Source organism: Oncorhynchus kisutch, linkage group LG13 (genome assembly GCF_002021735.2).
Source record: "Oncorhynchus kisutch isolate 150728-3 linkage group LG13, Okis_V2, whole genome shotgun sequence".
In the NCBI taxonomy this organism is placed as follows: domain Eukaryota; kingdom Metazoa; phylum Chordata; class Actinopteri; order Salmoniformes; family Salmonidae; genus Oncorhynchus; species Oncorhynchus kisutch.
Window position 1 is genome coordinate 21,427,262 of NC_034186.2, and position 144,179 is coordinate 21,571,440.

The window sequence follows — 144,179 nt, forward strand, 5'->3', positions numbered from 1 at the left end:
ATTCCCTCAGGCTTTCATTGCAGCCCTTCATACGGTGTATTGTATTCATACAGTGTATGTCAATTGTGCTGGCAGGCATTGGTTTTGTTAACACACAATATGCACTCTGAATAACACTAACCTTGATATGAGGAGTGTGCATTGTTTATTGTTTTCCCATTGAGACAGTCAATGTGAGCATTGGCAAGTGATATTTGTGTGCATCGTGCATAATACTATGTTGGAAGTATTCAGACCCCTTTTCCACTTTTTGTTACGTTACAGCATAATTCTGAAATGGATTTTCTCCTCTTCAATCTACACACAATACCACATAATGACAAAGCAATTCTTTTTTGCCAATTTTACAGTTGACCGGGGCAGCTCTAGCAGGGCAGAAATTTGATGAACTGACTTGTTGGAAAGGTGGCATCCTATGATGGTGCCATGTTGAAAGTCACTGAGCACTTCAGAAAGGCCATTCTACTGCCAATGTTTGTCTATGGAGATTGCATGGCTGTATGCTCGATTTTGTACACCTGTCAGCAATGGGTGTGGCTGAAATAGCCGAATCCACTAAATGAATGGGTGTCCACATACTTTTGTATGTATAGTGTATGTGTTCTTGAGAGTCTCACCTTTCCACACAGGGGTCATATTAGTGGGTATCACAAAGTGTTCGGGCGCTACAGACAGAAGTTGGCAGAGAGGTTGTATCGACTTCAGAGGACACCACCGTGTTCATGAGAGTCTCCTCTTTCCAGAGAGGGGTCATAATAATTTGTAGTCCACAACTTTCGGACACTACAGATGATTTAGTGAGAAGACAGATTTTCGAGATGTCTCGTGGTCTGACAATACACAGCTCTAGCTCTGTCACCTTTCACTACAAGTGCAGAAGTTTTTAGGCGGATGCGGTGGACATAACTCGAATTTAAATTGACAGATTTTTATGGGGATTTTGTATTATGCTAATTCATTTCCACGGGGTGCGGACATCGACCTTAGTGGGTGCCATGTTTTGTTTGAATTTTTTTAATAAAAAATCTACTAAAAGATACAATGTCTTTATTTTGTCCAGACGTATAAATACAAATGCAGAATTTCGACTAACTAAAAAATAAAACGTGTAAAAATGGACTGTTCAACTTTTTTTTAAACGCACCTGATACAATTCCTATTTTAAGACGCTAGATATGGTCCTCTCTTGCTTAATTTTCATGATCTGAAAAGCTAAAATTATCCTTGCTCAGCACTCATGGTCTTGGATACGTTGTAAATATGGGCCCAGAAGTACTCAGTATATGAAGAGGATGGTGAATAACCCAGTTACCAGGCTAAAGGCTAAAAAGGAATCCTGGAATTCCTTATTGACCATACTGCCATGGCTACATATATATAAAATAAAAATATATGCAAGAAAGCTTCCCTGGTGGCGCAGAGGATAAAAGACCTGGCTTGGGACCCAAACATTGCAAATTATAAACCCTACATGTGCAGACTGTCAACATATGAAGCATAAAATACAGTATACAGTATATGGTTGTGTTTGTGTGAGTAAATGCTGTCCTATAAATGAAAGTAAAATGGCATGTGTCTCGAAATCACCTACAATGCAGTCCTCAAATAAGAATTGCCATTAAATCTGGAGAGAAATAATGGGGATGTATTCCAATCTGCTTTAATTTGCTATGCTGAGAATGTTATGGTAATATTAGGTGAAACTTAAATATATATATTTTTTAAATGTTCTGAAGACCTCCAAGACAAGGTAAAATGTATACTGCGTGAACATCAATGGAATGTTATGTTAAACCTAAAACAAATAAGCTATGAAATTGAACATCATAAAAACTTACTTATTTCATTCTTACAAAATTAAAGAAATGTTCTGTGCAACTTAAGCATTGCATAAATGCCATCACAACCTAGCATAATTTGTGTTGTGGGAACCTATCTCTTCTACTGTACCCACAACCTAATTGCGTGTTCTGGTATCCTTTAAATATATTTGAATGGCAGTTCTGTAAACATTCTTGCAACATAAAAGGAATGTTTTGTGCACACTGATACAAACATTATTTGAATGTCTGCAGAACTGGACAGTTTCTGTGTTTTGCCAAAATATTTATTGTCATGTCCCCACAATGTTACCAAAACCTAATTAAACATACTGGAAACCTTTAAAGAACAGTGTTCTGGGAACATTCCTGTAACATCAGGTGAATGTTTTTTGCACTCTAAAAGGAACATTGTGGAATCATTCGCACAACTGGACAGTTTTTGTGTTTTGGGAACATCTTTTGTGATGTCACCACAATATTCTCACCAGACTGAGGCTCGTCACAACATCAGCTCTCTTGGTGTTGGTATGGAACATGTTTAGAGTCCTAGGCGGTGTGGAAATACTGATCATCTATTAGTGAGAAGAGAGTTGCATTGGAATTACCATTTGTCTGCCATGTCTCCTAAAGGTCTGAATCAGGAGTTTGATATCAAACCATTTCTTACATGAATATGTTCCGTTTATTTGCCTTGCCATCCAGGTCTCCACTTGGTCATTTTCTACGTATGTATTAGATTTTCTGTAGCAGCTCATTGATATCAAATTATTAGAGGTTTTTGAAGTAGGTCACTGTAATTATGTCTACGGCTACCGTGAATCCTGCACGGAATGGTCAAATGGGTGGGTATTCCAACAGTTTTCAAGGTCATCTTTTTTATTTTATTATTTTTACTGTTACCTAGATTTGTATGTATATAATCCTTTATGATGATATGTACATCTGTGGTTAATTATGATTGACTATTCACAAAAGGGAATTGAATTGTTTCCACACCCACCATGGGTCATGTGCATAATGGTCATGTGAGGTGAAATGTGTATATTTTAGTCTGTTTGACCTGACGAAGATCCGATTCGGATCAAAACGTTGTCAGTAAAGTGGTGAATTGGGAGCTTAAACAGCCTTCCTGTTCCTCACCAGACTGTTCCCACAACCTAATGAAACATTCTGTGAACATTTAAAGAACAGGCAAAATGTCTTGCTGGAATGTTCTTGCAACAACAGTCAAATGTTTTATACAAACATTCTATAATCTCCGCCACGAATGCAGAGTTTTTGTGTTATGAGAACATTGGCCGCGACCTAACGAATGTTCTGGGAACTTTCACAGAACCAATTTTGGTTTGCTGGGAAAATATTACTGGCACATTGTGTTATTACATTACCTGTAAACCTAATGAGATTCTTTGGGGAATGTTCTGTGGTGGTTGTTAAAAATGTTGTGCACAACATTTTAGTGAATGTCAGGAGAACATTCTAAGGATATTTAATTTAAAACATTTTGGAAAATTATTAATTATTAATTTTGTTATCTCTGAATTGCTGGGATGGACCGTGAGGGATTCTAAATACTGGCCAGCAATTGCAGTTTCCCAGACACCAGTCCCTTGGCTGCTGACCTTCCAGAAAAACAGCCAATATGGCGGAAACAGTTTGTGTTTGAGAAGGAATTTATTCATGAAGTGCAGCTGGTAATAGCAGTATATACAGTATTGACAGAACTAGAGAAATTACATGCTTTTTACACTATATGTCCCTTCAGTTTGCCCATGATACCCGAACAAGCGTCTGCCACCTCAAAACCAAGTGATCTTCAAGGGGATTACGCTACTGAATATTTATAAGAAGTGTTACTCTTACTAGAATAAAGAATATTGATAAGAAATTGTAAAGGCACCCACCATATACCACCCATCACTGCGACCTGTATGCTGTAGTCGGCTGGCCCTCGCTACATATTCATCGCCAGACCCACTGGCTCCAGGTCATCTATAAGTCTATGCTAGGTAAAGCTCCACCTTATCTCAGTTCACTGGTCATGATAACACCACCCACCCGTAGCACACGTTCCAGCAGGTATATCTCACTGATCATCCCCAAAGCCAACACCTCATTTGGTTGCCTATTCCTTCCAGTTCTCTGCTGCCAGTGACTGGAACGAATTGCAAAAATCGCTGAAGTTGGAGACTTTTATTTCCCACACCAACTATAAACATCAACTATCTGAACAGCTAACCGATCGCTGCAGCTGTACATAGTCCATCTGTAAATAGCCCACCCAATCTACCTACCTCATCCCCATACTGTTTTTATTTTATTTACTTTTCTGCTCTTTTGCACACCAGTATCTCTACTTGCACATCATCATCTGCTCATTTATCACTCCAGTGTTAATCTGCTAAATTGTAATTATTTGCTCCTATGGCCTATTTATTGCCTACCTCCTCATGCCTTTTGCACATACTGTATATAGACTTTCTTTTTTCTACTGTGTCATTGACTTGTTTGTGTTATTAGCTTGTTTATTGTTTACTCCATGTGTAACTCTGTGTTGTTGTCTGTGTCACACTGCTTTGCTTTATCTTGGCCAGGTCGCAGTTGCAAATGAGAACTTGTTCTCAACTAGCCTACCTGGTTAAATAAAGGTGAAATAAAAAAATAAAAAAACCTAGTAGTTAGAGCATTGGGCCAATAACCGAAAGATTACTAGATCGAATCCCTGAGCTGACAAGGTAAAAATCTGTCGTTCTGCCCCTGAACAAGGCAGTTAAGCCACTGTTCCTAGGCCTCATTGTAAATAAGAATTTGTTCTTAACTGACTTGCCCAGATAAATAAAGGAACATGTAAAAACATATATGGATGGCTTAGTACAGGTGTGGATGGCTTAGTACAGGTGTGGATGGCTTAGTACAGGTGTGGATGGCTTAGTACAGGTGTGGATGGCTTAGTACAGGTGTGGATGGCTTAGTACAGGTGTGGATGGCTTAGTACAGGTGTGGACGGCTTAGTACAGGTGTGGACGGCTTAGTACAGGTGTGGATGGCTTAGTACAGGTGTGGATGGCTTAGTACAGGTGTGGATGGCTTAGTACAGGTGTAAACCATTAACCAGGCTATTTGCTCATGATTCAATAGAAAGGGCAACAGATTTGCTACTCTGTATGGGATTTATGCCTTTTCAAGAGGTTGCTGAGAACCTACAGTAATTACTTAAACTCACAATGCCTTTTAGGTCTGTAAAGCCATGGTGAATATATTAAAGCATACAGTACACGTCCAACAGTTCCTCTCTTTCATCCTGCTAACAGAGCCTAACAAGAAACCCTTTGATAGAAGCAAGGAGACATCCACATGTAATTATATTTGATCATGTTTGCATATGTCACTCCCACAGTCTCTGTCACGCTCTGCGATTTGGCTGCTCTCTCTGATCCTTTTGGAGACCCTTCCTAGCTCCTAATCCAAAAGTTGATTTCAACCCCTTTTCTCTCTCTTTCCTTTTTTCAGTGTTTAGAAGAAGAAACAGATGCATTGGAAGAGTAGAATCAGACATCCTGTCTCATTTATCTGGAAGAGAGAGATAAGTGAGCACCCCGCCTCTCTCAGGGAACGCACATTAACCGTGCCTTGAAGGCTCCCTCTGCTATGTGTGGAGGGGGGAGAGAAGGGAGCGGGGGAAGGGAGTGAGTGTCTGTCTGCTTGCCGTAAGCACACAGATTTTTAGAAAACTCACTTAGAAAACGGAGAAAATGTCCCCATCGCATGCTCTCTAGCTCACCCCAGCTCTGACGCTATGTCAATAGTGAGAAAATGCCTGATGCTTTACCATGTTTTTTTAAGTGTGATGTGCGATGCTATCCAGAGGTGAAGGACTGACAAGTCTGAGACGTGTAAACTTGTGTCCGACAGTAACTCATGACCCTGTTACTGAAGTCTGGAGGAGATACTACACAAAAACATAATAAAAAGACAGTTAACTTTTTTCTTGGCATGTCTTACATGTCTAAAATCAACCATCCTTGATTTGTTTCTCGGTCAACTGCCGCCCCACTACTTGGTTCTGCTATAAAGCTGAGGGATGGGGCTGGATAAATTCATTAAGGATTGTGCCTTTAATGTATGGACATCTTCATAGTATCTGTGTGACAAGGAAAATCAATTAGGACAATACAAAAGTATGCAGCAAAAGAAACAATTTATTTGGAATATGCATTACTAGTACAAAGAAAGAGACCATAAAAACTACACCTTGTTAGCTATTTTTTTCTCCACAGAAAAACGTGTTTAAATAGGAATTAAAAAGACAATAGTTTTGCGGTTTCCATTTTTATACCTTCTTTACATTTTGTAGAGATCTTAAAAGTTCAAACCTGTCAAGTAAAAGGCTCCACAATTTCACTCTGAAATCTTTATAAAAAAATAAGTAACATTCAAAAACACTGCAGTACGGTATTTTATTAAAGAACAAAATACATGCAACAAAGAAAACATTTTATGTTGACAAATTTTATAGTTTCTTATTTCTTTTTATAGTAATTTTTTCCTTTTGTATTCAAAAACTTAAAGCATCATTACATGACGCTTTCAATAATACGGTGATATTGGACAGGCAATGTGAAAAGTAGAGTAACGTTTTTTTAGGGGCACTGCATCACAAAAGCTATTGTTCTGCTGGCCACATGGCTAAAATGATCAACAACAAAAAACCAACATCTGGATGGAAAGGCCAGGGAACACCACTCCAACATAGTCCACTCATAGGGTACACATGTTGTCTGTCAACTGAAAAAATATTCTGCTTCACTCATCATAGTACACATCCACGTCTTCAAAAATGATATCAAATATAAAATGTACTGTTTCTGAAAGAAGGACTATGGGGGCTGTGTGGTATTGTCGTTACACTGTATAATGTATATCTGTTACCATGGTATACGGATTTGGTTGGACACTAACCTTTCACATCACCCTTAATTAACAGACAGTAAACATTTTAGAAGCAAGCTTGTGTGTGTATCTTAAAAGCAAGCTTGTGTGTCAATGCTTTAGACTGAAAGTACAAAATGAACTGTGTGTGGATTATATCTGTAATGTGAGAAGAACTCTTTCCTACAATCTGTCTGTGTCTGTCAAACATGACTTTTTCATTTCATTGAACCTTTATTTAACTAGGCAAGTCAGTAAAGAACAAATTCTTATTTACAATGACGGCCTCCTGTAGCTGCTTTGTTTTAAAATGGATACTGTCCACATCTACTTATACTCTATAGAGCAATCTTTAGCAAATTCACATTATGCTAGCAAGAAAATAAAACGTAACGTACTGTAAATCCTGTAACCACGCAAAATAAAAGCAAAACGATAAAGATAAAAATGATGATGCAAGTTATTCACAACAGGAGGACATAAAAATATATCCCATCATCTTCTGTATCTGTCTGTGTGCTATCAGGGTTAGTCTTTTCCATGCCATATCTATATCTAAACAAACAATATCATATCTATATCTAAACAAACACTAGTGGATTTGGGGTTTTGGAGTACAGAGAGAGTACCTGAACATTTCTATGAGATGAATACTTCAGATAATACACCATTATACAAAACAAACAAAGCTAAATTGGTTAAGCTGAATCTAATCTATAGAGATGAAGCTTCTGCAGTTATTGTTTTGGTATCAAGGGAATGGTAGGGTGGATATGTTGAATTGCACAAGAAGGCAATGTGTAATTGTGTGTAAGCAAATACTGTAGCTACAACAAAATGAATCAATCTAATATCACATTTTGGATTTTTTTTGTGTAATTTAGTCTCAAGTCAAATGCTAGGAGAAAGCTGTAAGATAAGAGTGAGTAGAGACCAACCTTGATAACCAAAATGCAAAAACAGAATGATATGACGGATGTTCAAACTCAGTGACAATAATAAATGGTCAGAAATAAACTATTACAAAAAATGAATCAAATTAGCACCAATAACATGAAATGATGAGGTGTATTCCATGACTACCACCTGGTTACACAACATCAGAATGAACATTTACATTAAAATGCCTTTTTTGCACTTACACAAGTGGTTTTGGTTACCAGCAGTATTTGGCTATTTTGACAACACTGATGTACAGTGATAATGGTAGTGTGTGTATGTGTGTATGTGTGTGTGTGTGTGTGTGTGTGTGTGTGTGTGTGTGTGTGTGTGTGTGTGTGTGTGTGTGTGTGTGTGTGTGTGTGTGTGTGTGTGTGTGTGTGTGTGTGTGTGTGTGTGTGTGTGTACACACACCATATGTTCAAAATATGAAAATGATACAAGCATATTATTAATGTGTGTTCTCTGTACTGTGTTCTTCTCTTTGACAAATACATATGTTACCCTTCATAGGGTAATCACTGGAAGTGACTGTGCTTAAAGACATTATATTGGCTTATTTTAATTGATGCTAATGTACTTACTGATTAAGTGTTCCGGATACATTTTTTAAACTGATACTCAGTCCACACTACAAACAATATGTCAAGTGCAGGAAATGCATTAGAATTCCAGTAGATAGAATCACCATGAAGTTAGAATCACCATGAAGTTAGAATCACCATGAAGTTAGAATCACCATGAAGTTAGAATCACCATGAAGTTAGAATCACCATGAAGCTAGAATCACCATGAAGCTAGAATCACCATGAAGCTAGAATCACCATGAAGCTATAAGCTTCTTGCTCTGTTTGTAGTGTGGACTGAGTATCAGTTTAAAAAATGTATCTGGAATCACCATGAAGCTGGAATAACCATGAAGCTAGAATCACCATGATCCACTTCTTTATAACCTTCCAAACCATCCCTTCCATCAATTCTGGAGTATACCGTTACTCTTTTGTGTTTTGCTTATGCATTGTTGACCACTCATTCAGTATGAACAGAACACACGCCATTGTTGCAGTAAAAATGTGTCATGTTTTATTTTGACCATTGTAGAAGCTCTGAAACAGAATGTCTAAAATGAGGAGGAACATTTGAATCTCAAGGTTCTCCTTTCAAATCATCCCATTGTTAGCTACTAACAAGAAATGTTATTACGCTACGGTATGTGAATAGTCAGATGGATATGCATTTTTCCACAAGCACAATATCATATTATAAAAATTCCCCTCCCCTCCTGTGTTGAACTTTGGCACTATGGACAAAACAAATGTTGGGAATTAAGTATTTATATTGGGTAAAACTTGTCACAAAGGCAAAACTGTCCTCAAAACAAGCCTTGAGACAGGACAAGGGAGATTGGGAGCTACTGTCAATGTCAGTTATTACAAAGAAGAAAAAAAACGATGCTTTTTTAGATGTTGTTGTTATTTTCAATAGAGGTAGTGAGAAAAGCATTTCCATCTACAAGATACGGGCAATACTGTGTTATAAGTCAGATCACACAGAGGCAACATGGATATCTGGTGAAGAAAACTGTACAGACAGACAGTGAATGGGAGAACAGAGCCCTACTCAGGCTACTGACTGACTGGGTCATAGTTGGTTGTAGAGACGGGACATAAGACATGAAGAACTGTCTGTGGTGGTGATGATGGCGTTTCATCCTGTAGTCCCCACCTGTAGAGAGAGGTCTCTTGCTCTGTGACCAGTCTAGTGATACCTCCAGTTCTGAAGGGGTGCTGACTGGGGGCTGGCTGATCGAGGGTGGAGGTCGGGGGTGTCCGGATGGTGGTGGAGAGTGGAGGGATCAGTTGGACGTGTCAGAGTGAACACTTCCAGGTCCTTCTGTGGGTGATGTCACTGATGAGGGGGTGGTTGCATCCTGCCAGCCTCCGTTTGCCTGAGAGAGACCAAAGAGACAGAAGGAGAGAGGAAAGATGAGTACAGGCAAAGGAGACAGGCATATACCCATAACATGGGTTTTCTCTGGCTACGCGTTAAGTGAGCAATGTGTCAAGAAGCAGTGCGGCTTGGCAGGATTGTGTTTCGGCTCTCGACCTTTGCCTCTCCCGAGTCCGTAGCAGAGTTTCAGCAATGGGACAAGTTCAAAGATATAAAAAATATTAAAAAGGTTTTCTATGCTTTTTTTCTCTCTTTTCTTTCAGAGTACATATTCATTATGCAGTTCAATAAGAGTATTATATCATCTCATCTGCAGCATTGAATGCTGTATCTGTGAAGTCCTGAGGGCACATGTTGTAACTACGGTATGAGCTTTAGTCCTAATGCTAGAACAACTCCTAAACTACTCAACCTATAATCCCCTACAGCCTCAAGCCAAATCTGCATTGGATGAACATCGAATTCACTCAAATTACAGTAAACTAGACCTCATATTTCAGAACGAAATTGTCATAACAATTGTACTTGTTTGAAGCAACTGAAAATTCTGTAAATCACAAATATCCCTATCAGATCACATACAGGGTGCTAAAATGATTATTATGAAAACATTTTGTCTTCACTTCAAAACCAATATGATTGCAATCTTGTATCACTGGGATTGATAGAAACGCCTGCCACATTTAATGACACACAATAACAGTGACAACATCTGAAAAGGACCTTAAAACAAAAGTCACAAAACAGTCCTAAGAGGAATCAATGGTAGAAAATTATGACATTGGGAGATTGAATGAAAACACAATGAAATACTTGTAGGCCATTTCCAGTCCTGGAGACGAGCTGCTAAAGAGCATTTGGGATATGAATAGCAAATTTCATGCCATCAGAAAAAATGGAAATGGTCCTCGACAGCCTTTAATTTCAAAGCCCGTTATTTCAGGCAGAAGAAAGTCTGTAATAAAAAATGGAGCAAAATAAAAGTCTTAAAATGTCTGACTTTGGTGACACTCTGTCTATTTCCTAACTGTAATTACTGCTCTAGTCTACCACAAATCACATTATGCATCTGCTCAGTCATTATCAACACAGAGAGGGGAGGCTTTTCATCGTAAAACAGATAGATAGGACATATTCCCGACCTCTCTTTCTCGTGTCTTTCTCTCTCTCTCTCTTCACCGTCTGTAAAGCTGGACGAGCACAAAGGTCATTCACTGTTTCTAAGCTGACAGCTTTCCTGGGCTTTGCTTTGTGAATGGGTTTGATACTGAGGTAAATCTGTCATTGAAGTATATTGCTGCAGAGAGACAAAGGAAATAAACGGCATAGTAATCAAACCCACTCCAGAATACTAAAATGTATAAATAATTTATTATATCTCCCCAAATCCTATATTGAGAACAGGGAACCATATTTTATGTGCTATTTTATTATCATCCAGATAAGATGATAGATATCCTTCTCTTATCATACAGATAAGATGATATCCTTCTCTTGTTATGCAGTAAGAGGCTCTTTTAAGGCTATGCACATGTGTGGAAAATAACATATTGTAACATTTTAGGATACAGTGGAGCAAGCAGGCGTCCAAGGATAACGATATCCATGAGGTCAGAGTGCTGTCTGAGAACAGCGCTTGAAAACTTTAGTACTGCTCTCTCAGGGTTATCACAGCCTGTTCTGTGGGAGGGAGACGAGCGGAGAGCGAGCCAGGGAGGGGGATTTGAATACACTACATACATGTTTTTTTTCACAGGAGACATTTCATCTCATTATCATACGGCCATTGAGGCACGACGAGTGAGGCTTAGGGACGGGAGAGGAAGCCAGCAGCCGAGCTGCGCGGCTGTGTGTGACTGTGACCGTCCTCTCTCGTCCTCGTCGTAGCTTTCACCACAGCACGCCGCCGCAGCTTGCTGTCAGGGCCATTAGAGTGGTGGGAACATGATCTGAGAAATGCGCTTGGATTGCTGTCCTAAGTCCACACTCCGCTCTCTTGTGTCTGTCTTATCGATTTCCCCTTTTACGACACGGCTTGTCGCTGTGAATTTCCCTGCTGTTTGCAGCCGCCAGCTAACCTCCCCCTTCTTCCCCCCCTCTTCCCCCACCCTCAACCAAAACACACACACACACACACACACACACACACACACACACACACACACACACACACACACACACACACACACACACACACACACACACACACACACACACACACACACTCTCCTTCCCAATCTCCTAAAAAATACAAATGAAATATAACATGATGGAAATATGCCCCCATGTTATGCCCCCAGTGCTTTGTCTAGGGGTTAGCAGTTTGGTTATTTTTATTTTTAATGTGACTACTCTGGGGTTGTTCTGATAGGATTTTAACCGGACCTCTGGACCTGCAGTGATAATCAGGGTCAGGTGGTCGGCGGGGGCGTTGGGGGGGAGGGGCGCCCGAGCCGCGCGTCGCAGGAGGTGTCACCTGCTTGTGCCGTCCCTGCACGGCTACATGGCCGTGAGTGGCTGCAGGTGCTGCGAGAGAGCTGATTGAACATGACAGGCTCAGGCGGCTGTGCCGTGTGTGTGTGGCCAGCCCAACGCCGTTCTGCCGGCCAGCGCGTTGCTCGTGGCATGACCGATACAGAAGCAATCAACTAGGTGACTGTGGTGGAGCTGAGCCAAATCCTACTAAGTGTCATTCTGAGCCCTATGGCTTTGAAATAATTGGTAGGGAAGAGAGTTGTTTTCTACTGACATTGATGCTCTGTTGACTGTACATCTGGCTGGCTGTGAGGCCCTCACTGTATCCGCCTGTCTGACTGATAACATGGCGAAGGGTATCCACCTGAAACACAATACAGGAACACAGACAAAGCAAGGTCAGAGCAGAAGGCAAATAGTATTATAATACAGTCCAGGCAGACAAAACGCACATGAACTACATCCAGCCATTGACAAGAAAAAGCAAGATAACCAAAACATGTTATTATGTATTTAGAAGACTGTAGAAAGGATGAACTTGTGGCATATAAAAAGAGCTGCAGAGAGTATTACATTATTTTCATCACTACACTCACTGTAAGCATGTTTTAGTAACAATGGTCGATAACAATACCTTGAAAACCCTATGTAGTGGTGGTATTAGGAGCCCAAAGTGATCCAGACACTAGAGCAGTACTGAGATTCCTGTGGTGCGATTAAGATAGATTACAAGGCCTGTTCTTCGGGAAGTGGGTCTGGGTCTGATTCTATAGTAGTGTCTTCTGTACTGCTTAGTTATAGGGCCCTACCTGTGACTGCACGTTGGCTCCAACCTGAGCACCTTGGTACGAGTCCCCATTGAGAGACTGCACGCTCATGAACAAGTCGCCGGAGTTTGACATGTTAAAAGAGCCAGCAGAACCTGGAAGAGGAGAGAGGGAGGGAGCACTGGAATCACAGAGCAGAGTGAAAGAGGAGCAAGCAGAGCAGGATTCAGCCACTTGGTCCCGTCCAGGGTTAGACTCTGAGAAGCACCATGCAAAGAGTTAATAGAGCTAAAGCTGGAGTTGGAATATAGAGCTAGAGTTAGAATATAGAGCTAGAGTTAGAATATAGAGCTAGAGTTAAAATATAGAGCTAAAGTTAGAATATAGAGCTAGAGTTAGAATATAGAGCTAGAGTTAGAATATAGAGCTAGAGTTAGAATATAGAACTAGAGTTAGAATATAGAGCTAGAGTTAGAATATAGAGCTAGAGTTAGAATATAGAACTAGAGTTAGAATATAGAGCTAGAGTTAGAATATAGAACTAAAGTTAGAATATAGAGCTAGAGTTAGAATATAGAGCTAGAGTTAGAATATAGAACTAAAGTTAGAATATAGAGTTAGGGCTAGGGCCAAAGTGAGCAGACAGATTAGAGAGTGGCAGCATAAAGCTGAGGGAAAGGTGAGTCAAGCACCGACATCAGGGTGAGTCAAAGGTGAGTCAAGCACCGACATCAGGGTGAGTCAAAGGTGAGTCAAGCACCGACATCAGGGGTGAGTCAAGCACCGACATCAGGGGTGAGTCAAAGGTGAGTCAAACACCGACATCAGGGGTGAGTCAAAGGTGAGTCAAACACCGACATCAGGGGCAAGTCAAAGGTGAGTCAAGCACCGACATCAGGGGCAAGTCAAAGGTGAGTCAAGCACCGACATCAGGGGCGGTTGTTGTTGTTGTGCCCATTTTTCAATATGAAAGTAGAATGATAGTATGTTTCTACAGTCAAAATGATTAGCGTCATGATATGTTATGTGTTTCTGTACAAATGTTATTCATGGTCAACAAGAATAATTATTGAATTCAATTTGTAAATGAAAATGGTACAACAAAAATGTAATGTTCTGACAGTGTAAAAGAATAAGTATTGAGATAAAATAGGAGAAAAGCTGTGTTAATTGAAAAGAAAAATAACAGGGGCAGAAAGCATTGATATGGGGCCCAGGTATCCTACTCTTGGGGCAGAAAGCATTGATATGGGGCCCAGGTATCCTACTCTTGGGGCAGAAAGCATTGATATGGGGCCCAGGTATCCTACTCTTGGGGCAGAAAGCATTGATATGGGGCCCAGGTATCCTACTCTTGGGGCAGAAAGCATTGATATGGGGCCCAGGTATCCTACTCTTGGGGCAGAAAGCATTGATATGGGGCCCAGGTATCCTACTCTTGGGGCAGAAAGCATTGATATGGGGCCCAGGTATCCTACTCTTGGGGCAGAAAGCATTGATATGGGGCCCAGGTATCCTACTCTTGGGGCAGAAAGCATTGATATGGGGCCCAGGTATCCTACTCTTGGGGCAGAAAGCATTGATATGGGGCCCAGGTATCCTACTCTTGGGGCAGAAAGCATTGATATGGGGCCCAGGTATCCTACTCTTGGGGCAGAAAGCATTGATATGGGGCCCAGGTATCCTACTCTTGGACAAAGCCTTTGTTATCCTTGTCTGATATAGAGAGTTTATTCAGAGTCTTCCAAATATTGTAGCCTATCTGTAAAAAGGGTAACCCATTGGTATTGTTCTTTACCTGCAGAATTTGGGGTGGAGGGTGAATTAGCCTGGCTTCCATGTGAGGATACGTTGGTCGCGTTGACTGCAGTTTTGGCAGCATACATATTGGCTTCTTCCTGGAACTTTCCAATGTTTTTCTTGTATCTGATTCTTTTGTTTCCAAACCAGTTGGAAACCTGTACAAACAATGTGCAATTGTAAATTATTTTGTTACACAAATCATTTCCCACATTTCTAATGAGCAAATTGTGAGCGTGAAATAAGAACCCGAATGAGTTCCGCAGCGTGGCCTTCCACTGTCTGGCATATCATATATATGTAGTGGTGGGCTGTCAGGGCCAGCGTGGCCTTCCACTGTCTGGCATATCATATATATGTAGTGGTGGGCCGTCAGGGCCAGCGTGGCCTCTCACTGTCTGGCATATCATATATATGTAGTGGTGGGCCGTCAGGGCCAGCGTGGCCTCTCACTGTCTGGCATATCATATATATGTAGTGATGGGCCGTCAGGGCCAGCGTGGCCTTCCACTGTCTGGCATATCATATATATGTAGTGGTGGGCCGTCAGGGCCAGCGTGGCCTTCCACTGTCTGGCATATCATATATATGTAGTGGTGGGCCGTCAGGGCCAGCGTGGCCTCTCACTGTCTGGCATATCATATATATGTAGTGGTGGGCCGTCAGGGCCAGCGTGGTCTTCCACTGTCTGGCATATCATATATATGTAGTGGTGGGCCGTCAGGGCCAGCATGGCCTTCCACTGTCTGGCATATATATGTAGTGGTGGGCCGTCAGGGCCAGCGTGGCCTTCCACTGTCTGGCATATCATATATATGTAGTGGTGGGCCGTCAGGGCCAGCAAGGCCTTCCACTGTCTGGCATATCATATATATGTAGTGGTGGGCCGTCAGGGCCAGCGTGGCCTTCCACTGTCTGGCATATCATATATATGTAGTGGTGGGCCGTCAGGGCCAGCGTGGCCTTCCACTGTCTGGCATATCATATATATGTAGTGGTGGGCCGTCAGGGCCAGCGTGGCCTTCCACTGTCTGGCATATCATATATATGTAGTGGTGGGCCGTCAGGGCCAGCGTGGCCTCTCACTGTCTGGCATATCATATATATGTAGTGGTGGGCCGTCAGGGCCAGCGTGGCCTTCCACTGTCTGGCATATCATATATATGTAGTGGTGGGCCGTCAGGGCCAGCGTGGCCTTCCACTGTCTGGCATATCATATATATGTAGTGGTGGGCTGTCAGGGCCAGCGTGGCCTTCCACTGTCTGGCATATCAAATATATGTAGTGGTGGGCCGTCAGGGCCAGCGTGGCCTTCCACTGTCTGGCATATCATATATATGTAGTGGTGGGCCGTCAGGGCCAGCAAGGCCTTCCACTGTCTGGCATATCATATATATGTAGTGGTGGGCCGTCAGGGCCAGCGTGGCCTTCCACTGTCTGGCATTTCATATATATGTAGTGGTGGGCCGTCAGGGCCAGCGTGGCCTCTCACTGTCTGGCATATCATATATATGTAGTGGTGGGCCGTCAGGGCCAGCGTGGCCTTCCACTGTCTGGCATATCATATATATGTAGTGGTGGGCCGTCAGGGCCAGCGTGGCCTTCCACTGTCTGGCATATCATATATATGTAGTGGTGGGCTGTCAGGGCCAGCGTGGCCTTCCACTGTCTGGCATATCAAATATATGTAGTGGTGGGCCGTCAGGGCCAGCGTGGCCTTCCACTGTCTGGCATATCATATATATGTAGTGGTGGGCCGTCAGGGCCAGCAAGGCCTTCCACTGTCTGGCAGGTCATATATATGTAGTGGTGGGCCGTCAGGGCCAGCGTGGCCTTCCACTGTCTGGCATTTCATATATATGTAGTGGTGGGCTGTCAGGGCCAGCGTGGCCTTCCACTGTCTGGCATATCATATATATGTAGTAGTGGCCGTCAGGGCCAGCGTGGCCTCTCACTGTCTGGCATATCATATATATGTAGTGGTGGGCCGTCAGGGCCAGCGTGGCCTTCCACTGTCTGGCATATCATATATATGTAGTGGTGGGCCGTCAGGGCCAGCGTGGCCTTCCACTGTCTGGCATATCATATATATGTAGTGGTGGGCCGTCAGGGCCAGCAAGGCCTTCCACTGTCTGGCATATCATATATATGTAGTGGTGGGCCGTCAGGGCCAGCGTGGCCTTCCACTGTCTGGCATATCATATATATGTAGTGGTGGGCTGTCAGGGCCAGCGTGGCCTTCCACTGTCTGGCATATCATATATATGTAGTGGTGGGCCGTCAGGGCCAGCGTGGCCTCTCACTGTCTGGCATATCATATATATGTAGTGGTGGGCCGTCAGGGCCAGCGTGGCCTTCCACTGTCTGGCATATCATATATATGTAGTGGTGGGCCGTCAGGGCCAGCGTGGCCTTCCACTGTCTGGCATATCATATTTATGTAGTGGTGGGCCGTCAGGGCCAGCGTGGCCTTCCACTGTCTGGCATATCATATATATGTAGTGGTGGGCCGTCAGGGCCAGCAAGGCCTTCCACTGTCTGGCATATCATATATATGTAGTGGTGGGCCGTCAGGGCCAGCGTGGCCTTCCACTGTCTGGCATATCATATATATGTAGTGGTAGGCCGTCAGGGCCAGCAAGGCCTTCCACTGTCTGGCATATCATATATATGACAGTGAAGGAAGACTTTTCCTGCATCCCAAATGAGCCCTGGTCAAAGGTAGTGCAGTATAAAGGGAAAAGGGTGCCATTTGGGACAGCCTTTGAGGTAGTAGTGAGTGCTCCCGCTGGCTACATAGACCAGTGCTGTGAATCCACATTAGTGGCAGAAGGGAATGATTGCCAATAACAGTCTAATTATGTCAGTATGACTGCAGCTATAATCAGAGCTCACGCTAGCACCAATCAGTCAACACCCGCTAGCTAACACCCATTACAGCTAATGGACTCCCCGATGAAGCTACCGGGATAAGCCAGCTAGCGCTAATGATAAACAACATTAAAATGAAAAAAATAATCAATCCTGTTGCAAAGTTTGAAACGAACGCAGACAGAAGGTAGGTTATTTTATTACAGACCCAGGAACACAGAGGTTGTGTCCCAAATGGTCCCCTATTCTCTATGGGCATTGGTCAAAAAGGGCTCTGGTCAAAAGCAGTGCATTATAGGGAATAGGGTGCAATTTGGGGCACAGAAAAAAGCTCAACTAATCATTCAGACCCTGAAGCACATTGTTTTCATCAAACGATGCCCAGATGCATCCTCAAAATAATTTTGCATAAACTTAATGAAACCGTTTGAGGAGATTACCCATTTCCGAATGATGGATGAAAAACACAGAACATTACTGCTCTTTACCTTGGTATTGTTAGTGCAATCTTAATAATATTATCATATTACACTATCAATGTAGTCCCTGCGATGTATCCTTTGAATTAATAAAACAATAATAAATAACCCACTACTATCTCTAGTCCTGTTCTAGGTGTAGTGTGGTGTTCCTGCAGACAGGTGGTGCTGTACTGTACTGTACCTGTGAAACTGTGATGGAGCACTTCTTGGCCAGCTCTTCCTTGGCCTCCTCACTAGGGTAGGGGTTAGACAGGTGGGAGTAGAAGTACTCATTCAGGATCTCTGTCGCCTGCTTGTTGAAGTTCCGTCTTTTCCGTCTGCAAGGAGAATGATAGAGATTGGTTAGTTAGGACCAGAAGAAACACCATGCACAATACATACCGTTCACAGGGTCAATCTAATGCCTGCAAACATTAAATACATAAAAGCCACTCGCGGTAAAAAGCTAAACTGGTGCACCCCATACAGTAACAATACAACTGCCACCCAATTCAATACAATACATTCAATACAGCTGCCTAAACTGGTATGAAAGATGTTCTCAGAGGATCACAAATAGAAATGAACACTGCCTGCAAATTCTGATAAATCCACTATAATTGAGAATTTCAATAAGCTTTTCTCTACGGCTGGCCATGCTTTCCACCAGGCTACCCCTACCCCGGTCAACTGCCCGGCACCCTACACAGCAACCCGCCTAAGCCCCCACCATTTCACCCAAATCCAGATAGGTGATGTTCTGAAAGAGCTGTAAAATCTGGACCCCTACAAATCAGTCGGGCTAGACAATCTGGACCCTCTCTTTGTAAAATTATCTGCCAAAATTGTTGCAACCCCTATTACTAGCCTGTTCAACCTCTCTTTCGTATCGTCTGAGATTCCCAAAGATTGGAAAGCTGCCACGGTCATCTCCCTCTTCAAAGGGGGTGATACTCTAGACCCAAACTGCTACAGACCTATATCTATCCTACCCTGTCTTTCTAAGGTCTTCGAAAGCCAAGTTAACAAACAGATTACCGACCATTTCGAATCCCACCGTACCTTCTCCGCTATGCAATCTGGTTTCAGGGCTGATCATGGTGCACCTCAGCCACGCTCAAGGTCCTAAACGACATCATAACCGCCATTGATAAGAGACATTACTGTGCAGCCGTATTCATCGACCTGGCCAAGGCTTCCGAGTCTGTCAATCACATTATTATTGGCAGACTCGACAGCCTTGGTTTCTCAAATGATTGCCTCGCCTGGTTTACCAACTACTTCTCTGATAGAGTTCAGTGTGTCAAATCGGAGGGCCTGTTGTCCGGACCTCTGACAGTCTCCATGGGTGTGCCACGGGGTTCAATTCTCGGGCCGACTCTCTTTTCTGTATACATCAATGATGTTGCTCTTGCTGCTGGTGATTCTCTGATCCACCTCTACACAGACGACACCATTCTGTATACTTCTGGCCCCTCTTTGGACACTGTGTTAACTAACCTCCAGACGAGCTTCAATGCCATACAACTCTCCTTCCGTGGCTTCCAACTGCTCTTAAATTCAAGTAAAACTAAATGCATGCTTTTCAATTGATCACTGCCCGCACCTGCCCGCCCGTCCAGCATCATTACTCTGGACGGCTCTGACTTAGAATACGTGGACAACGACAAATACCTGGGTGTCTGGTTAGACTGTAAACTCTCCTTACAGACTCACATTAAGCAGCTCCAATCCAAAATTAAATCTAGAATCGGCTTCCTATTTCGCAACAAAGCATCCTTCACTCATGCTGTCAAACATACCCTTGTAAAACTGACCATCCTACCGATCCTCGACTTCGGTGATGTCATCTATAAAATAGCCTCCAACACTCTACTCAACAAACTGGATGCAGTCTATCACAGTGCCATCCGTTTTTGTCACCAAAGCCCCATACACTATCCACCATTGCGACCTGTCTGCTCTCGTTGATTGGCCCTAGCTTCATACTCGTCGCCAAACCCACTGGCTCCAGGTCATCTACAAGTCTCTGCTAGGTAAAGCCCCGCCTTATCTCAGCTCACTGGTCACCATAGCAGCACCCACCCGTAGCACGCGCTCCAGCAGGTATATCTCACTGGTCACCCCCAAAGCCAATTCTTCCTTTGGTTGTCTTTGATTCCAGTTCTCTGCTGCCCATGACTGGAACGAACTGCAAAAATCTCTGAAGCTGGAGACTCTTACCTCCCTCACTAGCTTTAAGCACCAGCTGTCAGAGCAGCTCACAGATCACTGCACCTGTACATAGCCCATCTGTAAACAGCCCATCTATCTACCTACCTCATCCCCATACTGTATTTATTTATTTATCTTGCTCCTTTACACCCCGGTATCTCTACTTGCACATTCATCTTCTGCCAATCTACCATTCCAGTGTTTAATTGCTATATTGGAATTACTTCGCCACCATGGCCTATTTATTTCCTTAACTTACCTAATTTGCACTCACTGTATATAGACTTTTTGTTTTCTTTTGTTCTACTGTATTATTGACTGTATGTTTGTTTATTCCATGTGTAACTGTTGTTGTATGTGTTGAATTGCTGTTCTTTATCTTGGCCAGGTCGCAGTTGCAAATGAGAACTCATCTGGTGAAAGGTGAAATTAAAATTTTTTTAAAAACACTTCCTTATTTAAAGATAGACAATGTGCTGTAAACATGACCTGTTCAGCTCACTGACTCCTCCATCTCTTTCTCCATCTCCACCCTCTATTAGGTTATGTCTGCATGTGCCACATCTCATGAGAGTTTTACATAAGCTGGGAAGGGAACCTTGTAAAATGTTTGACTCCGTGCATCGAATCAACTGACTGGTTAGAGAGATTTGTGCTGAAATCTCCAACCTGCACTCCAAAAGCCTGCATGAGAATATGTAAATGTGCACAGCATGGTGTTAGGGCAGGCTGCAGATTAATCAGTAGAGCTGAGACTGGTAGAGCAGTACCCCCCCCCTCTCTCTCTTGTTGACTCTCTCCCTCTGTCTCTCTCTCGCTCTCTCTCACCCTCTCACTTAAAGCCCTTCCCTTGCCTCCCTCCCTGCACCAGCACCACAGCCACAATCATTTACAAAATAATAGTTGAGGATTTTTGTGAGAAGAGCAAAAGCCTAATTTAAATGTTATGCCTCTGACTCCGACTCTGAGTTAGATTTATCCTTGGAGAAATGTATGCAAATCCATAACATGCATCAAAATAAAAAAAAGGGAAACATTTAGCATTATGGAGCCTTGAGAGAGGAGAGGATTGTCAGTGTCCAAGCAGCAACCTCATATGTGCTGGTCCAAATGGAGATGTACAGTCTGTAGGCTCAAAGGCTTGGAAGATTTTGGAAAATCAGTGTGATGTTGTATAGAGTGGTGGTAAGCTGTAGAATAACCTGCTGTGGACATTACTTGATTTCTGTATGCTACTATAAAAATAACAAAAAGTTAATATTGTAGTTACATGTCTAGCTACGCAAGTGTCACGATCATGTGGAGAGACAGACCAAGGCGCAGCGTGATTGGAGTTCCACATCTTTATTAAGTGAAACTTAAAACAAGCCAAGAAACAAACAACGACCATGCAGTACTGCGGTGCAACATGCACTCTCTCAAAAACAATATCCCACAAAGCAGGTGGGAACAGGACATCAGCTGCCTCTAATTGGGAACCATACCAAGAGTACCAACATAGAAATATATAACCTCGAACACCCCCTAGTCAGGCCCTGACCTACTACACCATAGAGAACCAAGGGCTCTCTATGGTCAGGGCGTGACAGCAAGTCAACAAAACATTGCAGTGGTACAGTGACTTTGTATATGGTCATTTGTACAGCTGTAAGCACACACACACGCAGAGACACACACCTGGCATCGAGGAAGCGTGAGCGCAGGATCATGACGGCTTCGCAGGTGCTCTGTTTGAGCTGCATCTGGATGGAGCTGAACTTGCGGTGGATGATCCCCACCATGCGCTCGATCTCCTTGGGAGAGATGGGCCGAGTGCGACTCTGCTCCCTCAGCAGGTTCATCACATGGGTTGTGAACTCGTTACAAGCCTGCAGAGGGGGGGAAGAGACAAACAGAGAGAAAAGGTGAACAGATAAATGGTCATTTAGTCAATTAGCAGACACTGTTATCCAGCGTGACTTCAGTTAATTCTATCTAGACAGTCAAAATGAATGTTGTTGGTGAGAGTGCCCATAGCAGCCTCACCATGGTGGAGAAATACTGCATGGCTATTGTAAGACCTTGCCATATCTTTTACTGTTAGACTAAAGCCAGTGTCTGCATGCAGAGTGAAAGTATACATGGTATTCTAAATGAATCAATGTCTTGCACATAGACAGAAAATAAAAATGAGATGGAAATCAAGCAGTGTTTAATGCATGCTGTTCTGAGGAAGGCTTCCACGTAGTGAATATAAGTGGTGACATTTTTCATATTAAACAGAAGTGGCAATGGCAACTGTAAGTGTAGTCTTTTTAAAAAAGGAGACATTGGGAACTGACAGCTGCTAGTCCCTGCTGACGAGCAGCATACCTTCTCTCCTCATCGCAGCCGAGTCGCAGCCGAGAGGCTTGAGAGATGAACATGCCATGATGTTATACTCATCCTCCTGTGTGGCACCAGGCGTGAACCTGACATGATACTACAGTATACCTCTGTCTCTCTCCCTCTTTCGGTCCCTGTATATTTCTCTTTCTCTCTAACTCTCTCTCCCTCTTTCCTTGTCTCTCTCATTCTCCTGCTTTTAATCGCTCTCTTTTAATCGCTCTCTCCTTTCTCTCTGTCCCTGTCACTGTGCAATATGTCTGTCATTTTACACATCTCAACGGTCTTTATTGACAAGAAAGCAATAGTTATAAACGCAGCAGGGATGTGAATGAAGAGAGGCAATAAACACAAAAATGACTGTACAATGAATGTAAATGACAGTGAATAGGTGGTTATGATATGAGAGGTAAGGTGCAGAGTGGTCATGGTGTCATAAAGTGATGCATGGGGATGACAGTGAAGCCATCTGGCACAGCCCCAGATAGATTAGAGACATACAGAGCCTTCAGAAAGTATCCACACCCCTTTTTCTCCACATTCTGTTGTGTTACAAAGTGGGATTCAAATTGATTTAATTGTAATTTTTTGTCAATGATCGACACATAATACTGTGGAAGAAAAATTCTAACATTTGTCAAATAAAACAATAATATATGTTGATTAGATAAGTATTCAACCCCTGAGTCAATACATGTTAGAATCACCCTTGGCAGTGATGACAGCTGTGTTTTTGGGGGTAAGTCTCTAAGAGCTTTCCACACCTGGATTGTACAATATTTGCACATTATTATATTTTTAATTCTTCAAGCTCTGTCAAGTTGGTTGTTGATACTTGCTAGATAACCATTTGCAGGTCTTGCCATAGATTTTCAAGCAGATTTAAGTAAAAACTGTGATTCACTGTCTTCTTGGTAAGCAACTCCAGTGTAGATTTGGCTTTTTGTTTTATGTTATTGTCCTGCTGAAAGGTGAATTTGTCTCCCAGTGTCTGGTGGAAAGCAGACTGAACCACATTTTCTCTAGGATTTTCCCTGTGCTTAGCGCCATTCTGTTTCTTTTTTATCCTGAAAACTCCCCAGTCCTCAACTTTACAAGCATACCCATAACATGATGCAGCCACCACTGCATGTCTCAAAGAAATGTACTTTTTGTCCTGAATACATGTTATGTTTGGGGCAAATCCAATACAACACATTATTGAGTACCAGCATACATATATATATATATATATATATATATATATATATATATATATATATGCTGGTACTCAATAATGTGTTGTATTGGATTTGCCCCAAACATAACATGTATTCAGGACAAAAAGTACATTTCTTTGAGACATTTTTTGCAGTATTACTTTAGTGCCTTGTTGCAAACAGGATGCATGTTTTGGAATATTTGTATTCTGTACAGGCTTCCTTATTTTCACTCTTTCAATTGGGTTAGTATTGTGGAGTGACTACAATTTTGTTGATCCATCCTCCGTTTTCTCCTATCACACCATTAAACTCTGTAACTGTTTTAAAGTCACCATTGGCCTCATGGTGAAATCCCTGAGCAGTTTCCCTCCTCTCTGGCAACTGAGTTAGGAAGGATGCCTGTATCCTTGTAGTGACTGGGTATATTGATACACCATCCAGTGTAATTAATAACTTCACCATGCTCAAAGGGATATTCAATGTCTGCTTTTTTTTTATACCCATCTACCAATAGGTGCCCTTCTTTGAGAAGCAATGGAAAACCTCCCTGGTATTTGTAGTTGAGTCTGTGTTTGAAATTCACTGCTCGATTGAAGGACTGTACAGATAATTGTATGTGTGGAGTAGAGAGATGAGGTATTCATTCAAAAATCACGTTAAACACTATTACTGCACACGAGTCTATCCAACTTATTTTGTGAAATTGTACTCCTTAACTTATTTAGGCTTGCCATAATAAAGGGGTTGAATACTTATTGACTCAAGACATTTCAGCTTTTCATTTTTTTGTAAAAATGTCAAAAAACATAAATCCACTTTGACATTATGGGGTATTGTGTGTAGGCCAGGCTGTAACACAACAAAATGTGGAAAAAGTCAAGGGGTGTGAATACTTTCACGATAACAACATTGGTTAACACACACGCAGACCTAGCACAGAAACGTATATCCTGGTTCATATGTGGGCAGTATGTGGGCCTTATCTGAAACAAAACGCATGCAATCATGGTTGAGGTAGTACAATGTTCTACTTGGGATTCTACTGGAAGTATTAAAGCTTGCAGACATTTTCTGTCCCCTGACGGCCTGTCGTATTGCATAAATTACAAATAAACTTATTGGGGGGAAAAATGGAAAATAAATAAATAAATAAAACCCTGGTAAAGCTGTTAGCAAAGGTACTAATAAATTGTGGTAATAAATCATGAGTGAGTTATAGTATTTTTTTCTCCCTAAGCAACACTACTGCTTTACAAGACTGGGTTGCCATCCAGTTCTAATCCTGATCCTGACAGTGGGAGTCTGTTCGCTATCGCTGAGATTGCAAGGGGAGGAAAGTGTGGTATAAAGTGCTGGTTTTGAAAGCTCTGGGTTGTAAATCAAATCACAGGAGCCAAGTTCACATTGGATTCTGAACAGATTCAGTTACTACTAATCCAGCTTTATTAAAACTAACCAGATGTGAAAAAATGTACTTGACTCAAGACATCCTGAATAAAATGAGTCTATTTGGTAAGCAACCTAACCAAAGTAAAGAATAATAATGTTAAATTAATGATATTATGACTATAAAATATAGTATATCTCTTTCGTGTATGGGAGGGCAGTGGTCTGCAGTGGAGGAGTACCTTGTTTCCGTTGCCATGACTCCCTGTGTAACTCTCCCCCCTCCATCCGCCATGGGATACCATCTTAAATACAGTATATTACATATATATTACATATGGTATATTATTATATAGTACATTGTCAGCATGTGATGGTGGCATAGTCACAGGACTGCTTCCCACACTACTCCCGACTGCTACAGCCCTGCCTATTGTATGTGGCTCCAGTGTGAAGTTTCCCCTAGGTACAGATCTAGGATCCGCTTCCCTTCCCCCAATTCTAACCTTAACGAATAGTGGGGAAAATGTCAAATTGACCCAAGATCAGCGTCTAGAGGGAACTTCACCCTGCTCCACTGTATGTATGCTTCAGGATGGCAACCCTGTCTATAGACTAGACTAACATCACAACACTCTGGCTTTGCTTTTTTGCTATATGGAAAACACATCTGCATTTCATTTAACAGGGCATGCATTCATTCCAGCCAGTCAGGCCTTCATGTTTGACTGTGTGCATATTGGTTTGGAAAGTAGAAATAACACTATGCAGTAAAATCCACTCTGATTTATTGGCATGGTACATAATGACATGGAGGAGAAGAGAAGGAAACTGCACATTACATGGGGATTCAATGAGGATGAGAGAAAATCTGTCAAATATATCTTTAGATGGATGCCATAAATGTAGAAAGTCTCCTAATTTGTTATGTAAATATCAGAAATGAAGTTGCTTTTCTATTGTTTCTGACTGGTGAGGTGTCATCAACATGAATGGACACGAGTCAGTGGGTTTACAACCCTGTGTTGCAGTGGGGTTTGCAGGGCTTGGATGGGTTTAAAAGGATCATTAGCCTGAAGTAGTAATGTGGATGGCAGGTAGTCATAGGTTAATAAATAATCACTGTGGTGGGAATGATGATGGAGGAGCTGGTGTGTTCGGGTTACAGGGTTAGAGTATGTGATTATGGTAAAAGGCACCAAAGACAGTAGTTCTCTGAGGGGTGAGTGTATCCTGTCCACACTCACCTGCTCGTATTTCTCCAGTTCTGTGTGGTAGATCTGTCTGATCTGAGAGAGCTTGGCTCTGTAGTCTGAGTGTTCCGCTGAGTTATCCGCTCCTGCCCCGCCTCCTGAGGCTGCAGCTGCAGCCGCAGCCGCTGCAGAACCGCCCCCCTTCTCCGGTCCAGACACGCCCTCCGCCAGCAACATGTTGTCCAATCGCATGAGCTGGGCATCTGGAGGCTCCTCCTCCTGGGCGCCACGGATACTCAGCACTACAAACGACAGGAAGGGGTCAGAGGTTAGAGGTCAGTCATGCAGGTCACCAATCACAGCAGCGTAACACCGTAACAAGCTGTCGGCTGTAGGCAGCGCTCCATGCCCTGCCTGATTCCACACCTGTCACACACACACACCATGCCTAACACGCCTAACACACCTAACACACAGCATGCCTAACACGCCTAACACACCTAACACACACCACGCCTAACACATCCTCCTCCTCTGGCCTGAAGAGCAATGGTGCAGCAGAATTGTTTTCTTTTCACCACAGTAACACCTGGTGGTGCATCCATGTGGACTGTAAAAGCCAGCAGTATGTGTTGCAACGAGTAAAGAGCAGGCTCAGACTGAGACTACTGAAATACAGTGTGTAGTGTAGCTTGCAGTAGAGGTACGTAGTGTAGCTGAAGTGTAGCTGGCAGTAGGACCTCGCTGTCTGGACGCTGTTCATCCAGTTGATAAATCACCTGCCTCTTTATGGCTCATCTCTCTGCCAGAACAAAGGCTACATAGCTAAAGACTCTGGCAAGACTGCACATAATAAAACTCCATTCATATAATTTCATTAACTTAAAATGCAACTTCAATAATAAATACCAGAGCAGAGGCCAACACTGTTTGATATTCAATAAAGTATTTAATAAAACTATTTGTTATATTGGAGGAATAAATAAACCAATACTATAATTGGGGGTTATCCTCTGAGAATGAATGAGGCATCTTCTCTGAGGACTCAGATAGCATCCCAAATGGCACCCCATTCACTTTATAGTGCACTACTTTTGGTTAGAACCCAAAGGGTTGAGGGGAAGACGGCTCATACTAATGGTGAATGGAATGGTATCAAACACATGGAAACCACATGTTTGATGTGTTTGATAACATTTAATGTATTCTGTTCCAGCCATCACTACGAGACCGTCCCTCCAATTAAGGTACCACCAGCCACCTGTGGAATAGGGTGCCATGTGGGACACACACTCTGTGTCGGTGACATCATTGGTATCGTAGACACCATGTGTCAGTATTGGGACACAATGAACTGTGGGTAATGGTGGTTTTGTACTTGATTTCAAGTTCAGTCTGTAAATGTAACGTTGCAAACACACTCTAATTGATACTCTTACAGTGGTGGTAGGTTACTATTCTTACAATACCGTAACAGTGATGTTGTGTAAGGATCTGGGCAACAGCTGAAGCCTGTCATTGAGCGATAGTGGACAGTGTGAGGTCAGAAACAGAGCACTGGACTTGGCAGTGTGTGTGAAGTAGCAGAGCCAAGGTATATTCATGCTGTTCCCTTTCCTTCCTCTAGAGGTCTCCCTTGCTGTTCTTTAGGGTAGACATGACCAACCTTCCATGTTCACAAAAGACACAGATGCTACGTCCTCCTACTATTCAAGAGCCATGAGTCTATCCATTCCAATTACAAACACCTACTCTCACTGTCCATGAATTCAAATGGTTAACAGGGAAGACAAGTGCATCAAAAGCAGCAAACACAATGTCATTACTTCCAAGGCTACAGCCACTTATGCAGTGTGTGTATATGACTTACTGACTTTAAGGCCAATGTGTGTCGATTGCCCTTTAAAATGTAACACACCTTACATGTCTCATTGTCTCTGAATGAAAGGGGACAGGCAGGGAACACTTCATTAATCCAGAGACAATGGGAGTAGCCTGGTGCATTAACTCCAGACTAGACCGCTGCCCAGCCCTGGGATGGGCTGGCTAGCTGACTGGCTGGCTGGGCTGTGTGGGGTGTCAGCGGGATGAGAAAGAGGCCGGCTGTACAGCCAGAGGGAGGGTACCCCCACCACTGTCCCCCCCTCCACCCACTCCCTTTAACTAGACTGGAAATGCAAATGCTGTGATAGTTGATGAGTGGGAGAGAGAAGAAGGTCATGGGTCATGGGTTCAGGCCGTGGGCCCAGCGGGAGGTAGATTGAGTCGCGTTGCCTAGTAGATTGAGTATATGGGGGGAGCATTGGGAAGCGCTGGTCTGGGGACTGGGGGGGAGGGGAATCTGGAATGGGAAACCCCTGGTTGTGTGAATCTGGAATGGGAAACCCCTGGTTGTGTGCATCTGGAATGGGAAACCCCTGGTTGTGTGCATCTGGAATGGGAAACCCCTGGTTGTGTGAATCTGGAATGGGAAACCCCTGGTTGTGTGCATCTGGAATGGGAAACCCCTGGTTGTGTGCATCTGGAATGGGAAACCCCTGGTTGTGTGCATCTTGAATGGGAAACCCCTGGTTGTGTGCATCTGGAATGGGAAACCCCTGGTTGTGTGAATCTGGAATGGGAAACCCCTGGTTGTGTGAATCTGGAATGGGAAACCACTGGTTGTGTGCATCTGGAATGGGAAACCCCTGGTTGTGTGCATCTGGAATGGGAAACCCCTGGTTGTGTGCATCTGGAATGGGAAACCCCTGGTTGTGTGCATCTGGAATGGGAAACCCCTGGTTGTGTGCATCTGGAATGGGAAACCCCTGGTTGTGTGCATCTGGAATGGGAAACCCCAGGTTGTGTGCATCTGGAATGGGAAACCCCTGGTTGTGTGCATCTGGAATGGGAAACCCCTGGTTGTGTGCATCTGGAATGGGAAACCCCTGGTTGTGTGCATCTGGAATGGGAAACCCCTGGTTGTGTGCATCTGGAATGGGAAACCCCTGGTTGTGTGCATCTGGAATGGGAAACCCCTGGTTGTGTGAATCTGGAATGGGAAACCCCTGGTTGTGTGCATCTGGAATGGGAAACCCCTGGTTGTGTGCATCTGGAATGGGAAACCCCTGGTTGTGTGCATCTTGAATGGGAAACCCCTGGTTGTGTGCATCTGGAATGGGAAACCCCTGGTTGTGTGAATCTGGAATGGGAAACCCCTGGTTGTGTGAATCTGGAATGGGAAACCACTGGTTGTGTGCATCTGGAATGGGAAACCCCTGGTTGTGTGCATCTGGAATGGGAAACCCCTGGTTGTGTGCATCTGGAATGGGAAACCCCTGGTTGTGTGCATCTGGAATGGGAAACCCCTGGTTGTGTGCATCTGGAATGGGAAACCCCTGGTTGTGTGCATCTGGAATGGGAAACCCCAGGTTGTGTGCATCTGGAATGGGAAACCCCTGGTTGTGTGCATCTGGAATGGGAAACCCCTGGTTGTGTGCATCTGGAATGGGAAACCCCTGGTTGTGTGCATCTGGAATGGGAAACCCCTGGTTGTGTGCATCTGGAATGGGAAACCCCTGGTTGTGTGCATCTGGAATGGGAAACCCCTGGTTGTGTACATCTGGAATGCGAAACCCCTGGTTGTGTTCATCTGGAATGGCACCATATTGCCCTGGTCAAAAGGAGTGCACTATACAGGGAATAGCGTACCATTTCAGACCCTGTCTGGTGCATTTCTAAACCCAAATTATGTGATCCAGAACTCTAATAGGCATGTCCATACTAGTTCATATATACAGTGAGGGAAAAAAGTATTGAATCAACTGCTGATTTTGTATGTTTGAAATGATCAGTCTATAATTGTAATGATAGGTTTATTTGAACGACCCATTTTCAATGCCCTGGCTGAGGGAAGGAGGTTCTCAACCAAGATTTGACAGTACATGGCCCCGTCCATCGTTCCTTTGATGCGGTGAAGTTGTCCTGTCCCCTTAGCAGAAAAACACTGCCAAAGCATAATGTTTCCACCTCCATGTTTGACAGTGGGGATGGTGTTCTTGGGGTCATAGGCAGCATTCCTCCTCCTCCAAACAAGGTGAGTTGAGTTGATGCCAAAGAGCTCCATTTTGGTCTCATCTGACCACAACACATTCACCCAGTTGTGCTCTGAATCATTCAGATGTTCATTGGCAAACTTCAGATGGGCATGTATATGTGCTTTCTTGAGCCGGGGGACCTTGCGGGCGCTGCAGGATTTCAGTCCTTCACGGTGTAGTGTGTTACCAATTATTTTCTTGGTGACTATGGTCCCAGCTGCCTTGAGATCATTGACAAGATCCTCCCATGTAGTTCTGGGCTGATTCCTCACCGTTCTCATGATCATTGCAACTCCACGAGGTGAAATCTTGCATGGAGCCCCAGGCCGAGGGAGATTGACAGTTCTTTTGTGTTTCTTCCATTTGCGAATAATCGCACCAACTGTTGTCACCTTCTCACCAAGCTGCTTGGCGATGGTCTTGTAGCCCATTCCAGCCTTGTGCAGGTCTACAATATTGTCCCTGACATCCTTGGAGAGCTCTTTGGTCTTGGCCATGGTGGAGAGTTTGGAATCTGATTGATTGATTGCTTCTGTGGACAGGTGTCTTTAATACAGGTAACAAACTGAGATTAGGAGCACTCCCTTTAAGAGTGTGCTCCTAATCTCAGCTCGTTACCTGTATAAAAGACACCTGGGAGCCAGAAATCTTTCTGATTGAGAAGGGGTCAAATACTTATTTCCCTCATTAAAATGCAAATCAATTTGTAACATTTTTGACATGCATTTATCTGGATTTTGTTGTTGTTATTCTGTCTCTCACTGTTCAAATAAACCTACCATTAAAATTATGAACAGATCACTTCTTTGTCATTGTGCAAACGTACAAAATCAGCCGAGGATCAAATACTTTTTTCCCTCACTGTATGTAGAAGCCCTGCTCCCCTACCACAAGACCTGCTCCCCTACCACAGTACCTGCTCCCCTACCACAGTACCTGCTCCCCTACCACAAGACCTGCTCCCCTACCACAAGACCTGCTCCCCTAACACAGTACCTGCTCCCCTACCACAGTACCTGCTCCCCTACCACAGTACCTGCTCCCCTACCACAAGACCTGCTCCCCTACCACAGTACCTGCTCCCCTACCACAAGACCTGTTCCCCATACCACAGGTCCTACTCCCCTACCACAGGTCCTACTCCCCTACAACAAGACCTGCTCCCCTACCACAGGTCATACTCCCCTACCACAGGTCCTACTCCCCTTCCACAGGTCCTACTCCCCTACCACAGGTCCAACTCCCCTACCACAACACCTGCTCCACTACCACAGGTCCTACTCCCCTACCACAGGTCCAACTCCCCTACCACAGGTCTTACTCCCCTACCACAGGACCTGCCCCCCTACCACAGGACCTGCCCCTCTACCATAAGACATGCTCCCCTACCACAGGTCCTGCCCCTCTACCATAAGACATGCTCCCCTACCACAGGTCCTGCCCCTCTACCATAAGACATGCTCCCCTACCACAGGCCCTGCTCCCCTACCACAGGTCCTGCCCCTCTACCATGACATGCTCCCCTACCACAGGTCCTGCCCCTCTACCATAAGACATGCTCCTGTACCACAGGTCCTGCCCCTCTACCATAAGACCTGCTCCCCTACCACAGGACCTGCTCCCCTACCACAGGACCTGCTCCCCTACCACAAGACCTGCTCCCCTACCACAGTACCTGCTCCCCAACCACAGTACCTGCTCCCCTACCACAAGACCTGCTCCCCTACCACAAGACCTGCTCCCCTACCACAGTACCTGCTCCCCTACCAGAGTACCTGCTCCCCTACCACAGTACCTGCTCCCCTACCACAATACCTGCTCCCCTACCACAGTACCTGCTCCCCTACCACAGTACCTGCTCCCCTACCACAATACCTGTTCCCCTACCACAGGTCCTACTCCCCTACCACAGGTCCTACTCCCCTACAACAAGACCTGCTCCCCTACCACAGGTCATACTCCCCTACCACAGGTCCTACTCCCCTTCCACAGGTCCTACTCCCCTACCACAGGTCCAACTCCCCTACCACAGGTCCTACTCCCCTACCACAACACCTGCTCCCCTACCACAGGTCCTACTCCCCTACCACAGGTCCAACTCCCCTACCACAGGTCTTAATCCCCTACCACAGGACCTGCCCCCCTACCACAGGACCTTCCCCTCTACCATAAGACATGCTCCCCTACCACAGGTCCTGCCCCTCTACCATAAGACATGCTCCCCTACCACAGGTCCTGCCCCTCTACCATAAAACATGCTCCCCTACCACAGGCCCTGCTCCCCTACCACAGGTCCTGCCCCTCTACCATAAGACATGCTCCCCTACCACAGGTCCTGCCCCTCTACCATAAGGCATGCTCCCCTACCACAGGTCCTGCCCCTCTACCATGACATGCTCCCCTACCACAGGTCCTGCCCCTCTACCATAAGACATGCTCCTGTACCACAGGTCCTGCCCCTCTACCATAAGACCTGCTCCCCTACCACAGGTCCTGCCCCTCTACCATAAGACATGCTCCCCTACCACAGGATCTGCTCCCCTACCACAGGGCCTGCTCCCCTACCACAGTATCTGCTCCCCTACCACAGTATCTGCTCCCCTACCACAGTACCTACTCCCCTACCACAAGACCTGCTCCCCTACCACAGTACCTGCTCCCCTACCACAGTACCCGCTCCCCTACCACAATGCCTTCTCCCCTACCACAGGTCCTACTCCCCTACCACAGGTCCTACTCCCCTACAACAAGACCTGCTCCCCTACCACAGGTCATACTCCCCTACCACAGGTCCTACTCCCCTTCCACAGGTCCTACTCCCCTACCACAGGTCCAACTCCCCTACCACAGGTCCTACTCCCCTACCACAAGACCTGCTCCCCTACCACAGGTCCTACTCCCCTACCACAGGTCCAACTCCCCTACCACAGGTCTTACTCCCCTACCACAGGACCTGCCCCCCTACCACAGGACCTGCCCCTCTACCATAAGACATGCTCCCCTACCACAGGTCCTGCCCCTCTACCATAAGAAATGCTCCCCTACCACAGGTCCTGCCCCTCTACCATAAGGCATGCTCCCCTACCACAGGTCCTGCCCCTCTACCATGACATGCTCCCCTACCACAGGTCATGCCCCTCTACCATAAGACATGCTCCTGTACCACAGGTCCTGCCCCTCTACCATAAGACATGCTCCCCGACCACAGGTCCTGCCCCTCTACCATAAGACATGCTCCCCTACCACAGGTCCTGCCCCTCTACCATAAGACATGCTCCCCTACCACAGTACCTGCTCCCCTACCACAGTACCTGCTCCCCTACCACAGTACCTGCTCCCCTACCACAGTACCTGCTCCCCTACCACAAGACCTGCTCCCCTACCACAGTACCTACTCCCCTACCACAGTACCTGCTCCCCTACCACAATACCTTCTCCCCTACCACAGGTCCTACTCCCCTACCACAGGTCCTACTCCCCTACAACAAGATCTGCTCCCCTACCACAGGTCATACTCCCCTACCACAGGTCCTACCCACCTTCCACAGGTCCTACTCCCCTACCACAGGTCCTACTCCCCTACCGCAGGTCCTACTCCCCTACCACAAGACCTTCTCCCCTACCACAGGTCCTACTCCCCTACCACAGCTCCAACTCCCCTACCACAGGTCTTACTCCCCTACCACAGGACCTACCCCCCTACCACAGGACCTGCCCCTCTACCATAAGACATGCTCCCCTACCACAAGACATGCTCCCCTACCACAGGTCCTGCCCCTCTACCATAAGACATGCTCCCCTACCACAGGTCCTGCCCCTCTACCATAAGACATGCTCCCCTACCACAGGTCCTGCCACTCTACCATAAGACATGCTCCCCGACCACAGGTCCTGCCCCTCTACCATAAGACATGCTCCCCGACCACAGGTCCTGCCCCTCTACCATAAGACATGCTCCCCTACCACAGGCCCTGCTCCCCTACCATAAGTACTTCTCCCGTACTACAGTAACACTGAGGAGTGTACTAGAGCAACACATTTCCTGTGGTTCCCACCACCTCATAAATACTGAATCGGTAAAGTGAGTGTGAAACAGGGTTGAAAGACTGTAAAATATTATAACCCGGTGAAAAAATGTGTAGTACCATATCGTCACCTATAATTGTTCATAGGATCATACCACAGGAATACATTTGTGGAATAGTGGGAAAGATTTAGAGAACAGATAGATACGTTACTACTTACTATGTGCAAGGTAAAGTACATTTTGGAATATGAGTAAACCCGGATGACTAAACCAAGTATTTTGTTTACTGCAAGTTCACATGATCTTTCCTGTCCCTTGGTTAAAGGACAGGGATAAAGAGTTCACACTAAATCACACATTTAACAGCATTTTGGGACTCAAAGAGCACACAAAAGCTAGGGAGGATCCTCTTTTCCTTGCCACTTCTCAGATGTTTGCAGCTGAAAACTAAAGCTCACCGATTTCTTCCCAAAGTCATAAAATGTCTAGACTGTCAACTGAAAATGGACCATAAAGAGTGTGTCCCAAATGGCACCCTATTCACTTTATACTGCACTACTTTTGACCAGAACAAGTAGTGTACTATATAGGGAATAGGGGACCATTTGGGACATACGCCAAGAATTCCCTCCTGCGTTCACGCAATGTTTTCGATTCTCATCTGCCAAGTCTCGAGCTTAACATTCACAGTGTTTATTTTACTTGGCCTGAAGTACCTCCCCCATCAGTCTTGTAAGATAGCAACCGTTTCACTTCTAAGCTTCTAAGATCTTGCTTGTAGAAAAAAACAGGGGAAATACTAGATTCACATTTATAGAGTGATCTAAGAAAAACGGTCAGCAACAAAACGCACCACAAAAATGTGAGATGCAGTTGATACTGTAGTAGAAAGTATTTATTTGTGGAAGGTTATAAGCTAGGGAGACATGAATAATAATATTTTTCTATGAATAAATACAAAATGTGAAATTTAGTTAGCATAATCTGAACATTCCTTTGGCTACAAAGACATAATTGTTTTTTGAGCGATACAATAGCTACAAGAAACTGTCACTGTTCCACCCCTTAATTCCCCCTTAATATCTGTCTCCTGGTTTCACCTTGGAGTCATTTTGCCATTTGGTTAACACAGCCAGGATCCCCAGAGGAGCATTATCAGGCAGTATGATAGACAGAACCAAAGGACCTGCTGCAGTGTGTGTCTGCCTCAAAGGATATTGGAATATATTTAGGTATGTGTAATATAATTTACAATATTGGAGTTATTTGGGTATTTGGTTTCCATAGACAGGAAGCCCATAGGAGCAGCAGGCAGAACCAGGGAGCTGGGACCTGCCTTGTGTCTGGCTGCATCTGTCTGGTCTGAAGAGGATGCTGCCCTGATGGAGGCAAATTGTGATTTATTTATTCCGCCCTGAACCTAAAGCACATCATTAAAACCAGGGAATGGATTATCTTAAACAAATCAAATGAATAAAGAAAAGAAAGAAGGGAGGGGGAACAACATGCTTCTGTAAAACCGTCTTTGCTGTGGGTTATAATTACACGAGTCAATGAGAGCCACTTTATTGGCTAATGGCAGGCTAATTGATTCACCCTAATGTTTCCCAGCCATGGGTGTGTTCTGCTCTGCTTCAGACCTGGGTTAAAATACTATTTGAAATAATTTAGCTGGGCTTGATTGAGCTTGTGAGGCGCATTAGACCAACACAAAACTGTTAACTCCCTGCAGGCTAAAGCAAACTCTACAAGTATTTGAAAGATTTCAAATAACATTTGAACCCGGGTCTGCTCTGCTCTCCTCTCCCTGTCCAATAGCGCTGCTGAACTTACTTAGCCACCATTGAGGGTTCTCAGAGGGATAAACAATTAGCCCCCACTCCTATCCACCCCCCTCCTCCTTCTATCTCCCCTCCTCCTCCTTCTTTGTGTGTGTGTGTGTGTGTGTGTGTGTGTGTGTGTGTGTGTGTGTGTGTGTGTGTGTGTGTATGTGTGTGTGTGTGTATGTGTGTGTGTGTGTGTGTGTGTGTGTGCATCCCTCTCCACTGGGGTCTCTGACATGCAATTCCCACTAAGCCAGCCTTTATGCCTGCACAGTATAATATTGTGCCTGTCTGTCTGTCTGTCTGTCTGTCTGTCTGTCTGTCTGTCTGTCTGTCTGTCTGTCTGTCTGTCTGTCTGTCTGTCTGTCTGTCTGTCTGTCTGTCTGTCTGTCTGTCTGTCTGTCTGTCTGTCTGTCTGTCTGTCTGTCTGTCTGTCTGTCTGTCTGTCTGTCTGTCTGTCTGTCTGTCTGTCTGTCTGTCTGTCTGTCTGTCTGTCTGTCTGTCTGTCGCACTCTTTCTCAATGTCCATTCAATACAATTCAAGGGGCTTTATTGGCATGGGAAACATATGTTAACATTGCCACATCAAGTGAGGTAGATAATATACAAAAGTGAAATAAACAATAAAAATGAACAGAAAACATTACACTCACAGAAGTTCCAAAAGAATAAAGACATTACAAATGTCATATTATGTATATATACAGTGTCCAGGCAGTATGCTGAGGGTGTCTGGTTCTTGTCCGGTTCTGGCATTTAGGTCGCCATAGACAAGTACATGTCCCTGAGCCTGGAAATTATTGATTTCCCCCTCCAGGATGGAGAAGATGTCTTCATTAAAGTATGGTGATTCTAGTGGGGGGATATAGGTAGCACACAGGAGGACATTTTTCTATGTTAAGATCATTTCCTTTTGAATTTCTAGCCAAATGTGAAATGTTCTTGTTTTGATTAAATTAATGGAGTGAGTTACAGTTGAAGTCGGAAGTTGACATACACTTAGATTGGAGTCATTAAAACTAGTTTTTCAACCACTCCACAAATTGCTTGTTACAGTAACAAACTATAGTTTTGGCAAATTGGTTAGGACATCTACTTGTGCATGACACAAGTAATTTTTCCAACAATTGTTTACAAACAGATTATTTCACTTATAATTCACTGTATCACAATTCCAGTGGGTCAGAAGTTTACATACACTAAGTTGACTGTGCCTTTAAACAGCTTGGAAAATTCTAAATTGGCTTTAGAATTGGCTTTAGAAGCTTCTGACAGACTAATTGACATCATTTGAGTAAATAGGAGGTGTACCTGTGGATGTATTTCAAGGCCTACCTTCAAACTCAGAACATTATTGTATACCTCCACAAGTCTGGTTCATCCTTGGGAGCAATTTCCAAATGCCTGAAGGTACCACGTTTATCTGTACAAACAATAGTACGCATGTATAAATGATATCCACAGTAAAACAAGTCCTATATCGACATAACCTGAAAGGCTGCTCAGCAAGGAAGAAGCCACTGCTCCAAAACTGCCATAAAAATGAAAATGAAAATTTTACTTTTTGGAGAAATATACTCTGGTCTGATGAAACAAAATTAGAACTGTTTGGCAACAATGACCATTGTTAGTTTTAGAGGAAAAAGGGGGAGGCTTGCAACCCGAAGAACACCATCCCAACCGTGAAGCACAGGGGTGGCAGCATCATGTTGTGGGGGTGCTTTGCTGCAGGAGAGACTGGTGCACTTCACAACATAGATGGCATCACGAGGGAGGAAAATTATGTGGATATGTTGAGGCAACATCTCAAGGCATCAGTCACGATAAAGCTTGGTCGCAAATGGGTCTTCCAAATGAACAATGACCCCAGGCATACTTCCAAAGTTGTTGCAAAATAGCTTAAGGACAACAAAGTCAAGGTATTGGAGTTGCCATCACAAAGCCCTGACCTCAATCCTATAGATATTTTGTGGGCAGAGCTGAAAAAGCATTTGCGAGCAAGGAGGCCTACAAACCTTACTCAGTTACACCAGCTCTGTCAGGAGGAATGGGCCAAAATTCCCCCAACTTATTGTGGGAAGCTTGTGGAAGGCTCCCCGAAAAGTTTGACCCAAGTTAATCCATTTAAAGGCAATGCTACCAAATACTAATTGAGTGTATGTAAACTTCTGGCCCACTGGGAATGTGATGAGATAAATAAAAGCTGAAATAAATCATTCTCTCTACTATTATTCTGACATTTCACATTTTAAAATAAAGTGTTGATCCTAACTGACCTAAGACAGGGAATTTTTACTATGATTAAATGTCAGGAATTGTGAAAAACTGAGTTTAAAGGTGTATGTAAACGTCTGACCTCAACTGTAGGTCTGCTCTATACAAAATTAGCATAGCCCCCGAGTCCCTTCCTTGTTTCACACCTGGTAATTTGGTGGATGGGACTACCAGCTCTCTGTAACCTAAAGGGCAACCAGATCACTCTCTCTCAAATTAACAGTAAACATTACACATACAGAAGTTTCAATGCAAATAAGACATTACAAATGTCATATTACGTATATATACAGTGTTGCAACGATGTACAAATGGTTAATGGTACACAAGGGAAAATAAATAAGCATAAATATGGGTTGTATTTACAATGGTGTTTGTTCTTCACTGGTTGCCATTTTCTTGTGGCAACAGGTCACAAATCTTGCTGTTGTGATGGCACACTGTGGGATTTCACCCAGTAGATATGGGAGTTTATCAAAATTGGGTTTGTTTTCAAATTCTTTGTGGATCTGTGTAATCTGAGGGAAATATGTGTCTCTAATATGGTCATACATTGGACAGGAGGTTAGGAAGTGCAGCTCAGTTTCCACCTCATTTTGTGGGCAGTGTGCACATAGCCTGTCTTCTCTTGAGAGCCACGTCTGCCTACGGCGGCCTACTCAATAGCAAGGCTATGCTCACTGAGTCTGTCTATGTTTAGGTCTACAGTGTTTAGGTCTACAATGTTTAGGTCTACAGTGTTTAGGTCTACAATGTTTAGGTCTACAGTGTTTAGGTCTGCACTGTTTAGGTCAACAGTGTCAGGTCTACAATGTTTAGGTCTACAGTGTTTAGGTCTACAATGTTTAGGTCTACAGTGTTTAGGTCTACAATGTTTAGGTCTACAGTGTTTAGGTCTACAATGTTTAGGTCTACAGTGTTTAGGTCTGCACTGTTTAGGTCTACAGTGTCAGGTCTACAGTGTTTAGGTCTAATCAATTCCCTCTTGACAGATAGTCTCTGTGTTTTCCTTTATAGACAGTGAGCAGGCAGGCATCAGCGTGGATGGATGCATTCTGTTCTCAGTGGAGGATCAATGGATCAAGCCAGGAAGGCCAGAATGACGACAACCATCGGTCGGTTTTGTCGTCACTGCAAATGTCACCCGTTGAAAATAAATGAAACTGAACTAAAACTAAACAGATGGGAGACGATGACATTTATTCAACCCCTCTGAGCATCTGGCCCTTTACAAATCAAATTGATCAAATAAAATAAAAAACCTCAGGGCACTTGGCTTAAATTACAAATGTCATAGTATGTTTATATACAGTGTTGTAACAATGTACAAATGGTTAAGGGTACACAAGGGAAAATAAATAAGCATAAATATGGGTTGTAATTTACAATGGTGTTTGTGCTTCACTGGTTTAACTTTTCTTGTGGCAACAGGTCAAAAATCTTGCTGCGGTGATGGCACACTGTGGGATTTCACCCAGTAGATATGGGTTTATCAAAATCGGGTTTGTTTTCGAATTCTTTGTGGATCTGTGTAATCTGAGGGAAATATGTCTCTCTAATATGGTCATACATTGGGCAGGAGGTTAGGAAGTACAGCTCAGTTTCCACCTCATTTTGTGGGCAGTGTGCACATAGCCTGTCTTCTCATGAGAGCCAGGTCTGCCTACGGCGGCCTACTCAATTGGGTCTAATTGTGTTGCTGCCCTGGGGCTCTGTGGGGTGTGTTTGTGTTTGTGAACAGAGCCCCAGGACCAACTTGCTTAGGGGGCTCTTCTCCAGGTTAATTTCCCTGTAGGTGATGGCTTTGGATGTTGAAATATAAATTGAAGTGCTAGAATGGAGGGGTAGATCATTTCAGCTTAACCCTGAGTTTGGGGCCAGCCTTAATTGAACAAGGACAAGGAATACATCTTCCTCCTCTTTCTGAGAGACTGTAGCGTGTCAGAGAGGAGAGGAGAAGAGGAGAGGATCAGCTGTGGGAGGCTATATGAGGCAGGGTATAACCAGGCAGCTAGTACAGTAAGATAAATATTCACTTGACTCTATAGGCCACTGTATGTGTAATTGACAAAATAAATATCGTTCACATGTTTTATCACAGTTACAACAGTTAATAGATATCAAAATAGTTAGATTGAAAAACATTAACAAACTGGGGGAATATAATACATATGAATATTAGAGGATATAACTTCTATCCTCCAAAAATATACTAGCTTTGTCTGTCAGTGTTTGGACAATATTTGGGAGTTTATCAAAGCATTCTGGAAGGGGGATTTAAGCTCTAGCTAGCTATGTTCCAGGACAGCGCCTGCCTGCCTGTCTGCCTGCCTGCTTGCTTGCCTGCCTGCCTACAGTCCTTTTCCAACTGATTCAGCTCTTTTTAAATGGCATAACAATACCAGGCCCTGGTAGTTACAGCACAATACACCCTGTATCAAGCGCCATCCGCGGTCCAGATTTCGTATCCATCGGATTAGTGGAGGGAGGCAAACCAACACCAATGACAGCGAGCGGGGCTGTCAAAAGCTATTACCATATGTAATCCCATTCTAGATTTATCCGACATGTTAACAGGGAAGGTTGACGTGGAAGCCTGCCATGGCAGTCTGATGATATGGGAAACGTTGATGTTAAATTAATGATGTTGGGTTGTTCAGTCACTGTTAGAGTGATGCATGGTCAAGCTGAGGGTGTGTGTGAGTGACAGAGGGCCCCCCGTGGACCACGGTGCCTCTGTTAACAGAGGTGATGAGTCGCTATGTGGCGGTCTCAATCTGCATGAGCTGGCAGACAGACTGACAGACACCTTTGGAGCATCTCCAATTTACATAAAGATACTGTAACATGATATGCGTGTTACGTCAGGGTCGGCAGCATGGAGAGCCGGCCAGAACTGACACCCAACACCAGTCAGGTGACCGTCGTCTGGCCGGTCCAGATACGCCCCGTACTAGTCACCATGCACTTGACACACCCACACCCCCATATACAGTATGTATACTCATCTGGTTTGGCCTTAACACTGACTATGCTCTGCTCTGCCACTCACACTGAATAATGATTAGGGCACATTACAGTTAGCATACATAGAGAACAGGGTGAGAATGTGTTAAGAAGCAGGTCATGTTCACTAGAGTAAATACAATTCATTTCTACACATCTACATACTGTACTGCATATGCAAATTATTTTGAGTAAATATTTTTTCCATTTGATAATATTAATTGTTTAAAAGAGATAAGATCAAAATATATATATATATTTAAAAGGTCAGCATAATTTTTTTTAAAGCATATGTAGGATCAGATTTATTGACAAGCATAATGTGTATGTTTCCTAATATCGCTCCCCCTCCTGAAGACCACTCATAAAAATATCACTGTTTCATTAAGTATTAAAAAAAACAACAACAACAACATGCCTGTGGTGTGGTGGGCCTGTGGTTGGGGGCCTGTGGTGTGGTGGGCCTTTGGTGTAGTGAGCCTGTGGTGTGGTGGGCCTGTGGTGTGGTCGGCCTGTGGTGTGGTGGGCCTGTGGTGTGGTTGGCCTGTGGTGTGGTCGGCCTGTGGTGTGGTGGGCCTGTGGTGTGGTCGGCCTGTGGTGTGGTGGGCCTGTGGTGTGGTTGGCCTGTGGTGTGGTCGGCCTGTGGTGTGGTGGGCCTGTGGTGTGGTCGGCCTGTGGTGTGGTGGGCCTGTGGTGTGGTCGGCCTGTGGTGTGGTCGGCCTGTGGTGTGGTGAGCCTGTCTAGATTCATTTACAGTGACAACATTGTGCCCTATGTGTTTGCATTGGTGATTCAGTGGGCACACTTCATTGTGGCTTTAACAGTTAATAAATCCCAGCAGCCCCCCCTCTCTCCCGACGCCAGCGAGGAGTGGGTGTTATGGTGGGCCTGTCACGAGGCAGCAGAGCTGAAGCGACAGCTACATGCTAATTCAACATCGGCATAATTCATTATACAGTCATGAGGGTAGTGGAACGGAAAGGGAACCAACACACACCGGGAGGACAACGACAGGCCTGTTATGACCAGGCCAGGCCTTTAGTAGTGTGGTCTGTTCCCTCTCTGTGCCTTTATCAAAGCTGAAGCATGTAAACTGAGCCAGTTATCAGAGGTGAGGCTGCAGCTCATGGGTGATGCAGATAATAGTTTATAAAACATTAATCATCAGTATAATTGAGTCAGAATACATCCATGAAAAATACAAATACACAGACATATAAAACACTTCTATTTATGACCGTGATCAATTATGTTAAGTCAATAGCATTTGTTTTACAGGGTACCACATTTGATTTAAAATTCATAAAGGCCTACCTTTTATTAAATTGTAAATACTGTAAAGTAGGCCTAACGTAACAGCAGTGAGAGAAAGAGCCTACTCATGCCACTTCAATGCCCATTAGTCACATCCAGGAAGATGTTAGATCAGACACACGAAAGGTGTTGAACTAACGGTGATATTTATCATAAGATAAAGGCTCAATTACAAGAATAATCCCCTGTGCTCTTTAGAAGGTGACAGGAGGCAGCAGAGGAGGTGACAGGTGTCGCATTAACCATTAACTTTGATGCCTTCTTGTCCTTTAGTGCGGTCCCACAAGTTTGTGACCAGCAGTTCCAAAGTGAGTGGATTGCAGTGATCACCAGGTACACTTTGAGAGTGTCCCAAATGGCACCCTATTCCCTACATAGAGCACTTATTTTGACCAAGGTCATGCACTATATAGGGAATAGAGTGCCATTTGGGATGCATTCCTACACTTTGTTATGGGCGACCGCTCCCTCTCTTCTTTCCTTATAGCCCAGCCATCTCTAATAATGGTAATTATAATCAGTACAAGCCGTAGCCGTAGCCAGGCCTAAGGGAGGGTAGTAATGATGCAGTCCCTGCTGCAGTGGAGAGACACTTTGCCCACCACTCCTATGAGCAGGGATCTTAAGTGAAAGGCATTCATAACAAAAATGGTGTTCATTATTCAAAGGAGAGACAATATATTTGGCCTTGGGCCAAATAGATTTCTTCTGTCTATCTCCTCTTCCTTTTATGAAGAAGCTTTCAATATATGATTTAGGATGCTTGATCTGATCTGATTGAGTTAATGGTGTAGGCTACCATTAATGTAATAAGAAGAAGCCTGAGGCTTCATGGAGAGTCCTGCTATGTTAACATCTATGGAGCGATGTTTAAGAGTGACAACGTTGTCCAGGAAACAAGGGAGTCACTATCTGTTCTATCCATCTGATCAGTCCTGTTGACTTGTTTTGAGTGAGAAGCAATTAAAGGCTGATCAGTACACTTTAATAAGGGCTGTTCAAAACATCAAGAAAATAATTTTTCATTCGTCATAATAGCTGATATTGACAGTTGGTCGACTGTTCAGCGGTCAAACGATGATGATGACAGATTATATAATACAACAAATCTCTTCTACATGTCAACATATCCCAGTTGACAGTCAATAGAGGAGCCAGTCAATCAACTCTCTGTAGGGTTGTCCACGTTAGCATCCAGGGAGCATGCACCAGACTGGGGCGCCTGCCCTGATCTAAGGGCCTGAGGGGGTGTGTTGACTAGGACTGGGGCATGTCACTGGGCCATGTCATTCATGTTGGTCTCCCCACCCCTCCCTAACCGCCACCCCTTATTAAAGCCATTCCTTGAGGAGATCAGACGAGCATGTCACTGTCACTGTCACTGATGCCCCAAACCAGGCCAGAGAGCTAAAGGTGACCGTGCACACTGCCACCATGAGCAAAGAGACCAAGCAGAGAGATCAGCACTCAGCCAATGTTTGGCCTCTACCAGATCTCTGTGATCCTCTTGTCAGTGTGAGTTAATGGAGCTCAAGTGGTTCTTTCTCCTCCCTGTCCTTCAGTGTGAGTGGACGGTCGCAAAACCTTGCACTGTATACGTCTCTTTGACCCTGAGCACCCAAAATGACAGAGACTGAAGGATCAGCCTTCTTTAGGAAAACTAGGAAGGACACCATAGATGGTTTGAAGGCAACTAATGATATAGAATAATTACCAATATCTTACAGACGGACAGTGCTGCTGCACAAGGTAAGGGGGTTCTTATAAAGTTTACAAGGGTATCCTCAGTGTGTGGGATAGGGTCTTTTAGATGTCACACGAGTGTGAGGGGAGTGATCATGGGTAAAGTGGAAACAAGACGCCGTCCTCTCTCTGAAACGCCAGAGCAGGGCTGCCTCTCCTCCATCTGTTCCAGACCATTCCATATATCTGACTGTGAATAGGTCCCAAATGGCACCCTATTCCCGTTACATAGTACACAATTGTTTTGCCAGATGTCTATGGGCCCTTCTCAAAAGTACTGCACTATAAAGGGAATAGGGTGCCATTTGGGACGCAGACTGTGTACACTTGGGTGGCATTTCTCATTCAGCACAGCTCTCTTACTGCCAACCAGTTTATGTAAAAGTGATTAACAGTAATTAATCCTTAATCACCATGATTAGCCAAGTCGCAGTAAATTAGTCCACATCTGGAGCAGATGAGGGCCTGTGAGTGAAAGAGAGTGAGAGAGACCAGAGGCAGGCTGGAATGCTGTCTGAGTCTGAGAGTAGAGGCAGGCTGGTATGCTGACTGAGTCTGAGAGTAGAGGCAGGCAGGGATACTGTCACAGCATCCCTGTGGAATCCTTTCGACACCTTGTAGAGTCCATGTCTGACGAATTGAGGCTGTCCTGAGAGCAAAACGGGGTGCAACTCAATATTAGGAAGATGTTCCTGATGTTTTGTACACTCAGAGTACATACATAACATGTTGTAATTGTGTGTCCCAAGAGAGCATACAGTGCCTTGCGAAAGTATTCGGCCCCCTTGAACTTTGCGACCTTTTGCCACATTTCAGGCTTCAAACATAAGATATAAAACTGTATTTTTTTGTGAAGAATCAACAACAAGTGGTACACAATCATGAAGTGGAACGACATTTATTGGATATTTCAAACCTTTTTAACAAATCAAAAACTGAAAAATTATTCAGCCCCTTTACTTTCAGTGCAGCAAACTCTCTCCAGAAGTTCAGTGAGGATCTCTGAATGATCCAATGTTGACCTAAATGACTAATGATGATAAATACAATCCACCTGTGTGTAATCAAGTCTCCGTATAAATGCACCTGCACTGTGATAGTCTCAGAGGTCCGTTAAAAGCGCAGAGAGCATCATGAAGAACAAGGAACACACCAGGAAGGTCCAAGATACTGTTGTGAAGAAGTTTAAAGCCAGATTTGGATACAAAAAGATTTAAAGCTTTAAACATCTTTAAACATCCCAAGGAGCACTATGCAAGCGATAATATTGAAATGGAAGGAGTATCAGACCACTGCAAATCTACCTAGACCGTCCCTCTAAACTTTCAGCTCATACAAGGAGAAGACTGATCAGAGATGCAGCCAAGAGGCCCATGATCACTCTGGATGAACTGCAGAGATCTACAGCTGAGGTGGGAGACTCTGTCCATAGGACAACAATCAGTCGTATATTGCACAAATCTGGCCTTTATGGAAGAGTGGCAAGAAGAAAGCCATTTCTTAAAGATATCCATAAAAAGTGTTGTGTAAAGTTTGCCACAAGCCACCTAGGAGACACACCAAACATGTGGAAGAAGGTGCTCTGGTCAGATGAAACCAAAATTGCAACAATGCAAAACGTTATGTTTGGCGTAAAAGCAACACAGCTCATCACCCTGAAAACACCATCCCCACTGTCAAACATGGTGGTGGCAGCATCATGGTTTGGGCCTGCTTTTCTTCAGCAGGGACAGGGAAGATGGTTAAAATTGATGGGAAGATGGATGGAGCCAAATACAGGACCATTCTGGAAGAAAACCTGATGGAGTCTGCAAAAGACCTGAGACTGGGACGGAGATTTGTCTTCCAACAAGACAATAATCCAAAACATAAAGCAAAATCTACAATGGAATGGTTCAAAAATAAACATATCCAGGTGTTAGAATGGCCAAGTCAAAGTCCAGACCGGAATCCAATCGAGAATCTGTGGAAAGAACTGAAAACTGCTGTTCACAAATGCTCTCCATCCAACCTCACTGAGCTCGAGCTGTTTTGCAAGGAGGAATGGGAAAAAATGTCAGTCTCTCGATGTGCAAAACTGATAGAGACATACCCCAAGTGACTTACAGCTGTAATCGCAGCAAAAGGTGGCGCTACAAAATATTAACTTAAGGGGGCTGAATAATTTTGCACGCCCAATTTATCAGTTTTTGATTTGTTAAAAAAGTTTGAAATATCCAATAAATGTCGTTCCACTTCATGATTGTGTCCCACTTGTTGTTGATTCTTCACAAAAAAATACAGTTTTATATCTTTATGTTTGAAGCCTGAAATGTGGCAAAAGGTCGCAAAGTTCAAGGGGGCCGAATACTTTCGCAAGGCACTGTATCTCTAGAGATTCCAAAGTGAGAAAACTTCAGAGATCCCATTTTCTTAACCCAACTACTTTTAAATCCATATCCACATTATAAATTATATACTGACCTTCAGCATGCAAACAGACACAGCAAAGCATGTTCCCCCACATTCATTATTGAACAAGGACACACACACATACACGTGCACATGCACATGCATGCATTCACACACACAGACTTTCAAACACACCCCTCGCTCTCTGCACTGTCGTGCCCATGCTGCATTCTTGATTGTCTGTGATGCCTTAAGATGTCTCTGTTTATGCTGCACCTGAGTCCCCTTAAGAGTGGCTATGTAAATGTGCACAGCATGGTGCTTGGGCAACTGCAGACTAATCAGTAGATCTGAGACTGGTAGAGCTCCACCTGTTTCTCCCCCTCCTCCCCCTGTTATTTGTATTTAAATTGCAATTGATTTCAATTTAAAGGGCTTTATTGGAATGAGATAACATTGCCAAAGCAAGTGAAGTAGATAATAAACAAAAGTAAAATAAAGAATAAAAATGAACAGTAAATATTACAGTCACAGAAGTTCCATAATAATAAAGACATTTCAAATGTCATATTATGTCTATATACAATGCTGTAACGATTAGGAGTTCCATTAGGAGTTCCATAGTGTGGCGCACAATTCCCCCAGGTTTGGCCGGGGTAGGCCGTCATTGTAAATAAGAATTTGTTCTTCACTGATTTGCCTAGTTAAATAAATAAAAATTAAAAGTTACCTGTGGCTCTGATGTTCAGGAAGAGGTATGTATAGTTTTTTGTGTGCTCTAGGGCAACGGTGTCTGGACATGTTTTGGAACACCATTATTTTGGTCTTACTGAGATTTACTGTCAGGGCCCAGGTCTGACAGAATCTGTGCAGAAGATCTAGGTGCTGCTGTAGGCCCTTCTTGGTAGGTGATAGAAGCACCAGATCATCAGCAAACAGTAGACATTTGACTTTAGATTCTAGTAGGGTGAGACTGGGTGCTGCAAACTGTTCTAGTGCCCTCATAAATTCGTTGATATATATGTTAAAGAAGGTGGGGCTTAAGCTGCATCCCTGTCTCACCCCACGGCCATGTGGAAAGAAATGTGTTTTTTTGCCTATTTTAACCGCACACTTGTTGCTTGTGTACATGTATTTTATAATGTCGTATGTTTTTCCCCCAACACCACTTTCCATCAATTTGTATAGCCGACCCTCATGCCAACTTGAGTCAAAGGCTTTTTTTTTGGTTTGCTTGTTTTTCAATTTTGGTGTGCAGGGTGAAGGCTCATATACCACAGTAGTAATTGGGGTCAAATTTGTATCCACTTTTGTGGATTGGGGTGATCAGTCCTTGGTTCCAAATATTGGGGACAATGCCAGAGCTAAGGATGATGTTAAAGAGTTTTAGTAGAGCCAATTGGAATTTGCTGTCTGTATATTTTATAATTTCATTGAGGATACCATCAACACCACATGCCTTTTTGGGTTGGAGGGTTTTTATTGTGTCCTGTAGTTCATTCAGTGTAATTGGAGAATCCAGTGGGTTCTGGTAGTCTTTAATAGTTGATTCTAAGATTTTTATTTGATCTTTTTTTTTGTTTTGCTGTTTGTTCTTTGTTATAGTGCCAAAAAGAATGTAGAAGTGGTTTACCCATACATCTCAATTTCAGATAGATAACTCTGTGTTGTTGTCTGTTTAGTGTTTTCCAATTTTCCCAGAAGTGGTTAGAGTCTATGGATTCTTCAATTACATTGAGCTGATTTCTGACGTGCTGTTCCTTCTTTTTCTGTAGTGTATTTCTGTATTGTTTAAGTGACCATAGTGAAGGCCTAGACTCAGGTTTTCTGGGTCTCTAAATTCTTGGTTGGATAGGTTTCTCAATTTCTTTCTTAGGTATTTGCATTCTTCATCAAACCATTTGTCATTGTTGTTCATTTTCTTCAGTTTTGGGTTTGACAGTTTTAGATTTGATAGGGAAGCTGAGAGGCCAAATGCACAGTTTAGGTTTTCTACTGCCAAGTTTACATCTTCACTATTACAGTGGAACGTTTTGTTCAGGAAGTTGCCTAAAAGGAAATTAATGTATTGTTGCATAATTGTTTTTGGTAGGTTTCCACACTAGATTCCTTCAGGGGTACGAGCAATGCCGTTGGGGGTACGCCAAATAAAAATGTGGTTCACTTTAAAAAAAATCTATATATATAAAAAAAATGAAAAATAAATTCTTCACATTTTCAAACAGTCCATTTATATTTTACAACGGGGCTATACATTTGGGTGAGTTTTTTTCTAGCCTGAGTAGCCTTGTTTTACTGCCAAAAAATACAATTAAACAATCTATTGTTCAGCAAAATAACAACACAATGTCAAATACAGGTAGCCTAGTCAAATAATTAACATCCAATTACATGAACAGTTACTCTATCACAGGAATTCCACTAACGGTCTGTATGTAGCCAAACGTAGCTGCTGCTCATGTTGGTATCTGTACTGATGGCGCAAAAGCCATGACAGGGAGACATAGTGGAGTGGTAACGCAGGTGCAAGCAGTTGCTCCCAATGCCACTTGGGTACACTGCAGTATCCACGAGAGGCTCTTGCTACCAAGGGAATGCCTGACAGCTTGAAAGACATTTTGGACACTACAATGAAAATGGTTAACTTTGTTAAAGCAAGGCCCCTGAACTCTCATGTATTTTCTGCACTATGCAATGATATGGGCTGTCACGTTCTGACCTTAGTTCTTTTGTTATGTCTTTGTTTTAGTATGGTCAGGGTGTGAGTTGGGTGGGTTGTCTATGTTCCTCTATGTGGTGTTTTTGTGTTTGGCCTGGTATGGTTCTCAATCAGAGGCAGGTGTCGTTAGTTGTCTCTGATTGAGAATCATACTTAGGTAGCCTTTTCCCACCTGTGTGTTGTGGGTGATTATTTTCTGTTCTGTGTTTTGTGTATTCACCGTACAGGACTGTTTCGTTTCGTTCGTTGTGGCTTTATTGTTTTCAGTTGAGTGTTCATTTATTCTATTAAATCAATATGGACAATTACCACGCTGCGCATTGGTCCTCCGATCCTTGCTACTCCTCCTCAGAAGAGGAGGAAGACGACCGTTACATGGGCAGCGACCATGTAACACTTTTACAACATATAAACATATAGCTGTTTATCAAGGGGCAAAGTATTGACACATTTTTTTAAATTGAGAGACAAGCTTAAAGTTTTCTTTACTGACCATCATTTTTACTTGTCTGACAGCTTGCATGATGACGTGATTCTTCCACGACTGGCCTAACTGGGTGGTGGTTTTCTCACCCGAATGAACGGAATCTAGGATTACAGGGACTTTCCGCAACTATATTTAATGTGCGGGACAAAATTGAGGCTATGATTATGATTAAGAATTCTATATTAAAAAGGACAACACACAGGTCTTTCCATCATTGTATGATTTTTTTGGTGTACAAATGAACTCAAGCTTATGGACAATGTCAAATGTGATATAGCGAAGCACCTGAGTGAGTTGGATGCGCAATTACGCAGGTACTTTCCTGAAAAGGATGACACAAACAACTGGATTTGTTATCCCTTTCATGCCCTGCCTCCAGTCCACTTACCGATATCTGAACAAGAGAGCCTCATCGAAATTGCAACAAGCGGTTCTGTGAAAATTGAATTTAATCAGAAGCCACTGCCAGATTTCTGGATTGAGCTGTGTTCAGTTCCTTTGGCTTTGATGCTTCATGATTGAGTATTGCTCTGTTCAAATAGACTGGGACTTTGCTGTGATCTGATAGGGGTGTCAGTGGGCTGACTGTGAATGCTCTGAGAGACTCTGGGTTGAGGTCAGTACTAATGCCAAGAGATGAGCTATAGGTGTACCTACCATAGGAGTCCCTTCAAAGCCTACCATTGACTATGTACATACCCAGGGTGCGACAGAGCTGCAGGAGTTGTGACCCGTTTTTGTTGGTTATGTTGTCGTAGTTGTGCCTAGGAGGCCTCATGCTGTCACCCCCAGGCAGGTGTTTGTGCCTCTGTGTGCTTAGGGTGTCAGGTTCTTGTCCAGTTCTGGCATTTAGGTCGCCACAGACTAGTACATGTCCCAGGACCTATTTTCCGTCTCCCCTGGTGTGCTTCCCTCCCTGTACCTCCTCCTCCTCCCCGATAGCCCCCAGTCTCTCCCTGTTACACAGCTCCTGTCTCCTCCCTGTGCCTCCTCCTCCTCCCCGATAGGCCCCAGTCTCTCCCTGTTACACAGCTCCTGTCTCGTCCCTTTTTCTCCTCCTCCTCCCTGATAGGCCCCAGTCTCTCCCTGTTACACAGCTCCTGTCTCCTTCCTGTGCCTCCTCCTCCTCCCCGATAGGCCCCAGTCCCTCCCTGTTACACAGCTCCTGTCTCCTCCCTGTGCCCCCTCCTCCTCCCCGATAGGCCCCAGTCTCTCTCTGTTACACAGCTCCTGTCTCCTCCCTTGTGCATCCCCCTCCTCCCTCTCTTGCACCCTTGGAGAGCACAGCTCTAGCTCCCTCCCTGCTTCTCCCCTGGTGCGCCCCAGTCTCTCCTTGTTACACAGCCACGGATTAATTACACACTTTAATGAGCTGCATTATTAATGGGTCTCTTATTTTGCATTGGAGAAAATGAAAAGTCAGTGTTGAGCATCACATCGCTACGGCAGCAGGGCCTTCCAGGCAGCTCTCTATCTTTCTTTCTCTCTTTCTCTCTCATTAAAACATCACACATCAACACAACACGCCGCTGGGACATCTGCATGTTGTTTAGCCACGTCACAGTGAAGTCCGTATATCATAAACTGGGTGTTTCGATCCCTGAATGCTGATTGGCTGACAGCCGTGGTATCTGACCATATACCACAGGTTTGACAAAACATGTATTTTTACTGCTTTAATTACGTTTGTAACGAGTTTATAATAGCTATACGGTACCTTGGGGGTTTGTGATATATGGCCAATATAACATGGCTAAGGGCTGTGTTCAGGCACTCCGCATTGCAATGTGCCTAAGAACAGCCCTTAGCCGTGGTATTATTGGCCATATACCACACCCCCCCGGGCCTTATTTTAAAGCATATAAGCTGTACTAGATCCAATACAGTCCCCTGCAGGAAACTCAGCAAAGGATTGTTCATGACAGGGGCAGCATCCCAAATGGCACCCTATTCCCTATATAGTGAACTATTTCTGACCAAATACATGTATATATAGGGAATAAGGTGCCATTTGGGATGCAGACAATGTCATTATGATTGCAGGCCCATGCAGCCATGGAAAATGAAAGAGAGTTCAGTGCAGCCATGGATAATGAAAGAGAGTTCAGTGCAGCCATGGATAATGAAAGAGAGTTCAGTGCAGCCATGGATAATGAAAGAGAATTCAGTGCAGCCATGGATAATGAAAGAGAGTTCAGTGCAGCCATGGATAATGAAAGAGAGTTCAGTGCAGCCATGGATAATGAAAGAGGGTTCAGTGCAGCCATGGATAATGAAAGAGAGTTCAGTGCAGCCATGGATAATGAAAGAGAGTTCAGTGCAGCCATGGATAATGAAAGAGAGTTCAGTGCAGCCATGGAAAAGTTCCCCTGTTGATTGTTCAGAGTAGATAGGAACGAACATAGAGTCTGAAATGAAATGGAGTGAACTACAGGGTGGATGAATGAACAGAAACAATCATTTCATTGATAATGTGGTCCATTCCTTTCCCCTTTAAAAAATAGTTTCAGTGTAACAGTTTGACTTCATACAGCACTGTTTGACTCAGTTACAGTGTATTATTCAAGTTTGTGACAAAGCAGCATAAATCCCTTTTAAAAGTAAATTGTAGTGCACAGGTAATGTCTGAATGTGTTTAAGTCCCAGCTTAAGTATATTCTACAACCCAATACGCAAAATGGCTCCTGAGTGGCGCAGCGGTCTAAGGCACTGCATCTCAGTGCTAAAGGTTTCACTACAGACCCTGGTTCGATTCAAGGCTGTATCACAACCGGCCATGATTGGGAGTCATATAGGGTGGCGTACAATTAGTCCAGTGTCATCCTGGTTAGGGTTTGGCCGAGATAGGCTGTCATTGTAAATAAGAATTTGTTCTTAACTGACTTGTCTAGTTTAATAAATATTCAACCTTTTGATGTAACATCCATAGGAGTGCAATACCAAAGGATTTAAGTGTGAGATATATTTCCTTCAGAAAAACATCATCACTACTGTACCACTCCTCTTAACTAAGGAGCATCTTTATTGTGGAACTATTCCTCACATTAATGCTGTTATAATTGTGTCAACTCTGGTGGGTGTGACAGCTGCTGCTGCCTCCACTAAAACTAACTGCATGTCTGACCTGAGGCACAAACAGAGACAGAGAGAGAGAGGAGTGTATATCTCATCCTGGAATATACAAGGTCTGAGGTCATCTGCCAGCGGCCGAAAGAGCAGAAACCCAGACTTCATCAAATAAATTTGAAATACAGACATTGTCATCCTACAAGAAACATGGTATAGAGGAGACGGACCCACTGGTTCCCCTCTAGGTTACAGAGAGCTGGTGGACCCATACACCAAACGACCAGGTGTGAAACAGCGAAGAGACTCAGGAGTTATGCTAATTTGGGTATAGAGCAGACTTAACCTACTCTATTAAATTAGTCAAAACAGAAACCTTTTACATCTCGCTAGAAAATAATAAGGAAATCATCTCAGATAAAAATGTCTAAAAAAATGAATCCCGATACTTTTATTTATTTAAAATATTTTTTTACCCCTTTTTCTCCAATTGGTAGTTACAGTCTGGTCCCATCGCTGGAAATCCCATACAGACACGGGAGAGGCGAAGGTCGAGAGCCATGCGTCCTCCTAAACACGACCCTGCCAAGCCACACTGCTTCTTGACAGACTGCTCGCTTAACCCGGAAGCCAGCCGCACCAATGTGTCAGAGGAAACACCGTACAACTGGCGACCATGTCAGCATGCATGCGCCCGGCCCGCCACAGGAGTCGCTAGAGCGCAATGGGACAAGGACATCCCTGCCGGCCAAACAGATCAACTAGGGGATAAAAGTTCCTGGTGCCCAGTCCAGCCTCTCTCTCTCCACAAGCACTATTTTGTTTTGTGATCTGGTTGATTATGTTTTTTGATTAGGTGCACCCTTCAACACCTACACACATTTTACCTTCATCCATGCATCTCTATTACACCCCTCACTTTCACACCTGACAGGTTAGTTTTCCTTTGTAGATTTGTACTTTGTTAGTTAACTGCCAACATGTGGACTCCCTTGCTTGTCACCATCTAAGAGCCAGGTTGTGACACCAGGTGTGACACAGCGAAGAGACAGCTTCTCAATCCTAGAGGGGGAGATAAACTATTTCCAGGCCCAGGAACATGTAGAAGTCTGTGGTGACCTAAATGCCATAACTGGACAAAAATCTGACACTCACCTACCTACAGATGAAAGTATTCACTCCCAAATATGCTCCCCTAGACACAACTATGGGGAAAAATAAAGAAAACAAAACTCCTGCAGCTCTGTCGCACGCTGGGTCTGTACATAGTCAATGGTAGGCTTCGAGGAGACTCCTATGGTAGGTACACCTACAGCTCATTCCTTGGCAGTAGTACTGTAGATGACTTTATCACTGACCTCAACCCATCTCCGGTTGTTGCCTAAATTTACTGAAAAGGATCCTAATCTATTTTTTACATTGTCAATGGTAGGCTTCGAGGAGGAAAGCACAATTAAGGAAAGCTTTGACTATACAGAGTCAGTGACCATAGCCTTGCTATTGAGAGAGGTCGCCGTAGGCAGACCTGGCCCTCAAGAGAAGACGGGATATGTGCACACTGCCCACAAAATGAGGTGGAAACTGAGCTATACTTCCTAACCTCCTGTCAAATGTATGACCATATTAGAGACACACATTTCCTCAGATTACACAGACCCACAAAGAATTTGAAAACAAATCAATTTTGATAAACTCACATCTATTGGGTGAAATACCCCAGTGTGCTATCACAGCAGCAATATTTGTGACCTGTTAACACAACAAAATGGCAACCAGTGAAGAACAAACACCATTGTTTATTTATTAACTATTTTCACATCGTTATACCACTGTACATAGCCATAAAATTACATTTGAAATGTCTCTATTCCTCTGAAACGTTTGTGCATATAATGTTAACTGTACATTTTGGATGGTTTATTTCACTTTTGTGTTTTTCACATTCCTTTGGCAATGTAAACAAGTTTCCCATACCAGTAAAGCCCATTGAATTAAATTGAGAGAGTGAGAGGCGAGAGCCTGTCTGTTAACAGTGAGGTCTCATGGGAGCCCTCCTCTCCTCCGTTTGTGTACAAGATGCTGACTTTGTTCCAGGCATTCTGCAGGGAAACAACAGAAGGCATCAAACACACTAAGATGCCATTACAGACCTGTCTCTCTGTACCACCACATTCTGACTGGATTATTTCTCAAGAATGGAGATTTTACCTGCACAGTTTTCTGCCAGATATTCACACAACCAAATGATGACAATAGCAACATTGTCACGCCTTGAGCTTAGTTATCTTTGTTTTCTTTATTATTTTGGTTAGGTCAGGGTGTGACGAGGGTGGTGTTCATTTTTGTATTGTCTAGGGTTTTTTGTATGTCTAGGGTTTTTTGTAAATCTAGGTTTATGTAGGTCTATGGTGGCCTGAATTGGTTCCCAATCAGAGGCAGCTGTTTATCGTTGTCTCTGATTGGGGACCATATTTAGGTAGCCATACTCCTTGGGTAGTTTGTGGGTTCTTATTCTATGTTTAGTTGCCTCTCTGCACTACTCATATTTGCGTCACAGTTTGTTAAGTGTTCGTTCTTTAATAAATTAAGAATGTACACTTACCACGCTGCGCCTTGGTTTCCTCCTTATGACGACCGTGACAAACATTTTATACACTTGAAAACTAGGGGACATTGTTACTGACAAGCATGACTAAACAGGTCCAGGTCTCCTTTGGAAAAGAGGTAGTTTGACCTCAGTGTTGTACCACCGATGTCAAAAGACCTATTTTCCAAGGGAGACCTGGACCTGTAAAATAAGGGTTAAATAAAAACACATTTTTTAAAGGATAATAGTGCTGAGGCGAAGCCGTGGTATGGGGGATTAGTATACCAGGAGGAAACGCTTTATCCATAGTGCCTAGCAGCCTCAGAGTACAAACAAAAATATGAAATAAATATTATGATTTAAAAAAAAAATTGTCACATAATGGACACCGGATAGGTGCAGTAAAATGGGTTGTTTTACAGGGTCAGTCATATACTCTCAGAAAAAAAGGTTCCAAAGGGGTGCTTTGGCTGCCACCATAGGAGAACCCTTTTTGGTTCCAGGTAGAATCCTTTTGGATTCTACGTAGAACCCCTCCGTGGAAAGGGTTTTACATGGAACTCAAAAGAGTTCAACCTGGATCTAAAAAGGGTTACACACACACACACTATGGCTGGGAACCCATCTCTCTGTCCCAAAGTCCCAGACAGAAGGCCCTGGGGACACTAATACTAATAGTACCCATCCCAGCTCTAAGACCCCCCCCCCCCCAGGCCCCGCCTGTATCAAATCAAATATTAGAATAGAATATGAAGTAGTGAAGATTCACTGTGAATGGCCGAGTGGACTGATTCAGTACATGAGGGGAGAGGACAAAACAACACTATCTGGTTCACAGAGCAGATGAAAATGTAGGTCAAGACGAACCCCTGTTGTCAATCAACAGACAAAAAGAAAGGGGTGAATGAGAGGTAGGGTGGGGGGTTGAGGAAGTTAGATAGCGAGGGATGGAGGGGGTAAGTTAGAGAGAGATAAAGACAGAGGAGAAGGAGGGATGGGTTAAGGGGAGCGAGATAGAGGGAGAGAGAAAGACTCCCTGGTGAGAGATCAGACTTGCTGCACATCACAGCATCACAGCCCGCCCGTCCGTCCGTCCCTGATGAGAGGGGTACTCAATAATATTCAATAATAAAGCCGGGTGAGAAGTGGGCTGGGAGGGGGACTGGCAGGGGGGTAAGAGGGGGACTGGTAGGAGGGAGAGAGGAGGGGGCTGGGGGACTGGGTGGGGGGTGAGAGGGGGACTGGGAGGGAAGGGGACTGACTGGGAGGGGGGTGAGAGGGGGCCTGGCAGGGGGACTGGGAGGGGGGTGAGAGGGGGGCTGGGAGGGAAAGAGAGGGGGAGGAGGGATGGGTTAAGAGGAGAGAGAAAGCGAGAGGGAGGGAGAGAAAGACTCCCTGGTGAGAGGGTGAGAGATCAGACCTGCTGCACATCACAGCATCGCAGCCTGCCCATTCCTGATGAGAGAGGTACTAAAGAATATTAAATAATAAAGCAGAGTGAGAGGGGGACTGGGAGACGGACTGGCAGGGGGGTGAGATGGGGGACTTGGAGGGGGTGAGAGGGGGACTGGGAGAGGGACTGGCAGGGGGGTGAGATGGGGGACTTGGAGGGGATGAGAGGGGGCCTGGGAGGGGGACTGGCAGGGGGGTGAGATGGGGGACTTGGAGGGGATGAGAGGGGGCCTGGGAGGGGGACTGGCAGGGGGGTGAGATTGGGGATTTGTAGGGGATGAGAGGGGGCCTGGGAGGGGGCCTGGCAGGGGGGTGAGATGGGGGACTTGGAGGGGATGAGAGGTGGCCTGGGAGAGGGACTGGCAGCGGGGTGAGATGGGGGACTTGGAGGGGGTGAGCGGGGGCCTGGGAGGGGGACTGGCAGGGGGGTGAGATGGGGGACTTGGAGGGGATGAGAGGGGGACTGGGAGAGGGACTGGCAGGGGGGTGAGATGGGGGACTTGGAGGGGATGAGAGGGGGCCTGGGAGGGGGACTGGCAGGGGGGTGAGATGGGGGACTTGGAGGGGATGAGAGGGGGCCTGGGAGGGGGACTGGCAGGGGGGTGAGATGGGGGACTTGGAGGGGATGAGAGGGGTCCTGGGAGGGGGACTGGCAGGGGGGTGAGATGGGGGACTTGGAGGGGATGAGAGGGGGCCTGGGAGGGGGACTGGCAGGGGGGTGAGATGGGGGACTTGGAGGGGATGAGAAGGGGCCTGGGAGAGGGACTGGCAGGGGGGTGAGATGGGGGACTTGGAGGGGATGAGAGGGGGCCTGGGCGGGGGACTGACAGTGGGGTGAGATGGGGGACTTGGAGGGGATGAGAGGGGGCCTGAGAGGGGGACTGGCAGCGGGGTGAATTGGGGGACTTGGAGGGGATGAGAGGGGGCCTGGGAGAGGGACTGGCAGAGGGTTGAGATGGGGGACTTGGAGGGGATGAGAGGGGGCCTGGAAGAGGGGTGAAAGGGGGTGAGGGTTGCATACGTTTAGCAGTTCAGCATTTGTAGCCAATTCAAACTATTCACCAACTTCCCAAAGTATTTACTGAAGTCCTGCTGCTGTGAAAGTCTTTGCCCCCTTAGTCTTCCCATTCGTGATAACCCTGCTAGCTCACACTGTGCTCCAATGCAGAGGGAACTGATAACCCTGCTAGCTCACACTGTGCTCCAATGCAGAGGGAACTGATAACCCTGCTAGCTCACACTGTGCTCCAATGCAGAGGGAACTGATAACCCTGCTAGCTCACACTGTGCTCCAATGCAGAGGGAACTGATAACCCTGCTAGCTCACACTGTGCTCCAATGCAGAGGGAACTGATAACCCTGCTAGCTCACACTGTGCTCCAATGCAGAGGGAACTGATAACCCTGCTAGCTCACACTGTGCTCCAATGCAGAGGGAACTGATAACCCTGCTCACAGTGTGCTCCAATGCAGAGGGAACTGATAACTCTGCTAGCTCACACTGTGCTCCAATGCAGAGGGAACTGATAACCCTGCTCACACTGTGCTCCAATGCAGAGGGAACTGATAACCCTGCTCACACTGCGCTCCAATGCAGAGGTAACTGCTAAAGGCTTGACACTTGTCTGAATAATGGTATGTTAATGCTTCAGGCTACCTGTATTTACCCCTAAGTGCAGAAAGCACTCTGTTGATTGCGGGAAAGCAATTTTCCTGAAAGAGGGAGAGAGAGAAGGAGAAAGTAGGCACAAAAGAGCGATTGAACGAGAAAGGGAAGATCTTTAAGCTACAGGAAAAGTACAGGCAATTTATAAAGGATGACAATTTTCCTTCCCTGCCACTGAAAGGAGGGCTTTATAACTGTGCTGAGGCAGAGCTGTCGTGACTGGGCTGGAGTAGAGTTGGGTTTAGGGGGCATACCAGGCAGATACGCTTTACCCATAATGCCTAGCAGCCTCAGATGGAGTAGAGTTGGGTTTGGGGGGCATACCAGGCAGATACGCTTTACCCATAATGCCTAGCAGCCTAAGATGGAGTAGAGTTGGGTTTGGGGGGCATACCAGGCAGATACGCTTTACCCATAATGCCTATCTGCCTGGTATGCCCCCCAAACCCAACTCTACTCCATCTTAGGCTGCTAGGATGGAGTAGAAACACAAAGACTCTGAAACTAAATCAATAGTATGATAGTTAACTTTAACTCCACTGCATCCAGTGGTGTAAAGTATACATACTTTCAAGTACTACTTAAGTCATTTTTTGGGGTATCTGTACTTTACTATTTATATTTTCGACAACTTTTACTTCTCTACATTCCTAAAGAAAATAATGTACTTTTTACTCCATACATTTTCCCTGACTCCCAAAAGTACTCGTTCCACTTGCTTAGTAGGACAGGACAATTGTCTAATTCACGCACTTAGCAAGGGAACATCCCTGGTCATCCCTACTGCTTCTGATCTGGTGGACTCACTAAACACAAGCTTAGTTTGTAAATAAGAAAATGGTGACTGCATTTCACAAGTTTAATTTTGCCAAGTAAGTATTAATAAGTCACATATCTTAAAGGCATACTAAATACGGCAAAGTAAACATTTTATTGTTCTTCCCTGCCGGTATTATATCATCTCCAACTTCCTAGTCTTTAGTTTCAGACAAACCTGTACTGCTGCACTCCCACCATTCATTGTTTACCAACCTGTAAACAAAAGCCCCAATGACAAATGAGGACATGTTCCTTTTAATTTGTCCGTCTGCTGGTCTCCATGTTGCTTCCAAAGGCAGATGTAGAAATGGATGTCTCTTTCTGCCAGTGTGTGTGTTAGGGAAGGGGAGACAGGGGTTCTAAAAAGAACTGTGCAGCAAAACCGCGGAGGGTGTGTGTGCGGTGCCAAATTGTGGCTTGGTTCCGTGTTGTACTCTGCCTCTAACCTGCTCGTCTCGCTCTGCCTCTGCTTCTATCTGGCCATATGATAAAGCTGCTAACAGGCTTTATCGAGGAGCTGAGGGGAAATATGCTGCTGCCAGATTAGGCCCCAGACTCTGCCAAGGTTATAAACAGCCTGTTATCCCAGGCCCTAACACAGTAATCCATGCTCTATCAGCAGCCAAACATATGGGCCACACAGAGCACAGATAGCCCTCTGACGGACACACACACTGACATGCACGCCCACACACACACACACACACACACACACACACACACACACACACACACACACACACACACACACACACACACACACACACTGACATGCACACACACTGACATGCACACACACACACACACACACACACACACACACACACACACACACACACACACACACACACACACACACACACACACACACACACACACACACACACACACACACACACACACACACACCACAGTACAGTACAGGTAGCCTCTGACGGAAACTTCCCTTTAATTGCAAGGAGAGCCACCAGAGCAGAGCATCCTGGGTAAAAAAAGAAAAACATCCCACAAAGAAGAGAGGAATTGCAGCCCTGGTTCAAAACAGCCCAGCCTCACAACACTCAGAGACACCTACCTTGACCTCTCTGGTGTACTGCACCTGCTCTTCCTAGATATCATGACTGAGCAGAGCAGGACCACTTCAGTGTCACACCTCCTCCTGGCACCAATTACAGTATCATGTGTTATTTGGCTTTTGTCAGCATTGGGTATTTTCTTTTCATCCGGTTTCAGTTTCATGTGTTTGCTTTGTTACCGGCATGGTGAATTAGATGAGAAGGACACCTATGAGTATGAAGGGTTTACTTTAGGCTGGTGATGACATGATGGGATATGTTTGGCTGTAGGCAGACAGATGGCTCTTACTCAGATGCTTCACTTCACAGAAACGACAGCTAAGATTCTCTCTCAGCCACTCTCTCTCTGTCTCACTAATCAATACCAAGCTGTAGCATCCACAGAGCCATGCTTGGTAAACAACAGTAACTCAGACACACTCTCAAAAGAAAAACTCTGGGTTTTTCAGACAGAAGCACTAGATGTATTTCTGAAGTGAGAGGAGGTAGACAGCTCGAGAGGTACAGGGATCACAGAAGGTGAACAGGTTCAGATCTTGCAGCATAAACAATGTCTACGAAGCATAGCAGGTGAGTTGACAACAGTCCCAATGCTGAACTTAGCAAAGAGGCACACAACTATGTTCTCAAGATGTACAGTATTAATTAATGTAAGGTCTGCAATATACCAAACATCTGTACAATTACTTGGAGAAAATTAATCTGTTATTCACGTATGGGAGATGCTTCAGTGAACAAACACACATAGTGCATCTAGTTGAAAACCTATTTCCGACCCTGTGAAAACACTGTGGAGATTTACTTTTTTTTAAACTTGATCAAAGATGCCTTTGACAGAACTGGAGGTGAGAGTGGTGAGAGTGGCTGCGATTGCTGCTGCCCTGCACTAGGCTCTGGGCTTAAATAGGATCCTGTAAAAAATATCTCCCCAAAGATGAATGACCATGGGGCAAACCGCTCACTGCTCTACCTGAGGACAGTACATGAGACACACAAGACTAGAGGTCAGCCACACACACATTTAATACACTTTGACAGTGAGACAGTCAAGTTTAAACATTATCATTCAGGTTTCTAAAATGGTAAAATAATGATCCTGTGTTATGTATCATATTCCACATCAATCAAATCAAATTTTATTTGTCACATATACATGGTTAGCAGATGTTAATGCGAGTGTTGTGAAATGCTTGTGCTTCTCGTTCTGACCATGCAGTAATATCTAACAAGTAATCTAACAATTTCACAACAACTACCTTATACACACAAGTGTAAATTAATGAATAAGAATATGTACATACAAATATATGAATGAATGATGGCCGAACGGCATAGGCAAGATGCAGTAGATGGTAGTTGATAGTAGAGTACAGTATATACATATGAAATGAGTAATGTAGGGTATGTAAACATTATACACTGCTCAACAAAATAAAGGGAACACTAAAACAACACAATGTAACTCCAAGTCAATCACACTTCTGTGAAATCAAACTGTCCACTTAGGAAGCAACACTGATTGACAATACATTTCACATGCTGTTGTGCAAATGGAATAGACAACAGGTGGAAATTATAGGCAATTAGCAAGACACCCCCAAAAAAGGAGTGGTTCTACAGGTGATAACCACAGACCACTTCTCAGTTCCTATGCTTCCTGGCTGATGTTTTGGTCACTTTTGAATGCTGGCGGTGATTTCACTCTAGTGGTAGCATGAGACGGAGTCTACAACCCACACAAGTGGCTAAGTTAGTGCAGCTCATCCAGGACGGCACATCAATGTGAGCTGTGGCAAGAAGGTTTGCTGTGTCTGTCAGCGTAGTGTCCAGAGCATGGAGGCGCTACCAGGAGAAAGGCCAGTACATCAGGATACGTGGAGGAGGCCGTAGGAGGGCAACAACCCAGCAGCAGGACCGCTACCTCCGCCTTTGTGCAAGGAGGAGCAGGAGGAGCACTGCAAAATGACCTCCAGCAGTACACAAATGTGCATGTGTCTGCTCAAACGGTCAGAAACAGACTCCATGAGGGTGGTATGAGGGCCCGACGTCCACAGGTGGGGGTTGTGGTTACAGCCCAACACCGTGCAGGACGTTTGGCATTTGCCAGAAACACCAAGATTGGCAAATTCCCCACTGGCGCCCTGTGCTCTTCACAGATGAAAGCAGGTTCACACTGAACACATGTGACAGACGTGACAGTCTGGAGACGCCGTGGAGAACGTTCTGCTGCCAGCAACATCCTCCAGCATGACCGGTTTGGCGGTGGGTCAGTCATGGTGTGGGGTGGCATTTCTTTGGGGGGCCGCACAGCCCTGCATATGCTTGTCAGAGGTAGCCTGACTGCCATTAGGTACCGAGATGAGATCCTCAGACCCCTTGTGAGACCATATGCTGGTGCGGTTGGCCCTGGGTTCCTCCTAATGCAAGACAATGCTAGACCTCATGTGGCTTGAGTCTGTCAGCAGTTCCTGCAAGAGGAAGGCATTGATGCTATGGACTGGCCCTCCCGTTCCCCAGACCTGAATCCAATTGAGCACATCTGGGACATCATGTCTCGCTCCATCCACCAACAGACTGTCCAGGAGTTGGCGGATGCTTTAGTCCAGGTCTGGGAGGAGATCCCTCAGGAGACCATCCGCCACCTCATCAGGAGCATGCCCAGGCGTTGTAGGGAGGTCATACAGGCACATGGAGGCCACACACACTACTGAGCCTCATTTGGACTTGTTTTAAGGACATTACATCAAAGTTGGATCAGCCTGTAGTGTGGTTTTCCACTTTAATTTTGAGTGTAACTCCAAATCCAGACCTCCATGGGTTGATAAATTTGATTTCCATTGATCATTTTAGTGTGATTTTGTTGTCAGCACATTCAACTTTGTAAAGAAAAATGTATTTAATAAGAATATTTCATTCATTCAGATCTAGGATGTGTTATTTTAGTGTTCCCTTTATTTTTTTGAGCAGTGTATAAAGTGGCATTGTTTAAAGTGGCTAGAGATACATTTTTCCCATACATTTTTCCATCTTAAAGTGGCTAGAGTTGAGTCAGTATGTTGGCAGAAGCCACTCAATGTTAGTGATGGCTGTTTAACAGTATAGAAGCTGTTTTTCAGTCTCTCGGTCCCCGCTTTGATGCACCTGTACTGACCTCGCCTTCTGGATGATAGCGGAGTGAACAGGCAGTGGCTCAGGTTGTTGTTGCCCTTGATGTTCTTTTTGGCCTTCCTGTGACATCGGGTGGTGTAGGTGTCCTTCAGGGCAGGTAATTTGCCCCCGGTGATGCGTTGTGCAGACCTCACGACCCTCTGGTGAGCCTTACGGTTATGGGCGGAGCAGTTGATGTACCAGGCGGTGATACAGCCCGGCAGGCTGCTCTCGATTGCGCATCTGTAAATGTTTGTAAGTGTTTTTGGTGACAAGCCGAATATCTTCAGCCTCCTGAGGTTGAAGAGGCGCTGCTGCACCTTCTTCACTACGCTGTCTGTGTGGGTGGACCATTTCAGTTTGTCCGTGATGTGTACGGCGAGGAACTTAAAACTTTCCACCCTCTCCACGACTGTCCAGTCAATGTGGATAGTGGGCTGCTCTCTCTGCTGTTTCCTGAAGTCCACGATCATCTCCTTTGTTTTGTTGACATTGAGTGTGAGGTTATTTTCCTGACACCACACTCCAAGGGCCCTCACCTCCTCCTTGTAGGCCGTCTCGTTGTTGTTGGTAATCAAGCCTACCACTGTAGTGTTGTCTGCAAACTTGATGATTGAGTTGGAGGTGTGCATGGCCACGCAGTCGTGGGTGAACAGGGAGTACAGGAGAGGGCTGAGAACGCACCCTTGTGGGGACCCAGTGTTGAAGATCAGCGGGGTGGAGATGTTGTTACCTACCCTTACCACCTGGGGGCGGCCCGTCAGGAAGTCCAGGACACAGTTGCACAGGGCGGGGTCGAAACCCAGACTCTCGAGTTTAATGACGAGTTTGGAGGGTACTATGGTGTTAAATAATGAACTGTAGTCGATGAACAGCATTCTTACATAGGTATTCCTCTTGTCCAGATGGGTTAGGGCAGTGTACAGTGTGATTGCGATTGCGTCGTCTGTGGACCTATTGGGGCGGTAAGCAAATTGGAGTGTGTCTAGGATGTCAGGTAGGGTGGAGGTGATATGATCCTTGACTAGTCTCTCAAAGCACTTCATGATGACGGAAGTGAGTGCTACGGTAGTCGTTTAACTCAGTTACCTTAGATTTCTTGGGAACAGGAACAATGGTGGCCTTCTTGAAGCATGTGGGAACAGCAGACTGGGATAGGGATTGATTGAATATGTCCATAAACACACCAGCCAGCTGGTCTGCGCATGCTCTGAGGACTCGGCTGGGGATGACGTCTGGGCCTGCAGCCTTGCAAGGGTTAACACGTTTAAATGTTTTACTCAAGTTGGCTGCAGTGAAGGAGAGCCCGCAGGTTTTGGTAGCGGGCTTGTCAGTTGCACTGTATTGTCCTCAAAGCGAGCAAAGAAGTTGTTTAGTCTGTCTGGGAGCAAGACATCGTGGTCCGCGATGGGGCTGGTTTTTCTTTTGTAGTCCGTGATTGACTGTAGACCCTGCCACATACCTCTCGTGTCTGAGCCTTTGAATTGCGACTCTACTTTGTCTCTATACTGATGCTTAGCTTGTTTGATTAACTTGCGGAGGGAATAGCTACACTGTTTGTGTTAGGTCATGTTTCCGGTCACCTGAAAAGCAGTGGTTCGCTGCTTTTCAGTTTTGCGCGAATGCTGCCATCTATCCACGGTTTCTGGTTGGGGAATGTTTAAATAAGTAGAGTGTGTAGTGAGATGTATGGTTGTATTTCAACATACTCTCCTGACTATATTTGCAATCTGCAGGTTTTTGCTAACCGTCAGAAATCTATCAAGATATCATCTAAAATTCACACGAATCCAAGACGAGTTTGGCAGTAGAAAGTGACTGGTATGTTACTGAGTCCTGAGGTAAATTTGATGTAGATGTATGCCCTCTCCCACTCTGCTCTCAGGCTGCTCTCTCTCTCTCTCTCTCTCTCTCTCTCTCTTTCTTTCTGTCAGCATAGCTGTGATCTGAATATCTTTGCTGGCATAAAAGATTTTGACCAGAGTAAAGCAGAGTAGAGTGAAGCAGAGTAAAGCAGAGTAGAGTGAAGCAGCGTAAAGCAGAGTAGAGTAGAGCAGAGTGAAGTAGAGCCGGCAGAGTAAAGCAGAATAGAGTAGAGCAGAGTATAGCAGAGTAGAGTGAAGCAGAGTAGAGCAGAGCAGAGTAGAGCAGACCATATACCCAGTCCTTTTACATTCTCCTTCGATCGTGGCTGAGGAAGGATCAGGAACACACAGCTGTCTTAGCAAAGGGCTTCTATAACTGCTCCAGTCCTCACAGCTACCAGCACTATATGCGCTTAATAACTATGACTTTTGTATGTATCACCAGAGCCACCAAAATATGAAATGCAGTAGATTTGATTTTTAAAATGTTGAATACTACAGTACATATGAAATGTTCCATTATAGTAAATCACGCAGGACGTTTTAAAAACTGAAGAGGCTAGCCAATTATAAAATAGTTATAATCAGACATCTTAATATCCACCAGTAGTTTATTATCAAGGCCTTGTTGTGTTTTTGGAAATTTACTAGAGGATATAAATCAGCTGTTTGCTACTTAGAGGGGTCGATCAGGAGAGGATTGGCATTGTAAAATACCAAGCAACATCTGTGGTGCTAAATATTGATACTGTATATCATGTTTCAGCAGCTGTCTGAGAAATACTATTTATATTTGCAGCCTGTAGTTCTGAATGAATTACTCATTGGAACATTAGATAGACACACATACTGGGGCTTCATCCCAAATGGCACCCTATCCCCTATTTAGTGCACTACCCTATTGGCCCTGGTCAAAAGTAATTCACTACGTAGGGAATAGGTTACCATCACCATGCAGTCTACACACACAGGGCACAAAACCTAATAAACGCCTAATTTTCTATACTTTCTCCAGAAGTCTTGTCCAATAAAGTTTTAAATGTAACAGAGGGGTTATAACATAGACAGCATAAACCTGCGCCTGGAAAACCATACCACGCACTGTCAACTGTCCTTTCTCCTTTTACCCAATAAAGTTTTATATCTTTGAATCAACTATAAAATGGTTTGAAAATGGTCAACTGGGGAATAATTGAGGTTGTTATACTGTTATGGTTATAGGTCCTGGGAGACTGTTCTCTATGCTCCGATCTGGCTCAGAGTCAGTCACCTTCAGAGAAACCACAAAGTTGTAGTATGTCCTTGTCTTAATATGATTCCTTATTATCAATGATATCTATTTATTCCTCTTAATCTACAATGAAGTATAGACTTTGGGCTCTTGGCACATACAGTATATTGTAGTTTTCAATGTTGATCATTATTACAGTCGTTATTACAGTCCAGAAAAGTCTGTTTTAATATGATCAAATCATGACAGAAATGTTGAATAAAAAGGTCTGCCATGGTTATCCTTGATCTCTCTGCCCAAGATTTCCATGTTGCGACACTCTGGTGGAACAAAACAAAGCAGACCAGCCTCTCTAAGGCGCTGCATTTCATACTTGGGTAGAGGCAGAGGACGGCCCTTTGATGACACACAGTCCCCCCAGTCACCTACTGTAGAATGAGGCGCTGGAAATAGACCGGAAACTCTGACATCCTCCACACTGCCTCCTTTGCCTGCCTGTCTGTCTGTCTGTCTGCCTGTCTGACTGCCAGCATGTCTGACCTCCAGCCTGTCTGACTACCTGCCTATCTGTCTGTCTGTCTGTCTGTCTGTCTGTCTGTCTGTCTGTCTGTCTGTCTGTCTGTCTGTCTGTCTGTCTGTCTGTCTGTCTGTCTGTCTGTCTGTCTGTCTGTCTGTCTGTCTGTCTGTCTGTCTGTCTGTCTGTCTGTCTGTCTGCCAGCCTACCGGCCTGCCTGCCTGCCTGTCTGCCTGCCTGCCTGCCTGCCTGCCTGCCTGCCTGCCTGTATGTCTGTCTGTCTGTCTGTCTGTCTGGAATATATGACATATATTAAGGCGGTAACATCCCTACAATGTTCTATTTGAGATATTTGACCAAGAAGGAGAGTGATGGAGTGCTGCATCAGATGACCTGGCCTCCACAATCACCTGACCTCAACCCAACTGAGATGGTTTGGGATGAGTTGGAATGCAGAGTAAATTAAAAGCAGCCAACAAGTGCTCAGCATATGTGGGAACTCCTTCAAGACTTTTGGAAAAGCATTCCTCATGAAGCTGGTTGAGAGAATGCCAAGAGTGTGCAAATCTGTCAAATAGGCAAGGGGTGCCTACTTTGGTGAATCTAAAATCTAAAATATATTTTGATTTGTTAAACACTTTTTTGGTTACTATATGATTCCATATGTGCGAATTCATTGTTTTGATGTCTTTACTATTATTCTAAAATGTAGAAATCAAGTAAAAATCAAGAAAAACCCTTGAATGAGTAGGTGTGTCCAAACTTTTGACTGGCACTGTATATTGTAATAATTGTTGGTTCACTAATGTTTTATTACCACTATGTACCACCCTCCCACAGGCGTGGGAAATTGTAATTATCACCTATGCACCTGTATATAAAAACAATGGCTTTGGCACATCTCTTGATGCTCTGATCAAGGCATAACTGCCCAAATATTTTAGCCTGTCCGGCCGAAAATAAAAAGGTGAAATGAGGTGACGACTTTTTGCAAAATAAAGTTTTTTCAGAGTGTCGCCGTTTCCCAATGTTTCTTGAACTTGGGATATGTATGTACTGTATGTAAGTGATCCCTGAAGGAATTGAACTTACAACCTTGGTGTTGCTAGCACCACACGCTTGCCAACTGAGCCACAGACAACCACAGTCCTTCCAGTCTATGGTTCTGTCCCAAACGGTACTCTATTCCCTACAGAGTGCACTATATAGGAACAGGGTACTAATTTGGAAAAATCTTCAATCGCCTGCCTTTTTCCCACAGGGTTGCAGTGACAAAGGAAGCAGGAGGAAGGATGGTCGGGCACGGCTGGGGTTAAGTCCCCAGTATCTAATGAGCTCCTCTGTTCCAGTAGGTTACATAAGCCCATTACCTCCCGGCACATTACGTCATTCATTTCTTATATGTGGATGGCTTCCCTTCTCCCAGGAATATGGTGGCAAGGAAGCTTCAAGACACGGCTCACGGTAAACACACACAGGCACACACACACATGTAAACCGAAACACACACACATACACGGAGGCTGGCACAAACACACCTCCCCTCCCCTTGAGTTGTTCTATGCATTGCAGTTAACACTCCGACAGTAAGAGTCTATAATGTTTCTATTCCACAAAGCCATTGAGTCGACCCTGAGATATCAGGCGAAGATGAAAAAAATCAAAAACACCACCCTGGCTGCTGCCGGGAGATATACTGTATAATTCAGAGATAAGCAGAGAGAGCAAGAGGGGGGCGAGAGAACGAGAGAGAGGGGCGGGGTGGGGGGGTGGGGAGGATGACAGAGAAAAATAGAAGAAAAAGACTGAAGCCTCTCCTTTTGAGCAAAGAATTCCCTCAGAAATTCCTTCGTACATTTTAGCATGCAGCCACTGACTGTCAATGCCCCATGTGGCTGATGTTCACACATTCTTGAGGATCGCACAAGCCGAGTTCTACTGCAACAACAATACATTCAGCAAAGAGAATAGCCATTCTCATAAAACTAGTTGACAGACTATCATCAAGGCAAGACAGATTGAGAATACTGGACTCACAGACAGCACATATAATCTCTTTCCACCAGAATTCCAGAACTCTAGAACTAGGGATGCACGATATATCGGTGAAGATATAGGAATCGGACGATATTAGCTAAAAATGCCAACATCGGCTGATGTTTAGTTTAATGCCGATGTGAAAAACCGATGTGAAAGCTGCCGTGCATAACTATATAACGTAGGTACATGACGTAATAACGCCACGTAAAATGTTGCGCTACACGTGCAACACAGCATTCCTAACCTAGCCCACAATGTCTGCTGTGTGGATCGAGCAGTCAACAAGTCCAGCAGTCATTGGATAGAGTACGAAAATTTCAGCGAGACAACTCAAAGGCGAAATCCATTAATGCCAAGATAATGGAAATCATTGCCCTTGACAATAACCGTTCTCTGTCGTGGGTGATGTTGGATTTCGCTGACTGGTCGAGCACCGGTACACACTACCAAGTGCGCTATTTTTCAGATGTTGCCCTACCGGAGTTACACAGTAATAGCGTCACTGCTATTAGCTTCACGACTGACATTTAGACCAGTGATATGAGCTCCATGAGCATGCTGAGTCTGACAGCACAGTGGGTCGCTGAGGATTTCGTACTGAGTAAAGTCATATTTCATGCTCATGAATGTGCTGGTTGTCATACCGCTGCTGCCATTTCAATGGCATTTGAGAACATGTTTGAAATTTGGAAACATGAATACACTCCTAGCTCCATTCGAACAACTGACTGGAGAAATAAGCTCATCAACTGCGCCTGCAGCAGACGTGATACCCTCTGTCATGGCATTGAAACGCCTGCTCAACAAAACTGCCGACAGGCTGTGAACAAGCGATTCGGTGGCATTCTGTCTTTACTGTGTCGCCACCATGCTCGATGCTAGGTACAAGGACCGCTACTTCGATACAGACAAGAAACAGGGCTTAGAGCTGAAACTGCTTGACATGTATGATGAAATCCTGGTTGAGACTGAAATGACTGAACAAATGAACAACCAAACAGCACAGCAAGTAAGTGAAAGATATGGGTTTTGTTATGTTTTGCTGGTAATGGGGACATACGTAAATGTCAACAAAATAACTTTTTGGTAAGTTTGGTGTGTGTGTGTGCAACCTTTATGTAACTAGGCAAGTCAGTTAAGAACAAATTCTTATTTATAATGATGGCCTACCCCGGATGACACTGGGCCAATTATGCGCCGCCCTATGGGACTGCCAGATGTGATACAGCCTGGACTCTAACCAGGGACTGTAGTGACTCCTCTAGCACTGAGATGCAGTGCCTTAGACCGCTGTGTCCATGTGTGTGTGTTAACTATTTAACTGTACTAGAATGCTTAAAAGGCCGCTAAAACGTTTGATATCGGATATCGGTATCGGTCAAAGGTGTCATATTGGTGCATCACTATCTAGAGCAGCGTAGCATAGTGGTTAGAGTGTTTTTTTATTTTTTAAACTATGACAGCCATGTGGATTCTGTATTACATTCAAAGACGTATGTTTCTTTCAAACAACAAAACCACTTCAGAGTTCTGTGTTGATTGATTGCGGATGAAGCTGAATAAATCTAACTGTGTCTGTTTATCAACTATCCACTGCTAATCCATCTGTATGTCTTCTGTCTGAATGAAGGAATATTATTAATGTCTATTGGGATGAAGGAATGATTGACACTTTCACTGAACTGAACTGAACAATTGTTTCCATTACACGTCTCCAAACATCAACATATACTGTATGTTAGCTCTACTTACAGAATGATCTATTCAATTTTATTGACAGCATTGAAAGAATTTTCATTTCAATTTGGCGTTTGAACACCTCTGTTTGTCACTGTAAATCACTGAAGGCCAAGTCAAGAGACAACAATGGTCCTATTATTCAAGCTAATAGCTGCTCAGTCGTTCCTGACTCCAGTTCAGTGTACATCCCAAATGGCACTCTATTCCCTATATCATGCACTACTTTTGACCAGAGCACTATGGGCTAACCTTGAGCTTAGGTCAAAACTAGTGCACTATGTAGGGAATAGGGTCCCATTTGGGAGGCAGACTCAGTGTGACGGTTTTGATTCTGAATAAACTGCTCAATAGGGGACGTGTGTTTACATGGACATCAATATTGAATTGCAGTTTTGAGACAGCATGAATTCAGACAGACAATGGATGGAGTTTATAATAATTTTGCCTAGAGCCAGAAGAGTTTTTCTGTCGGTTTCCTTCAGTATTTTAATGAAAAAGTAAACGATCACATCAAATCAAATCGAGAGGAATTCTTCCCCCTAAGGCTCTAACACCGAAGATATACTGGAACTGAATCCTCGTCATATTACAAATTATAACCGGAATAATGTGGAATCCTTTCTCATGATTTCTTTGTTTATTGTTCATTTCTCTCATTTCTCTCACTACCATAGGCTGTATCCCAAATGGCACCCTATTCCCTATATAACTACTTATGGGGCTCAGGTCAAAAGTAGTGCACTCAAGAGGGAATAGGGTGCCATTTGGGACATAGCCCCAAAGACTGAAGTACTGAAGATACAATGACGTCTGTTAGTGTTGGTGTTTGTCAGAGCCAACTCAATAACAAAATGTTTCAATCACGACCATTTGGACTTCATTAGGGTTGAAACCACAGCCCTCACACATCAATCACAGAAAACATCATGACCAAATGTGTCCCTGGTATAATTGTTTGCATACAGCCCTTTTTTCTCTGACATCCAGTGACAGTGCATGCAGTGATGGAAAACTCTAACACAACCCACAATACATCATTCTGTTTGAACAGGGAAATGTCTGAAATATGAAATCCATATGAATGTTTCAAAACCCGTTCCAAGTTTCCAACAAAAATATGATCTCCTTATGATCTCCTTATACACAGAAACAGAGAGAATGGAATGGTCTTTTCCCTCAGGGTCTGGGGAGAGGGGGATATAACTGATGCTTGGCTGGAGCTACTGTCCTATGCATGTGTCTCCTTTCACCTCTGTCCTCTGTTCCAGGAACAAGTTAAAACAGAGCGTCAGAACCCAGGCTTTCTTGAATAATTGAGGGAGTGACTGCAGCAGAGAGCAGAACAGGGTACTCTGCTTAGGCCCTGCTGATGTGATGTGGAGGGAACCTTTAAAAGATGCATGGATGTTTCCCTGGGGGGATGTGTAGAGGGCTGCACAAAGCTCAGAGCTAAGGCTCTGCCTTGTACACTTGAAGATTATGTGTGGCTCCTCTAAAGGAAGATGACCTGAAAAAGTCTCTAAAGATAATTATTTACCACAGAGACAGACGGGTTGAGTTATTTACCACAGAGACGGGTTGAGATATTTACCACAGAGACGTGTTGAGTTATTTACCACAGAGACGTGTTGAGTTATTTACCACTGAGACGGGTTGAGTTATTTACCACAGAGACGTGTTGAGTTATTTACCACTGAGACGTGTTGAGTGATTTACCACAGAGACGTGTTGAGTTATTTACCACTGAGACGGGTTGAGTTATTTACTACAGAGATGGGTTGAGTTATTTACTACAGAGATGGGTTGAGTAATTTACCACAGAGACAGGTTGAGTTATTTACCACAGAGACGGGTTGAGTTATTTACCACATAGACCGGTTGAGTTGGATATGATCATGTTCATATACAGTCAATGTTACTGTTCCATAATCAACTACATTTATTTTTAATGCAAATGACTTGGCTGCATGATGCTCCTATTCATAGTGACTTCCAATACCTCCATAGCCTTGTGTAATGTACTGAGTGCAGGCCTTTACGGGAAAACACAGTCAGACTCTTCCTTTGCAGTTAACCATCCTTCCAGCTGCTCGCTAGTGTTTCACTTGATCTTGGTTGCAAGGCTGTGCCTTCAAAATGTAATCTCTGACTCAGATGTATCAGTTTCTCTTCACCCCACCATTAAGGCCTAGGCCTAAATTATTGATCCCCCCGCCTTATCAGCATAGCAGTCACGTCCGAGCAGAGGGAGCAGAGGGAGCACTAAGGATCCAGATCCCCCCACACACACACACATACGCACAGACACACACAAAAACACACACACATGGACGCATGCACAGACACACAAACACAAATACACACATGCACACGCACACGTACACACTGCTCTAGCCACTAATATAATTAAGAGGGATTCTCATTAAGGGGAAATGAAATGTTCAGATAGAGAGAAGCGGGAGCATAGCCCTTGGGCCTTTCGGGTGTTTATTGTCTTCCCCAGGACCACAGGATCATTCTGATCAAATCCTGAGACTGGGTCTAAAGCCGACAGGCCTTACAGACTGTGGAAACACACACACTGCAAGGCACAAATAATACATGAAGACAGCAAGAAAGAGAGAGCGAGAGAAAGAGAGAGAGAGAGAGAGAGAGAGAGAGAGAGAGAGAGAAAGAGAGAGAGAGAGAGAGAGAGAGAGAGAGAGAGAGAGAGAGAGAGAGAGAAAAGAGGGAGAGAGAGATGGAGAGAAAGTGAGAGAGAGAGAGAGAGAGAGAGAGAGAGAGAGAGAGAGAGAGAGAGAGAGAGAGAGAGAGAGAGAGAGAGAGAAATGAGGGAGAGAAAGAGATGGAGAGAAAGTGAGAGAGAGAGAGAGAGAGAGAGAGAGAGAGAGAGAGAGAGAGAGAGAGAGAGAGAGAGAGAGAGAGAGAGTGAGAGAGAGAGAGAGAGAGAGAGAGAGAGAGAGAGAGAGAGAGAGAGAGAGAGAGAGAGAGAGAGAAAAGAGGGAGAGAGAGATGGAGAGAAGGAGGGAGAGAGAGGGAAAAGAGAGAAAGAGGGAGAGAGAGAGAGAGAGGGAGGGAGAGGGAGGGAGGGAGAGAGAGAAAAGGGGGAGAGAGATGGAGTGAAGGAGGGAGAGAGAGAAAGAGGGGAGAGAGAAAGAGGGGAGAGGGAGAGAAAGAAAGAAAGAAAGAAAGGAACAATGCATAAATAAAGATGTAGCTCGGCTCCAGCAGATTAATAAAGTTTGGGAAGGTGAAGGTTGGGATCAATAATATCAGCACATAAGCTCCAACAGTATTAATACGATGGGAGAAAAGCAAGCATCCACAGAGTCCCAGGGTGATACCAGTCAGATGAACGATGCTTTGTGGATTTATCCGATGGATCAGATATATACCTGGAATTCACCAGAGGTGATTATTGAAGAGAAATATCACTGCAGCACCATGGGAGCTATAATTATTAATATGCATGTGTGTATTTATGTCTTCCTCTCTGTTTCTCTGTTTCTCTGACTCTCTCTCTCTTTCAGTTGTCTAGGTAAGACATTGGAAGGGTGAGGTGTGTCATCCTCTATATGGATGGTATCACCTGAAACAGGCCAAAACACTCTACAGTTGTGTAGTACATTACCCCCCATTCATTTCACAATAGTTAGTGCATCATGCATCTTGTTTGTCACATTGTGATTCCTCTCTATCCTCCTCTATTCTCGCCTCATGCTGCGATGAGACTCCTGAACATCCTGATGAGCTCTTTGCTGCTGTTGAGGCCACACCCCTCGCTAGTGGGGAGGGTTCATTATGCAAATGATCCTGCTGGAGCGGTATCAACGAGGCGCACGCTCTGTTATCATTTTCTGCCGCCGGGCTCTTCCTCTCCCCGATCGCTCATACGGAATCATGGCCTAATAGCAACCCATTAACATAATTGCTAGCACAACTAGTGTTCCGTGTCTCAGAGCCACTCCGCTGCTCCACCAGGCAAACAAGAGACAGGAAAGAGGGAAGGGGAGATGAGGAGAGAGAGCGGATGGGGGATGAGAAAATGTAATTAAGCCAAAGAAAGGTGAGAGACCCTCCCACCTCCTGTAAATGTGCCTTTTTTTTCTTCATTCGGAGTGGGAGAGAGTGAGAGGGAGATAGTGTGAAAGAGTGAGAGGGGAAAGAGTAGGAGTGAGAGGGAAAAGAGCGTGAGAGAGAGAGAGAGAGAGAGAGAGAGAGAGAGAAGGAGAACGAGAGAGAGAGAGAAGGAGAACGAGAGAGAGAGAGAGAGAGAAGGAGAACGAGAGAGAGAGAGAGAGAGAGAGAGAAGGAGAACGAGAGAGAGAGAGAAGGAGAACGAGAGAGAGAGAGAAGGAGAACGAGAGAGAGAGAGAGAAGGAGAACGAGAGAGGCGAGAGAGAGATGGCGAGAGAGAGAGAGGGCGAGAGAGAGAGAGAGAGAGAGAGAGAGAGAGAGAGAGAGAGAGAGAGAGAGAGAAGGAGAACGAGAGAGAGAGAGAGAAGGAGAACGAGAGAGGGCGAGAGAGAGAGGGGGCGAGACAGAGAGAGAGAGAGAGAGAGAGAGAGAGAGAGAGAGAGAGAGAGAGAGAGAGAGAGGCAAAGCTTTTTGTTTTTAGGGAGACCTTAAGATGCTCCCTCAGCTCCTGTCAAAGCCAAGCAGCAAGCATTAAAGAGAAAGCCACGGTGCTCAATATTCCTCTAACAGCAGACGCCAGGCAGCATCCCCATCTGCAGCTGTACACACCCAGCCCAGACTGCCAGCCAGGCAGCATCCCCATCTACAGTACAGCTGTACACACCCAGCCCAGACTGCCAGCCAGGCAGCATCCCCATCTACAGCTGTACACACCCAGCCCAGACTGCCAGCCAGGCAGCATCCCCATCTACAGTACAGCTGTACACACCCAGCCCAGACTGCCAGCCAGGCAGTATCCCCATCTACAGTACAGCTGTACACACCCAGCCCAGACTGCCAGCCAGGCAGCATCCCCATCTACAGTACAGCTGTACACACCCAGCCCAGACTGCCAGCCAGGCAGCATCCCCATCTACAGTACAGCTGTACACACCCAGCCCAGACTGCCAGCCAGGCAGCATCCCCATCTACAGTACAGCTGTACACACCCAGCCCAGACTGCCAGCCAGGCAGCATCCCCATCTACAGTACAGCTGTACACACCCAGCCCAGACAGCCAGCCAGGCAGCATCCCCATCTACAGTACAGCTGTACACACCCAGCCCAGACTGCCAGCCAGGCAGCATCCCCATCTACAGTACAGCTGTACACACCCAGCCCAGACTGCCAGCCAAGCAAACTGAAATCCCCATAATTTTTTTATTAATCCTTAATTAAAATGTATTACACTGCCGATTCCGCAAATCTCTCTTAATGTGCAAATGCAGTCCATTGAAGGATATTTACAGATCTTTAATTAAGGCAGTGCATTCTTTCAGTCTAACAAGCCGTGGGGCTGATGGGATGGCCAAGGTGATCCACCACGCCAACGTACTCTGGGTAATATGATGAGGGGACCGATAGGGAGGGATGTCAGACACCCACACCTACTGGAGCCTCATTCTGGAAAACTCAAGAAATGTGTAGCCAATTGTCACACCCTGACCATAGTTTGCTTTGTATGTTTCTATGTTTTGGTTGGTCAGGGTGTGATCTGAGTGGGCATTCTATGTTGGATGTCTTGTTTGTCTATTTCTATGTCTGGCCTGATATGGTTCTCAATCAGAGGCAGGTGTTAGTCATTGTCTCTGATTGGGAACCATATTTAGGTAGCCTGGGTTTCACTGTGTGTTTGTGGGTGATTGTTCCTGTCTCTGTGTTTTGCACCAGATAGGACTGTTTTAGGTTTTCGTACGTTTGTTGTTTTGTTAGTTTATTCGTGTACAGTTTCTTTATTAAAATACAATGAATAACAACCACGCTGCATTTTGGTCCGCCTCTACTTCACCTAAAGAAAACCGTTACACCAATGGGTTGTTCTGGTTGGTACTATTTACTGTGCTTCTTGAATATGAACTGTTGTTAACTTACTCACAGACAGTCCACAGGAGGAAAACATAATGCTATGTCATCTAAGCTCCAGTCTTTGTCCAGTCCTCATAGACATATTCAGATCAGATACAACTGCTGAAGTCATAACAGTGACAATCACAATCAAAACATTGGAATGAATCACTCTAAATAATTATCACTTGTCATGGGAAAATAGTTATTTCCCCAGTCCCACATGTATCATCAGTCTTAGAGGATGGATTGGTTATTGAGGTTGTATTTGGAGTTGTCTTCCCATGGCCTAGCCTGCAGGCCAGGCAGTTTGTATCTGCACCTCCTATAACCCCTCCACACAGCACAGAAACATCCCAGTAGAGACAGAGCCCTCTGTTGAATGGATTGACACCATTGTCAATCGGCGGGTACTGTCAGAGAACGAAACACACACAGGGAGGCCTCCTCCCCCTCAGATGGCAGTAGCGGTAATTTCTGATGGGTACGAACTCAGTCCTCTGGGAAATGCACAGACTTCACAGAGCTAACCTGGGAAATGCACAGACTTCACAAAGCTAGCCTTGGAAATGCACAGACTTCACAGAGCTAGCCTGGGAAATGCACAGACTTCACAGAGCTAGCCTGGGAAATGCACAGACTTCACAGAGCTAGCCTGGGAAATGCACAGACTTCACAGAGCTAGCCTTGGAAATGCACAGACTTCACAGAGCTAGCCTGGGAAATGCAGACTTCACAGAGCTAGCCTGGGAAATGCACAGACTTCACAGAGCTAACCTGGGAAATGCACAGACTTCACAGAGCTAGCCTTGGAAATGCACAGACTTCACAGAGCTAGCCTCACTTATTTGTAGCTACAACAAGCAGTCAGATGTGTTTATAGGGTAACAGAAATCCTGTCTGTTTGTGCTAACATACGACTCCTTGTCAAGCCATGTTTGGCATGACAAAGAGTGGAATGATATCTTAACAGACTGGTACCCAGGTTAGCCTCTTCCCTCCTGATTCCAATCGGGATTTGTGGAAAACCTGTGGGAAAGTTACTAGAATTGTGCAAATTTGCTCTCTTGTGAACGATTGATATCATGAATAGCAAGAGCTACCTGGTATTATAACAATATCTACCCCTATCCTAAACAGACTATTTAAAAAACAATCATTATTTCACCTTTATTTAACCAGGTAGGCCAGTTGAGAACAAGTTCTCATTTACAACTGCTAAGTGGACAAGATAAAGCAAAGCAGTGCAACACAAACAACAACACAGAGTTACACATGGAATAAACAAATGTACAGTCAATAACACAATAGAAAAAAAAGTCTATATACAATGTGTACGAATGGCATGAGGAGGTAAAGCAATAAATAGGCCATAGTGGGCAAGAAATTACAATTTAGCAAATTAACACTGTACTTGTTCTCCACACTGTACTTACAGTGTGGAGAACAATTATTTGAAACACTGCCGACAAAAATCCAGAAAATCACATTGTATGATTTTAAAGTAATTAATTTGCATTTTATTGCATGACATAAGTATTTGATCACCTACCAACCAGTAAGAATTCCGGCTCTCACAGACCTGTTAGTTTTTCTTTAAGAATCCCTCCTGTTCTGCACTCATTACCTGTATTAACTGCACCTGTTTGAACTCGTTACCTGAATAAAAGACACCTGTCCACACACTCAATCAAACAGACTCCAACCTCTCCACAATGACCAAGACCAGAGAGCTGTGTAAGGACATCAGTGATAGAATTGTAGACATGCACAAGGCTGGGATGGGCTACAGGACAATAGGCAAGCAGCTTGGTGAGAAGGCAACAACTGTTGGCGCAATTATTAGAAAATGGAAGAAGTTCAAGATGACGGTCAATCACCCTCGTTCTGGGGCTCCATGCAAGATCTCGCTGTGTTTGGAGGAAGAAGAAGGATGAGTACAACCCCAAGAACACCATCCCAACCGTGAAGCATGGAGGTGGAAACATCATTCTTTGGGGATGCTTTTCTGCAAAGGGGACAGGACGACTGCACCGTATTGAGTGGAGGGTGGATGGGGCCATGTATCGCGAGATCTTGGCCTACAACCTCCTTCCCTCAGTAAGAGCATTGAAGATGGATCGTGGCTGGGTCTTCCAGCATGACAACGACCCGAAACACACAGCCAGGACAACTGAGGAGTGGCTCCGTAAGAAGCATCTCAAGGTCCTGGAGTGGCCTAGCCAGACTCCAGACCTGAACCAAATAGAAAATCTTTGAAGGGAGCTGAAAGTCCGTATTGCCCAGCAACAGCCCCGAAGCCTGAAGGATCTGGAGAAGGTCTGTATGGAGGAGTGTGACAAAATCGTTGCTGCAGTGTGTGCAAACCTGGTCAAAAACTACAGGAAACGTATGATCTCTGTAATTGCAAACAAAGGTTTCTGTACCAAATATTAAGTTCTGGTTTTCTGATGTATCAAATACTGATATTGCAAATGAATTACTTAAAAATCATACAATGTGATTTTCTGGATTTTTGTTTTAGATACCGTCTCTCACAGTTGAAGTGTAACTATGATAAAAAATTACAGACCTCTACATGCTTTGTAAGTAGGAAAACCTGCAAAATCGGCAGTGTATCAAATACTTGTTCTCCCCACTGTATGTACTGTACAAAGCACTAGCAACCTTCCAATAAGTAACCATATTCTGTAGTAGGTGGTCCCAGCCAGAGGAACCGCCTGTCGCAGGCAGCTCACAGCTCAATAACACACGTCTGCCCTCGTTACGCTTATCACAATGACATCTAAATAACCATAATTAAGACGCTGTCGATGCTTATGATTTAATCTATGATGACTTTCTGAGAGATACAGCTGTTGGTTGCAACTCCCTGCTTTCATCATCATAAAACTGATGGTAAGCACACAGGGCATAAATAAAGGGAATGTTGATACAGGTCGTCAACCGGCCGTGATTGGGAGTCCCATAGGGCGGTGCACAATTGGCCCAGCGTCGTCCGGGTTTGGCCGACGTAGGCCATCAATGAAAATAAGAATTTGTTCTTAACTGACATCTCTAGATAAAAGGTTAATAATAAATAATCTGAAGCAGCACAATTTTATGGCAGGAGCCTCTGACAACAGACTGCTGCCTCAGTCTTTAGATATTTTTGTTACTATGGAATACTGAAGTATAATTACAAGCATTTCATAAGTGTCAAAGTATTTTATTGACAATTACATGAAGTTGATGCAAAGAGTCAATACTTGCAGTGTTGACTCTTCTTTTTCAAGACCTCTGCAATTCACCCTGGCATGCTGTCAATTAACTTCTGGGCCACATCCTGACTGATGGCAGGCAATTCTTGCATAATCAATGCTTGGAGTTTGTCAGAATTTGTGGGTTTTTGTTTGTCCACCCGCCTCTTGAGGATTGACCACAAGTTCTCAATGGGATTAAGGTCTAGGGAGTTTCCTGGCCATGGACCCAAAATATCGATGTTTTGTTCCCCGAGCCACTTAGTTATCACTTTTGCCTTATGGCAAGGTGCTCCATCATGCTGGAAAAGGCATTGGGAGAAGTTGCTCTCGGAGGATGTGTTGGTACGATTCTTTATTCATGGCTGTGTTCTTAGGCAAAATTGTGATTGAGCCCTCTCCCTTGGCTGAGAAGCAACCCCACACATGAATGGTCTCAGGATGCTTTACTGTTGGCATGACACAGGACTGATGGTAGCGCTCACCTTGTCTTCTCTGGACAAGCTTTTTTCCAGATGCCCCAAACAATCAGAAAGGGGATTCATCAGAGAAAATGACTTTAACCCAGTCCTCAGCAGTCCAATCCCTGTACCCTTTGCAGAATATCAGTCCGTCCCTGATGTTTTTCCTGGAGAGAAGTGGCTTCTTTGCTGCCCTTCTTGACACCAGGCCATCCTCCAAAAGTCTTCGCCTCACTGTGCGTGCAGATGCACTCACACCTGCCTGCTGCCATTCCTGAGCAAGCTCTGTACTGGTGGTGCCACGATCCCACAGCTGAATCAACTTTAGGAGACGGTCCTGGCGCTTGCTGGACTTTCTTGGGCACCCTGAAGCCTTCTTCACAACAGCAGCGATATCCTTGCCTGTGAAGCCCTTTTTGTGCAAAGCAATGATGACGGCATGTGTTTCCTTGCAGGTAACCATGGCTGACAGAGGAAGAACAATGATTCCAAGCACCACCCTCCTTTTGAAGCTTCCAGTCTGTTATTCAAACTCAATCAGCATGACAGAGTGATCTCCAGCCTTGTACTCGTCAACACTCACACCTGTGTTAATGAGAGACTCACTGACATGATGTCAGCTGGTCCTTTTATGGCAGGGCTGAAATGCAGTGGAAATGTTTTTTGGGGATTCAGTTCATTTGGATGGCAAAGATGGACTTCATAACATTCTGGAGTATATGCAAATTGCCATCATACAAACTGAGGCAGCAGACTTTGTGAAAATTACTATTTGTATCATTCTCAAAACTTTTGGCCACGACTGTATTATGCAGGGTGATGTTTATTGTCATGAGTTTTATTCTGGAGGCATAATTGAGCAATTACCCCTTAGATAGGCCAGCTGCAAAGTCAAAATGGCCATATTGTAAAAATGTATGAAAACAAAAATGTGCTTTTTGGTCTTGATTTAAGGTTAGGGTTAGGCATTAGTGTTAGCAGTATGCTTAAGGTTAGGTTTAAAATCAGATTGTCAGCTTGTGACAACTCTGCAGAGCTGCCTCCAGAACAAGATTCATGACAAAAAATTACAGAAAACAACCTGCATATGTTGTCTCTGACTGTTCCAGCCTCCCAGGCATGTGACGAGGAAGTAAGACTGAGACATTTGAAAAAATAATAATATGCTAACCTGCATATATGTATATACTCTGTCACTTCCACCAACTTACTGGTCAACAGGCTGTAGCCATTCATTCTATTAATCCAAATCCTAACCCCTGGAATGGCTTGGTTCAACCATTTTTGGTGTATACACAAGCATACATTCACACATATGTGAACATACAAATGTGAACACACAGACACACACACACACTACTCTCTCTCTCTCTCTCTCTCTCTTTTCCCAGGCTGTTTTAATTTGACACCTTGAGCCGGGGTAACTAGTTAGGGGGTGGAATTCATTAGGCCAGCCACTGCAGAGACCCTGATCCTCCTTACTCCCCTCCGCTCCCTCCCTGCTCCTCTTCAAACCCTGCTCCTCCTCACTCCTCCTCCTTCTACCCTGCTCCTCTTTGCTCCCAGCGTTAATGACATGGGAGGATAGGGAAAGGAGACAGCCCAGGCAGACGCAGGATGAAATAAACATGAGGTCTGTCAGCCTCTGACAGCAGCAGCTAAGGGGACAGAGTCATTTGAGCTGAAGACCTTCAGACCATCAGTCCCAAAGATCACGGCAGACGGCTGAAGTACCCAAACAATACATTCTTGGAGATTTTTTGTCTTCGTATTTCAGGCCCTTAAATATGTACCGATAGTGGTGTGTGTGTGTGTTCGCGTGTGTGTGTGTCTTGTGTGTATGTGTTGACATGCGCAGTCATTGATCCACTCAGTCTTCGTTCTTCATTTAAATAATAACAAATATCCTTCACTTTGCACTCCAGCAGCATTCAGATACACGGCTGCAATTAAATCATGAATGTCCAGTAACCCCACTATTCAACTGACAGCTCTCAACATGCCTGCCTGGTCAAAGACATTAAATATACAGTATAGCAAGCTTTGTCTGGCTTCACCAAAGATCAATTCAAATGATTCCAAAAATAATAGGTGGAGAGGTAAGAGGACCACTAGGCACAGAATAAGAAATGTGAGTGTATGACTGCGGCCTAAATTGCACCCTATTCCCTATATCAGGGGTAGGCAACCCTGTTCCTGGAGTGCCGCAGGTATTGCAGGATTTTGTCCCAACTAGGTACCACACTGAGCTACTTAGCTAATTGATCAGTTCAGTGATTGCCTAAATTCAAGAAACCTGGTCTTCCAGGTCGGTTAAATCAAAAACATGAAGTGGCTGTGGAGGGGGTTGGGGCGGTGAATAGCATTATTCATTTTGGCTTTCACTATTTCATGTCACCTCTTTGAATAAAGGTGTCAGGTACTGGCAGATGGAGCAGCAGGGAGATGTGGATGAAATTGCTTCTAAAATGATGGACCCTTTTTGGGGTGTTTTTTTTCCTCACAAAAAGGTAGGTTGTTGAAAAGTGAAATGAAATAAATATAAAAATCTCCATCCAGCCACTAGGTCCAGCAGTGCATCTGCATCATTCACTGTCTTCTGAGCCTTCAATGGCATCCGTTGGCTCTTCCCAACAGTGCTGCTCTCCTCTGACAGTGTCTGTGTCTGGGAGAAGAAAACAATGTCAGAGTGCTTTCGGACTGGAAGAGAGAGCACTTCTCTCATCTCCAAGACACTCTGTATCTTCCTATTTGACATAAGCAAGTCCCACACAATGATGGAACTCTGGCATCTTCTGATATGGCGTACTCCGTGGAACATCGACAGAGATGACCCTTTCTTTCCTAGTAGCTCAGCTTCAAATCGTGTGGCAGTATTGTTGAGGCAGGGAAGGCATCTGGCTGGATCAGAGGGGTTTCGAGTGTGGCAGTTGGGGGGGGACAAGCCTGCTGACACCTGTCTCTCCTGGGACGAGTCCTCCTTTGCAACGTGTGGGGCAGGAGAGGAGGGCTGGGGGCCTACTTTACGCTGGCTATTGGAACAGACCTGAGACAGATATGACAGTGCCGATGAAAGGGTCCAGGCTGTGTGCTGAGAAGGGAAGCTAGGACACTGCAGTCCAAGAGAAACACTGAGATGTATGACATATTTTCCTTCCTTCTGCGTTGTCTAGCTTCAAACTGCCGAACACTATGCTGAAAACTACTTGTTCTTCTGACTTTGTTGGCTGAACATTAGATAGTTAGCTTCAAACTGTGCAGCTTGATGGCCTTGCTCTGAGTGTTGCTTATGGACTAAATTAGCCAATGACTGTAATCACAACATTTGTATCCCTTTGAATACCTAATCTCAGAACCCAGAACCAAATCTTGCCTTTGCTAGCCAGCTACTCAATTTAAGAATTTATACAAAAAACTAGCTAGCATCCCATTCATCTATATTTCAATGTCAAGTCCCTATCTCTCTGTGTACTCCACACCCCTCCTCCCTCCAGAGAGTTTAAATTGGATTCAGAGCGGGGTTCCTTGCATCTCAGCTGGTTGTGTTTCCCTTCCTCCCACCGTACTCTTGTGGGATAGCTGGTTCCATTTTGACATCCCTGACGTGGCAGACATATTTCACAGTGCCATCTCTGTGTGACCCTGGCTGCGGACGGCTACTAATTGTTCAGGTACATGTTGAGATGAGTCAACGATAGGCACTGATGATAACTATCCTGATTTGACTGCTGTGGTATGCACAGTAGTTTACCACTTCAGAAAACAGCATGTAGGCTGTATCACATCGGGCTGTGATTGGGAGTCCCCAGGGCAGCACACAATTGGCCCAGCGTCGTCCGGGTTTGGCCGGGGTAGGCCGATATTGTAAATAAGAATTTGTTCTTAACTGACTTGCCTTGTTAAATAATGGTTAAATACACACTACCGTTGAAACGTTGGGGGTCACTTAGAAATGTCCTTATTTTAAAAAGAAAAGCACATGTTTTGTACATTAAAATAACATCAAATTGATCAGACATTGTTAATTTTATAAATGACTATTGTAGCTGGAAACGGCTGATTTTTAAAGGAATATCTACATAGGTGTACAGAGGTCCATTATCAGCAACCATCACTGCTGTGTTCCAATGGCACGTTGTGTTAGCTAATTCAAGTTTTTCAAACTTCTAATTCAAATCATTTTAAAAGGCGAATTGATCATTAGAAAACCATTTTGCAATTATCTTAGCACAGATGTGCTGATTAAAGAAGCAATAACACTGGCCTTCTTTAGACTTGTTGAGTATCTGGAGCATCAGCATTTGTGGGTTCAATTACAGGCTCAAAATGGCCAGAAACAAAGACCTTTCTTCTGAAACTCGTCAGTCTATTCTTGTTCTGAGAAAAGAAGGCTATTCCATGTGAAAAATTGCCAAGAAACTGAAGATCTCGTACAACGCTGTGTACTACTCCCTTCACAGAACAGCGCAAACTGGCCCTAACCAGAATAGAAAGAGGAGTGGGAGACCCCAGTGCACAACTGAGCAAGAGGACAAGTACATTAGAGTGTCTAGTGTGATAAATAGACACCTCACAAGTCCTCAACTGGCAGCTTCATTAAATAGTACCCGTAAAATACCAGTCTCAATGTCAACAGTGAAGAGGCGACTCCGGGATGCTGGATCCTCTGTCCAGTGTTCTTTTGTCCATCTTAATCTTTTCTTTTAATTGGCCAGTCTGAGATATGGCTTTTTCTTTGCAACTCTGTCTAGAAGGCCAGGTCATCTGATACATCACTCTCCTTATTGGTCAAATAGCCCTTACACAGACTGGAGGTGTGTTGGGTCATTGTCCTGTTGAAAAACAAATGACAGTTCCACTAAGCTCAAACCAGATGGGATGGCGTATTCCTGCATAATGCTGTGGTACCCGTGCTGGTTAAGTGTGCCTTGAATTCTAAATAAATCACTGACAGTGTCACCAGCAAAGCACCCCCACACCATCACACCTCCTCCATGCTTCACGGTTTGAACCACACACCCAGAGATCATCCGTTCACCTACTGTGCGTCTCACAAAGACACAGCGGTTGGAACCAAAAGTCTCAAATTTGGACTCATCAGACCAAAGGACAGATTTCCACTGGTCTAATGTCCATTGCTTGTGTTTCTGCTTCTTAAAGTCTCTTCTTCTTATTGGTTTCCTTTAGTAGTGGTTTCCTTGCAGCAATTCTACCATGAAGGCCTGATTCTCCTCTGAACAGTTGATGTTGAGATGTGTCTGTTACTTGAACTCTGTGAAGCATTTATTTGGGCTGCAATCTGAGGTGCAGGTACCTCTAATGAACTTATCCTCTGCAGCAGAGTTAACTCTGGGGCTTCCTTTCCTGTGGCGGTCCTCATAAGAGCCAGTTTCATCATTGCGCTTGATGGATTTTTGCGACTGCACTTGAAGATACTTTCAAAGTTCTTGAAATTTTCCGAATTGTCTGACCTTCATTTCTTAAAGTAATGATGGACTGTCGTTTCGCTTTGTTATTTGAGCTGTTCTTGCCATAATATGAACTTGGTCTTTTACCAAATAGGGCTATCTTCTGTATACCACCCCTACCTTGTCACAACACACCTGATAGCTCAAACGTATTAAAAAGGAAAGACATTTGACTAATTAACTTTTAACAAGGCACACATGTTCATTTAAATGCATTCCAGGTGACTACCTCATGAAGCTGGTTGACAGAATACCAAGAGTGTGCAAAGCTGTCAATCAAGGCAAAGGGTGGCTACTTTGAATAAGTAAATATAAAATATATTTTGATTTGTTTAACACTTTTTTGGTTACTACATGATTCCATATGTGTTATTTCATAGTTTTGATGTCTTCCCTATTATTCTACAATGTAGAAAATATTAAAAATAAAGAAAAACCCTGGAATGAGTAGGTGTGTCCAAACTTTGGACTGGTACTGTACGTATGTGTTTTTCCCATGATTAGTGTAAGTGCTATGCTATGCTATGGTCTCATATGACCTAGCCACATTTCTCCAGTGATGCATAACAAAGCTAATCAAATCACACGCTATAATGAAGCTGCAGCCCTAGAAAATCTTGTGTCTGTGATTACTGTAAAATAATAAATAAAGCCAATAAACAGAGGAATGAATTAACGAGGTGTATCCTCCTCTCTTATCTGGACGTGTGGACGGGTCTTCCTCCCTCTCTTCTCTGCTAATGATGATGTGTAGCATAGGTAGCTGTCAGGAATCTATGACAAATGAAAAGGACAACTCTTCCTGTGACTCTGTGTGGCGGGTCAGAGAGCAAGAGATGTTGCACTGCCTCCCCTTCGCACCACGCTGCCGATATCTACGCCACCCAAACATATGCCCTATATTGTGCACTACTTTTGAAATAGTATACAGCAGTACTGTGTGTCTAAGCAAATTTCCCCTGGGGACATTAAAGTTCATCCTATCATCCCCATTGCAATATTGTGTGCCATGGTCATATGTCTTCTGACATCTTGGGCTTAAAGGGTCACTTCTCTGGCCATGCAATCCATTCAGGCATCAACTAACTACAGACATTGGAGTGACTAAATAAATCATGCCATTTTTTACGGCACAAACACAACTGATTACCAAGCATCAAGCATTATTATGAATTTTTAAACACACATTGGCTAAAAACCAAACCTCATTCCTTTTCCTCCTTAAAACACATCAATGAAAAACCGAATGAATGTCATTACATCCTAATGTATTGACAAAATCTACATCACTATATCACCTCCATCCATATAACTCTATCCCCCAACCTTTCTGTCTGTCTTTGCGATATTATGATACATTTGAATTGAAAAGATACATTCATAGCACCCTCTGATATGGCCATATAAGCCATCAGACTGATACAGATATGCACTGCTGGCAACACAAGTCATTGCTCTGTTCCAGTTTTTCTCTCTATTATAGCAGAACAGCCTCAGAACAAAGCTGCACCGTCTAGGTATGTATCCCAAATGCAACCTTACTCCCTACTAGAGGTCGACTAATTATGATTTTTCAATACCGATACCGATTATTGGAGGACCAAAAAAGCCGATACAGATGAATCGGCCGATTAATTAATTGATTTATTTGTAATAATGACAATTTCAGCAATACTGAATGAACACTTATTTTAACTTAATATAATACATCAATAAAATCAATTTAGCCTCAAATAAATAATGAAACATGTTCAATTTTGTTTAAATAATGCAAAAACAAAGTGTTGGAGAAGAAAGTAATATGTGCCAATATGCAATATGTGCCATGTATGTGCCATGTAAAAATGTGTGCCATGTAAAAAAAAATAACGTTTAAGTTCCTTGCTCAGAACATGAGAACATATGAAAGTTGGTGGTTCCTTTTAACATGAGACTTCAATATTCCAAGGTAAGAGGTTTTAGGTTGTAGTTAATATAGTATTTATAGGACTATTTTTTATTTATTTTATTTTTATTTTACCTTTATTTAACCAGGTAGGCAAGTTGAGAACAAGTTCTCATTTACAATTGCGACCTGGCCAAGATAAAGCAAAGCAGTTCGACAGATAAAACGACACAGAGTTACACATGGAGTAAAAACAAACATACAGTCAATAATGCAGTATAAACAAGTCTATATACAATGTGAGCAAATGAGGTGAGAAGGGAGGTAAAGGCAAAAAAAGGCCATGATGGCAAAGTAAATACAATATAGCAAGTAAAATACTGGAATGGTAGTTTTGCAATGGAAGAATGTGCAAAGTAGAAATAAAAAAATAATGGGGTGCAAAGAAGCAAAATAAATAAATAAATAAAAATTAAATACAGTTGGGAAAGAGGTAGTTGTTTGGGCTAAATTTTAGGTGGGCTATGTACAGGTGCAGTAATCTGTGAGCTGCTCTGACAGTTGGTGCTTAAAGCTAGTGAGGGAGATAAGTGTTTCCAGTTTCAGAGATTTTTGTAGTTCGTTCCAGTCATTGGCAGCAGAGAACTGGAAGGAGAGGCGGCCAAAGAAAGAATTGGTCTTGGGGGTGACTAGAGAGATATACCTGCTGGAGCGTGTGCTACAGGTGGGAGATGCTATGGTGACCAGCGAGCTGAGATAAGGGGGGACTTTACCTAGCAGGGTCTTGTAGATGACATGGAGCCAGTGGGTTTGGCGACGAGTATGAAGCGAGGGCCAGCCAACGAGAGCGTACAGGTCGCAATGGTGGGTAGTATATGGGGCTTTGGTGATAAAACGGATTGCACTGTGATAGACTGCATCCAATTTGTTGAGTAGGGTATTGGAGGCTATTTTGTAAATGACATCGCCAAAGTCGAGGATTGGTAGGATGGTCAGTTTTACAAGGGTATGTTTGGCAGCATGAGTGAAGGATGCTTTGTTGCGAAATAGGAAGCCAATTCTAGATTTAACTTTGGATTGGAGATGTTTGATATGGGTCTGGAAGGAGAGTTTACAGTCTAACCAGACACCTAAGTATTTGTAGTTGTCCACGTATTCTAAGTCAGAGCCGTCCAGAGTAGTGATGTTGGACAGGCGGGTAGGTGCAGGTAGCGATCGGTTGAAGAGCATGCATTTAGTTTTACTTGTATTTAAGAGCAATTGGAGGCCACGGAAGGAGAGTTGTATGGCATTGAAGCTTGCCTGGAGGGTTGTTAACACAGTGTCCAAAGAAGGGCCGGAAGTATACAGAATGGTGTCGTCTGCGTAGAGGTGGATCAGGGACTCACCAGCAGCAAGAGCGACCTCATTGATGTATACAGAGAAGAGAGTCGGTCCAAGAATTGAACCCTGTGGCACCCCCATAGAGACTGCCAGAGGTCCGGACAGCAGACCCTCCGACTTGACACACTGAACTCTATCAGAGAAGTAGTTGGTGAACCAGGCGAGGCAATCATTTGAGAAACCAAGGCTGTCGAGTCTGCCGATGAGGATATGGTGATTGACAGAGTCGAAAGCCTTGGCCAGATCAATGAATACGGCTGCACAGTAATGTTTCTTATCGATGGCGGTTAAGATATCGTTTAGGACCTTGAGCGTGGCTGAGGTGCACCCATGACCAGCTCTGAAACCAGATTGCATAGCAGAGAAGGTATGGTGAGATTCGAAATGGTCGGTAATCTGTTTGTTGACTTGGCTTTCGAAGACCTTAGAAAGGCACGGTAGGATAGATATAGGTCTGTAGCAGTTTGGGTCAAGAGTGTCCCCCCCTTTGAAGAGGGGGATGACCGCAGCTGCTTTCCAATCTTTGGGAATCTCAGACGACACGAAAGAGAGGTTGAACAGGCTAGTAATAGGGGTGGCAACAATTTCGGCAGATAATTTTAGAAAGAAAGGGTCCAGATTGTCTAGCCCGGCTGATTTGTAGGGGTCCAGATTTTGCAGCTCTTTCAGAACATCAGCTGAATGGATTTGGGAGAAGGAGAAATGGGGAAGGCTTGGGCGAGTTGCTGTTGGGGGTGCAGTGCTGTTGTCCGGGGTAGGAGTAGCCAGGTGGAAAGCATGGCCAGCCGTAGAAAAATGCTTATTGAAATTCTCAATTATGGTGGATTTATCAGTGGTGACAGTGTTTCCTATCTTCAGTGCAGTGGGCAGCTGGGAGGAGGTGTTCTTATTCTCCATGGACTTTACAGTGTCCCAGAACTTTTTTGAGTTAGTGTTGCAGGAAGCAAATTTCTGCTTGAAAAAGCTAGCCTTGGCTTTTCTAACTGCCTGTGTATAATGATTTCTAGCTTCCCTGAACAGCTGCATATCACGGGGGCTGTTCGATGCTAATGCAGAACGCCATAGGATGTTTTTGTGTTGGTTAAGGGCAGTCAGGTCTGGGGAGAACCAAGGGCTATATCTGTTCCTGGTTCTAAATTTCTTGAATGGGGCATGTTTATTTAAGATGGTTAGGAAGGCATTTTTTAAAAATATCCAGGCATCCTCTACTGACGGGATGAGATCAATATCCTTCCAGGATACCCCGGCCAGGTCGATTAGAAAGGCCTGCTCGCAGAAGTGTTTCAGGGAGCGTTTTACAGTGATGAGTGGAGGTCGTTTGACCGCTGACCCATTACGGATGCAGGCAATGAGGCAGTGATCGCTGAGATCTTGGTTGAAGACAGCAGAGGTGTATTTAGAGGGGAAGTTGGTTAGGATGATATCTATGAGGGTGCCCGTGTTTAAGGTTTTGGGGAGGTACCTGGTAGGTTCATTGATTATTTGTGTGAGATTGAGGGCATCAAGTTTAGATTGTAGGATGGCTGGGGTGTTAAGCATGTTCCAGTTTAGGTCGCCTAGCAGCACGAACTCTGAAGATAGATGGGGGGCAATCAGTTCACATATGGTGTCCAGAGCACAGCTGGGGGCAGAGGGTGGTCTATAGCAGGCGGCAACGGTGAGAGACTTGTTTTTAGAGAGGTGGATTTTTAAAAGTAGAAGTTCAAATTGTTTGGGTACAGACCTGGATAGTAGGACAGAACTCTGCAGGCTATCTTTGCAGTAGATTGCAACACCGCCCCCTTTGGCAGTTCTATCTTGTCTGAAAATGTTGTAGTTTGGAATTAAAACTTCAGAATTTTTGGTGGTCTTCCTAAGCCAGGATTCAGACACAGCTAGAACATCCGGGTTGGCAGAGTGTGCTAAAGCAGTGAATAGAACAAACTTAGGGAGGAGGCTTCTAATGTTAACATGCATGAAACCAAGGCTATTACGGTTACAGAAGTCGTCAAAAGAGAGCGCCTGGGGAATAGGAGTGGAGCTAGCCACTGCAGGGCCTGGATTCACCTCTACATCGCCAGAGGAACATAGGAGGAGTAGAATAAGGGTACGGCTAAAAGCTATGAGAATTGGTCGTCTAGAACGTCTGGAACATAGAGTAAAAGGAGGTTTCTGGGGGCGATAAAATAGCATCAAGGTATAATGTACAGACAAATGTATGGCAGGATGTGAATACAGTGGAGGTAAACCTAGGTATTGAGTGATGAAGAGAGAGATATTGTCTCTAGAAACATCGTTGAAACCAGGAGATGTCATTGCATGTGTGGGTGGTGGAACTAATAGGTTGGATAAGGTATAGTGAGCAGGACTAGAGGCTCTACAGTGAAATAAGCCAATAAACACTAACCAGAACAGAAATGGACAAGACATATTGACATTAAGGATAGGCATGCTTAGTCGAGTGATCAAAAGGGTCCGGTGAGTGGAGAGGTTGGTTGGTGATTTAGACAGCTAGCCAGGGCATCGGTAGCAAGCTAGCATAGGATGGAGGTCTGTTAGCCACCCCTTACGTTCCGTCAGTAGATTAGTGGGGTTCCGTGTGGTAGAGGGGATTAATCCAAATCACACAACAACAACAAAAATAAAAACAATAGATATAGTTATAGAGGCCCAAGAAGAAAATATAATAATAATAATTTAAAAAATAATTAAAAAAAAAAAATAATAAAAAAATTGTCCGATTGTCTATTCAGATAGCAGCCGGTAAGACAGCTAACGGTTAGCAGGCCGCAGATGGGCGTTCAGGTAACGTCGCGACGGAGGAGCCGGCCGAATAACTCCTTCGGGTAGATAACGTCGGCAGTCCAGTTGTGAAGGCCCGGTGGGGCTCCGCGAAGGCAGTAAAACGGGTCCGGATAGGTGACTGCAGCCCAGGTGTGATTGATGGAACTCAGGAGTGATTGACGGAGCTTGCTAGCTCCGATGGTCACACGGATAGCAGCTAGCTAGCTGTGAGATCCGGGTATGAATGTCCAGGGACATGGAGAGAAAAATTGGTCCGGTATGTTCCGTTCCGAGCCGCGCTGCGCCGTACAGAACTGGCGATAGATTTTCGAGCTAAAGGATAGCTGATGACCACAAAACGATTTGCCAGTAAAGGAGCTAACTAGCTTCTGAACTAGCTTCTGGATTAGCTTCTGGCTAGTTTCAGGCTAGCTTCTTGGAGTTTCTGGCTAGCTTCTTGGAGGATTACAGATCTGAGGTAAATAATACTTTTTTATAAATATACATTGGTGAGGCGGGTTGCAGGAGAGTGTTTTGAAGATGAGTTGATGGAAAATAAAAATAAAATGTATGTGAAAAAGTTGTAAATATATATATATACAGGACACGACAAGACGAGGACAAAAGACGTCTGAACTGCTATGCCACCTTGGTCCTTCTCTCTATACCATTTGTATTTCATATACCTTTGACTATTGGATGTTCTTATAGGCACTATAGTATTGCCAGTGTAACAGTATAGCTTCCGTCCCCCTCCTCGCCCCTACCTGGGCTCGAACCAGGAACACATCAACAACAGCCACACTCGAAGCAGCGTTACCCATCGCTCCACAAAAGCCCTTGCAGCGCAAGGGGAATAACTACTCCAAATCTAAAAGCGAGTGACGTTTGAAACGGTATTAGCGCACACCCAGCTAGCTAGCTAGCCATTTCACATTGGTTACGCCAGCCATTAGGCTGATAGGCTTGAAGTCATAAACAGCGCTGTGCTTGTGAAGAGCTGCTGGCAAAAACGCACGAAAGTGCTGTTTGAATGAATGATTACGGGCCTGCTGCTGCTCAGTCAGACTGCTCTATCAAATCAGACTTAATTATAACATAATAACACATAGAAATACGAGCCTTTGGTCATTAATTTGGTCAAATCCGGAAACTATCATTTCGAAAACAAAACGTTTATTCTTTCAGTGAAATACCGGAACCGTTCGGTATTTTATCTAATGGGTGGCATCCCTAAGTCTAAATATTCTTGTTACATTGCACAACCTTCAATGTAATGTCATAATTACGTAAAATTCTGGCAAATTAGTTCGCAATGAGCCAGGTAGCCCAAACTGTTGCATATACCCTGACTCTGCGTGCAATGAACGCAAGAGAAATGACACAATTTCCCCTGGTTAATATTGCCTGCTAAACTGGATTTGTAGTTATGACTAGTGATTATGATTGATTGTTTTTTTATAAGATAAGTTTAATGCTAGCTAGCTATTTACCTTGGCTTCTACTGCATTCGCGTAACAGTCAAGCTCCTCGTGGAGTGCAATGGTTAGAGAGTTGGTCTAGTTAACTATACAGTTGCAAGATTGGGTCCCCTGAGCTGACAAGGTGAACATCTGTCGTTCTGCCCCTGAACAAGGCAGTTAACCCACCGTTCCTAGGCCATCATTGAAAATAAGAATGTGTTCTTAACTGACTTGTCTAGTTAAATAAAGGTATTAAAAAAATAAGAATAAAAACGGAAATCGGAGCCCAAAAATATCGATTTCCGATTGTTATGATAACTTGAAATCGGCCCTAATTAATCGGCCATTCCGATTAATCGGCCGACCTCTACTCCCTACATAGTACACTATTTTCTGAATAGGGTGCTATTTCGGACGCATATAGGATTTGGGAATCCCTTCATTTGATTGACAGCTCTGCTTTTACAGAAGGCCACCATCCAACAAAGCAGCAGAGTCAGACACAGAGGCCATCCCCTCGACCCGCCCACAGGGCCAATGTGCTGGAAGGCCAGTCATGAACCAGAGATAAAATAGAGACGCTGAATCAATCATCTTAGCTTGAGCAGATAAATCTCTAAAAGTCCAACCTCCCTCACAGACACTCAGGATATGTCCCAAATGACACCTATTCCCTATAGTGCCCATAGGGCCCTCAGAGCTCTGGTCAAAAGTAGTGCACTATATCAATAGGGCTTGTGTGAATAGGGTGTCATTTGGGATTTAGACTCAGCTTAAACTGAAGCTCAGTACAATACAATTCCTGAAACATCCACGAGCATCGAGCACCATCACAGTACTTTATATTGTGTAATATCTTCCTCCTTATAGATTTGTTGCCTATTATGCGTTCACAACTTTTAATTGGGCCCATATATTTGTTTATAATGGCTATTAAAGGTTATGTGTATCATAATATGTCGAATCCCATCTGTTCAACAGTATTACACCATGGAGACGTTTTAACAACTACCAGCCACACATTTCTAAAACGGTCTAGTCTTATCCTTTCTCACAAAAGCATAAATACAGAGATAAATACATATCCTAAATCACAAATGGCCACAAATATAAAATTATTAGGGCCCATAACATATACATATATATACAGTTGAAGTCAGAAGTTTACATACACCTTAGCCAAATACATTTAAACTCAGTTTTTCACAATTCCTGACATTTAATCCTTGTTTTAGGTCAGTTAGGATCACCACTTGATTTTAAGAATGTGAAATGTCAGAATAATAGTAGAGAGAATGATTTATTTCAGCTTTCAATTCGTTCATCACATTCTCAGTTGATCAGAAGTTTGCATTGCCTTAAAATTGTTGGAACTTGGGTCAAACGTTTCGGGTAGCCTTTCACAAGCTTCCCACAATACATTTTGTGGAAGTTTTGTGAAGTGCACCAGTCCCTCCTGCAGCAAAGCACCCCCACTACATGATGCTGCCACCCCCGTGCTTCACGGTTGTGATGTTGTTCTTCGGCTTGCAAGCCTCACCCTTTTTCCTCTAAACATACCGATGGCCATTATGGCCAAGCAGTTCTATTTTCGTTTCATCAGACCAGAGGACATTTCTATAAAAAGTACGATCTTTGTCCCCATGTGCAGTTGCAAACCGTAGTCTGGCTTTTTTATGCCGGTTTTGGAGCAGTGGCTTCTTCCTTGCTGAGTGGCCTTTCAGGTTATGTCGATATAGGACTTGTTTTACTGTGGATATAGATACTTTTATACCTGTTTCCTCCAGCATCTTCTCAGGTCCTTTGCTGTTGTTCTCCGATTGATTTGCACTTTTCGCACCAAAGTACGCGTACAGAACGCGTCTCCTTCCTGAGCGGTATGGCGGCTGCGTGGTCGCATGGTGTTTATACTTGCGTACTAATGTTTGTACAGATGAACGTGGTACCTTCAGGCATTTGGAAATTGCTCCCAAGGATGAACCAGACTTGTGAAGGTCTATAATTGTTATTTTTATTTTCCCATGATGTCAAGCAAAGGGTTTGAAGGTAGGCCTTGAAATACATCCACAGGTACACCTCCAATTGATGCAAATTATGTCAATTACCCTATCAGAAGCATCTAAAGCCATTACATAATTTTCTTGAATTTTCCAAGCTGTTTAAAGGCACATTCATCTTAGTGTATGTAAACTTTTGCCCCACTGGAATTGTGATACAGTGAATTATAAGTGAAATAATCTGTCTGTAAACAATTGTTGGAAAAATTACTTGTGTCATGCACAAAGTAGATGTCTTAACCAACTTACCAAAACTGTAGTTTGTTAACAAGAAATGTGTGTAGTGGTTTAACAACGAGTTTTAATGACTCCAACCTAAGTGTATGTTAACTTCCGACTTCAACTGTATATATATATATTGTTTATGTTCATCAGATGGGTGTAAATTGAAGTGATGAAATATGGAGTATAACTGGAGAATATATAGCATTAGCTGTCTCTTTGTCCAACTGCTAACTAACGGCATGATAAAGGACAAGCTAACGCATTCCAATGTGTTGATCAAGCTTAATACGGTTCAGAAGTGAAGGAGCATTGGAATCTTTTCACCAAGGAAGAGCAGCTGCTGCTTTCGCTAATGGGGATCCGAAAAAAATGCTCAAATACTAAACAGCTAAGCTGAAGTGAGTCCACATTTTGATGAATAGATAACATATAATATCTTACCACTGAATGGATACAATGTAGAAGAAAACAATAGACTCATATATAGCCAGTATCAAAACAGATGAACACACAAATAACTGTGCCACAGCTTGTGCTGACACAGTTTGAAAAAAATGTAAGTGGCAACGTACAATCATCTACATGCTGTTAATATTTTATGAGTAGCCCCTCTGAACCTGTGCAGTACATCGCTAATTTGTATAGCAAAGCAAAGTAGGAGAGAAAAAGATGGGGATCATCGAGGAGAGATGGAAAGACAGAGTGAGGGGGGAAGAGAAGACCGGACCATGGGAATGAGAGAGAGGGGGGATAAAGGATAAAGGAGAGAGTGAAGGGGTAGGAGAGAGAGTGAAGGGGTAGGAGAGAGAGTGAAGGGGTAGGAGAGAGAGTGAGAGAGGAAAATCACGAGTATGCACTGGATTGCATGGTGGTACATTTGGAAGTCAGCATGGTACACAGAACACTTGAAATTGCCCATTTTACAGCACTATACTGTACCTCCCATCCGCTTCCATCCCACAGGTCATTTGCATACTTCATAACGGATGACGACAGATGGAGATGAACGTTTTATCAAGGTTATCCTATCCTCCAAACTCCTAAAACCCTCTTTATCTCGCCTCTGTTGACAGAATATTAGGCTATCAACACAATTGATACATAGAGGAGGGAAATATGAAAACACTGGAGTGGTGATGTAAATGTCAGAGGAGCAGGCGACCAATGTCAATGGACACTTTCATTTATTTCAGTGAAACAATATTAATACAAACAGCACAGGGCCTTTTTTTAAAACATTTTATTATATTTTATTTCACTTTTTCTTTACTGTTTTGTTGTTAACAAACAACAAAAAATGTACCTAGACAAAAAAACGATAAACAACTTAACGTTTACATACATTTTCACAAACATGAATGACATCACATTTGCTCAGACCCACATGTTCCCATGGTATCCACACTCAATGTTGTTTCTAATGCTTGTAGGACTCTGCCCCATATGACTTTAAATTGTGTTATGTTGTTTCTGTCTGTAGACAGATTTTTTTCAATATTTAAATCATAAAGCATTTGATTCGTCCATTCTCTTAACGTTTGAGTATGATTTGACTTCTAGTATTTAAGTAATAGCTTCTTCAATATAAGTGACAAAAATAATATTGTCCAACCCATTGGGAATCTCACCACACCCACACATGCCATGTCTTGACATATGCAGGGGTGATGAAATTCCAATGATCCATCCATCTGAACTCTAACAACAGAATCCACATTATGACCTACAATACCAACAAAAAAGTCTACCTCCCTGACCAGCTCTCTAGTTCACATGTATGTAGAATGAAGTGTGGCATAGAGTACAGTTGCATACAGTACAGTACATAGACAGTCCACACTGTCCCCAGGGACAGAGAGCAGTATTATACTTTGTCTGTATGATTAGTCCTTTGGCCATCATTGTTATAGATATAGATATAGAACTACACTTCCTCCATTTCAGACCCTCAGTCTGATTCCCTGTACCTTCAGTGGCAACCTACTGTATTCCCTATGGGCCGTGGTCAAAAGTAGTGCACTATTTAGGGAATAGGGTGCCATTTGGGATGCTCACTGTACCTTCAGTGGCAACCTACTGTATTCCCTATGGGCCGTGATCAAAAGTAGTGCACTATATAGGGAATAGGGTAACATCTGGGATGCTGCCTCAATTCTAACAGGAATCACATGCTCAAGGCAACATGTCCAGGGAAAAGAGGTGAGGCCACAGTGGTTGCAATTTGTAGACGTGCCAACTGACAGTCTCCAAATATGACACACCCTCCCAACCATTCCCATAAGGAAGTCTGAGAGTGCATCCCAAATGGCACCCTATTCCCTACAGTGTACTACTTTTGTCCAGGGCCTCTGGTTGAAAGTTGTACACTATAAAGGGAATAGGGTGCATTTGGGACGAACACGGAATGTGACTTCAGTCATCAATCAAATCAAACATCCGCTTTTTTTCTTTCTCCTTCCGGACCAAAGGTGCTGGTGTGTATTAATGCACAGCATCACAGAAAGGAAACGATGGCCATTTATAGAACACAATGAGGACCTCAGTAAAACTGACTATTCATATTACTGTACAAGGCCCTCTGTGTGTGGATAACAAAGACCTGTCAAATAATTTAACAGGGCCAAGGTTTGCTTGTAATGAATCAATAGTCACCTGGACTATTTACATTGACCCCCCCCATACCGTAAGGTAATAACATTTGATTTGATTTGATTTCCTAAAATCTCATGTTCAGAAAAATACAACAAGACAACAGCTTTCTAGACAAAGCAGAGCTTACACCAAGCCTAATCACAGCCCTGAGTAAAAATGTAAAATTCCACATTGCAGAAATGAATTTTAGGTTTTGTCATTAAATGTATCGGGCCTCTGACATAACATTCAATGCCTGTTAAACAAGCAAATATTACTCCTCAGCACTGGGAGAAATCTAGAAAGCTACAGTAAACATAGCAGAGGTTATAATGTACAGTATACATAGCTCATGTAAGAGTCTCTTAAAAGGCCTCTGAGGCTTCTATAAGGCTACAAGTTCACAGTCAAAATCTTAAGGATAAAATCCTTAACACAATTCTGTGTGTTGGTATACACTTGCATGAAATGCATACGTTTAAAAAAAAAACAATTGGTCAGCCTAAAATGCCCAAAATGCCCCCCCTGGTCAGTGAGCTTTATGATTACATTGTTATAATATTATTATTACATTATTATCACATTATGATAACATGAGCTACATATCCTCAAACACACTTTTCAGAAACCTCCTTTACCACATTATCGAGTGCTACACTGAGCACCCCCCCATCCTCCTCCCCCTCTTCCAGTTCTAAAAGTTACCCGCAATGTCACTTGTGTCTGTGGTCTGTGCACAGGGAAGCCATCCAAAACCACCACGGCGTGGCGTTTCAGCAGCGGAGGACCAACATGCTCCTTCTACTTTTCTACACACACAAAACACACATAAACGTCTCGCCTGCTAGGAGGCCATGCCATGAAGCTTGCTGATCTCTTCTGGGTGCCCAGATTGGCACCTGAGATAGTGTCCGTCCCAGATGGAACCCTATTCTCTATATAGTGCACTACTTTTGACCAGGGCTATCATCAAAAGTAGTGCACTATATATCGAATAGGGTACCATTTGGGACATATCCATAGAGAAGCGCTTGGTTGGTGTCGCTACAAGTATCCCAACTGGTGGCACAACAATGAGTATGGTTGTATTCAATCATATCACTACAGCTGAGAGTGTGTATGGTGTAGTGTTGATGGACTATAGAAATGATAGATACCAGCAGCACACTACCGGAAACATGGAAACAATCCTAAACGGAGGCTCATATACAAAAATGTACACTGAACAAAAATATAAACGCAGCATGTAAAGTTTTGGCCCATGTTTCATGAGCTGATATCCATACGCACAAAAAGGGTATTTTACTCAAATTAGTTTACATCCCTGTTAGTGAGCATTTCTCCTTTGCAAAGATAATCCATCCGCCTGACAGGTGTGGCATATCAAGAAGCTGATTAAACAGCATGATCATTATACAGGTGCACCTTGTGCTGGGGACAATAAAATGCATCTCTAAAATGGGAGCTTACAATTGGCATACTGACTGCAGGGATGTCCACCAGAGCTGTTGCCAGAGAATTAAATGTTCATGTCTTTACTATAAGCCACCTACAACGTTGTTTTAGAGAATTTGGCAGTATGTCCAACCGCCCTCACAACCGCAGACCACGTGTAAACAACCATCCCAGCCCAGGACCTCCAGATCCGGCTTCTTCACCTGCGGGACCATCTGAGATCAGCCACCCGGATAACTGATGAAACTGTGGGTTTCCACAAGTGAAGAATCTAGGCATCACCTGTCAGAAACCATCTCAGGGACGCTCATCTGCGTGTCTGTCCATCTGTCCTCACCAGGGTCTTGACCTGACTGCAGCTCATCGTTGTAACAGACTTCAGTGGGGAAATTCTCAACTTCGGTGGCCACTGGCATGCTGGAGAAGTGTACTTTTCACGGATTAATCCTGGTTTCAACTGTACCGGGCAGATGACAGACAGTGTGTATGGTGTAGGGTGGGTGAGCGGTTTGCTGATGTCAAAGTTGTTAACAGAGTGCCCCATGGTGGGTTGGGGTTATGGTTTGGGCAGGCATAAGATACAGACAACAAACACAATTTAATTGAGATATCGTGATGAGATCCTGAGGCCCATTGTCGTGCCGTATATCTGCCTGCCATCCTGTAGTACTAACTCAAAAGAGTTCTGGGACACTGTGAAATCCATGGAGAATAAGAGCACCTCCTCCCAGCTGCCCACTGCTCTGAGGCTAGGAAACACTGTCACCACCGATAAATCCACTATAATTGAGAATTTCAATAAGCATTTCTCTACGGCTGGCCATGCTTTCCACATGGCTACCCCTACCCCGGACAACTGCCTGGCACCCTCCACAGCAACCCGCCAAAGCCCCCACCATTTCTCCTTTACCCAAATCCAGATAGCTGATGTTCTGAAAGAGCTGCAAAATCAATCTGAAACCTCTCTTTCTAAAATTATCTGCCGAAATTGTTGCAACCCCTATTACTCGCCTGTTCAACCTCTCTTTCGTATCGTCTGAGATTCCCAAAGATTGGAAAGCTGCCACGGTCATCCCCCTCTTCAAAGGGGGTGACACTCTAGACCCAAACTGCTACAGACCTATATCTATCCTACCCTGTCTTTCTAAGGTCTTCGAAAGCCAAGTTAACAAACAGATTACTGACCATTTCGAAACCCACCATACCTTCTCCGCTATGCAATCTGGTTTCAGAGCTGGTCATGGGTGCACCTCAGCCACGCTCAAGGTTCTAAACGACATCATAACCGCCATCGATAAGATACATTACTGTGCAGCCGTATTCATCGATCTGGCCAAGGCTTTCGACTCTGTCAATCACAACATTCTTATTGGCAGTTTCTCAAATGATTGCCTCGCCTGGTTTACCAACTACTTCTCTGATAGAGTTCAGTGTGTCAAGTCGGAGGGCCTGTTGTCCAGACCTCTGACAGTCTCTATGGGTGTCAGACTCTCTTTTCTGTATACATCAATGATGTCGCTCTTGCTGCTGGTGATTCTCTGATCCACCTCTACGCAGATGACACTATTCTGTATACTTCTGGCCCCTCCTTGGACACTGTGGTAACTAACCTCCAGACGAGCTTCAATGCCATACAACTCTCCTTCCGTGGCCTCCAACTGCTCTTAAACGCAAGTAAAACTAAATGCATGCTATTCAATCGATCACTGCCCGCACCTGCTCGCCCGTCCAGCATCACTACTCTGGACGGCTCTGACTTAGAATACGTGGACAACTACAAATACCTGGGTGTCTGGTTAGACTGTAAACTCTCCTTCCAGACTCACATTAAGCATCTCCAATACAAAATTAAATCTAGAATCGGCTTCCTATATCGCAACAAAGCATCCTTCACTCATGCTGCCAAACATACCCTCGTAAAACTGACCATCCTACCGATCCTCGACTTCGGTGATGTCATCTATATAATAGCCTCCAACACTCTACTCAACAAACTGGATGCAGTCTATCACAGTGCCATCTGTTTTGTCACCAAAGCCTTTTGTCACACTTCCCACCATTGCGACCTGTACGCTCTCGTTGGTTGGCCCTCGCTTCATACTCGTCGCCAAACCCACTGGCTCCAGGTCATCTACAAGTCTCTGCTAGGTAAAGCCCCGCCATATCTCAGCTCACTGGTCACCATAGCAGCACCCACTCGTAGCACGCGCTCCAGCAGGTATATCTCACTGGTCACCCCCAAAACAAATTCTTCCTTTGGTCGTCTTTCCTTCCAGTTCTCTGCTGCCCATGACTGGAACGAATTGCAAAAATCTCTGAAGCTGGAGACTCACAACTCCCTCACTAGCTTTAAGCACCAGCTGTCAGAGCAGCTTACAGATCACTGCACCTGTACATAGCCCATCTGTAAACAGCCCATCTATCTACCTACCTCATCCCCATACTGGTATTTATTTATTTTGCTCCTTTGCACCCCAGTATCTCTACCTGCACGTTCATCTTCTGCCGATCTACCATTCCAGTGTTTAATTGCTATATTGTAATTACTTCGCCACTATGGCCTATTTATTTCCTTAACTTACCTCATTTAGACTCACTGTATATAGACTTTTTAGACTCTACTGTATTATTGACTATGTTTTGTTTATTCCATGTGTAACTCTGTGTTGTTGTATGTGTTGAATTGCTATGCTTTATCTTGGCCAGGTCGCAGTTGCAAATGAGAACTTGTTCTCAACTAGCCTACCTGGTTAAATAAAGGTGAAATAAAATAAATAAATAAAATCACCTCATGTTTCAGCATGATAATGCACAGCCCCATGTCGCGAGGATCTGTACACAATTCCTGCAAGCTGAAAATGTCCCAGTTCTTCTATGGCCTGCATACTCACCAGGCATGTCACCTATTGAGCACGTTTGGGATACTCTGCATCAATGTGTACGACAGCATGTTCCAGTTTCCACCAATATCCAGCAACTTCACACAGCCATTGAATGGGAGTGGGGACAAAATTCCACAGAGAGCCTGATCAACTCCATGCGAACTCGCTGCATGAGGCACATGGTGGTGACACCAGAAACGGACTGGTTTTCGGATCCATGCCCCTACCTTTTTATTAAGTACTGTATCTGTGACCAACAAAGAGTATGCATATCTGTATTCCCAGTAATGTGAAATCCATTTTCTTTCTCATTACATGTTGCATGTTGCATTTATATTTTTGTTCATTTTCTTAGAGAATCGTATTTTGTAGTCAAAGAATGTGTAAGAAAATAAAATGACATTCAGGTGTACTATCAGCCTTGATTCATTTGGATTCCTTTCTGTTTTATAGCAAATACAGCATATTTAGAGACAAAAATGTTCCTCCAGCATTTTTTGAGACTACAATTTTGCTCCAGCCTAATTAGAGACTTAAATGTTCCTCTAGTGTATTCAGAGACTAAAATTCTCCTCCAGCGTATTTAGAAACTCAAATGTTCCTCCAGCATATTTAGAGACTCAAATGACCCTCCAGCATATTTAGAGACTGAAATTCTCCTCCAGCGTATTTAGAAACTCAAATGCTCCTCCAGCATATTTAGAGACTCAAATGACCCTCCAGCATATTTAGAAACTCAAATGTTCCTCCAGCATATTTAGAGACTCAAATGACCCTCCAGCATATTTAGAGACTCAAATGACCATCCAGCATATTTAGAGACTGAAATGACCCTCCAGCATATTTAGAAACTGAAATAACCCTCCAGCATATTTAGAGACTGAAATGACCCTCCAGCATATTTAGAGACTGAAATTCTCCTCCAGCGTATTTAGAAACTCAAATGCTCCTCCAGCATATTTAGAGACTCAAATGACCCTCCAGCATATTTAGAAACTCAAATGTTCCTCCAGCATATTTAGAGACTCAAATGACCCTCCAGCATATTTAGAGACTCAAATGACCATCCAGCATATTTAGAGACTGAAATGACCCTCCAGCATATTTAGAAACTGAAATAACCCTCCAGCATATTTAGAGACTGAAATGACCCTCCAGCATATTTAGAGACTGAAATGACCCTCCAGCATATTTAGAGACTCAAATGACCATCCAGCATCTTTAGAAACTCAAATGACCCTCCAGCATATTTAGAGACTCAAATGACCCTCCAGCATATTTAGAGACTGAAATGATCCTCCAGCATATTTAGAGACTGAAAATACCCTCCGGCATATTTAGAGACTCAAAAGTTCCTCTAGCATATTTACAGACTGAAATGTAGAGGTAAAATGTTCCTTGTGAGAATGCTTCCCATTGACACAGTGGGAGTCGAGGAAGATATAATGAGCAACAGAAGCTGATTACCGCCATATATTAGACTGTATAATTATGAGATTTGCATAAAGTTAGACGGGTGGGTTCTTCCAAGGAGGAGATTTAGGCGGAATCTCTTAATCTTTGCTCCACATTAACACAGATGAAACAGTAACAATTGTAACGGCTGTCGTGGGTTGAAGAAGGTGAGGACCAAGGTGCAGCGTGGTACGTATTCATCTTTATTTATGAATTGAACACTGAATGAAAAAACAACAGAAGAGAATGAATGAAACCGAAACAGTTCTGTTTGGTACAGAATACAAAAACAGAAAACAACTACCCACAAACACAGGTGGGAACAGGCTACCTAAGTATGGTTCTCAATCAGAGACAACGATTGACCGCTGCCTCTGATTGGGGACCATACCAGGCCAAACACATAGAAATACAACACTCAGAACAAAACATAGAATGAAAAACATAGAATGCTCACCCCAACTTACGCCCTGACCAAACCAAAATAGAGACATAAAAAAAGAACTACGGTCAGGACGTGACAACAATATTATCTGTACAATGATTAATTCTACAGGTGATGTGAGAGGCAGTCTGGTTGTGGTTAACCTAATGAATGCTAAAATAATCAATAATCTTACAATAATTCCAGTTTAGTCAAACACAATAGTGTCAACACTACAATAAAAGGTAGCATCATAATCTGATAAACTTCACAGAAATGTATAATATATTATGTTTCTTTGAAATGAGGACAAAAATATACAATGTTAATTGCAATGTCTTTCCCCCTGAAGGAAATACAAGCCTATTGGGAGAGAAAGAGCTCAGTCTCCTAGTAATGGGCCACACACATACATAATTCTGTTTTCAGGAAAACCAACTCAGATATGTACATAATGCATTCACACAACACAACACATATCTTGTTAGTGATAATGCAATAGCAGATTGAGAACAGATAATGCCCACACACATAAAAAATATACACACCGTACACACCATACGCAGACCACACGCAGCTCCTGTACTGTAAAGTGCCAGAGCAACTGCTTTAGTGTTAAATATCAGATGCAAATGAAAAGAGAAAATCTATCATGACTGTAATGTGTCCTGATGGGAGTGGGCTCTCCCCTGTGAGGAGCCAGGCCAGAAAGAGGCAGGGAGGGAGGAGGGAGCAGGGTGATGTATGGAGGAGCTGGATGGGAGGTGAAAAGCGTAGCGAGACAGACGGGGGGAGGCGATGGGAAGAGAGAGGGGGAGGAGGAGGGGGGTAACACAGTCCTGCCGCCCGCCAGAATCCTGAGGGCCCAGGGCAAAAGGGGAATAAATGTTGATTAGTGTTGATTTTATCCAACGAGCACCCGGCAACTGACAGTGGGACTAAGCTGCCGCGAAAGGCAACCATTAATCTTAGTCTGGTTTAAGTAGTGTATATTAATTTGTGTCATTTCCACTGTGCGGAGAGAGGCCTCTCCCTCTCTGTCTACCTCTCTGTTTTCTTTTTCTCCCCCTCTCTTTCCCGCTCTCCCTCTTTCCCTCCCTCTCTCCATCTCTCTTGATAAAAGCTCTAGCGTTTGAAGGCTGTGTCGGTGGAGCGGTGCTCTATCAGCGGTACAGTGGAAGCCTGGAGGTAGCGCCTGCTCAGAGCAGCTCTTAGCAGCAGGGGAGTGTGTAGGAAATGAGATTCAGAGCCCTACATTAAGGAAAATGAACTCCTGGGGGGTTGGTATGGCAACCACATTCGAAAGTGCCGTTGCATGTTCAATTTAATGTACATAACAAATTTGTGGATTTGAATAAATATTAGAGGAAGCTAGCAGCACACAAAAAAGAGCCAAGGCAGACCACATCTTTACAGAGATCATTATTGAAAAAGGGAGTAAAAAAAAGCAAGCAGAGTCAGATGTACACCACCATATCCCATCTTACAGCAGTGGATGCTGTGGTCTGTTAATTCTGTCTGGTGAGGCATGAGGACTAAATCCAACCAGTTATTCATTTTATACATTTCATTCACCCCAATGACTGGGATATGCTTTATTTTGGAGACCACAAGCGCATAATCTTCATTTTTAATGAATAGCATTTAACATTTCCCTGATGCCGTAACAGGAAAAAGGACAGTAATTTTAGTAGCTAGCTCACCAGCCTATGAAAGAGGAATTTGACTTACATGGGTTTTTCCTCTTGTGTTTCTTATTTCTCATTCCTCTCTGTCTTTCAGTCTTACTCGCTTTCACACGCAACATAGACACTTGCTCCCTGTCATCATCACTGGGACAACATCACAGGAAAACATTGAGGGGGAGAAACAACACCTCAACGTGAAACCGCTAGATCAATTTCACGGTCACCACCATCAGGATTTTTTTCATTTTTTCAGCAGTGGTTGCAAGGGTATGATTAAACAGTTAGATATTTGGATGATTAAACAGAGAGATAGGAGGTAAACAGCTGTGGAGAACACACACACACACAGACAGACACACATACACACACACACAGACAGACACACATACATACACACACAGAGACACACATATGCACACACACACACGCACACAGACAGACACACACACACACACAGACAGACACACACACACACACACACACACACACACACACACACACAGACAGACAGACAGACACATAGACACATACACATACACATACACACACACACATTTTCTCTCTGAATACTGCTGTGTCAGCATAGAGGAGCAGGCTGGATAAAAGACAAAATCTGTTGCATGTATTAACATCAACACTCCCAGTCAGTGCACTAACAGACAAGGAAAGGAGGGGGATGCATATCACTGCAACACAACATTCTATATCTGAGTAGACGTCCTCCTGTTTTGATTGGATGGAAATAAGCTGTTACGCTCAGCTCCCGAGTGGCGCAGTGGCCTAAGACACTGCATCCCAGTGCAAGAGGTATCACTGCAGTACCTGGTGATTGGGTGTCCCATAGGGTGGCACACAATTGGCCCAGCATCGTCTGGGTTTAGCCAGGGTAGGCCGTCATTGTAAATAAGAATTTGTTTTTAACTGACTTGCCTAGTTAAATAAAGGATACATAAAATGAATAGTTTACATTAGCTCTGAACAGGCCCCAGCCAAGCCTATGCTTGCATCCCAAATGGCACCCTATTCCCTTGATAGTGCCCTATTTTGACCAGGGCCCATAGGGACCATAGTGCACTGTATAGTAAATGTTCCCTGCTACTTACAAAAAGCATACTACTAAAGTGACACCAGAGGGATTTAGATAGAGAGCGAACTGATATGTCAATATTAACCTTTTGACCACCAGCAGTTTGGCATTGGCAATGCACTCTCAAAATACACTCATCTGCCAATCTAAAAAAAATGATATATATACTGTATATTCAGTCAAACTGTAAATCCCTATGGGTTTCTATACCACATTGGGGTTCAAAGCTAAAAACAGGTTTGCTTCTGCGGATAATGACGGCTAACATAAATTGTTTATATTACGTTGGTGTGCTGTGTTTTGTAGGGTTCTGACTGGACTCTGGGGAACGGAGGCACTTTCTAGAGTAAAAATATGCCGATTCTAAGCCATCTAAATGGACTGACAACTCAATGTAGTGTAGTGTACTGTATCTCTCTGACTGCATCCCAATACACTTCTCTGACTACGTCCCAAATGGCACCCTATTCCCTGTGCAGTGCACTACTTTTGACCAGAGGCCATATGGTTCTGGTCAAAAGTAATGCACTATATAGGGAATAGGTTGTCATTTGAGACATATCCTCTGTAATCAGATCTCTGGCTAATTTCACCCGTGTTAAATATTACTCCGCTGCCCTCTGAGAAAAACGACATTTCACCATTCAAAAAATAACATTACATCACTCCGCTAGTCATATTTATAAATGGAGCATCCCCCAGGCGTGAAACCTTACACTATTCAAACACCAGAAAACTGGCCTTTTGTTGAGGTTGAGAGAAGATGAAAAAACAGCCAGTCAGAGCAGCAGGAATGCGTTCCAAATAGCACCCTATTCCCTATATAGTGCACTACTTTTGATCAGGGCACATAGGCCTCTGGTCAAAAGTAATGCACTATATAGGGAATAGGGTGTCATTTGGGACACAACCCTACATTTACTGAGCAAGTGTCTCAGTGTCGCAGAGAGGTTATGTTTGACACTGTTGGAGATTTATGACGTTGACGAGGTGTTTATAGAAGTCAATTCATTTTAGCTAATTTTCTTAAGCACCATTTTGGATGATGTCAACAGTTTTCTCATCAAAAGGAGAAGCAAGGTCCTTTAGACCAGTTCCAAAAACCACCTGTGGAAATGTTTTTAAAAGCATGATTAAAACATATATTTTTTTACAATCCTTTACATTTAGTTTTATAATGTTGTGTTGAAGACATGGTTAGGGTTTAATTACACTTATCTCCCATTTTGCCACATTCATCTCATGATTAATAAAGTTAGAAATATTTTTATAAACATGATGTAAGATTGAGTTGTGTCACATTCGTATATTCTATAATGCATTGAGTTTGCAGAAGGTTAAGGTTTCATGGCGCAGTAGCATTGGAGTCAAATTATTTGGGTGTATTTTTGGAAAGCACCCTGTGCCAATACCTCTTATAACGTGGCTCAGGGTGGATACTTTGTAGCCTACTGTCACAGACAAGACCTTTAACACTGAGTTCAACTTCTCTTTCTTATTCTTCTCACAGTGAACACTAATCCACTAATCCAACAGTAACCTTAGGAGTGTGTGTCAAAATCGAACTGTTTTTAAATGTAATAATCCATACAGGTGAGGTGTAAATCTCTTTTTATCAAGTATTGTATACACACACACACCGTACGCCTCTGAGTGAAAAGTAACATTCCTTTAAGTCGAGAAAGAAAACCAAAATATGATCAGGATGAAACTAAGCAGTCAAGGATGGAAAAAGGAGACCAATGTCTGAAAGAAGAAAAGAAAAGAAAGATGCCTACCCTGGGTGGAAATAAAGTGTTCCTTCTCCTTTCCTCCGGGGTGCGAGCAGTACACAGCAGTGTGCTTGTTTATAGTGAGTAGTCATTCTGCTGGGCACCGATCGCTCACCACACCACAGAATCCCAGTACAAATACACAGAGTGGGTCAGGAGTTCAGGAGTTACTCAACGCTGGCTGCCTGTCCTGCCTGCCTGAGTATGGCATTATATTATTTCCTGATGCCCGCAGGTGATGTCAGTTTTTCTAGTACTGGGGACAGTCAGAGACGTAAAGTGCGTAGTGGAGATGGAGGGGAGAGATAATCCTGTTTACTAAAACCAAATTCAAAAATAAATATATATATTTATAAAAACAAAAAAAATTTAATTAAGGTTTTGAAATAAAAATCTACTTAATTCAATAAAAATAATACTACTAATAAAAAATATATATATTTGAATGTAATATATGTAGTTATTATATCAATTCAAAGCTCTCAAATGTTGTTATGACAAAATTCTACAAATAAATAAAAATGGCAAATGATAGTCTTGTCAGAAAGAAAAACATATATGTTACAATAAGCCATTAACAACACAGTTAACAACACAGTTAATAACAACACAGTTATCCTCAGTGAATATCATGTGGTGTAAAAAAACACTCTAGAAATAGCCTTAATGTCTCTGGTGCATTCAGACATATTTAATGGTGAAAAACAAGACAGATTCCAGAGCAGTAGCAGCAGCAGAGGTCTGTGCAGTCAGTGAGTTCTGCTCTGAGCTTTATTTACTTTAAGACCTAACAGAAACCGTGCTCAACTCAACACAGCTTCACTGGGGCTAGTCTGTAGTCTGTACTGTGGCAGGCAGAGTTGTAATAATGTTTAAAAAAACAGGTGTGTTTTTTTACTGAGAGAATCATAGGGTTTTTAATACTTTGGCACCCAGACGAGAGGACCCAGTCGAGGTTTACTTAACAGAGATGTGCTCTAGGCTTCAGCAGCTGACCCTTTTCAAAAATATTTTAAAAACTACTTCTGACAAGTTAATTCTAACACCTTATACAGCAACACTAGAGGGCGGATGAAACAATGTCTCATACAGTACATGAAAGGATAGAGATGTTCAGAACCATGTGCTGTATATACAGTTGTATATCATACATCTATATTCAATTGATATAATAAACTTCATTTCCATCAAACACTGCAGATATGTGTAACTAAACCTCCTCTGAGAAGAGGTGGTCAGACTCAGAGACACTCTCCTTCAGGAGAAACAGACACCTGGGCTATTGGGATGGTCGGGTCGTAGCCAGCTGAGAGAGATGAGAGAGAAAGCACAGCACTCCCAGACAGGACCAGATCCAAGTGACTTTGTACTCCATGTGGAGACAAACTTTGGATGAACTCTGAAAAACGCCAGGGAGTAAACCTCTATGCATAACTGTGTCACTCACTCCCCCTCCAAAACCCTACCAAGACAACAGAGAAAGGAAAGAGAGCCAGCAGGCCTCAAAAGGCCCCCTGCTCCCCTTAGACACTGGCCCAATTGAGGGTGCGCTACATGGGGTAGGAGGACTGGGTCGTTGGGGAGTGGAGGTGGAGGGTGGCGGGGGGTTGAACTTCATTGAAAATGAAAACATCATGTAAAAGTAGAATTACATACACACAAGGAATAAAATATACAACACAACCCATCACCTCCACACACAGCTCCACAGCAGTGAAGCGTGATGTATGGACCAAGTGAGAGCGGAGAGATAATAAAAATGATTTCTCTTTTATCCTCTATCTATCCCATTTTATTTCATGCACTAATGACTGTGAAACACAGTGGAGTCGCTTCCACATCGAACCCAGACAGCGATAGCATCTCAATATCTCACAAGTACAAATTTAAAGGAGTCCTCATTCCACGCCATATCTTAGAAGGGGAAAATAACAGAGGAGATATATACACACTATCGCTCCTGAGCAGCTCTGAATTCTATCTGTGCCAATTTCAGAAATGTCAAAGGGAACAGGGGTTTGTATTCTGGAAAGACGAGGTATGTTCTGCCTCTCCCTAAGTCTGATGTCACTACATCTGCTCTTAGTGAAATTATTCTGCGACAAGGTCTCTCTCAACAGCACAGGCAAATGGAGAGACACACACAAGTGAATTAAATGAGACACACAGCAGAGAGATTTGACAGCTAGCACACAAGGGGGAAACATTATGATGAAGACGCTCATTTAGCTTTCAACACTTTCCATCATCAACACCATCAAACCTTTAGATGCTTGACACTATAATTGGAAAAGATTGTCAATGAAATAGCACTGACTGTAGGGCTGTGTAATAGCACAAAATGGATCGCACTCCCAAAACATGTGCAAATTGTAAAAACACAGGTCTGAAAAATAGGCCAATTTGTATTTTTCTTCTCAGATAAGAATGTAATTCAAAGCACATTGAAAAACATGCCTGCCCTGGCTGCAACAAGTTCATCTATGTGAATGGCTGTGAATTGTAGGCAAAACGCGCTTTCTCTGGAGATATTAATGAGTCCTACATAGAGCTCATACAATGTCCCCTTTATGTGGACTTCTGTAGCCGAAGAAGAAGGCACTTTTAGTTTTTCTAAGTGGTTAGTAGGCCTATAGTTTTCCGTTCAAATTGTGTAGGTCTGTATTTGACGTGCATTCAATAGCCCAGTAGATAACTTTAGAAACCGCATTGGACCTACCTGTTTTCTCTTTGATTTCACACAAGACGTTGAAGAGAGCAGGCTTCATCCTGTGGCAATTCAGGGCGTGTTTCCTAAACAAAATAAAGTAACGTCAACAAATCACATCAATCCTAAAAGCGTTAGCCCTATAACAGTTAGAATGGTTTTATTGAAGCATGTAGCCTATGACGCAAATTATGTAGACAGGCAAATATGTGATGCAAATGTTGCGGATTGCGTCAACCTTTTATTGCTAACCTGCTGTATTTGTATATGCGTGCTTAAGATAGCATAAGTAATATTTAAAATGACATGCTAATATTTATCTTATTATTATTATTGGAAGCAAGTAAAGAAAGTAAACTGGAATATATAGATACTTGTTACTACCTAAAAATGTAATGCAACACATTTTTATGTTCTGGACTGATTGAGCAACAATACCAACAATAATTTATAAACAATTTTGAATATGTATTTTGTTGTTTAGAATGGTTAAGTATTATCAACAATTATTAAATGTCTTGTTTGTTGTTGAATTTGTATAAATTACAGTCATGTTCATCGCAGTGCAACACAGGACAGTGGGAAATGGTTGTCCAAAGAGTTTCATTGTATTTTGAAAGATTCCTCTCAGCTGCTCGCCCTCCATCGTGAACACAGCCTACACGCACCGCGCCTCAACGCACTTCGCTTTAGCTTCTGTGTCAACTGAATATCTAATAACTGGATGCAAATGATTTATCTTCAATTACTATGAATGGCCCATTGTATAGCCCATGTAAATAACAAATTATAGCCTATAATACTGTATTATTGACTGTATGTTTTGTTCTTTCCATGTGTAACTCTGTGTCGTTGTATGTGTCACACTGCTTTGCTTTATCTTGGCCAGGTCGCAGTTGCAAATGAGAACTTGTTCTCAACTAGCCTACCTGGTTAAATGAAGGTGAAATAAATACAAAATATTTTTAAAATTGCGTATTCTAGATTTCTATTAAATGTAGGCTATGCCTTATCAGTTGTTGAATTTTGACTGGAGAGAGAGAGAGAGAGAGAGCTGTGCTTGCACAAAAGTTGTTGTCAATCAATGTGATGCTGGTTATTGTTATGACTAATCGCATCTACAAACTTGAGATGTCAGATTTGTACGTCGTTATTGATTTGTCAGGAGTGTGAAAAAACATTGAATCTATAGTGAAAACACTTTGAATCTACGTTATACGTTATACTGCTGCAATATTATAAAATTTTGGGAAATTCAGGAACAATTGATATGTCCACTGTACTAATAAGATAACTTCAAAGTTGAAATGTAGTCTGCTGCACTGTGGGTGTTATTATTTCTCCAAATGCGCGCTCGCCCGTTTATCATTATGGGCTGATGAGCTCGAATGCGTAATTGTTCTCCATTTCATCAATATAATATTTTTCACTAGAAATCTGACTGACTTCAAATGTCTTATTATCGATCGTAATTGAATGCATACAGTAGTTTGCCACACATTCCTTGTCCATGTTGACAAGGTAGGCTACTGAGCACAGCTGGCCCCTTACCTGGCTTGAGCTTCGTCCAGACTCTGATCTGTGATGGTCATTATTTGCTGTAAAATGTCTCCAATGTCCTGTTTTCTCCCATCGCCTTCCGTTCCTCCCGTGCCTTCCATGTGTTGCGACAGGCCGGGGTGCCCTGCCATCCCTACTCCCGCATGAGAGTGCATCAACCGCGGCTGCTCGTCCATTTCTTCCGATCTATTTATAAGCTCTCACCTTCGCGTCAATTTCGCAAAAGAGAATCCTTGACCAAATTCCTTCCCACCCGGGTTCGGGGGTTCCACGTTCTGGTTCGCACTCTTGCGCTCCGGAGTTCTCCAAGACACAGAGTCAGAGGGGAAGCCCTCTTTCTCGCTCTCTCTGCTCTTCCAGCTGGTCTGAAGTGAATCTGAAATCTGATCTGAAATGCTGCCTTGTGCAGATCAGACTGCGTGTAAAAGATAAGCAGACTTCAACTACAACTATGAATCTGGACGCGTATTCCTTTCATGTGTCAGAGCCTGTCTCTTCCCGAAACACAATCCCGTTTTCTCCGAGAGACAGCGCCGTATCTAAGGTGAGTTATGGAAACCTGAATTTCAAGGCTATTTCGATTTATTCCATCCGCTTGCTTTTGTTGCATACAGCACGGAACGGCAGTCACTGGAAGGCAGCACATAGCGAGAGTATAAAAGTCAGACTCCGCCTACGCGACATGATTGGGAATAGAGACCATTTAGCCCCACCTTGAGGTGCCTCTCGTGAAACGTCAATCATAGCGCTGTGTGAAGGAGCAAAGCTTGGAGATGTGGCCAGCTGTAAGCACTGGGACAGTTCAGAGTGGCAACCCTGTGATGGATAGAACCTGAACTACAAATAAATAATAGTGGGTTGACACAAGAGGTCTGCGGTAGTTTTCCCCTCTGACCACACAAGCATCAACACTTCCTCTCCACACCAGTCCATTTAATCCTCTGCCTGTTGCCAAGAAGCAGACTTATTCCACTGCAGTAGCCTACACTAATCAAAACAATCGACCATCTCCTTCATTTAAGGAAAAGTATTCTACTGAACACAAATATAAATGCAACATGCAACAATTTCAAATATTTTACTGAGTTAGAGTTCATGTAAGGAAATCAGTAAATTGAAATAAATTCATGAGGCCCTAATCTATGGATTTCACATGACTGGGAATACAGATATGCATCTGTTGGGCACAGATACCTTTAAAAAAGTTAGGGGTGTGGATCAGAAAACCAGTCAGTATCTAGTGTGACCACCATTTGCCTCATGCAGCGCGACACATCTCCTTCACATAGAGTTGTTCAGGCTGTTGATTGTGGCGTGTGGAATGTTGTCCCACTCCTCTTCAATGGCTGTGAGAAGTTGCTGGATATTGGCGGGAACTGAAACACGCTGTCGTACACGTCGATCCAGAGCATCCCAAACGTGCTCAATGAGTGACATGTCTGGTGAGTATGCAGGCTCTTGAAGAACTTGGACATTTTCAGCTTCCAGGAATTGTGTACAGATCCTTATGACATGGGGCCATGCACTATCATGCTGAAACATGAGGTGATGGCGGCAGATGAATGGCACGACAATGGGCCTCAGGATCTCTTCACAGTATCTCTGTGCATTTCTGTTCAATGTCCGTAGAGAAATAAGCTTTTTGCGCTATGGAACATTCCTAGGATCTTTTATTTCAGCTCATGAAACATAGGAACAACATTTTACATGTTGTGTTTATATTTTTGTTCAGTGTAGATAGATAAGGTACTTATTTAAAAATGTATGCCAGAGAAGAAGAATCCACTTACTAAAGTAGAATGATCACACTGAAATACATTAGGCAAAAATTGCATAACAACATATATTACAATAATAGGCTATTCATATTTAGTTTGATACAATGTAACATTTGATTAGAGTAGCCTAAAACCATGCCTATTTCAGTGCATATTTACACTTGAATTGTGGTGCATTGAGAATGCACACTGCCCTCACATTGTTTATGTTATTTCAGGTAGGTAGGCCAAGATGTTGTTTGTATGTTGGAGGGCTGCGCATGGCTGGGTTTGGCTGGGCGCTCCTAATGTAAGCCGGTGACCCATGGTGCGCAGCCAAGCAGTAAGGCCCATGTGTGTCTGGCCAGGCTGAAAAGTGCCCTTCAGGCCCAGGCAGCACAGCACAGGGCTGTGTGCCAAATGGCACGCTATTTCCTTTATAGGGCACGACTTTTAACCAGAGCCCTATGGGGAACAGTTTGCCATTTGGGACAGAGCCCGAATCACAGCCCTCAGTCAATAGTACCACTGTTCCTGTTGCTTTAGTGGGCGTACACAGCTAGGGGAGGGGAGGGAGCAGCCAGGTCACTCCAGATCCAAGGCGATATTCAATGTTTGCGCAGGTTCACAGAACGTCGGAAGATGCCTTCAAAACCATCCACTAGAACCAACGGTGAGCGCTATTACCATCAAGAAGGCTTATGTCTTTCTAGGGTGTTGTGGATGGAGATGGTGGAAGGGCTTAACCCTGCCAGCTCCAACGGCTGTATGTTCAATCCCAGTGCTAGGTACTCGTTTTTTATTTATTTATTAACCCTATCCTGAACTTTAACCTTTAACTTAACTATTTTGGAATTAATGCCTAAACATAACTGTCGAAATGTGATGTTTACCCCCCCCCCCCCCCCAAAAAAAAAGACCTTTGAACTCTGAAGTCAAACAGTTTCACACTGTGAGATCTTGTTGGAGGAAGAGCCCAGGCTCTTGAGTGTGGATGTTACGTATGAACAATGCTGTACTATTCAGGATGCTAGATTTGCACTCAGATTTAAAAAATTGATTTGTTGGTATGGAATATAATACTCATAGGTGAAAATTATCTAGAGTAGCAATGCACTTCCATTTTTTATCAAATCATATATGTTCCCTAAAACCCAACAGTGTTCTAAGATGAATGTGCTTTATCATATATATTTTTTATAATCACGCCAAGTGTTTTATTTTTATAACAAGAATAACAAAAAAATATACACATGACCTGAGCCCATTGGAATACAGCTGTTTAGCATATTGAGTTTGAGCTGTACTGACAGTGACATGTCAGACTCTTTCTCCCACAGTCCCTGGTGAAGCCAGCAAGCTGCAGAGCTGTGTCCTAGCTCTTCCTGCACACACACACACACACACACACACACACACACACACACACACACACACACACACACACACACACACACACACACACACACACACACACACACACACACACACACACACACACACACACACACACACACCACACACACACACACACACACACACACGCACACACGCACACACCTACACACCTACACACACTGAAAATACCTGAGGGGGATTGTGTGTTTCAGCACCAGACATTTACACTGAGTAACATCTGCTGAGCTCTCTTATCAGCCAAGACATTTAGCTATCTAAACATGTGCTGATGCTATTTTATGTTATTAAATTCTATTCATGGCCACCAAACACATAAACCAACAAGAGATTATTATTGAATCAAATTAATGATTTAAAGTATGTTATACGGATTACCTATTAATCCGCCATATAGTTAAAACCACAGTCTTGAAAGACCACATGTACATGCTGCACAAACCAACTGGAAAACAATAGAAAATGCTAATAACCCAATTAGCTACATTATTTGCAGTAGTGATCAGTTGTACAATATAAATTGCCATGGCAATGCATTTGTTCATTTCATATGAGACGATATTGCCCTGGCTAACACGATTCTCTGTAATATAATTCCAGTTATTAAAAGTAATGACAGCAGCAGCCTCTAACAGTCCTGTCAAATATCACACCATGGTGGGGGCAGAGCAGCAGGCCTAGCCCCACACAACTCCTTTTAGAACCATAAAACATAGAGCATCGGATGGGAACTGTTGATTGAGGACGTTCTCTCTAAGGATAGAATACGCCCTATTTCAGTAAAGTGAAGAGGGGCTTTTGCTTTGCTTCTTATCAAGCGAAACCAGTTCAGACAGGAAACCAGAGTGTTTGCATCAGCTGATAGCAATAGCTGATATTGCACCGATTAGATTCATCACCCTACATTAATACTGCAGTGGACTAAATCAGGGTCACACAGAGTTTTTCTTGGTAGTCTTAAACAAAACTTTGAAACACAAGTATACACCTCATACACATGGTTAATAAGGGCTTAAAAATACTAATATACATGTACCTGTACCATGTCAGATAAAAAGAGTTGAAATATATCATATTTTGTGTTTGCATCGCAATGTTGCATTTTATATACACAGAGTAGAGAAAACATTATGAACACCTGCTTATTCCATGACATATACTGTCCAGGTGCATGCAGGTGAAAGCTATGATCCCCTATTGATGCCACTTGTTAAATCTACATCAATCATTGTAGATGAAGGGAAGGAGACAGGTTAAAGAAGGATTTTTAAGCCTTGAGACAATTGAGGCATGGATTGTGTGTGTGCCATTCAAAGGGTTAATGGGTAAGACAAAATATTGAAGTGCCTTTGAACAGGGTATGGTAGTATAGTAGGTGCCAGGCGCACCGGTTTGTGTCAAGAATGGCAAAGCTGCTGGGTTTTTCACTCTCAACAGTTTCCCGTGTGCATCAAAAATGGTACACCACCCAACAGTTGTGTCAAGTTGGACATCCAGCCAACTTGACACAACTGTGGGAAGCATTGGAGTCAACATGGTCCAGCATCCCATTGGAACGTTTTTGACACCATGTAGAGTCCATGCCCCAATGAATTGAGGCTGTTCTGAGGGCAAAAATGGGTGTGGGTTCAACTCAATATTAGGAAGTCGTTCTAAATATTTTGTACACTCAGTGTATATCAGAGAAGACTGAAATATAACAAAAACGTTTGACATAAAATCACCGGATTTTCAGTGGGTTTTTTAAATAATGTTTATTAAATATGAAAAAATGAAAAATATGAATAACATTCCACCCATGAGGCCACTAGATGACGATTTGGTAATTTGACTGCAGGAAATGGCTGTAGTACCATTGCGGTCTATTTAGATGAAGAGTTCTGCACACACACATCCTCTGATGGCCGCACAAGCTATGCGCTTGTGTTTCTTTGTGACATGTTCCTGTTTTCCAACCACCCACGCCAGTCTCCACCTGTTTGGGCTCTGACTTTGTTTTAGTCAGGGGGATTGGTACAGCTATACACCGCACACACTGCCTGTAGTATATTATTATGGTCATTATTTAGCTATGTAAGTTATTGTGTGTACATTCTTAGTTGTTCTTTTTTTCTTGTTAAGTGTCATGTAGAATACTGTAAGATTTAAAAAAGGGAAAGGATTGAGATCTCACCCAAAATATGTAAGAAACATCTAATCAGGCAGCGTGGAAGAACAGTCACTGTATTACTTGGTCCTTTTAATGACATGGGATGGGAGAGAGAGAGAGTCCATGTGACAGTGTGAGCGTGGGAATGAGGCCTCAGCTGTTCATTGCTTTTATGTTTACTGAGACGACTGACTAAATGCTGCTGACTCTCAAAGACATATTCTGTCAGACTTGAGACTTTCCTTCTCTGGAATTGTGTACAGCAAAACATAATATGATATTATGACATACCACTGCTCTTATTTCTAATGACTACACAGTACTTTTACACTGTAAAGCATAAATATTATGTCCATTTCATCAACACTAATATTAAAATGAATATTGCAGTATAGACACAGTGGTGCAGTAGGCTACATTTCATATACTGTCACTATTTCTCAAAACAATAGATGGTATGAGATGAACACATTGATGTCTGCCCTTCCCTAACCCTCCCCTGAGGCAGTAGCAGATATATATTGGTACATGATACATTCTTTTACAAGACAGAGGCGGGGCTGAGTGTATCAATCCATCAGCCAATAAAGATAGTAATTCATCCATCAATGATAACAAGAAATAGAAACAGTGTCATCTCCAGTCAGTGTGAAGGAGACAGATCTATATCCCTGCAGCTACTGAAACTGTGTTGAACATAGAACTATAGCTATTGGACTAATCCCAGAACGGAGTACCAAATCTAACAGTCTGTCACCAGAGACAAATAGAACCAAATCTAACAGTCTGTCACCAGAGACTAATAGAACCAAATCTAACAGTCTGTCACCAGAGACAAATATAACCAAATCTAACAGTCTGTCACCAGAGACTAATAGAACCAAATCTAACAGTCTGTCACCAGAGACTAATAGAACCAAATCTAACAGTCTGTCAACAGAGACAAAGAGAACCAAATCTAACAGTCTGTCACCAGAGACTAATAGAACCAAAACGAACAGTATGTCACCAGATTATAATAGAACCAAATCTAACAGTCTGTCACCAGAGACTAATGGAACCAAATCTAACAGTCTGTCACCAGAGACTAATGGAACCAAATCTAACAATCTGTCACCAGAGACTAACAGAAAAAAATATAACTGTCTGTCACTGGAGACTAATAGATGCAGATCTAACAGTATGTCACCAGAGACTAATATAATCAAATCTAACTGTCTTTCACCAGAGACTAATAGACCAAATCTAACACTCTGTCACCGAGACTGACAGAACCAAATATAACTGTCTGTAACCAGAGACTAAAAGAACCACATCTAACAGTCTGTCACCAGAGACTAACAGAACCAAATCTAACAGTCTGTCACTAGAGAATAATAGATCCAAATCTAACAGTCTGTCACCAGAGACTAATAGAACCAAATATAACAGTCTGTCACCCGAGACTGACAGAACCAAATCTAACTGTCTGTAACCAGAGACTAATAGAACCAAATCTAAGTCTGTCACCAGAGACTAACAGAACCAAATATAACAGTCTGTCACCAGAGACTACTGGAACCAGATCTAACAGTCTGTCTTCAGAGACAAACAGAACCAAATATAACAGTCTGTCACAGGAGACTAATAGAACTAAATCTAACAGTGTGTCACCCGAGACCAATGGAACCAAATCTAACAGAACCAATTCTAACAGTCTGTCACCAGAGACAAATATAACCAAATCTAACAGTCTGTCACCAGAGACAAATAGAACCAAATCTAACAGTCTGTCACCAGAGACTAATAGAACCAAAACGAACAGTATGTCACCAGATTATAATAGAACCAAATCTAACAGTCTGTCACCAGAGACTAATGGAACCAAATCTAACAGTCTGTCACCAGAGACTAATGGAACCAAATCTAACAATCTGTCACCAGAGACTAACAGAAAAAAATATAACTGTCTGTCACTGGAGACTAATAGATGCAGATCTAACACTCTGTCACCGAGACTGACAGAACCAAATATAACTGTCTGTAACCAGAGACTAAAAGAACCACATCTAACAGTCTGTCACCAGAGACTAACAGAACCAAATCTAACAGTCTGTCACTAGAGAATAATAGATCCAAATCTAACAGTCTGTCACCAGAGACTAATAGAACCAAATCTAACAGTCTGTCACCCGAGACTGACAGAACCAAATCTAACTGTCTGTAACCAGAGACTAATAGAACCAAATCTAAGTCTGTCACCAGAGACTAACAGAACCAAATATAACAGTCTGTCACCAGAGACTACTGGAACCAGATCTAACAGTCTGTCTTCAGAGACAAACAGAACCAAATATAACAGTCTGTCACAGGAGACTAATAGAACTAAATCTAACAGTCTGTCACCCGAGACCAATGGAACCAAATCTAACAGAACCAATTCTAACAGTCTGTCACCAGAGACTAACAGAACCAAATCTAACTGTCTGTAACCAGAGACAATAGAACCAAATCTAAGTCTGTCACCAGAGACAAACAGAACAAAATCTAACAGTCTGTCACCAGAGACTAACAGATCCAAATCTAACAGTCTGTCACCAGAGATTAATAGAACCAAATCTAACAGTCTGTCACCAGAGACTAACAGAACCAAATATAACAGTCTGTCACCCGAGACTGACAGAACCAAATCTAACTGTCTGTAACCAGAGACTAATAGAACCAAATCTAAGTCTGTCACCAGAGACTAACAGAACCAAATATAACAGTCTGTCACCAGAGACTACTGGAACCAGATCTAACAGTCTGTCTTCAGAGACAAACAGAACCAAATATAACAGTCTGTCACAGGAGACTAATAGAACTAAATCTAACAGTCTGTCACCAGAGCCTAATAGAACCAAATCTAAAAGTCTGTCACCAGAGACTAACAGAACCAAATGTAACAGTCTGTCACCCGAGACCAATGGAACCAAATCTAACAGAACCAATTCTAACAGTCTGTCACCAGAGACTAACAGAACCAAATCTAACTGTCTGTAACCAGAGACAATAGAACCAAATCTAAGTCTGTCACCAGAGACAAACAGAACAAAATCTAACAGTCTGTCACCAGAGACTAACAGATCCAAATCTAACAGTCTGTCACCAGAGACTAATAGAACCAAATCTAACAGTCTGTCACCAGAGACTAACAGAACCAAATATAACAGTCGGTCACCGGAGACTGACAGAACCAAATCTAACTGTCTGTAACCAGAGACTAAAAGAACCACATCTAACAGTCTGTCACCAGAGACTAACAGAACCAAATCTAACAGTCTGTCACTAGAGAATAATAGATCCAAATCTAACAGTCTGTCACCAGAGACTAATAGAACCAAATATAACAGTCTGTCACCCGAGACTGACAGAACCAAATCTAACTGTCTGTAACCAGAGACTAATAGAACCAAATCTAAGTCTGTCACCAGAGACTAACAGAACCAAATATAACAGTCTGTCACCAGAGACTACTGGAACCAGATCTAACAGTCTGTCTTCAGAGACAAACAGAACCAAATATAACAGTCTGTCACAGGAGACTAATAGAACTAAATCTAACAGTGTGTCACCCGAGACCAATGGAACCAAATCTAACAGAACCAATTCTAACAGTCTGTCACCAGAGACAAATATAACCAAATCTAACAGTCTGTCACCAGAGACTAATAGAACCAAATCTAACAGTCTGTCACCAGAGACTAATAGAACCAAATCTAACAGTCTGTCACCAGAGACAAATAGAACCAAATCTAACAGTCTGTCACCAGAGACTAATAGAACCAAAACGAACAGTATGTCACCAGATTATAATAGAACCAAATCTAACAGTCTGTCACCAGAGACTAATGGAACCAAATCTAACAGTCTGTCACCAGAGACTAATGGAACCAAATCTAACAATCTGTCACCAGAGACTAACAGAAAAAAATATAACTGTCTGTCACTGGAGACTAATAGATGCAGATCTAACACTCTGTCACCGAGACTGACAGAACCAAATATAACTGTCTGTAACCAGAGACTAAAAGAACCACATCTAACAGTCTGTCACCAGAGACTAACAGAACCAAATCTAACAGTCTGTCACTAGAGAATAATAGATCCAAATCTAACAGTCTGTCACCAGAGACTAATAGAACCAGATCTAACAGTCTGTCACCAGAGACTAATGGAACCAGATCTAACAGTCTGTCACCAGAGACTAATGGAACCAGATCTAACAGTCTGTCACCAGAGACTACTGGAACCAGATCTAACAGTCTGTCTTCAGAGACAAACAGAACCAAATATAACAGTCTGTCACAGGAGACTAATAGAACCAAATCTAACAGTCTGTCACCAGAGCCTAATAGAACCAAATCTAAAAGTCACCAGAGACTAACAGAACCAAATGTAACAGTCTGTCACCCGAGACCAATGGAACCAAATCTAACAGAACCAATTCTAACAGTCTGTCACCAGAGACTAACAGAACCAAATCTAACTGTCTGTAACCAGAGACAATAGAACCAAATCTAAGTCTGTCACCAGAGACAAACAGAACAAAATCTAACAGTCTGTCACCAGAGACTAACAGATCCAAATCTAACAGTCTGTCACCAGAGACTAATAGAACCAAATCTAACAGTCTGTCACCAGAGACTAACAGAACCAAATATAACAGTCGGTCACCGGAGACTGACAGAACCAAATCTAACTGTCTGTAACCAGAGACTAAAAGAACCACATCTAACAGTCTGTCACCAGAGACTAACAGAACCAAATCTAACAGTCTGTCACTAGAGAATAATAGATCCAAATCTAACAGTCTGTCACCAGAGACTAATAGAACCAAATATAACAGTCTGTCACCCGAGACTGACAGAACCAAATCTAACTGTCTGTAACCAGAGACTAATAGAACCAAATCTAAGTCTGTCACCAGAGACTAACAGAACCAAATATAACAGTCTGTCACCAGAGACTACTGGAACCAGATCTAACAGTCTGTCTTCAGAGACAAACAGAACCAAATATAACAGTCTGTCACAGGAGACTAATAGAACTAAATCTAACAGTGTGTCACCCGAGACCAATGGAACCAAATCTAACAGAACCAATTCTAACAGTCTGTCACCAGAGACAAATATAACCAAATCTAACAGTCTGTCACCAGAGACTAATAGAACCAAATCTAACAGTCTGTCACCAGAGACTAATAGAACCAAATCTAACAGTCTGTCACCAGAGACAAATAGAACCAAATCTAACAGTCTGTCACCAGAGACTAATAGAACCAAAACGAACAGTATGTCACCAGATTATAATAGAACCAAATCTAACAGTCTGTCACCAGAGACTAATGGAACCAAATCTAACAGTCTGTCACCAGAGACTAATGGAACCAAATCTAACAATCTGTCACCAGAGACTAACAGAAAAAAATATAACTGTCTGTCACTGGAGACTAATAGATGCAGATCTAACACTCTGTCACCGAGACTGACAGAACCAAATATAACTGTCTGTAACCAGAGACTAAAAGAACCACATCTAACAGTCTGTCACCAGAGACTAACAGAACCAAATCTAACAGTCTGTCACTAGAGAATAATAGATCCAAATCTAACAGTCTGTCACCAGAGACTAATAGAACCAAATCTAACAGTCTGTCACCCGAGACTGACAGAACCAAATCTAACTGTCTGTAACCAGAGACTAATAGAACCAAATCTAAGTCTGTCACCAGAGACTAACAGAACCAAATATAACAGTCTGTCACCAGAGACTACTGGAACCAGATCTAACAGTCTGTCTTCAGAGACAAACAGAACCAAATATAACAGTCTGTCACAGGAGACTAATAGAACTAAATCTAACAGTCTGTCACCCGAGACCAATGGAACCAAATCTAACAGAACCAATTCTAACAGTCTGTCACCAGAGACTAACAGAACCAAATCTAACTGTCTGTAACCAGAGACAATAGAACCAAATCTAAGTCTGTCACCAGAGACAAACAGAACAAAATCTAACAGTCTGTCACCAGAGACTAACAGATCCAAATCTAACAGTCTGTCACCAGAGACTAACAGAACCAAATATAACAGTCTGTCACCCGAGACTGACAGAACCAAATCTAACTGTCTGTAACCAGAGACTAATAGAACCAAATCTAAGTCTGTCACCAGAGACTAACAGAACCAAATATAACAGTCTGTCACCAGAGACTACTGGAACCAGATCTAACAGTCTGTCTTCAGAGACAAACAGAACCAAATATAACAGTCTGTCACAGGAGACTAATAGAACTAAATCTAACAGTCTGTCACCAGAGCCTAATAGAACCAAATCTAAAAGTCTGTCACCAGAGACTAACAGAACCAAATGTAACAGTCTGTCACCCGAGACCAATGGAACCAAATCTAACTGTCTGTAACCAGAGACAATAGAACCAAATCTAAGTCTGTCACCAGAAACAAACAGAACAAAATCTAACAGTCTGTCACCAGAGACTAACAGATCCAAATCTAACAGTCTGTCACCAGAGACTAATATAACCAAATCTAACAGTCTGTCACCAGAGACTAACAGAACCAAATATAACAGTCTGTCACCAGAGACTAATGGAACCAGATCTAACAGTCTGTCACCAGAGACTAATGGAACCAGATCTAACAGTCTGTCACCAGAGACTAATGGAACCAGATCTAACAGTCTGTCACCAGAGACTACTGGAACCAGATCTAACAGTCTGTCTTCAGAGACAAACAGAACCAAATATAACAGTCTGTCACAGGAGACTAATAGAACCAAATCTAACAGTCTGTCACCAGAGCCTAATATAACCAAATCTAAAAGTCACCAGAGACTAACAGAACCAAATGTAACAGTCTGTCACCCGAGACCAATGGAACCAAATCTAACAGAACCAATTCTAACAGTCTGTCACCAGAGACTAACAGAACCAAATCTAACTGTCTGTAACCAGAGACAATAGAACCAAATCTAAGTCTGTCACCAGAGACAAACAGAACAAAATCTAACAGTCTGTCACCAGAGACTAACAGATCCAAATCTAACAGTCTGTCACCAGAGACTAATAGAACCAAATCTAACAGTCTGTCACCAGAGACTAACAGAACCAAATATAACAGTCGGTCACCGGAGACTGACAGAACCAAATCTAACTGTCTGTAACCAGAGACTAAAAGAACCACATCTAACAGTCTGTCACCAGAGACTAACAGAACCAAATCTAACAGTCTGTCACTAGAGAATAATAGATCCAAATCTAACAGTCTGTCACCAGAGACTAACAGAACCAAATATAACAGTCTGTCACCAGAGACTAATGGAACCAGATCTAACAGTCTGTCACCAGAGACTAATAGAACCAGATCTAACAGTCTGTCACCAGAGGCAAACAGAACAAAATCTAACAGTCTGTCACAGGAGACTAATAGAACCAAATCTAACAGTCTGTCATCAGTGACTAATAGACCAAACCTAACACTCTGTCACCAGAGACTAATAGAACCAAATCTAACAGTCTGTCACCAGAGACTAACAGAACCAAATGTAACAGTCTGTCACCCGAGATCAATGGATCCAAATCTAACAGAACAAAATCTAACAGTCTGTCACCAGAGACTAATAGAACCAAATCTAACAGTCTGTCACCAGAGACTAACAGAACCAAATATAACAGTCTGTCACCCGAGACTGACAGAACCCAATCTAACTGTCTGTAACCAGAGACTAATAGAACCAAATCTAAGTCTGTCACCAGAGACTAACAGAACCAAATATAACAGTCTGTCACCAGAGACTAATGGAACCAGATCTAACAGTCTGTCACTAGAGAATAATAGATCCAAATCTAACAGTCTGTCACCAGAGACTAACAGAACCAAATATAACAGTCTGTCACCAGAGACTAATGGAACCAGATCTAACAGTCTGTCACCAGAGACTAACGGAACCAGATCTAACAGTCTGTCACCAGAGACTAATGGAACCAGATCTAACAGTCTGTCACCAGAGACTAATAGAACCAGATCTAACAGTCTGTCACCAGAGGCAAACAGAACAAAATCTAACAGTCTGTCACAGGAGACTAATAGAACCAAATCTAACAGTCTGTCATCAGTGACTAATAGACAAAACCTAACACTCTGTCACCAGAGACTAATAGAACCAAATCTAACAGTCTGTCACCAGAGACTAACAGAACCAAATGTAACAGTCTGTCACCCGAGATCAATGGATCCAAATCTAACAGAACCAAATCTAACAGTCTGTCACCAGAGACTAACAGAACCAAATATAACAGTCTGTCACCCGAGACTGACAGAACCGAATCTAACTGTCTGTAACCAGAGACTAATAGAACCAAATCTAAGTCTGTCACCAGAGACTAACAGAACCAAATATAACAGTCTGTCACCAGAGACTAATGGAACCAGATCTAACAGTCTGTCACCAGAGACTAATGGAACCAGATCTAACAGTCTGTCACCAGAGGCAAACAGAACAAAATCTAACAGTCTGTCACCAGAGACTAACAGAACCAAATTCAACAGTCTGTCACCAGAGACTAACAGAACCAAATGTAACAGTCTGTCACCCGAGACCAATGGAACCAAATCTAACAGAACCAAATCTAACAGTCTGTCACCAGAGACAATAGAACCACATCTAAGTCTGTCACCAGAGACAAACATAACCAAATCTAACAGTCTGTCACCAGAGACTAATATAACCAAATCTAACTGTCTGTAACCAGAGACTAATAGAACCAAATCTAAGTCTGTCACCAGAGACTAACAGAACCAAATATAACAGTCTGTCACCAGAGACTACTGGAACCAGATCTAACAGTCTGTCTTCAGAGACAAACAGAACCAAATATAACAGTCTGTCACAGGAGACTAATAGAACTAAATCTAACAGTCTGTCACCAGAGCCTAATAGAACCAAATCTAAAAGTCTGTCACCAGAGACTAACAGAACCAAATGTAACAGTCTGTCACCCGAGACCAATGGAACCAAATCTAACTGTCTGTAACCAGAGACAATAGAACCAAATCTAAGTCTGTCACCAGAAACAAACAGAACAAAATCTAACAGTCTGTCACCAGAGACTAACAGATCCAAATCTAACAGTCTGTCACCAGAGACTAATAGAACCAAATCTAACAGTCTGTCACCAGAGACTAACAGAACCAAATATAACAGTCTGTCACCAGAGACTAATGGAACCAGATCTAACAGTCTGTCACCAGAGACTAATGGAACCAGATCTAACAGTCTGTCACCAGAGACTAATGGAACCAGATCTAACAGTCTGTCACCAGAGACTACTGGAACCAGATCTAACAGTCTGTCTTCAGAGACAAACAGAACCAAATATAACAGTCTGTCACAGGAGACTAATAGAACCAAATCTAACAGTCTGTCACCAGAGACTAACAGAACCAAATATAACAGTCTGTCACCCGAGACTGACAGAACCGAATCTAACTGTCTGTAACCAGAGACTAATAGAACCAAATCTAAGTCTGTCACCAGAGACTAACAGAACCAAATATAACAGTCTGTCACCAGAGACTAATGGAACCAGATCTAACAGTCTGTCACCAGAGACTAATGGAACCAGATCTAACAGTCTGTCACCAGAGGCAAACAGAACAAAATCTAACAGTCTGTCACCAGAGACTAACAGAACCAAATTCAACAGTCTGTCACCAGAGACTAACAGAACCAAATGTAACAGTCTGTCACCCGAGACCAATGGAACCAAATCTAACAGAACAAAATCTAACAGTCTGTCACCAGAGACAATAGAACCACATCTAAGTCTGTCACCAGAGACAAACATAACCAAATCTAACAGTCTGTCAACAGAGACTAATATAACCAAATCTAACTGTCTGTAACCAGAGACTAATAGAACCAAATCTAAGTCTGTCACCAGAGACTAACAGAACCAAATATAACAGTCTGTCACCAGAGACTACTGGAACCAGATCTAACAGTCTTTCACCAGAGACAAACAGAACCAAATATAACAGTCTGTCACAGGAGACTAATAGAACTAAATCTAACAGTCTGTCACCAGAGCCTAATAGAACCAAATCTAAAAGTCTTTCACCAGAGACTAACAGAACCAAATGTAACAGTCTGTCACCCCGAGACCAATGGAACCAAATCTAACTGTCTGTAACCAGAGACAATAGAACCAAATCTAAGTCTGTCACCAGAAACAAACAGAACAAAATCTAACAGTCTGTCACCAGAGACTAACAGATCCAAATCTAACAGTCTGTCACCAGAGACTAATATAACCAAATCTAACAGTCTGTCACCAGAGACTAACAGAACCAAATATAACAGTCTGTCACCAGAGACTAATGGAACCAGATCTAACAGTCTGTCACCAGAGACTAATGGAACCAGATCTAACAGTCTGTCACCAGAGACTAATGGAACCAGATCTAACAGTCTGTCACCAGAGACTACTGGAACCAGATCTAACAGTCTGTCTTCAGAGACAAACAGAACCAAATATAACAGTCTGTCACAGGAGACTAATAGAACCAAATCTAACAGTCTGTCACCAGAGCCTAATAGAACCAAATCTAAAAGTCACCAGAGACTAACAGAACCAAATGTAACAGTCTGTCACCCGAGACCAATGGAACCAAATCTAACAGAACCAATTCTAACAGTCTGTCACCAGAGACTAACAGAACCAAATCTAACTGTCTGTAACCAGAGACAATAGAACCAAATCTAAGTCTGTCACCAGAGACAAACAGAACAAAATCTAACAGTCTGTCACCAGAGACTAACAGATCCAAATCTAACAGTCTGTCACCAGAGACTAATAGAACCAAATCTAACAGTCTGTCACCAGAGACTAACAGAACCAAATATAACAGTCGGTCACCGGAGACTGACAGAACCAAATCTAACTGTCTGTAACCAGAGACTAAAAGAACCACATCTAACAGTCTGTCACCAGAGACTAACAGAACCAAATCTAACAGTCTGTCACTAGAGAATAATAGATCCAAATCTAACAGTCTGTCACCAGAGACTAACAGAACCAAATATAACAGTCTGTCACCAGAGACTAATGGAACCAGATCTAACAGTCTGTCACCAGAGACTAACGGAACCAGATCTAACAGTCTGTCACCAGAGACTAATGGAACCAGATCTAACAGTCTGTCACCAGAGACTAATAGAACCAGATCTAACAGTCTGTCACCAGAGGCAAACAGAACAAAATCTAACAGTCTGTCACAGGAGACTAATAGAACCAAATCTAACAGTCTGTCATCAGTGACTAATAGACCAAACCTAACACTCTGTCACCAGAGACTAATAGAACCAAATCTAACAGTCTGTCACCAGAGACTAACAGAACCAAATGTAACAGTCTGTCACCCGAGATCAATGGATCCAAATCTAACAGAACAAAATCTAACAGTCTGTCACCAGAGACTAATAGAACCAAATCTAACAGTCTGTCACCAGAGACTAACAGAACCAAATATAACAGTCTGTCACCCGAGACTGACAGAACCGAATCTAACTGTCTGTAACCAGAGACTAATAGAACCAAATCTAAGTCTGTCACCAGAGACTAACAGAACCAAATATAACAGTCTGTCACCAGAGACTAATGGAACCAGATCTAACAGTCTGTCACCAGAGACTAATGGAACCAGATCTAACAGTCTGTCACCAGAGGCAAACAGAACTAAATCTAACAGTCTGTCACCAGAGACTAACAGAACCAAATTCAACAGTCTGTCACCAGAGACTAACAGAACCAAATGTAACAGTCTGTCACCCGAGACCAATGGAACCAAATCTAACAGAACAAAATCTAACAGTCTGTCACCAGAGACAATAGAACCACATCTAAGTCTGTCACCAGAGACAAACATAACCAAATCTAACAGTCTGTCACCAGAGACTAATATAACCAAATTTAACAGTCTGTCACCAGAGACAATAGAACCAAATCTAAGTCTGTCACCAGAGACAAACAGAACCAAATCTAACAGTCTGTCACCAGAGACTAACAGAACCAAATCTAACTGTCTGTATCCAGGGATTAATAGAACCAAATATAATAGTCTGTCACCCGAGACCAATGGAACCAATTCTAACAGTCTGTCACCAGAGACTAATAGAACCAAATCTAACAGTCTGTCACCAGAGACAATATAACCAAATCTAACTGTCTGTCACCAGAGACAAACAGAACCAAATCTAACAGTCTGTCACCAGAGACTAATATAACCAAATCTAACAGTCTGTCACCAGAGACTAATAAAACCAATTCTAACAGTTTATCCCCAGAGACTAATAAAACCAGTTCTAACTGTCTGTCACCAGAGACTAACAGATCCAAATCTAACTGTCTGTCACCAGAGACTAACATAACCAAATCTAATATTTGTCACCAGAGACTAATTGAACCAAATCTAACAGTTTATCACCAGATACTAACAGATCCATATCTAACTGTCTGTCACCAGAGACTAACATAACCAAATCTAATTTCTGTCACCAGAGACGAATAGAACTAAATCTAAGTCTGTCACCAGAGACTAATAGAACAAAATCTAAGTCTGTCACCAGAGACCAATAAAACAAAGTAACAGTCTGTGATGTCATAGTTTCTGTCCAGTAATTGCTGTTGATAACATCAAGAAGACCCACCATTCCTCTCGCGTTGCATACTGTCAGGAGTCTTGACACATACAGCACATCAGTCACATCAATCACATAGTGGAGCAGAAAAACTAAGTAAGCAGGGGACCTCCCTTTGAGGACGTTAAGTCATTTGGGGTCTCCTTTGTGGGGAAGGCTGCTGGGGTGTGAACTGTGAATGAGAATGTAGGGAGAAATGATAAAACCTGGAGCGAAGTGGGAGAACGAAGGAGAGTGAGAGAGAACGAGGGGGTACATTGGGGAAGGGAGTTCTGAAAGGGGAGACAGGACAGAAGCTGGTATTAGAGCAGAGTGGGAAAACGAAAGAGAGAGAGAACCGGAGTGTGGAGTACATTGGGGAAGGGAGTTCTGAAAGGGGAGACAGGACAGAAGCTGGTATTAGAGCAGAGTGGGAAAACGAAAGAGAGAGAGAACCGTAGTGTGGAGTACATTGGGGAAGGGAGTTCTGAAAGGGGAGACAGGACAGAAGCTGGTATTAGAGCAGAGTGGGAAAACGAAAGAGAGAGAGAACCGGAGTGTGGAGTATATTGGGGAAGGGAGTTCTGAAAGGGGAGACAGGACAGAAGCTGGTATTAGAGCAGAGTGGGAAAACGAAAGAGAGAGAGAACCGGAGTGTGGAGTATATTGGGGAAGGGAGTTCTGAAAGGGGAGACAGGACAGAAGCTGGTATTAGAGCAGAGTGGGAAAACGAAAGAGAGAGAGAACCGGAGTGTGGAGTACATTGGGGAAGGGAGGTCTGGAAGGATCGATACATCACTGTGCTTGGACAGGGGCCCCAGAACACGACAGGCCTCATTGCTCAACCAGCTCAACCACTGTCACAGGTAGTGTATCACAGGCATCTCACATGTTCCTTTCACAGCTTAGAGACGTTGATTACACTCTGCTGCGTCCCAAATGGCACCCTATACACTGAGTGTACAAAACATTAAGGACACCTCTTTCCATGGCATAGACTGACCAGCTGAATCCAGGTGAAAGCTATGATCCCTTATTGATGTCACTTGTTAAATCCACTTCAATCAGTGTAGATAAAGGGGAGGAGACAGATTAAAGAAGGATTTTTAAGCCTTGAGACAATTGAGGCATGGATTGTGTGTTTGCCATTCAGAGGGTTAATGGGTAAGACAAAATATTGAAGTGCCTTTGAACGGGTTATGGTAGTCGGTGCCAGGTGCATCGGTTTGTGTCAAGAACTGCAACACTGCTGGGTTTTTCACGTTCAATAGTTTCCCGTGTGTATCAAGAATGGTCCACCACCCAAAGGACATCCAGCCAACTGTTAACATCTGACTGGTAGCTGAAGGCTGCATCATTGTGATTTCATAGCTTAACCACTGAGAGACATTCTCTCTCAGATACATGATGTTATTCAAGCAATAAGGCCTGGGGGTGTGGTATATGGCCAATAAACACATGGCTAAGGGCTGTTATTATGCACGACATGAAGCGGAGTGCCTGGACACAGCCCTTAGCCCTGGTATATTGGCCACATACCATAAACCCCGACGTGCCTTATTGCTATTACAAACTGGTTACCAACATAAATAGAACAGTAAACAAGTATTTTTGGGTCATACCCATGGTATATTGTCTGATATTCACATACCTGAAATGCTGTTTCAGCCAATCAGCATCCAGGACCCAAACGACCAGGTTCACAATAAACATTAGAAACCAGTTATATACCATTAGATACCGGTTATATACCATTACAAACCAGTTGTATAACATTAGAAACCAGTTATATACAATTTAAACAGGTAGAGTCTTTGATTTATTTTATTTAGCAATTCAAGTCTGAGGGTGTTGGTTCAAGCTGCCTGTCTCATCCGTCATGACGGTGTTCATTTGTGGTGTTGATTGTGTTTCCTTGGTCTGGCCCCAATTGCATAAAGGTTTTTGTACAAAATGTGTGTGACATGGCATCCATGCACTTAGCTTCTCGCAACACATAGCATTCATGTTGCTGATAGACACAAAGTATTATTTGTTCAGTATAGTAGCTACTATTTTTCTCTGAGCTAAGCATTAGAAAGTAATGTGCACTTTATGGATACATCACTGTAGAAAGACCCTTAATAAAATGCCATGTTGAGCTGAGCTCCATTCGATGCACAGAATAACACAGCTTGCATGCATCCCAAACTCTTCGTTTTTTTAATGTAACAAAAAAAATTGTATTTAACTGTGGAGCCTTAAATTAAGCTTTAATCAAACCAGGAGATAAATTAAGAGGCAACAGAACAGTACAGAACAGTACAGCTGACTCAGCCTTCCGTCGCCCTTGCGATCCATTGACCTTGAGTGGCAGCAGGCAGAAAATGTAGAAATGCTGGTTTTAATACCTAGCAATATACACTGCTCCAAAAAATAAAGGGAACACTAAAATAACACATCCTAGATCTGAATGAATGAAATATTCTTATTAAATACTTTTTTCTTTACATAGTTGAATGTGCTGACAACAAAATCACACAAAATTATCAATGGAAATGATCCAACTTTGATGTAATGTCCTTAAAACAAGTCCAAATGAGGCTCAGTAGTGTGTGTGGCCTCCACGTGCCTGTATGACCTCCCTGCAATGCCTGGGCATGCTCCTGATGAGGTGGCGGATGGTCTCCTGAGGGATCTACTCCCAGACCTGGACTAAAGCATCCGCCAACTCCTGGACAGTCTGTGGTGCAAAGTGGCGTTGGTGGATGGAGCGAGACATGATGTCCCAGATGTGCTCAATTGGATTCAGGTCTGGGGAACGGGTGGGCCAGTCCATAGTATCAATGCCTTCCTCTTGCAGGAACTGCTGACACGCTCCAGCCACATAAGGTCTAGCATTGTCTTGCATTAGGAGGAATCCAGAGCCAACCGCACCAGCATATGGTCTCACAAGGGGTCTGAGGATCTCATCTCGGTACCTAATGGCAGTCAGGCTACCTCTGGCAAACACATGGAGGGCTGTGCGGCCCCCCAAAGAAATGCCACCCCACACCATGACTGACCCAACGCCAAACCGGTCATGCTGGAGGATGTTGCAGGCAGCAGAACGTTCTCCACGGCGTCTCCAGACTGTCACGTCTGTCACATGTGCTCAGTGTGAACCTGCTTTCATCTGTGAAGAGCACAGGGCGCCAGTGGTGAATTTGCCAATCTTGGTGTTCTCTGGCAAATGCCAAATGTCCTGCACGGTGTTGGGCTGTAAGCACAACCCCCACCTGTGGACGTCGGGCCCTCATACCACCCTCATGGAGTCCGTTTCTGACCGTTTGAGCAGACACATGCACATTTGTGGCCTGCTGGAGGTCATTTTGCAGGGCTCTGGCAGTGCTCCTCCTGCTCCTCCTTGCACAAAGGCGGAGGTAGCGGTCCTGCTGCTGGGTTGTTGCCCTCCTACGGCCTCCTCCACGTATCCTGATGTACTGGCCTGTCTCCTGGTAGCGCCTCCATGCTCTGGACACTACGCTGACAGACACAGCAAACCTTCTTACCACAGCTCGCATTGATGTGCCATCCTGGATGGGCTGCACTACCTGAGCCACTTGTGTGGGTTGTAGACTCTGTCTCATGCTACCACTAGCATTCAAAAGTGACCAAAACATCAGCCAGGAAGCATAGGAACTGAGAAGTGGTCTGTGGTCACCACCTGCAGAACCACTCCTTTATTGGGGGATGTCTTGCTAATTGCCTATAATTTCCGCCTGTTGTCTATACCATTTGCACAACAGCATGTCAAATGTATTGTCAAAGTGTTGCCTCCTAAGTGGACAGTTTGATTTCACAGAAGTGTGATTGACTTGGAGTTACATTGTGTTGTTTAAGTGTTCCCTTTATTGTTTTGAGCAGTGTATATGGCATCTACTGTACCTCGAGATGGGCAATCAACCACCAATCCATTAGACAGAGATGTTTTTCAAAGATTGACGCGTTATTGTCCCGTAGCCTTCACTGGCTCAAGTTCAAGATGAACCTTTTAGAGACGTCTGATTGTTGCTAAAAGGTTAAACAACACATTAACATGAATTAAAATATTAAATTATGGCTCCATTTACTATATGAGAGGAAAAACAACAATAGTAAAAAGGCTTTTAAAATGATGAAGGTAATAGATGAAGTGGGTGACCAGTGGAGGCGTTGGCTCTATGGGGGAATGTATGAAGAAGGAGCATTTGGTTAGGTTTTGGAATGGGCGGACTGGTTGCTGTTTTGGCAGCATAAGGTGACTTTTTCAACACAAGGTATAGCTAAGTTCAAATCACAATGAAAACAGAGTGAAACACTCAACCTGTTGGAAAATATGTTTCCTTTCACGTGTTTTAAGAATATACACGTTTATAGATTTTGGGACGTTGGCATGTAACAGTATGTTCATAAAGCCACTGTATTGGAAAAGGTCTCTGATCACAATGTAATAAAAAAACATGGAGAATATCATGTTTTTGGGGTTATTACATACATACAGATCACCCAGACACACAGAGTGAGTGTCTCATTGACAGGGAGAGGCCTCTGATTGAGTGTAGGCCCTGTGTCTCTCTGAGCGAAATACTGCTTCTACTTTGACTGTGTCCCAACTCCTAAATGGTACCCTATTCTCTATGTAGTAATCTATTTTTGACTAAGGGCACTGGTCAAAAGTAGTGCACCATATTGGGAATAGGGTGCCATTTGAGACTCAGGCCTTGTTTGAGCAGATAACCAATTAGCCCATCTGAGCGTTACAGGATAGCCACAGTGCCAGGGCCCGCTCCATCCCCATCTCCTCCATTTAGGTAATTGGAAAAGCCATCCCACTTAAAACCTTAGTAAGGGAGAGAGAGAAGAGCAAGCAATCCCATCATGCACGTCTTCGCCTTGACCATCCACAAATTTCTCTGAAGTTGCATCCCAAATGTCAACCTATTCCGTAGTACACTGTATGGGCCCTGGTCAAAAGTAGTGCACTATATAGGGAACAGAGTGCCATTTGGGAAGCATACTTTCTCTGTCTCCTGTCACATTTGATTGACAGCTTTCCCTTTTTAACGATCCCCCATAGCCCCACCAGCTTCAATTTACGTTATTGCGACGTGAGTGGTTGAGGGGGTTGAGCGTGAGGGGGTTGAGAGGTACAAACTAGCTTCACGGGCTGCACCTTGGGGGTAGAGGGAAGTTGTAGGGGTAGAGAGCAAGATATGGGGAAGAGGAAGGAAGAGAGAGAGATACCGAAGACAGAGAGGACAAGAAAAGGATAGAGCGAAAGAGGAAGAGAGAGAAAGATGAAGACAGAGTTAAATAGTTCAACAAAGGTTAAATAAATAAATAAATAAATAAGATAGAGGAGGAGAGGCAGAGAGAGAGGATGGATGGAGATAAACACAGAGGGAGAGAGAGAGGATGGATGGAGATAAACATAGAGAGGGAGAGAGAGAGGATGGATGGAGATAAACACAGAGAGGGAGAGAGAGAGGATGGATGGAGATAAACACAGAGAGGGAGAGAGAGAGGATGGATGGAGAGAAATACAGAGAGGGAGAGAGAGGATGGATGGAGATAAACACAGAGAGGGAGAGAGAGAGGATGGATGGAGATAAACACAGAGAGGGAGAGAGAGAGGATGGATGGAGAGAAATACAGAGAGGGAGAGAGAGGATGGATGGAGAGAAATACAGAGAGGGAGAGAGAGGATGATGGAGATAAACACAGAGAGGGAGAGAGAGGATGGATGGAGATAAATACAGAGAGGGAGAGAGAGAGGATGGATGGAGATAAACACAGAGAGGGAGAGAGAGAGGATGGATGGAGATAAACACAGAGAGGGAGAGAGAGAGGATGGATGGAGAGAAATACAGAGAGGGAGAGAGAGGATGGATGGAGAGAAATACAGAGAGGGAGAGAGAGGATGGATGGAGAGAAATACAGAGAGGGAGAGAGAGGATGGATGGAGAGAAATACAGAGAGGGAGAGAGAGGATGGATGGAGATAAACACAGAGAGGGAGAGAGAGGATGGATGGAGATAAATACAGAGAGGGAGAGAGAGGATGGATGGAGATAAACACAGAGAGGGAGAGAGAGGATGGATGGAGAGAAATACAGAGAGGGAGAGAGAGGATGGATGGAGAGAAATACAGAGAGGGAGAGAGAGGATGGATGGAGATAAATACAGAGAGGGAGAGAGGGGATGGATGGAGAGAAACACAGAGAGGGAGAGAGAGGATGGATGGAGAGAAATACAGAGAGGGAGAGAGAGAGGATGGATGGAGAGAAATACAGAGAGGGAGAGAGAGGATGGATGGAGATAAACACAGAGAGGGAGAGAGAGGATGGATGGAGATAAATACAGAGAGGGAGAGAGAGGATGGATGGAGAGAAACACAGAGAGGGAGAGAGAGGATGGATGGAGAGAAATACAGAGAGGGAGAGAGAGGATGGATGGAGAGAAATACAGAGAGGGAGAGAGAGGATGGATGGAGATAAAAACACAGAGAGGGAGAGAGAGGATGGATGGAGAGAAATACAGAGAGGGAGAGAGAGGATGGATGGAGAGAAACACAGAGAGGGAGAGAGAGGATGGATGGAGAGAAATACAGAGAGGGAGAGAGAGGATGGATGGAGAGAAATACAGAGAGGGAGAGAGAGGATGGATGGAGATAAACACAGAGAGGGAGAGAGAGGATGGATGGAGATAAATACAGAGAGGGAGAGAGAGGAGGATGGAGAGAAACACAGAGAGGGAGAGAGATGATGGATGGAGAGAAATACAGAGAGGGAGAGAGAGGATGGATGGAGAGAAATACAGAGAGGGAGAGAGAGGATGGATGGAGATAAATACAGAGAGGGAGAGAGGGGATGGATGGAGAGAAACACAGAGAGGGAGAGAGAGGATGGATGGAGAGAAATACAGAGAGGGAGAGAGAGAGGATGGATGGAGAGAAATACAGAGAGGGAGAGAGAGGATGGATGGAGATAAACACAGAGAGGGAGAGAGAGGATGGATGGAGATAAATACAGAGAGGGAGAGAGAGGATGGATGGAGAGAAACACAGAGAGGGAGAGAGAGGATGGATGGAGAGAAATACAGAGAGGGAGAGAGAGGATGGATGGAGAGAAATACAGAGAGGGAGAGAGAGGATGGATGGAGATAAACACAGAGAGGGAGAGAGAGGATGGATGGAGATAAATACAGAGAGGGAGAGAGAGGATGGATGGAGAGAAACACAGAGAGGGAGAGAGAGGATGGATGGAGAGAAATACAGAGAGGGAGAGAGAGGATGGATGGAGAGAAATACAGAGAGGGAGAGAGAGGATGGATGGAGATAAACACAGAGAGGGAGAGAGAGGATGGATGGAGATAAATACAGAGAGGGCGAGAGAGGAGGATGGAGAGAAACACAGAGAGGGAGAGAGATGATGGATGGAGATAAACACAGAGAGGGAGAGAGAGGATGGATGGAGATAAATACAGAGAGGGAGAGAGAGGATGGATGGAGAGAAACACAGAGAGGGAGAGAGAGGATGGATGGAGAGAAATACAGAGAGGGAGAGAGAGGATGGATGGAGAGAAATACTGAGAGGGAGAGAGAGGATGGATGGAGATAAACACAGAGAGGGAGAGAGAGGATGGATGGAGATAAATACAGAGAGGGAGAGAGAGGATGGATGGAGAGAAACACAGAGAGGGAGAGAGAGGATGGATGGAGAGAAATACAGAGAGGGAGAGAGAGGATGGATGGAGAGAAATACAGAGAGGGAGAGAGAGGATGGATGGAGAGAAATACAGAGAGGGAGAGAGAGAGGATGGATGGAGAGAAATACAGAGAGGGAGAGAGAGGATGGATGGAGATAAATACAGAGAGGGAGAGAGAGGATGGATGGAGAGAAACACAGAGAGGGAGAGAGAGGATGGATGGAGAGAAATACAGAGAGGGAGAGAGATGGATGGAGAGAAATACAGAGAGGGAGAGAGAGAGGATGGATGGAGAGAAATACAGAGAGGGAGAGAGAGGATGGATGGAGAGAAACACAGAGAGGGAGAGAGAGGATGGATGGAGAGAAATACAGAGAGGGAGAGAGAGGATGGATGGAGAGAAATACAGAGAGGGAGAGAGAGAGGATGGATGGATGGAGAGAAATACAGAGAGGGAGAGAGATGATGGATGGAGAGAAACACAGAGAGGGAGAGAGAGGATGGATGGAGAGAAATACAGAGAGGGAGAGAGAGGATGGATGGAGAGAAATACAGAGAGGGAGAGAGAGGATGGATGGAGAGAAATACAGAGAGGGAGAGAGAGAGGATGGATGGATGGAGATAAACACAGAGAGGGAGAGAGAGGATGGATGGAGAGAAATACAGAGAGGGAGAGAGAGAGGATGGATGGAGATAAACACAGAGAGGGAGAGAGAGGATGGATGGAGAGAAATACAGAGAGGGAGAGAGAGGATGGATGGAGAGAAATACAGAGAGGGAGAGAGGATGGATGGAGAGAAATACAGAGAGGGAGAGAGAGGATGGATGGAGATAAAGACAGAGAGGGGGAGAGAGGATGGATGGAGAGAAATACAGAGAGGGAGAGAGAGGATGGATGGAGATAAACACAGAGAGGGAGAGAGAGAGGATGGATGGAGAGAAACACAGAGAGGGAGCGAGAGGATGGATGGAGAGAAATACAGAGGGAGAGAGAGGATGGATGGAGAGAAACACAGAGAGGGAGAGAGAGAGGATGGATGGAGAGAAATACAGAGAGGGAGAGAGAGAGGATGGATGGATGGAGATAAACACAGAGAGGGAGAGAGAGGATGGATGGAGAGAAATACAGAGAGGGAGAGAGAGAGGATGGATGGAGATAAACACAGAGAGGGAGAGAGAGGATGGATGGAGAGAAATACAGAGAGGGAGAGAGAGGATGGATGGAGAGAAATACAGAGAGGGAGAGAGGATGGATGGAGAGAAATACAGAGAGGGAGAGAGAGGATGGATGGAGATAAAGACAGAGAGGGAGAGAGAGGATGGATGGAGAGAAATACAGAGAGGGAGAGAGAGGATGGATGGAGAGAAATACAGAGAGGGAGAGAGAGGATGGATGGAGAGAAATACAGAGAGGGGGAGAGAGGATGGATGGAGAGAAATACAGAGAGGGAGAGAGAGGATGGATGGAGAGAAATACAGAGATGGAGAGAGAGGATGGATGGAGATAAAGACAGAGAGGGAGAGAGAGGATGGATGGAGATAAATACAGAGAGGGAGAGAGAGGATGGATGGAGAGAAACACAGAGAGGGAGAGAGAGGATGGATGGAGAGAAATACAGAGAGGGAGAGAGAGAGGATGGATGGAGAGAAACACAGAGAGGGAGAGAGAGAGGATGGATGGAGAGAAACACAGAGAGGGAGAGAGAGAGGATGGATGGAGAGAAACACAGAGAGGGAGAGAGAGAGGATGATGGAGAGAAACACAGAGAGGGAGAGAGAGGATGGATGGAGATAAACACAGAGAGGGAGAGAGAGGATGGATGGAGATAAACACAGAGAGGGAGAGAGAGGGGATGGATGGAGAGAAATACAGAGAGGGAGAGAGAGGATGGATGGAGAGAAATACAGAGAGGGCGAGAGAGGATGGATGGAGAGAAATACAGAGAGGGAGAGAGAGGATGGATGGAGAGAAATACAGAGAGGGAGTGAGAGGATGGATGGAGATAAATACAGAGAGGGAGAGAGAGGATGGATGGAGATAAATACAGAGAGGGAGAGAGAGGATGGATGGAGAGAAACACAGAGAGGGAGAGAGAGAGGATGGATGGAGAGAAATACAGAGAGGGAGAGAGAGAGGATGGATGGATGGAGATAAACACAGAGAGGGAGAGAGAGGATGGATGGAGAGAAATAAAGATGGGGAGAGAGAGAGGATGAATGGAGAGAAACACAGAGAGGGAGAGAGAGGATGGATGGAGAGAAACACAGAGAGGGAGAGAGAGGATGGATGGAGAGAAATACAGAGAGGGAGAGAGAGGATGGATGGAGAGAAATACAGAGATGGAGAGAGAGGATGGATGGAGATAAAGACAGAGAGGGAGAGAGAGGATGGATGGAGATAAATACAGAGAGGGAGAGAGAGGATGGATGGAGAGAAACACAGAGAGGGAGAGAGAGGATGGATGGAGAGAAATACAGAGAGGGAGAGAGAGAGGATGGATGGAGAGAAACACAGAGAGGGAGAGAGAGAGGATGGATGGAGAGAAACACAGAGAGGGAGAGAGAGAGGATGGATGGAGAGAAACACAGAGAGGGAGAGAGAGAGGATGATGGAGAGAAACACAGAGAGGGAGAGAGAGGATGGATGGAGATAAACACAGAGAGGGAGAGAGAGGATGGATGGAGATAAACACAGAGAGGGAGAGAGAGGGGATGGATGGAGAGAAATACAGAGAGGGAGAGAGAGGATGGATGGAGAGAAATACTGAGAGGGCGAGAGAGGATGGATGGAGAGAAATACAGAGAGGGAGAGAGAGGATGGATGGAGAGAAATACAGAGAGGGAGTGAGAGGATGGATGGAGATAAATACAGAGAGGGAGAGAGAGGATGGATGGAGATAAATACAGAGAGGGAGAGAGAGGATGGATGGAGAGAAACACAGAGAGGGAGAGAGAGAGGATGGATGGAGAGAAATACAGAGAGGGAGAGAGAGAGGATGGATGGATGGAGATAAACACAGAGAGGGAGAGAGAGGATGGATGGAGAGAAATACAGAGAGGGAGAGAGAGAGGATGAATGGAGAGAAACACAGAGAGGGAGAGAGAGGATGGATGGAGAGAAACACAGAGAGGGAGAGAGAGGATGGATGGAGAGAAATACAGAGAGGGAGAGAGAGGATGGATGGAGAGAAATACAGAGAGGGAGAGAGAGGATGGATGGAGAGAAATACAGAGAGGGAGAGAGAGAGGATGGATGGAGAGAAATACAGAGAGGGAGAGAGAGGATGGATGGAGAGAAACACAGAGAGGGAGAGAGAGGATGGATGGAGAGAAATACAGAGAGGGAGAGAGAGGATGGATGGAGAGAAACACAGAGAGGGAGAGAGAGGATGGATGGAGAGAAATACAGAGAGGGAGAGAGAGGATGGATGGAGAGAAATACAGAGAGGGAGAGAGGATGGATGGAGAGAAATACAGAGAGGGAGAGAGAGGATGGATGGAGATAAAGACAGAGAGGGAGAGAGAGGATGGATGGAGAGAAATACAGAGAGGGAGAGAGAGGATGGATGGAGAGAAATACAGAGAGGGAGAGAGAGGATGGATGGAGAGAAATACAGAGAGGGAGAGAGAGGATGGATGGAGAGAAATACAGAGAGGGAGAGAGGATGGATGGAGAGAAATACAGAGATGGAGAGAGAGGATGGATGGAGATAAAGACAGAGAGGGAGAGAGAGGATGGATGGAGATAAATACAGCGAGGGAGAGAGAGGATGGATGGAGAGAAACACAGAGAGGGAGAGAGAGGATGGATGGAGAGAAATACAGAGAGGGAGAGAGAGAGGATGGATGGAGAGAAACACAGAGAGGGAGAGAGAGAGGATGGATGGAGAGAAACACAGAGAGGGAGAGAGAGAGGATGGATGGAGAGAAACACAGAGAGGGAGAGAGAGAGGATGGATGGAGAGAAACACAGAGAGGGAGAGAGAGGATGGATGGAGATAAACACAGAGAGGTAGAGAGAGGATGGATGGAGATAAACACAGAGAGGGAGAGAGAGGGGATGGATGGAGAGAAATACAGAGAGGGAGAGAGAGGATGGATGGAGAGAAATACAGAGAGGGAGAGAGAGGATGGATGGAGAGAAATACAGAGAGGGAGAGAGAGGATGGATGGAGATAAATACAGAGAGGGAGAGAGAGGATGGATGGAGATAAATACAGAGAGGGAGAGAGAGGATGGATGGAGAGAAACACAGAGAGGGAGAGAGAGGATGGATGGAGAGAAATACAGAGAGGGAGAGAGAGAGGATGGATGGAGAGAAACACAGAGAGGGAGAGAGAGAGGATGGATGGAGAGAAACACAGAGAGGGAG

General features: G+C 43.7%; 1 protein-coding gene across 4 annotated transcripts; it reads right to left on the bottom strand.

Annotated features, from left to right (window-relative positions):
* Nucleotides 1-6,004: 6,004 nt before the first annotated feature.
* LOC109902767 (pre-B-cell leukemia transcription factor 1) lies at nt 6,005-114,756 on the bottom strand. 4 transcript variants are annotated; one of them, XM_031785757.1, is made up of 10 exons: nt 114,054-114,708; nt 112,515-112,588; nt 26,429-26,676; nt 25,424-25,486; nt 21,907-22,097; nt 18,218-18,353; nt 14,682-14,841; nt 12,926-13,038; nt 12,391-12,480; nt 6,005-9,639 (listed from the first exon to the last, which is right to left on the bottom strand). In XM_031785757.1, the coding sequence occupies exons 1-10, from the start codon at nt 114,236-114,238 to the stop codon at nt 9,547-9,549; spliced, it is 1,353 nt and encodes a 450-aa protein (XP_031641617.1). In that variant the 5' UTR covers nt 114,239-114,708; the 3' UTR covers nt 6,005-9,546. The 4 variants fall into 4 exon arrangements, with proteins under 4 accessions (XP_031641617.1, XP_020354983.2, XP_031641619.1 ...); XM_020499394.2 differs by lacking the exon at nt 25,424-25,486 and having other exon boundaries at nt 114,054-114,756; XM_031785758.1 differs by lacking the exon at nt 12,926-13,038 and having other exon boundaries at nt 9,526-9,639; nt 114,054-114,709.
* Nucleotides 114,757-144,179: the final 29,423 nt, after the last annotated feature.

Bases quoted from the DNA above. Each gene is read 5' to 3' on its own strand.
- LOC109902767 (XM_031785757.1), bottom strand. From the start codon at position 114,238: ATGGACGAGCAGCCGCGGTTGATGCACTCTCATGCGGGAGTAGGGATG. The intron at 25,487-26,428 runs GTGAGTGTGGAC...ACTGTATTTAAG, and splicing joins AACTGGAGAAATACGAGCAG to ATGGTATCCCATGGCGGATG. The intron at 9,640-12,390 runs GTCAGTAGAAAA...GGTCTCTCTCAG, and splicing joins ACAGTCAACAGAGCATCAAT to GCAAACGGAGGCTGGCAGGA.